Below are 144,179 nucleotides of genomic sequence, written 5' to 3'. Positions count from 1 at the left end.
GATAAATCACATGTACATAAACCTGAGTCACAGGGTCTTCTCTTAAAGGATGCCATCAAAGACAGTACTCCAGAAAACCTGAGAAGAAAGTCATGGGGTCAGCAATGAGTGTGTAGGTATCTCAGACTGGTCCCCGAGGTCTACTGGTAGGTCTTGATTTTCTGGCTCAAACTCCTCTTTAAGAAGGCAGTGCTTTCCAGTTTTATCCTTCCATTTATATATCCTAATAACCTGTAAACAGGTGTGAATTAAAATCCTTAGGTTTTACCCTTGCAACTTATGTGCTTAATGCATTCACATTTTGATGTGAATACAGGATTGCTGGAGTGTCCTTTATTCAGTGTAGCTTATTGGTGGGTTTGCCTCTGCTGAGCTTGGCTAGTGGCCCTGAACTCTGACATGCAGTCATAAATCAAGCTTTCATCAAGTTCTTCTCAGCCTGTTGGGAAACAAAACCCCTGTAAGCAATGCTGCAACAACTTCCTTTGAAATTCTAATTTGTTTTAGCATGATAAATAATGTGATAAGTAGTCAAGAAGTCCACTGTGCTGTTGTATACAGCTGGAATATGATTTTCTAAATAGTTTCTTTATTTCTAAATTATTCTTGGTAGAGTTAACAAGTGGCAGTTCAGATGCAGGGTCTAGGTAATTGTGCAGTAATTAAATGCTTGCTTGGGAAAATAATTTTAGATCACTGAATTGCTTTATTGCATTGTGAAAAGCTGAAAGGGCCATTCAGTCAGGTAGAGCCTGTGTGTGTGTCTTCTAAACCAGACTTGTCATAAATTATTCACATAGGCAAAGACTGAATTGGAAAAGGAAGAGACCTGGGGCATAGGGCAGTATTGTTCCGACAGTCAATGTGGAGTTCAGTAGGCCTCATAAAAGGTGGCCTGGCTAGAAGATTCTTGGCAAGGTTTTTGGGATAAGGATAAAGTGTCTTCCTAGCAAATCTGTTTTTAAACTGAGACCACTCACTAACTGGAGGGGTTTTGCTTACTCTCTTGGATGCTGCTACAGTTCAAACAGCCCTGGAGAAGAAAGGGTTCCCATCAACTTTTGTTCAATTACATAATTTAAAGGAAAGTATAATAATATGATTTCACAACGTATGACATAGGTAAGAGAAATATTAGTGTAAACACTGAGCATCACATATATTACTGCATGCAAGAGAAATTCTTCTCTGAGACTTCTAAATATATCATTTTGCATTTGTCCTAGATTTTTTTTATTGAGGAATAACTTACCTATGGTAGAATACACACATCTTGAGTGTATCATTTGCAGAATTTATATCTATATACTCATATAACTGCCACCTAAATAAAGATATAGAACAATTCCATCACCCCAGAAAGTCCCTTCATGCTCCTACACAAATGACACCCTCTGCCAGAGGTAACCATTATTCTGAGTTCCAACATGACATGTTAGTTTCACCTGTTCCTGAAATTCATCTAATTAGATATACTCCTTTTTTTGAGGGCAGGGGGTCTGGCTTCTTTTGCTATGTACAATACATCTGAGATTGTCACAGTATACATCCATACTTCATTCCTTTGTATTGCTAGGTAGTATCCAATTGTATGGATGTACCAGTTTGTTTATCAAATCTCTTATTGATGAGTTTTTCTGCAATTTTTGCCTACTATGAGAAAAGCTGCTATAAACATTCTTGTATAGGTATTTTTATGGAAATGTACATTTTTAGGAAAATGTACAAAACATGGATGTTTGGGCACTTATTGCTTTAGGATACATACCCAAGAGTAGCTTTGCTGGGTCTGTCTTTAGAATTTAGCCCCCCACCCCATTATATATCTATTAACATGTATTCACACACACACACACACACACACACACACACACACACACACACACACACCAGTCAGAGGAGTGAATAGAAAGTGATTGTTTTTCTAATATCTGTTTTTGGCAAAGTGAGGACACAGCCTTGTACTGCCTGATGGCATTATTTCAGCAACTGGACTTGAAATATTTCAAGTCATTGCTTAGCCATAGGGAACTGGAGAAAAAGAATTCCAATGGTTTCTTGGTGAGATGAATACAGGTCCTGTGTGTCTGAATAGATGGAAGCGTTCATGAGCCCTTGCAACGGAATGCTTAGTACCTTTGAAATTGGGTTAATTTGGGACTCATCACCTGCAAACAGCACAGTTTGGTTCATCTTGGGATCATTCATGGCTGAAGACAATCAAACTATGTTGGGGGAAGGAATCCAAGTAGGATGGGTTATGAGACCTCAGTACAGACAAAGGGCTATGGGGCTACCAGAATTGGCCTGGTTGTTCCCCACGGGATCACATTTGAAAGTTATTCTTTGCTACCAATCCTCTGATAATGGAACTGGGTTGCAGAACAGCCTCACCGCAGAAGTGGGTTGGTAGGTCTGTGAAGGGGTTATGGCGCCCCCCTGAGGGACACTGAAATGTTCCTCCTTACAGGACATAACTTCCCTGTCTCAGGCCAAGTTCAACTTGTGTTGAGTAATGTCTCAGACATCACTAGTTGAATAATCTTCTTTCAAGATTTCAAAATAAATTTAAAGTATATTGGAGCTTTATCTGAAACAACCCAATTCAGAGAAGGCTTAAGAGAAACATATATAATGTTTAAGCTCTCACAAAGGGGAGGAAGAATCTTTTCTGGTTTCTTTCTTTATTGTTTCTGGATACAAGGGCATCACATGATTGGATAAGTTCTAATTTTTGCTTTGTTAATGAAGGCGGTAGGATAAGATGACAACTTCATCTTCAAAATTCTGTAGGCAAAATGCCTCTACAAGATGGCTGTGAGCCTTTTGTGTCTTGCTTGCTCAGGGTGTAAAATGAGCGATTCTGAACCCACGCCAGTACCACGCTTCCAGCGAGCATTTGGAAGTGTGTGGGAGCATTTTTGATTGTCACAATGACTGGGGGGCGTGATACTTCCATTTGCTGACGTGGGGGAGAGAGTGAAAATGTCTAGCACGAGGAAGAATTGTCCCATCTAAAATGCCAGTAGGGCCCTTGTTGAGAAATACTTTTTCTTTCCCCCTTCAAGCTATCTGGAGACGTTTATATGCAATTTATATTCAGAAGGTTTAACAACACAAACAAAATATGTCAAGTAAGTGAAAGTTAGCAGACTTAAAGAGCTTATTGAGACAGAAGGAGTGGAGCTGTCTGGTTTTGGACATTTTGAGTGTATGATCACTTTATATAAAGTAGAGATGGGGCAATACTCAGCACTGACCTTAAGTGGGATATGGAGGTGGGGAAATTTGTTTTCCAGGCTCCCCAGCATTTGTTTCTTTATTCTCCTCCAAACTTTCACTGATCCTGCCCTTCTTCCATGCTTCTTGGGATAAGGAAGAAGCTGATAAATTCATTAAGTTGTGAGAGTTTTCTCTTGCTCCTCCTAGCAGGATACCAGGAAGGAAAGAATCTCAAATGTTGGAATTTCAGATGTGGGGGAGGTAGGTAGGTGTTTTTGGCTGTGAGATATTTCTAGAACTTCTTAAATTATTCCTGGGCAAGTAATGACTTATTTTCCTGTGAGGCTGGCTTTAGATATGGAAACCAAAGTGTTAGAATTTGCTGTAACCATGGCAAAGAGAATGAAGGGGGTGGGGACTGGATACCTTTGTGAGCTTATTGGCATAGGATTGAGCTGAACCAGACTTTTTTGAAGTATAAAGTTTAGAGTGCACCATGTACTTTGTGAACTTTAAGGTTCTATGCAATTTTGATGTATTATTATTATACCAAAACTTCCTAGTATTTTTCATAGCACTTATTCAGAACTTTACACAAAATATCCATTCAGTAAATGTGTCCCAAATGAAACAAATGATCAGGCACAGGAGTTGCAGTGGATATTATGGAATAAGGTCTCATGTTGCCACATATATGTATTGATGGGCTGGCGTGCCTTAAGTCGGACTGAGAAGGAAATCTTACTGCAGCATTTCCTGGGAGGGAATTCTTTTCCTTTGTGAACAGGATTGATGATAGTTCTCCCCCAAGCTTCCAAATGACATGGAATTATTATGTATCTATTTAATTTATAAAGGAAGGGTTTGGGGAACCACCATTAGTGTCATCATTATTTGGTGCCTGACCCAACTGGTGATCATGAGGATCTAAATACAAGAGCCCCTGGGACTACTGGACCAAGATTCTAGGATCAGAATGTTAGGACTATCTTAATCACTTCCTTCCCTAGTTGGGAGAGAATCAGAAACGGTAAGCTCTTAAATACATTGAGCAACTGTTGTGCCAGCCACTATGCTATGCAGCAAGGACATGAGATCAAGTATGACACAATAACTGCCTTCATGGTGTTCACAGTTCACAGAGAGGGTGTTGGCCAGAGGGTCTGAACCTTGCTTGCAGATTATAGCCACCTTAAGAGCTTAAAAAAAACTCCTATGCCCCAGTTGCACCAAGTTCAATAAAATCAGAATGTCTGGGGGTAGAATCTGGACTTCAGGACCCAGACTCCCCAGGTGACCCCAAAGTGCAGCTGACAGAAAGGGGAGGGAGGCAAATCTGTAGAGAAAATTTTAGATTAAAACAGGACAAATGCTCTGGAGAGGTAAAAACGAAGTGCAGCTGGAAGAACACAGAGGAGAAGAAACTACTTCTCACAGCCAAGAGCTCTTCATGCCATCAGAATTAGAAGAGCAGTGACAAATGGTGAGCTCTGGAGATAAGAATGAGGGTGGTATCTGAATCATTTTCTGATGGAACAAATTTCCCTCTGCATTTTCATCTTTATTGGTGACTCTGGGGGTTTGAAAATGAGAGTTGAGAATTTGCGCAGTACACTTCCCACTCCTCTTCTTGTCTCCCTGTCCTTTCTTTATTACCACCTCTGGCACACATAGAGTACACGGAATGCTATGTACAGGTTAGTGGTGGATAACATGTTAAAATAAAAAGGGAAAAATGAAAGCTTGCTGTTTCTTTCTCCTTGTGAGAAAAATACCCTTACTACAGTATGTGGTGTGGTCTTGTGGCTAAGCCTAGACCTGAAAGTAGTAATACAAAAGAACCATTTAATGTATTAAATTTCTATCTCTAAGTACATTAACTGTGATCCTTGTAACACCCTCTAGAAAGTATGATTATCACTGGTTAATATATGAGGAAACCGGCTCAGGGAAGATAGGTAACTTGCTAAAGCCACATGTCTTTTTGGCGGCAGAAGTGGGATCTAAATCCGTGTTGGTCTTGTTATAGCTGCCAAATGACTTTGTTGAGGTGGAAACGTTGATGTATTTACGGAATTCATCTCAATGTCACACTGACACAGTGGAGCTGGCAACTAATTTAGTGCTTTCACCAACATCACTACCACCACCACCACCGCTGAGTGTATGGATCTGATGGGTGAATTCTTGAATAAATCTCAATGTAAGGGGGGGGATACCTTGTAGGGAGAAGTAATTTGAGGGTTCAATGGGCCATGAGATTATAAAAATAATGGGAACTATAAAGTATCTAACTGGATTTTTAATTAAAAAAAAACACAAGACAGGATTTAATTGTGCATCCTAGAGGAATAAGCTTCCAAAACATTCAACCATGTGGAGAACTGTACCAACTCCATGTAGAGACTCGTTGCCACAAGATTAATAAAGTGATCTGAGCTTCTGAGGGAGAAAAAGAAAAGAATGAAAAACAACCTAAACTCTAAAAAGCAAACTGCCTCCACCACCACCACTACCACCACCACCACCATCACTAATGGCAAAAACAGAAGCTAAGTACTATGGGCTGGATGTTCGTGTCCCCCAGCCCCCAAATTCCTATGTTGGAATCCTAACACCTAACATGACGGTATCAGGACGTGATGCCTTTGGGAGGCACTTGGGTCATGGCAATGGTATCCTGGTGAATGGGATTTATGCCCTTATGAAAGAGACCCAGGGAGTTCTCCCACCCTTTCAGCCATGTGATGATACAGGGAGAAGACATCCCCATATGATCCATGAAATGGGCCTTCACTGGACATAGAATCTACCAGCACCTTAATCTTGGAACTCCCAGCCTCCAGAACTGTGAGAAGTAAGTGTATGTTGTTTATACACCACCAAGTCTATGGTATTCTGTTATAGAAGCCTGAACTCAGACACCTAGTGATTACCCCATTTCCCCTTTTTTCTTAAAGAAAACTAATGAATCTCATTTTTAAGGCTTTGTTTTAGATCCTTGTAGCAGAGTAATATTTAGATGGTGACCTCTGTGTTATTCATCCATGGGAATGTATATTTCCCTCTCTGTATCTTGCACCATTCAGGTAGCAACGAAACCTTTCTATACAGATTGTCACAAGTCAGGATGGCTATAGCAGGAAAAAAGAGAGAAAGACATGACCTCTCACAACTTTTGAGTTTCTAAACAGATTCACAGAAAAGGCTTTGAGATTCACCAGCATAGTTTTTAACAGTAGTAGAGCCCAAATTTATTCTGTAAACTAGTAGTTCTCAATCTCCTCCTTGTATCACCATGACCTTGGGGTGTTTTACAGCCTGCCAGTGCCTGGAATTTACCTGCAAAAACTCAGGTTTCATTGATTTTTGGTGGGATTTCATTCATTTCATTTCATTTCATTTCATTTCATTTCATTTCATTTATTCATACATACACAAACTTCTGATAGTGCCAATGTGCAGCCAGGTGGAGAGCCAAAGCCTTAAAACAGTTGTTCCCAAACTTGTCTGCATGTTAAAATTACCTGGGGAGCTTTTAGAATCTCCAATGCCAAAGGTGCACTTATATCAATGAAACAGAATGTGTGGAGGTGAAAACTGGGTGCCTTAAACAGAAGATTTGGGAAGAATTCCTGTTAAGAGTTCTACTAAATTATATTTGGAAGTTTACATAGATTGACAAGTGAGAGGAGAAGTTAAAAGGAGAGAGTAGCATAGATGTGAAATGTGCATCCTACACTCCCCATCCCCATCAAGTTGTGAAGTGGCATGGGCAGTGATGTGCTGGTAAATGTTTAAAAGATGGCTATCCAAGAAAAAAGCCCTGATTTATAGTGTTTTCCACTTGCTGTGGTGTACATACTCCCACCATACAAGGCCAAGTTCAAGTTACCAACACAACATCATTGCTTGTAGAGCTCGAAACAGATATTTACACCTGGCTCTAGCGACACCATATGACCTGGCTCTAGTGACACCATATGACCTGGCTCTAGCATGGCACCTAAGGTGTATGAACACGATACATCCTTCATGCAAGTTTGGGGATCTGAGGGGAGAGAGTCATGTGCTTTATTTCTAGGCATGAACCAGAAAAGAGGAGAAAGAGCCTAAGGTTTCCCCATAATGTGCCATCTAGCGTGGACATTGGGGCATATCTAGGAGGGTCTAGGTAGCAAGGGCAGAAGACCACTTCCTATATCTCTTGTCATTTCCTACTGAGAGCCAGATTTTCCTATACCTCTGAGAGCTTTGTGGAAGTGGCTAGACATAGGCTGGAAGAGCTCAAGGGCCTTGAGGTTGGGATGAGAAAGCCATAGAGAGTTTTGAATGACTGATTATTGGTGGGTGAACAGAAATAGGCTATAAATGCAAATAATGGTGCCAGCAAGGGCAAAAGACAGTAACAATTGATAATCAGTTACCTTCTTTTAAAGCCATAGAGCTACTAACCTCTATGATCCACAGTCAGAGAATGAACAGAAAGACTGGAGGTAACCAAAAAGGTGGTGGCTGTTAATCACTGTAATAATTAAAGGTTATTACAGGGAATACAGCCAGAATCTCTCTCTCTCTCTCTTTTTTATTTCTTGGCAGAAGACAAAAAAGGAAAACAAAACCCGATTTTATTTTTTTTTTTAAATTTTTTTTTCAACGTTTTTATTTATTTTTGGGACAGAGAGAGACAGAGCATGAACGGGGGAGGGGCAGAGAGAGAGGGAGACACAGAATCGGAAACAGGCTCCAGGCTCCGAGCCATCAGCCCAGAGCCTGACGCGGGGCTCGAACTCACGGACCGCGAGATCGTGACCTGGCTGAAGTCGGACGCTTAACCGACTGCGCCACCCAGGTGCCCCACAAAACCCGATTTTAGATTCATCTTGTTAGAGCTATTGAAATGATGCAGTAGGATATTTTTCTCCTTTGTTGTTTCTGAAAAACATAACTGGCAGTATTTTGTAAATTTACTCTGACAAAGAACAGCTTGCCCCAAGTTCACTGCAATGACCTTACTGAAGGTTGATGTAAGATGGAATACCTTATAAAAGTGCACAAGTAAACATACCACTTAGAATAGGGGTGTAATGTGAGCCTCTGTCCTCTATCTGGGATGTGCATTGCTGAACCTCTCCTTGGCCATTTGCAGATGCCAAGTGGATAGTACTAATTGAGTGTCTGGTGGTGTTTAAGCTAGTGTTGGCCTTGTGCACTGTGGTCTTCACATACTGTGTATGGTAGGAAAATTTTTATTAGGAGAGGCCGAATAGTAAAAAGAACACTAGAGTGAGGATCAGTAGACCTCAATTCTCATCCTGTCTCCCTATCAGCTATATGATCATGAGCAGATCTACTTTTATTTTCTTTCTTTTTTTCTGTTTTCTTTTCTTTTTTTTTTTGAGAGAGAGAGAGAGAGAGAGAGAATGCATGAGCAGAGGAGGGGCAGAGGGAGAGGGAGAGAGAGAACCTTAGGCTCCACGCTGAGCCTGACACAGGGCTCAATCTCATGACCATGAGACCATGACCTGAGCCAAAATCCAGAGTTGGACACTTAACTGAATGAGCCACCTAGGTATCCTGCAAACTCATTTTTCTAAATAAAGTTGTATTGGAACACAGTCGTTCATTTACTTATCTATAGCTGCTTCCACACTCCAACAGCAGAGATGAGTAGTTTTAAGAGATTAGCCTGTAAAGCTGAAGGTATTTACCATTTGGCTCTTTACATAAAAAGTTTGCTGACCCTTGGTCTAAATTAATGGGATTATAGTGCACTCAATTATTCAGGCACCAAACTGGAGTCACCCTTGACTCCTCTCTTTCCTTTACTTGGCCATCCCAATTCTTTAGTAATCCTCTTGGCTCTTAGAAAAAGATTCTGGTGTCTTCTCATTATCACCACTGGTCCAAGTCAATGTCAGGTCTCTTTTTCCACCTTCATCTCTTGGCTGGATTGGTATCCCAGGTTTTAGTTTTTTCCTGTTTACAGTCTGTTCTCAACATAGCAGGTGGAGTGATCCTTTAAAAATGCCAATCAGATTGTGTCACTGTCTTGTCCAAGACCTAGAATGGTTTACCACTGCAATTAGAGTGAAATTGAGAATTCATAGTATGGCCTCTAAGGCCCTATATTATCTTCCCAGCCTCCAGCCTGCTCCTATCATGTGATCCATCTCATCTTCCACTCTTCCTTTCCTTCTCTCTGCTCTGCCACCCGGCCTCCCTGCTGCTAAACCTTCCTAGTACTAATACGTTCTTATCTGAAAGCCTTTGCACTTGAGGCTCCCTCTAACTGGTACACTTGCCATGCACATCCATGAGCTAACTCCCTCCCAGCCTCCAGGGCTCTGCTGAAGGCATCCTAGAGAAGTCTTCCTTGACTGCTGTATCTGAAAGGGCACCCCTGTCCCTCTCCATCCCCTTACCCTGCTTTTTCTTCAGAGCAGTTATTTGCTTATTGTTCACTTCCCTCATTAAAATGCAACTCTAGATACTGTACTGCAAGCACAGTGTTCAATAAATATTTGAGTGAAGGGCCTCAGTTTCCTCATGTGTAAAATGAATGAGAGGGCCATCTGGCCAGAGCATCTGTTACTGAACTGGTTGCCAAGATTGTTTCCACTGATCTGACTGGCTAAGTGGGAGTCCCTTTCCTCCTTATGTCAGTCCCTCCCAAAGCATGTGGGTGGAATGGACTCTTCCTTTTCTTTGGTCAAGAGTATCAGAGTCCCAACACGTGCTTGTTAGAACCTCAAAACCAGCTCTCTCTCTTAAGGGGCCACCACAGTAATGCCTGTTCTACCCACCTCTTGTAAGTATGGTGCAAATCAAATAACAGATTTGAAACTCTAAAGCTCTATGTAAGCGGAAAGAAATAAAGAAAAAGCAACATAGGTGACCACTGTCTCTCTTATCACACAGGATCCCCTACCCCACCCTCACAGGCTACGTGAGACACAAAGCAGGGATTGAAAGCAAGATAGAGAAACAGCAGGAACATGAGGTTAAGAAGATACTTGTTAAAATGGTAAAAAAAAATCAATTAGTGAAAGGAAAACCCAAATATTTCTATCTTCAAGTTCTGACTAATCCCCCTACATTACTGGGCTCAAGTACTGAAAACAGAAACACCCGTCCTACCCTAAAAGAAACCACTTTCATCACCTTACGATTTTATAAAATCAGTTAACTGGTTATTTAGACACTTAAATAGTAATAATTCAAAAGCCTAAAATTCTCATAAAATATTGAGACTACTGAAACACTACATTCACATCTAAGTTGTTATTCACTCAAAGGTAACTTTGACCTGTTCCTTAGCTGTCTCTTTCCCCTAATGGACCTCATGGCATAATGACAGTTTGTCTCTAGGTTTTGCAGGAGAGCAAAAGAGACAACTGAGTACAAATACTGGTGTACCTTCAACCAAGCTACTGCAGGTGGCTAATGATCATTTAACTCAGGCATTTTTCACCTAGGCAACGGTAACGTATGTTTTGGATCTTATTTTTTGGCTTTATCTCTGTCCTAATAAGGATAAAAGACTGAGTATTTTGAGTGCCTAATGGGATAGAACTGACCGAAAGCTATTTTAGGTTCACTTGGGATGTGAGCTGTGTTTGGAAACAATGAAGAGACATCAGTAAGTGAAAATAAAAATGCCACTTCTTTGATTGATAGGGTAACTGAAAAGACCAAGTGTACCTGGGTCCCCAGTCTTTTAGGACCCTGACTTTTGCTGCCTCCTGGCTGGGAAGTGATAAAAATCTATATGTACTTGGACGCTAGACTGACTGAACCACCCAGGAGCCCCTAATTTAGAGGACTGTTCTAGGATTGGATTAGATCATTGTATTTAAGTACGTAGTCCAGTGCCTTGCACATAACAAACGCTCGATAAATGTGAACTAGTGATGATAATAATGTTACTCCTTTTGAATTTAGGGTGGGATGGTTGCCCAGTATGTTAGTTTCCTAGGGCTGCTGTAACAAAGCTCCACAAACTTGGTGGCTTAAAACAGTAACAATTTTTTCTTGCACATTTCTGGAGGCCAGAAGTCTGAAATTGAGGTATTGGCGAGGCTCTGGAGGCTCCAGGGGAGGATCCCTCCATGCCTCTTCCTGGTTTCTGGTGGTTGCTGGCAATCCTTAGCATTCCTCGGCTTGTAGACACATTGCTCCAATATCTGCCTTCATTTTCACATGTGCTTCTCCCTGTATGCATGTAGGTGTCTGCATTTCCCTCGTTTTACAAGGACACCAGTCATAAACAGATTTGGGGCTCACCCTATTCCAGCATGATTTCATCTTGACCTGACTACATCTGCAAAGACCCTATTTCCAAATAAGGTCACGTTCTGAGGTTATGGGTGGCCATGAACTTTCAAAGGACACTATTTACACCAGTACACCTAGTACAGGAAGGTACAAAGTCCTGCAAAAGATTAAGAGCAGATTTGCAGACCTCACTCTGAAGTAAGCAGAATCTGGGCAGAAAGGAATGTGACTGGATGAGTCACAGGGGGCACTGTCTCTCTTCCTCCCCTCCAGGAGAACTGTGCATATTCAGTAGGTGACTGCTTCACCGAAGCAGTGTGTGTACAAGATGTGTACAATAACATCTCTTCTGACCAGACTCCTCTGCTCAACTCTGGAGTTGAAAACTGGGAGCTTCCAGGAGCAGTTAGAAGACAAGAGTGATGGGGCACCTGGGTGGCTCAGTTGGTTAAGTGTGTGACTGTTGATTTCAGCTTGGGCCATGATCTCATGGTTGATAGGATTGAGCCCCATGTGGGGCTCTGCACTGACACTGCAGAGCCTGCAGCAATTGACAAGTTTGTCACAATGTTCTTCAGTGTTTCCTTATGAAGCCAGATCCACGCACTACAACCATGCTTATCAAAATGCGGTGTGCAGAGGAATCCCAAGGGAAACTTGTGGAAATGCACACTCTTATTCAGTAGGTCTGGGCTGATGATTGAGTCTGCATTTCTTTTTTTTTTTTTTCTTTTTTTTTTTTTAAATTTTTTTTTTCAACGTTTTTTATTTATTTTTGGGACAGAGAGAGACAGAGCATGAACGGGGGAGGGGCAGAGAGAGAGGGAGACACAGAATCGGAAACAGGCTCCAGGCTCTGAGCCATCAGCCCAGAGCCTGACGCGGGGCTCGAACTCACGGACCGCGAGATCGTGACCTGGCTGAAGTCGGACGCTTAACCGACTGCGCCACCCAGGCGCCCCGAGTCTGCATTTCTAACAGGCTCTCAGATGATGCTGATGCTGCTGGTCCATGGACCATACTTATTTCTAGGCTTGGCTTGTGCCGTACACCACTCTAAAGAAGCTACTGAATATGCATCTTTAAAAAATATCTTTGGCAAAATAACACGATCACACTTTAAATTACAATTATGCACATTTAAAATATGATCTAATATCCAGTTGATATTCAGATTTCCCCATTTGTTTTCAAAATGTCCTTTAATGCACCAGAATGCACTCTGGGACCACCCACTGCATGTAGTTATTTCCTTCAAGTCTCTTTTATTCCAAAAGAGTGTCTTTTTCATGACCTCAATGTACTGATGGGCAAAATCTTCATAAAAAATTATTTCATTCTCTGGATTTGTGTGGTTGATTCTTTATGGTGTCACTTTGCTATATTTAGTTCTATTTCCAGCAAATTGGAAGTTGGCTCTAAAAACCTGATGGGTACTCATTAAATATTTGCCAATAGAATTGGTCACAGGTACTGGTACCTTATAATGAGTCACAACAGGTGACATGTGAGACCTGCTTGTTCTACCATTAGTGATGCAAATATTGAGCCCTGGATGAGGGTGATAACAGCTTGACCCTTCTGCCATATACTTGAGTTTGAGTGTTTGAGACCTGAGTTCTGAGATTGCTTGGTTTTTCTTTGGACCCATTATGAATCCATTATGAATGCCTTGTTCCTCATCTACCATTTCTCTAATAGTTGTTTCTTTCCTTCCTTCCTTCCTTCCTTCCTTCCTTCCTTCCTTCCTTCCTTCTTTTCCTTCCTTTCTTTTCTCCCCTTCTTTCCTTCCTTTCTTTTCTACCTTTCCTTTCTCTTCTCTCTTCTCTTCCCTTTTCTTCTTTTTTTCCCTTTCTTTCTTTCTTTCTTTCTTTCACACCAATTGATAATCCTTGCCTGAATCAATAATTTCTCTGGGGGCTGCAAAATGATGATCGTATAATTCTAGCACTCCTTTTACATTTATTAGCTGGCATTGTTCTGGAATGAAGAGCTATTTGGCTACCTTTCCAAGATAAATGCTTAACTCTTCTCCTTTAATCACCAACTTGCAAGTGAAAAAGTCAGTTTAAGAGCTGCCCTGAAGAGGGCCAAGTGAGTTTTCCTCTGGCTTTCTCTTTTGTGATTTATGGATTTTCATAGATTCAATACATTTCGAACAACTACATTGTCACCGCTTTGGCCAGTAGGAGGGGCACTTTCAATCTGGCCCCTGTGACTTTTGCCATGACCCAATTAATCTTGAAAAGTTCCCTTTTTTTTCTTGCCCACATGGTGTCTCAGACTCTAATTGTACTTTCTCTGCCCCAGGCCTGGAATCTGCCGTTTCTCCAAGGAGCCCTGATTCCTTGGAATGAGAGGTATTCAAGGAAAAAAAAAATTCAAGTTTATGTATTATGTTTGGGGTGACATTGCTTCTAGAGCATTTTAAGGCAGAGCTAGGAAAATAATTATATATATAATTTTTCTTACAAATGACTTCATATCGTTATCACCAATTAATTTTAACATCACTATTTTTACTTCTTTGATTTTACAATTCTTTTATTCTGAAAGTCTTGATTCTTAATATAATTGTTTTCTTTATCTTACAATATTAAAAATAGTTTCCGAATAAGAATATCCCTATTATGTATAACAATATTACTGAATGATTTAAAATTTTTTCATGACCTAAGATAAAATTTCCCCCTTAGACTGAGCTCAAGATTAAAAGCCACGATCTGTTTAGATATTAGAAACTCTGTAAATGTTACTTGAAAGAATAGCTTATTGAGTTAAAAAAAGTTTCAACTCCTAAATATTCCACACAACAGAACAAAAATGTATGGGGACATAGGCGAGTTATCAAGTGGACTTTTTAACGTCAAGTTCATTTGGTAAATAATCCATAGCTATTTGAAATCCATGAGCCTGTTTGCATAAAATTTTAATTTCCCATTTCAAATACATTGATGGAATTTAAGAAGATGGTTTATATAAAGTCCTGAATTTGGACTGAATCCTCATTAGTAGGATTGTGGACTGGAACTTTTTCTTCCTTGTTTCTGTTCCCATTAAAAGGCAGGAGGAAAAGAGCAGGGGATCATGGGAGGTTGTGAAGAACTAGGGCAGGGTTTTTCCCCATCAAAGTATTAGCATCGTGTATGATGGCCAGCCTGCATATGCTTCAGTTATCCATTTCTAACTTCAGAAATGAGTTCATTGTCATCTTAATCCTCCTCTCAAATGGATCTCAAGCATTTAATCATTGCCCTTACATAGAAATATTAGCTTTCACGTGTGAAGAAGAGCAGAAATACCCATGAGAGAAAACCTCCAGGACCTCTTCTGATACTGTTTGGGTGTTGGGGATTTTTCTTCCTAGCCTATGAAGGGTCAATAATCTAGAAATTGTTTTTCATTTTACTCCATTCTGAGTCAGGGAAGACTTTCATAGTCATATCACACATGCTTCATTTGGTGATAAAATTTGAGAAAGGAATGCCAATCTAAACATGTAATTTAGCTCTGTTCCTGACAATAAGCAATGGGTGCAATTTATTCATCACACATCAGTACTCCTAACGCATAACAACAGGAAGGTTACTGAAGACAGTCATTTGGGAATTAAAGGAGTCTATACATGCTGACAGAACAAGTGGCTTGAAGCATTTTTTTTTCCAATTTATTATTGACCCGATGGTTCTTTTGAAAACACTCCACGCAGCAAAAGAAAATAGGGAGATGTGAAAAAGAAATTGTTCGTGGAGTCAAGATAGAAGCTCTTTCACATTGGGATGTTTTTTTGTGGATTTATTGGCTTGAGGCATCCATCCCTCTCTGCAAATTCCCACTCTCTTCACTTCCTTTATAAGCATAACCTCGGGTCAGAAGCTGTGTGGCTAATTGGAGAATAAGAATTCATGTTATGTATCCTGGCATAAATGTCAGAGCCTGACAAGGATAAAAATACCCACTGCTTTTTTTTTTTTTAAACAAGGTCTTTATTGTGTCCCAGGGTTGTTGCTCTTTGATGATGTACATTGCTTGTCAGAGGCAGGAACTCTGTCTGTCTTCATGCTTTTTGAGTCCTTAGCATGATGATAGGTAATATAGTCCACTTCCACAGGGCCAAAGGCTCAAAAGTGAGAAGCATCTGTCAAAACATAAGGGTGGAAAGAGCAAGTGTGACCTTGCTACCTTCTTTCCTTGATACACTTGTTCACTGAAGGTGGAATTCCTGATCGCTTAAGACTTTCTTAAGGAAACCTCTCCTGCAGTGAGATTTGGGCATAACCTACTGATGAGACTCCAGCACTTCACTACGTATTGTGACCATATTTCCTCTATGAAAAATCAGTACCGGATCTGGCAAGATGATAAAATACTTGAATTTGGGACTACTCTAGAAATCATCCACATATGGCTGCCATACCTTGATGTCTTCAGAAAATCCACACTTGATTTGTGTTTGATGTCATCTGGATATCATATGATATCATATTCTTTGAAATGTCCAAAAGGAAGCTGGGCTTTTTATGATTTGAGGGTTAACCACCATCATACAGAATTTGCAGTAAGTGTAATATGTACATCAGTAGTGTCCCTAAATTATTTAGTTTTGGTGTTTTTTTTTAAATATATTAATCTCATGTTTCAGTTGCATCTTAAACTCCTGGAAGGCAGGTCATTTGGAACTGCCATGGGATCTAGAATGGTACCTTTACTGTTTACTGATTTAATACATATATTTTTTTCAGTACCTACCCTCTATCCCCAAGTCCTCAGTGACTGAACTTTCCTGCCAGAGCTGTTTTAGGCAATCACTGCCTTCTGATGTAACATCACTAGGACATAAATGCAAGCAGCGTACAGAGCTTATCAGAGTAAGGTGGCTATTAAGTGCAGGCTGAAATGTTACTCCTTTTACAGAAAAGCATCTCTGCACAGAAAATTAGGCCTTAGGGGCAGGTGGTCTTTGAATAAATGTCCTTGTCATCCCCAGTGAATGTATTGCTCTCATAATTATGCGTAGATGGGAGAAATGGGCTAACGCTCTTAGTCATCCATTTAATGCTTTAGGCATTTTAGAAATGGCAACAAATTAGGCCCTGCTAGTGCACAATTTTTTCTAATAGGTGTTTGAAAATGTCAGATGCGAGTTGGAAGGCAAGGTATGGTATACCTGCCCCCATTTATGCTCGACACTGTTCACTGCTTTTTTTCTTCACAAGAAGCTGAACAATGAACCAAGACAGCAGCATAATGTACCTTTGTGCAGATGCTTGGAGTCTGGATGGGGCAGGAGATGAGAGACAGGAGTCAAATGTCTGAAAAACCCAAGTGTCTGTGATGCATGGAAGGAGGTTCCATGTGTATAGGAAAAATTCACTTGAGCACAAACGCCAACTTCATGTTTCTATTAAACCTTCACTGAAAGAGATGTGACTTGGGCTTACTTTGCCTTCTACTCCTTGTGTCTTGGAGTATGCAGGGAGTTTGCCAGTCACATTCAGGTCAATAGGAACTCACATTGCCTGACCAAGGAGAGCTACAGCTCTGAGAGGGAGCTGGGGAGGACAAGAAAGGGGGTATAGATGGAGCTTGGTGATTTAAATGGATCTGTTCAAATTCTGTTCAGTAGAGAAAAAGTGAAAATTAAGAGCTTTTCCTGGCTCTTACATTGAAAAGGAAAAAAACTCATGCTTTTTTAAACTTTGAGAAGGCATGAAAATACTCATCATCTTAACCTGTCATTAGCCTTTGAAACGGGAAGTACTGTCCCTTCACAGAGGTGGCACATTTGCTTTACTTTGCCCTGAACTGGCTGATGTTTCCATGGAGAACACTGATTGATCTTTGTGTGATCTTGAGAAAGCAGCGTGGGTTTTATTTGCCCCATAAAAAGTACCAAATGTGGAAAATGTACTTAGCATATGCGGACGAGCATGCAGTCTCGCAAGTGCCTCGGTTTGCAAGTCAGAGTGATTGTATTTGGTTTGTAGCTTCCTGTGGTGATCAGCAGCTTCATTTGTGAACTCAAGAAACCCAATCAGACCCCAGCCACATCACACATGTGTTAGAAAAAACCTCTAATGAGTAAAAGTTATTTCAGGAAAAGGTGGTATGTAAATTAGGTAATGGAAAAATTTCACATTATTATTAGAACATTTAGAACAGGGTTTTTCAATCCTGGCATTATTGACATTTGGGGCTGGGTAATTCTTTGTTGTGGGGGCCATCCTGTGCAATGCAGGATGTTCAGCAGCAGCCTTGGCCTCCACTACCTAGTTGCTAGTAGCATCCTCTCCAGAGTTGTGACAACCAAAACTGTCTCCAGCGTCCCATGGAACGCATAACTGTCCCTGGTTGAGAACCACTGGTTTAGAATTTGATATGGAATAAATGTGTGCTCCCAAAGGCAATGAGTCACCGGAGAGACTTAAAGCTTGGGAGGATTGTTTAATTGATGATGATTATTTGTCTTTGACAAAACCAGCTTCCTGCCAAAGCGTAAATAGATGGATAATTTTCTTTCAAGGGCTGAGAATTGACAAGAGGCTGTACGGTTCATTCAGCAAAGATAGGACATCATTTGATTAGGCAGGTGATCAAGACACTCCTTTTGAAAGAGAGCGCAAACCCCTCTGCTCCACACTGGGAGTAGAAGACAGAATTCACGGTGGAAGTACTTAAGAGAACAATGTCTCTTCTCGATTTGTTCATTTTGCCCCCACCTCCCTTTTTTATTCACCTCTGTCTTCTTTCCAGCCTCTCTCTATCTCTTGAAGAACAAAAATTGGGGGCTGCGTGGGGCATCTGGGAGGCCCAGTTGGTTGAGCATCTGACTTTGGCTCAGGCCATGATCTCACAGTTCTTGAGTTGGAGCCCCACATAGGGCTCTTTGCTGACGGCTTGGAGCCTGGAGCCTGCTTTGGATTCTGTGTCTCCCTCTCTCTCTCTGCCGCAGCCCTGCTCATGCTCTCTCTCTCTCTCAAAAATAAATAAACATGAAAAAATTGGGGGCTGTGCAATCAGCTTTAAAAGACGTTACCTCACTTGCTCAACTTTTGGAATTGGTGCTGCTATGGTTCTGAGTCCTCGAGATATTCCTTGGGCACAACTGTAATGTCAGAAACTCCATGGTTTCCTAGACTCCATCTTCTTTGTTCTTTACCCTCCCTTCTTTGCCCACACCTTTCCTTCACCATGTGTTATATCTTCTGCAAATCCAGCTCCCCGGTGCCCCAAATGCCTTCTTAATCTCCTTCCTTCTCACTCTACATAAATCAGATTTGGGGCAAGGAGGGAATTCATTATCTTTCCACACTATAGCTAAATATACATCTCTGTTTTTTCACTTTGATAGTGGCATGCATTGTCTTAAATATTCTTTAATCGACAAACTATAAAATTATTTTTTTGATATATAATTCAATGAGTTTTAATACATGTATAGGTTTGTGTAACCACCACCACAGTCAGGATGTAGAACAGTTCTATCACTTAAAAAACAAAAACAGAGGCGCCTGGGTGGCTGCTGGTTAAGTGTCCGACTTTGGCTCAGGTCATGATCTCATGGTTTGTGGGTTCTAGCCCCTCATTGGGCTCTGTGCTGACAGCTCAGAGCCTGGAGCCTGCTTCAGATTCTGTGTCTCCCATTCTCTCTGCTCCTCCCCTGCTCACATTCCGTCTGTCTGTATGTCTGTCTGTCTGTCTCTCTCTCTCTCTCACACACACACACACACACACACAAACACACACAAATAAATAAACATTAAAAAATTTAAAAACCAAAACCCAAAAACAACAACAACAAAAACCACGTCTGGTCTGCTCCTTTGCAAAACTCTGCCCTCATTCCTAAACTCTGACAATCACAGATCTGTTATCCATCACTATACTTTTGCCTTTTCCATAAGGTCGTGTAAATGGAATTATACAGAATATGACCTTGAGAGTGGCTTCTTTCACTCAGGATAATGCCTTTGAGATTCACCTATGTTGTTTTTTGCATTATCAGTCATTCCTTTTTCTCGGTGGGTTGTACTCCATGGGATAGACAGACTACAGCATGTTTATCCATTCACCTGTTGGAGGAAATTTGGGTTGAATGAGCTCTTGGCAGTTATGAGTAGAGCTGCTATAAATATTCCTGCATAGGCCTTTGTGGGAATGTAAGGCTTCATTTCTCTAGGAATGGCATTGTTGGATCATACAGTAGTAAATAAGTCTCTTTATTTTCTAGAGGAATTTTTACTTTAATTGGGTGCAGGAATGAATTGGGCATTTGAACTGTAATAACTCTTTAAGTGTGGATTTCAGACTGTGATTTTGAGATTTACAATAAAGTGAACAAAATATGAATAGGTGTGTATGAGTGTGTGAGTGCACATGCTGAGCGTGGAAAAGGTTGGGAGCCCTGAAATCACATTAGCTTAAATGGATAACCTATTCTTGTCCACCTTGTGCTTGTGGGTCGACATGGCAATTTTTCTTCTGATGCTTTAATACTGACCTATGGTATCATACAGGAAGAGCTATTTCAATTGGAAGACTGTTTGACAAACAACTGTCTGTTCCTGATGAGTGGATTTCCTTCCATCTCTAAAATCCCATGACTATGACTGCAACTCTTATGCTTGAATCATTCTCTAGCTACATCAATTTCATGGTTGTCAGCAATGCCTAATCCATCTTCCATAGTCTGGAGCTACTCAGGCGGCAGACTCCCTTGAGGTGGGAGTGCTCCTGTGTTCACTGAGGTACCTGCCATCCTTGCGGTGCCTACAGTTTGTGTGTCCTAGACAATTATTTAATTTTAATTTTTGCCTCAAGAAATCTTTGGTGAAGGGAAACATGAACAATGCATCAAACAATTCTAGTGATATCATTTCATTTTCTTTTTTTAAAAAAAACTTTCATTGCCAGCGGTTTTGTTCTAAAGTTCTAAAATTCAGATTTTGCACAGACAACTATTCTTCATCTTAAATATCATTGCCAGTTGTGACTTATGGTCAGTGTTCAGTAATGTTTGTTGAGTTGAATGAGTGAAAAAATGATTTGATGGAAAACTCTAAGGTCTATGAAATGATCATTTTCTTTCTCCTTTTATCACTATATCAAGCCTTCTGTTTTTTTCTAAGAATTGACTTTAGAAATGTTTATTAACTATGTTTTATGATTAGGTATTTTATATTGGAAATTTCAGAACTCACTTGTCTTAGGAAACAGTGACCCCTCTGAATTTTGAAAGATAGACTCACTGATTATTCTATAATTTGGGATATTAATTTAACAACTCCAGTTACCAGAAAATGCATACTCATCCTTTAAACTCCAGATAAAATGCCACCTTCTCAATGAAATTATCCCAAACCACCCCATGCAAAATTGTTCTGTTATCCATATACCATAGTTCTATCATAATTTATGTGAATTCAGATCCACATCTCCCAATGGTCTGTGAGCAACTTGAGAGTGGGACACACATCTCATTCTCCTTTGCAATCTTAGCATTTAGCATAGTGCCTGGCACATTTGTGCTAAACATAAATATTTGTCACATTGAATAAGATACCTGAAGTATAATGATAACCTTGGCCACCTGAAATATTTCAATTTTTTGCATGGATTTTTATACGTATGTATGTATATGTGTGTAATATATATTTGTGAGAAACTCACAGGTGGTGAAATCGAATGAAAGCAGAGCTCTTCCCTGGAGTTGTATAGACTGGGCAGGTGGATTTTTTCTAATGGGGCTGATAAATCATCAGCAAGAGGAAAAGTTTTAGAATCTTTTGTTATAGAGGGGAAGCAGCTCTTTGATCAATTTGAGAAGACAAGGGCCCCAATTCCCTCTGTTAATTCGATTTCAAGAACTCTCTGACCATGCCTTGAGCCAAAATTTCTTCACAAAATGGCTTTTCAAATTGCAAAAATAATTCTGTCGCCATGACTCGAAACCACTCTGTAGAGTGATGGAAAAGCTAACTACATGTGAAGCGCTGCATGAAAACTGTGGACCCCGGTGAGGCTAGCAGCGCAAATCACATTCCCTGCAGTTCTATTTTGCAGAACAAGTTGACAAAATTCCTAATGAGATAAAGGTGCTAAGGGCTACATCAAATTATTTAAGCTGAAATGAGGTGGGAGTAGTAGCCATTTAGGCTGACACTGTGTGTTACTGCTTTCTATCCTAAGTGGAGATTGAGCTTTTAGCACAGTCTTTCCCGGGTGGCTCGCTATGATGCAGATGTCCGTGTGATATGCCCTTAGATAGCAGTGAGGGTCAATGGGTCGCTACTCGAGGCAGCTGGCCAAACTGTCTTGGAAAGAAGTAGTCTGGTTACATTCCTTCTGAAGAAGAAGGCCACACACAGAAAAGTGGATTTTCTTACTGGAGGATGACTCCAGGTAGCGTGCTGTGACAGGCTGCTGGTGCTCCACTCAGATGCTTTTTAGTGGGCTGGGGCAGTATAATGTTAGAGCTGGCTGCTTGTGGCTCATAGTTGCACTCTTCTTTGGAGAATCATCCTTGGTCAGTTGGAACTGCTTTCCTTGGAACTGCCTGGGAGGTTATGTCCTTCCCCTGAAGGCTTACACAGCCTGCTTTAGGGGGAGAGTACAAAATCCTGCCACCCCACACCCCAGCTGTTGCTTCAAGGTAGGACAATTGTATGGTGCCATTTTAAAGCTGAGGCCAGGGGCGCCTGGGTGGCTCAGTCGGTTGAGCAGCCGACTTCGGCTCAGGTCACGATCTCGCGGTCCGTGAGTTTGAGCCCTGCGTCGGGCTCTGGGCTGACAGCTCAGAGCCTGGAGCCTGTTTCAGATTCTGTGTCTCCCTCTCTCTCTGACCCTCCCCCGTTCATGCTCTGTCTCTCTCTGTCTCAAAAATAAATAAACGTTAAAAAAAAATTAAAGCTGAGGCCAAACTTCAGCTGAAACTACATCTTTGCTTGGATTTTTCTGTCCTTTCCTGTTTCCTTCTCTTCCTTGATCTTGAGAGTAGTTCTTCAATAAATCACTTGTACAAAAATCTCTGTTTCATGTTCTGTTTCTAGAGAAACCAACCTAAGCCACAGGTTTCTGGCTAAATAAGCTGGCATGACAGGGTACTAGAAGAATTGTCTACATGGATACTGAAATTTCCAAGAATTTTGACAGGTATAATGTTGGAGAGAAAGAGTTGCTTAGGTATTAAAATTACCGAGTATGAGGCCAAGAGTCCTGGGGTTCAAAACAGGACTTGGTTTACTCCACATCTGCACTGAGAAGGTTAACATGGTTGGAAAGAAACCCATTAATCACCCAGTGATTTGCACTTTGAGTTATTGATCACAAAAGTCATGTCAGTTCTACATGCAGCCTGGTCAGCTTGCTACATTGCCCAGTCAACCTGCTATATGAATTGACTGTTTACATTTATGTTATTTTACCTATTGAAAAGATAAACTCTCAACATTAGAGCCTTAGTCCGATAAAAAGTTACTTTCTTTCTTCTTACATAAATCTCAAAAAAGTATTCCTGATTGGCAGGTGGCTCTAATTCTAGGTCATGATTTAGGTGTCTGAGGCTCTTACCCTCTTGTCCCCTTGCCATCTTTGACTCTTGGTTGTCAAGCTTGCAGCTTGGGGAAGGAGGATTTTGTGGGTACACATTATTATCACAACTCATTGGCTATATGATGACTGTACACCTGATCTTCCACTGACCACATGACAGTATATCAGTCTCCCATGCTTTTGACACAATTGTGGGGAAGGGGAAGTGCTGAATTGCTGGGGATTAATTTTCTACCATTGACTGAATGGGGGCCTAAAAAAGGAAATTAAGTTTAGCTATTGAAAACAAATTAAATGCTTTTCAACTTGGGTTTGTGTACTGAGATTCATACATACTATATGGGTTTGAAATGATACCTGGAAGAGGCAGTTTTGGAGTAGAAGAGGGTAACGGAGGTAGAAGAGCATGGAATTGAAAAACCCAATGAAAAAGTTAAAATTATATCCAGTGGGAGGACAGTGATAAAGCTTTTAAATCCTTTAATGGTGAATTTCAAAAAGGGCTCTACTAACCCATGCAGCACTTTTGTTAGAAAAAGGCCACAGCCCCATGCCAAGGGTACATGGCTTTGGGGAGTGGAGTGTGGGCTGGATTCCAGCCCCAATCACCCCTTTTGCCAGGTACTGTTGTGCACATTACATCTGTGCATTGCTATGTGGCAGTCCTGATATTAAAGCAGCTATATATCTTCCTTCCTAGTGGTAGACTGAATTAAGGACCCCATTATTTTTTACTTCTTCCTGTACCCGTACCGTTTACCATATGACTTTTCAGTTCTTCCTACTAAAGAGGTAGACTTTATTTTTCTGATGCTCGACTTTCACTTTGGCTATGTAATGAGCTTTGGCCAGTGGAATGTTAAAAAATGTGAGATGACCCAAAAGTTGAAGTACTTGCATGACTGGGCCTGCCCTCTTATACCTGTGCCAACACTTTGAGAAGCATGGGCAAGGCTAGCCCACTGATCCCAAAAAAAGGATGAGAAACATGTGGAACAGAGCCAAGTCACTCAAGCCAATCTCAGACTAGATCCACTGATATTCAGTCAACCTTACAGATGCATGAGTAAGCCCAGCAGAGATCAGCAGAACCACTCAGCCAAAGCCCAGCCTAGCTCAGCTGGACTTTTGTTGACTCATGAACTCATGGGCTAAACAAAGGCTTATTGTTGTTTGTCCCCAAGATTTTGTGGTTGGTTGTTACACAGAATTATTGCGGCCACAATTAATTGGCACATCCTCTTTCTTCCCAAGAAGCAGTGGGAGTACGGAACATATAGATTGTCGCTTCTGCCATGACTGCCCTGTCCCATCAGAACTTTGCATTCCTTTTCAGAATCAATGTCTTCGCAGCTTTTCATTAGAATTAGTTAAAAACACACATTAGAAAAGATTTAGGGATACTAGGGGCACCTAGGTGGCTCTTTTGGTTAAGCTTCTGACTTGATTTTGGCTCAAGTCATGATCTCGTACTTTGTGAGATCGAGACCCACATCGGGCTCTGCACTGACAGCGTGGAGCCTGCTTGGGATTTTCTTTCTCCTCTCCCTCTGCCCCTCACCCGCTCTCTCTCTCTCAAGGTAAAGAAATAAACTTAAAAACTGGTTTAGGGATGCTTGATATAAATGGTTCCAATGACAAATAATCACAGCTGGTACTAGATCCTAGACCTTGAGGAGGAAAGCAATCAGAACTTATGGTCAGATGATTCTGATAAGAAGTGTGGATGGTGCAGAGTAGATGGAAGGGAAACAAGTTAACCTCTTTATTCTTGGTGAGGAAGATTTCTCAGTACAACAACATTTCAATTCATAACTTTCCTTCTATTTATAATTCCTTTCATGTAGAATTTGGATATGTCATATAAATTTAGCAGGCCATAATTTTCTATTTATAGATAGGAGAGATGTCATTTTTCACCTTGATAGAATATGGGAAATGAATATATATGAAGTCCCTCTACATAATGAGAAAAAATAAAGGGACTCAGAAATTCCTGACATGTGATGTATTACAGTGTTTTTATTTCCTTTCTATTTTGTTTGCCTATCCTTGCAAATGAAACAGTTGATGACACTTTTCTTGTCACTCTTCACATTAAAATACATTTCTATCATTATATCTAGTGAATTAAATAATTTTATCAGCTAAACAAACATTTTAGTCATCAGTAAAACTCTTCTAGCAGCAGATCAGCTGGATTAGATTGTTAGGCCAAAAGACAGTACACTGTAATAGTTGTCACCACTGTGGAAAATTTCAAATAATGACAATTTTTTCTTTTTCAGTCTTGAATGCTTTGGGGACCAAGTAGCAAGTCCACCCACAGCTATTGTCAAGCATTTCTTTTTTCATCAGTAATGAGAAGTGATCCTTACTTTGCCTAAATTTATCATCTTAGAAAAAGATCTAGAGATTTATGTTGCAATGTTGGATTCCTGGTGTTTTATTTTCTTCTTTTTAAAGTCTCCCAGTTTCTAATTTAGTCAGAATCTTTAATCTTAATATTCCATGGGATGTCTAGATTTTCTAAATCTAAATATGTTTACTACATTGAACATCCTTTCCTATAAGACTGGATGGTTAGGATTTTATGTTTTTTAAAATTCCAGTTTTCCTATCTTTTCTGGTTATCAGCCAGTATAGCTCATGAGAAGAGATGGTTATGTGCATAAAGGAAACTGTGCTCTTTTGGCTAGTGGGTATTTTGATTTAAAACTACCTGAGCCTAAGGTCTGACCATACTCAGATGAAATCATATTTAAGCTGAATGGGCAGAAACATTTTTATTTCCTTATGCTAAGTGCTATAATGCATAGCACCACTGTTACGAGTTGGGTTTCCCAGGAAGCAGATCTTGACATGGAGTTTAATGGACAAGATATTTATTAAGTATTGCCCTTGTGATAATCACATTATCACTCAACTATCCCCTCTGCCTATTTCTACTTCCTTCCGCTCCCTGCTGGTCACATTTCATTAGTTTGAAGAGTATTATTTAAATGTTTATTTGTTTTTTAGAGACAGAGAGAGAAAGAGTGAGTGTGTATGAGTGGGGGAGGGGCAGAGACAGAGAGGGAGACATAGAATCTGAAGCAGGGTCCAGGCTCTGATCTATGAGTACAGAGCCAGACACAGGTCTTGCACTCATGAACTGTGAGATCATGACCTGAGTTGAAGTTGGATGCTTAACCAACTGAGCCACCCAGACATCCCTGCAAAGTACTTAAAATTAACTAGCATACCTACAATTACAACTGGAATAACCATATTTGAGAACAAAAGCCCAAATGATCTTTTTTTAAGCATACAACTTAAAAGATGGGAATGAGTTGTGTGGGTGGACTGGAAGGGAGCCTGGTATCTGAGGGCATTCCAAGTATCATGAACCTTGGTCACCTAGTTTTACATAGGAAATGATAGGGTCAGTTAGTAAGTTAAGCAGAAGACTTGCAAGGGAAATTCTATTCTACATTTTCATCAGAGGCAAACTGTGTCTTTAGCTGTATTCATGCTTGGATACAATATAAAGCATTTGTGATACAATTCTACATGTTTAAAATTTTTTTTAACTTTTATTTATTTTTTTGAGACAGAGAGAGCACAAATGGGGGAGGGTCAGAGAGAGAGAGACACAGAATCAAAAATAGGCTCCAGGCTCTGAGCTGTCGGCAAAGAGCCTGACGTGGGGCTTGAACTCATAGACTGTGAGATCATGACTTAGCTGAAGTTGGACGCTCTACCGACTGAGCCACCCAGGCGCCCCACAGTTCGACATGTTTTAAAGCAGCAATTCAAGACATTAGGAAATTGAAGAAGACACAAATGAATGGAAAAATATTCTGTGCTCATGGGTTGGAAGAAATAATATTGTTAAAATGTCCATACTACCCAAAGCAATATACAGTTTCAATGCAATCCCTATCAAAATTCCAATGGTATTTTTCACAGAAATAGAACAAACAATCCTAAAATCTGTATAGAACCACAAAAGATTCTGAATAGTCATAGAAATCTTAAGAAAGAAGAACAAAGCCGGAGGTATCATGCTCCCTTATTTCAAACTATATTACAAAACTATAGTAATCCAAACAGTATGGTATTGGCATAAAAACAGACACATAGACCAATGATGCACAATACACGGTCCAGAAATAAGCCCGCACTTATATGGTCAATTAATTCATGACAAAAGAGCCAAGAGTATGCAATGTAGGGAAAGGGCAGTCTCTTCAATAAATGGTGCTGAGAAAATTAGACAGCCACATGCAGAAGAATGAAAATGGACCACTCTCTAATACCACACACAAAAATTAACTCAAAAAGGATTAAACACTTGAATGTAAGACCTGAAATCATAAAACTCCTTGACATTGGTCTTGGTGATGATTTTTTGGATATGATACCAAAAGCAAGGACAACAAAAGCAAAGGAAACTATCAACAAAATGAAAATGCAACATACTGAAAGGGAGATAATGTTTGTAATCCATGTATCTAATAAGGTGCTAATACCCAAAATATATAAAGAACCCCTACAACTCAACAGCAAAAAAACCCAATCTGAGTAAAAATGGGTAAGTCTGAGTAGACACTTCTCCAAAGAAGTCATTTAGATGGCCAAAAGGTCTATTACAAGATGCTCAACATCACCAATCATGGAAATGCAAATCAAAACCACAATGAGATATCACCTCACACCCATTAGAATGGCTATTATTAAAAAAGCAAGAAATGACAAGGACTGGTGAGGATGCAGAGAAAAGGGAACCCTCATGCACTTCTGGTGCAAATGTAAATTGGTACAGACAATATGGAAGTTTCTGAAAAAAAATTTAAACATAGAACTACCATATGACCCAGAAATTCTACTTTTTGGTATCTGAAGAAAGCAAAAACACTAACTAGAAAATATATCTGCACTCCCATGTTCACTGCATTATTTACAATAGCCAAGACATGGAAACAACACAAGGGCTGGAAAGACGTTGGCAAGGATGTAGGAGAGTGTTGTGTGTGTGTGACTGGGAAGGTGGTTGGTGGTAGGGGAAACTTTTTTTTTTTTTTTTTGACTTTGCTTTTTAAGAGAACTTTTTGGTTCACAGCAAAATTGAAAAGAAAGTATAGAGCTTTCCCATTTACACCCTGCCCCCACACATGCATACCTTGCTCCATTATCAACATCCCCTATCAGAGAGGTATGTTTGTTACGATTGATGAACATATACTGACACATTATCATCCAGACTTAATAGTTTGCAATAGGGTTCAATTTTGTTGTTGTACATTTTATGGATTCATAAATATCCATCATAGTATCCATCATTATGGTATCATACAGAGCATTTTCACTGCCTTAAAAATCCTTTGTGCTCCACCTATTCATCCCTCCCCAACACTCCCCACCCCAGTTGCAACCCTGGCAACCAATGACTTTTTAAATGTCTTCATAATTCTGCCTTTTTCATCCTGTCATATAGTTGGAACCATACAGTGTGTAGCCTTTTCAGATTGGCTTCTTTCACTTAGTAGTGTACATTTAAATTTCTTCCATGTCTTTTCATGGTTTGATAGCTCATTTCTTTGTAGTGATGAATAATTTTCCGTTGTCTGGATGAACCACTATCCATTCACCTACATGCTGGCTACTTCCAAGTTTCAGCAATTATAAATAAAGCTGGTATAAACATATGTGTGCAAGGTTAGTTGTGGACCTCAGTTTTCACCCCTTCTGGGTAGATACCAAGGAGTGGACAACTTTAATTTTTAATTTCATTTACTTCTAAGTTGTTTGAGACTTTTAGTAATGATCTACATTAATTTTATAACTGAAGTTAATTAAACACTTAGTAGCCCTATTTAATTAAATTAACTGAAAAATATACATGAACTTGTGAATCTAACAAACCCAGAGTGTGGGATGAATTTATTGCACTGGGTTTAGCATGGCAGTGTTGGCTTAGGCTATTGACCAGAAACAACAGATTGTGCCTCACAATAGGCAATAAGGCACTATGAGTACACATGATTGATTTGTTAAATGTATTCTCTCAAACACACATTTAAATTAAATGATTATGAGTGGAATCATTCTAGTACTGGACCTTACAGATTAGTTTTCACAGGAAACAAAAAGACCAAGAAAGCATAAATTTCCACTAAAAGAATTCCCTGACTATGGAAATCTTCACATTTAATAGACAGGCAAATAGTTTTCCAGATAAGAATTAGAAATAACAGAGAGATCAAATGGTCCCCTGAAAGTGCAGCATGGTTCAGACAGTGACGCCTGTCAGCAAGCTGGGGAAAGAAGATGGCAAAGTACCCCATAGATGGACGAGCACTCACTGCATGGTTTTGCTGCATTTTTATATTCTGAGAGATCTGCTTTCAAACAGCTCTTTCCCTCAGAGCTCTCCTTTTCACTTAGTGCTCCCTTTGAGTCATTTATTTTCCAGGTGGCGAAGCTCAGGTATTAGCATAGCGTTTCCTCTATACTTAGTAAAGGTGCATTTTTGATGAGTTCATTTATCCTTCTCTTTAGCAGAGTGAAGCAGTAAACTCACCAAAGGCAAAATACCAAAGGTGCAAAGGGCAGGGGCAGAGGCGAGATGAGGGGAAATGAGTCATTGGCGGGTAGACATGGAGCAGAAGTAATATTACTATGTGCTCAACTACACATACCAGGCATTGCATTTACTTCACCAGATTTAACCTTCTCAACATCCTGGCACCTAAGTGTTATCTACACTTTACAGAGGAGGAAAATGAGTTTCAGAGCACTTAAGAAACTTGCCTAGGTCACACAGGAAGCATAATAAGAATGTGCTGTAGATTCAAAATTCTAACCTAGGTGGATCTGGTCTCTGGTACATCCTTTTTCATTATGGCAGGCTGCTCCGGGCAGAAAGCTGAAGATAGAGTGCTGGGTAATGGGTATCTGGGGCTGGGTGTTTGACAGTGCGTCACCTAAAGGCATCTAAAGTCTAATGCTTTAAAAACACCATTGAGGTTAAACTGAACACATCTGCAGAACTGAACTGGCACCAAGAATTAGCATGCCATGACTGAAAATAAGGTTGGAAGAAAAATCACACAGGTATTATCACATTCAGTACTTCTTTTCTTAAATTATTTAAGCAACAAGATGGGGGCTGCTGGTGGTGTAAGAAAAATACCCAGGCAAGTGAGAGAAGACAGCTTTCACTTCACAGAAGTTATTTAGTGCAGAATGACACGTCCTATTTTGAACACACATTAGATGATATTGTGTAGGTTAATGGAAAAGGGGTGATGACTTCTAAGCAGCTATCAATGGCTCTCTTATTTTAAGGAATATTTGACACAAAACTTAAATAGAAACTAATTTTTACCTATGGAATGTGTAGTGAATGTGACTTATACCAGCCAAAGTTACTCACTGAGTCATCCCTGGACCATTCCCAGTCCACAAACTGTTAGTGGTGTATGTTAAATACAGGGATTGAGAATAAGCATGTAGAAACTTCTATAAAAATCTGGTATTACTGTAATATCATGTGATCAGTGGCCTTGAATTTTAAATGCAAATATTTAAATATTTTTCTAATAACTTATTTTCATTGTATTTTATAAAGTTATTGGTCTATGACAATAATAGCTTGACAAGCAATGATCTAGGTGACATGTGAATTAAGAGGATATTAAGTTCTGTCCTAGTGCATGTTAAACCATATGAACATGCATGGCTTCTATCTCTGATTTTTTATTCTTTATTCTTTTATTTTGTTTTTATATTTATCTTGTTCTTTACAGAAAAATGAGTGCTGTTAGATATGTTTTGTTGTGTCTTCTTTTTGTTGATTGATTTAGTCTCAGATGTGATAATACAAGGTACAGCCATGCTGGCATACTACACGCAGACAGGATGGGTAAATTGGTACTCTATGTGTGACTCAGTGTGTTTCAGAAAAGAGAACAGCTCTATGCATGTTCTAACAAATATAATCATGATATCTTTAATTTAAGAAATATAATACTACTTGCAAGGGAAACAAAAGCAAAAATGAACTATTGGGACGTCATTAAGATAAAAAGCTTCTGCACAGTAAAGGAAACAATCAACAAAACTAAAAGGCAAACTTCAGAATGAGAGAAGATATTTGCAAATGACATATCTGATTAAGGGTTAGTATCTAAAATCTATAAATAACTTGTCAAACTCAACACCCCCCAAAAACAAATAATCCAGTGAAGAAATGGGCAGAGGACATGAACAGACATTTTTCCAAAGAAGACATCCAGATGGCTAATGGACGCATGAAAAGATGCTCAACATCACTCATCATCAGGGAAATACAAATCAAAACTACAATGAGATATCACCACATACCTGCCCGAATGGCTAAAATTAACAACACAGGAAATAAAAAATTGTTGGTGAGGATGCAGAGAAAGCAGAACCCTCTTGCACTGCTGATGGGAATGCAAACTGGTGCAGCCACTCTGGAAAACAGTATGGAGGTTCCTCAAAAAGCTAAAAATAGAATTACCTTATGATCCAGCAATCACACTACTAAATATTTACCCAAAGAATACAAATACACTAATTCAAAGGGATACATGCACCCTGATGTTCATAGCAGCATTATCAACAATAGTCAAATTATGGAAAGAGCCCAAATATTCCCATCAACTGATGAATGGATAAAGAAGATGTGAGATCTATCTATCTATCTATCTATCTATCTATCTATCTATCTATGGAAGATATATATTCACAATGGAATATTATTCAGCTATCAAAAAGAATGAAATCTGGCCATTTGCAATGACATGGATAAAACTAGAGTGTACTATGCTAAGCGAAATAAGAGAAAGACAAATACCATATAATGTCACGCATGTGGAATTTAAGAAACAAGACATAAAAATAGGGGCTAAAAGAGAGAGGCAAATTGTATAAAAGACTCTTAATGATAAAGAACAAACTGAGGGTTGTGGGAGGGAGGTGGGTGGGTGATTGGTATAAAAGAGGGCACTTGTGATGAGCACTGCGTGTTATATGTAAGGAATGAATCATTAAATTCCATTCTTGAAACCAATATTACACTATATGTTAACTAATAAAATTTAAATAAAAACCTGCAATAAACAAAAAACCCCAACTAAACAAACAAAAAACAAGGCTAAACTTACCAACTCAGAAAACTCACAAGTTTTAAAAAGCTTTATTATGGGGGCACCTGGGTGGCTGAGTAGGTTAAGGGTCTGACTTAGGTTCAGATCATGATCTCGTGGATTGTGGTTTCAAGCCCCGCGTTGGGTTCTTTGCTGACAGCTCAGAGCCTGGAGCCTGTTTCAGATTCTGTGTCTCCCTGTCTCTCTGCCCCTCCCCTGTTCATACTCTATCTCTCTTAAACATAAATAACAAACATTAAAAAAAATTTTTAAAGCTTTATTGTGGTGTAATGTGTATAGAATAAGTTCAACTGTTTTAAGGCTATAAAAAATAAAAAATGTTTTATAAAATTGGAAAAAAAGAAATATAATAATACTTGAATATTCTGACTCTTAAACAGCTCTTTGTTAAATGCCTTGACTGTGTTATTGTGTTTCCCTTAAATTTGTAAAATGAATTTTATTTTTATCTCAAGTCTGCTATAATACACATTTTATATCTACTTCTTTAATTTCTAATGTACTAATGAATGATTTCAGTACTCACAAATAAAGCCATTTGCTATTTAACTGTAACACAGAATTTGATTTCAAATGTTTATTTCAACCCATAGCCAAGTGGTCCCTAATTATGTCAAAAATCTCTGAAGTTTGGGGCAACTGGGTGGTCAGTCAGTTGAGTGTCTGACTCTTGATTTTGGCTCGGGTCATGATCCCAGGGTCATGGGATTGCATGAAGCCTGCTTGAGATTCTCTTTCTCTCGCCCTTTGCCTCTCTTCCCTGCTTACATGCTCTCTGTTTCTAAAATAAAAAAAAAAAACTCTTTAAAAAAATCTCAGAAGTTGTTCTAAAATGTCTGAGCATTGAAAGGCCTATCATCAACCATTTATCTTTCCATAAAATTCTAGAATTCTTAGCTGCTGTGCCATTATGGCAGCAAGAGAGCCAATCTGGGGCTGGGACACAGGAAGATGGCTCACCCACAGGCCATTGGGTCAAAGCAAGCCTTGCAGTGGTTCTCCTCTAATTAGCAAGATGCCTATCAAGGCCACAGATCAACTTCTAGTTCTACCTCTGGGCCCCTGCTAAGGGACATGATGTACCCACCCCACCCCCATCTTCTTTTTTTAGGCCTTCCTTTCTTTTATAAAGCCAGCAGCCTCTTGAGGTGGTCTCTCCAAAACTAGTTGAGGCGTTGGATGAGGGCTCCCTAGCTTCCCATTTGTTGTTATCATTGAAAATAAGCTGTCAGTTTCTTTGCATATAGGTGTATTTCTTGACCCTGAACCCATCTCAGGGCATTATCCAGAAGCTACAACCACCCTTTCTTAAATCTCCACTCACCTTTAGTACTTGTCCCCTTCTAGTCTGAGGGCGGGTGATCCCTTTCTTTGTCAGCTTATTAGTGCTTTCAATCTGTATATTTTCTAACTAAAATAATTGATCTTCAATTGGCACTGAATCAGTTTTGATCAGTGATAATATTATTTCAAAAGAGACATATTTTTCTGAAAGTAGTCTACTATTTGTTTCTTATGAGTGGTGACAGTGTAATTTAATTTTGCATGGCAAAATAAAATAGCAGTCCTTTCATAGCAATCCTTTCCCACCAGCTTTCTTGTCTCCATTAACCTTTTAACGATGCAATCATGGTAAATTTACAGGACATGAACAAATTAACAAATACTGCAGTACCTGCAGTATTTTATAAACAGCTATACCTGCTAAGAGTCAATGGGCATATTTAAAAAAATTCTCTAGAAGGGAGCATGTGAAATGTATTTATACACTGAACTCTGGTGACTCATCAGAATAAAGGACACAATTGTATAGAAGGAGTATGTCAATCATGAGTCCTACTTTTAGTAGTCAGAGCACCCTAGTAAAACAGTTTCTGACCTTCAGATTGTCATGTTTTATTTACAAGATCAGAGTGTAGCATACTTAGCTAATATTGCTTCAGGGACTCTGGGATCTGAACACATGAACACACAACACAAAGAACCTTTTCTTTTAACCAATGATCTTCGTCCTCTCAGTAAGTTTGCCTGGTGCTCAAAGCCATTGCAATTTCTATGGAATTTGTAAAACAAATCAATTCCATAATTTCATTCAGCAAAGACAAAAAATATGTGTTTAACATGTGGGGATTCATGTCAGATTAGAACATTCATCTCCGTGGAAAAGCTCAGAGTCATGTTCCTTTCTTCTCACAATGAAAGGCCCAGCATATTAAAATGTAAATTCCTGAGTATCCTTGAACAATCCTTATATATAGTGTAAATAACTGATTTCAAGGATTTATACAGCCAGCTAGACTACATATTCCATGAGTTCAACCAATGTGCATATTTCTAATAGTTTAGAGGTCTTAAAGTTCAACATAGGATATGAAAATAAAGCTTTTTTTAAAGACAGAAAATATCAAAGTTGTCACCAAAGTATTTGTTAGCAGAAGTAGCTGATCATAAGGAGTCTTTTTATCTTGGCCTTATCAAGGAGCTGCATTCTGTGATCATTCTTAAAAGCTTCTACCATGTGCACTGTTAGCTTAAGTGGGCTGCTTGCTATGTTTAGCTACAATATGCCTGACAAAGAATAGTGCACACACTTGATAAACTCTTCATAAATTTATTATAAGCAAGATCTACTTGTCAGTCCTTGAGTCGTTACTTTTGACATCAAGCTAAGATTCAAACGGAAGGTGAACATAAAGTCTCTGCAATTATTTTAAATGACTAATATATATCATGAGGAGCAGTTAATGAGAGTAAATGAAATAAACATTTTCCAGCAACATGATGGTTGCTTTTATCAAACCAAGAAGTGGTTAAAATTTAAAGTTGACTTGGATCTACTAAACCAGAGGTAAGTAAGTGATGTCAAAATAAATCCAGATTAAAAACCACTTTTACAGAATTTTTTGTACATATTATATGTCTTTTCTACAAAATGTACTCAAGTTTCTCTTTTGCAGTGCTGTTAAAATTATGTTAAAATAATATTCATTGGCCACCCTTGTGCTAGGTACCACTGAGGATATGATCTAATGCTTCGCAAAAAGAATCTTAAATACATGGTTGTGACTAATTTTGTGGTTTCAATAAATCACTTCACAGATTATTGAGCTATTGTGGTCACAAATCATAGATCGTCTACCTCCACTGGTCTCTGCCCTCCAAGATCTTAAATATAATTGGGAAGACAAGATATACAGACATGAAAAGTTAAATAATCATCCCAGACAGTGATCTAAGAGCTATCAAAAGGAAATACACGATTCAATATCAAAAAATGCCTTCTGTCTCTGAACTAGTCACATTTATTACTGCATACAGAAGAGATCAAGCCAAGAAGTGCTACAGGCATTCAGGGGGGAGAGAGAGGAATGAGGCCTGAAATGCACAGAGACAATTTCATGAAGGAGACAGGGAGTAGAGATGGCCTGTTAGGGTAGGTGGACTTTGCAAAGATGGAAAGAAGGGCAAAGTGTCTCCAGTCACTCTATGGTTTGAACCTGGGTTCTCAATTATATTTCTGCTTGATTTTATTCTCAGTATTCTGTCTATTCCTGTGGAACAGTGTGCAGACTGCTTAGCAAAATCCATGTTCTCCTCTTCTTTGTGAGCTAGGCTACATTTCCCATCCTCCTTTGCAGGTATGTGTGGCCACATGGCTTATTTCTAGCTAATGAGTGGAGATGTATTAGTAATCTATTGTTGCCTAACAAATTACCCTGAAACTTAGCAGCTTTAAACAACAGACATTTGTTATCTCCTAATTCCTGAGGGTCAGGGAGTCAGGAGTATATTAATTAGGTGTTCTGACTCAAGGTCTCTTGTGAGCCTGCAGTTAAGATGTGGGCTGGGACTACAGCCATCTGAAGGCATTTCTCAGGGCCGGTTTCTGTTTCCAAGCTGGCTCACTTACATGGCTGTTGGTGGGAGGTCTGTGGGCCACTCCAGGGGGATACTTGAATATCCTCCTAATATAGTAGCTAGCTTCCTTCAGAGTGAGTAAGTCAACAGAGTAGGACTCAGCCTTGGAAGTCACACACTGTCATTTCTACAGTATCTTATTTGTTACATAGATCAATCCCACTCAGTGTGGGATGGAGCTACACATAATCGTGAACACCAGGAGGCAGGGCATATTGGGGCTACCTTGAAGGCCGGCTACCACAGAAAATGATATCTGCTACTTTCATTCTTGGTACAGAAAAAACTCCCAAGTGCCCCTTCAATCTCTTTCCCCTTCCTGCTGGCTGAAATGAGATGACTCCCAGGGCAAGTTGGGACCCACATGTTGAAGGTAGTAGTGCCTTCGGCAGCCTGGGTTCTGAATGACTGCATGGAGGAGAATGCCCTGTTGATCTGTTTGCCTGCCGAGTACTAGTAAGTGAGCAAGAAATATAGTTCCAATGTATTTGAGGTACTGTACAGTTTCAGGTCTATCTGGTTCAGCAGTTTGACCACCCTAACTGTATAATTCCTATGGAGTGAATCTTTACAGTGTCCTCTATCAAAGTAAGGTCAAGCACCACAGAATGTTGACGAAGCGAGTGACAATCTCAGTTGTTTTGTGGCAGTTTTTCTTATGTTTCTTAAAATTTTTGAACAAGTATCTATTGAGTGCCTACCATGTGTCGGGGCTCATCTAGCTGCTAGGGGCACGGGTGTAAAAAGACAGTCATTGCTTCATGGAGCGCACATTCTAAAGGAATACCTAGTGAATGCCTCATGGTGAATGCACCAAACAAGTATGCTAATGTTCTTATTCAGGGGTTAAAAGATTTATTTTTGAGAGAGAGCACAAGCAGGTGAGGGGGCAGAGAGAGAGGAGGACAAAAGATCTGAAGCAGGCTTTGTGCTGTCAGCAGTGAACTTGATGTGGGGCTCGAATTCAGGAGCCGTGAGATCATGACCTCAGCCGAAGTGGGATGCTGAACAGACTGAGACACCCAGGTGCCCCCAGGGGTTCAAAGACTAGAAAGGCATTTGCTGAATCTCCTGATTCGATGGGGAGCCTGATTCATGTTTCCTCTAATTGTGCTTTAAGCCAGTGCTAGCAGTTTCTCAAACTTTAACGTGCACATGAATCACTTGGGGATCTTGTTGAACTGTAAAATCTGATGCAGTAGGCCTGGGGTGCTGCCCAAGAGCCTGCATTTCTAATAAACTCTCAGGTGTTGCTGAAGCTGCTGGTCCACAGATCACATTGTGCATAGCAAGGTCCTAAGGAACACTGGTTGCTGGGTGTCAGAGATATGCTATGTGAAAAGGATTTCACACTCAAAGAAATGAGAAGATGCAGCCCCAAGGAGAGGCCAGGCCAAGTTGCCCTGGTTCCTGATTGCTTTCTGATTCCTAGTGCCAGCCTCAGTACTTTTCACCATGTGTTGTAGGAGATAACTCTCTGTATTTATAATAAATTTACCTTTTTAAATTTTAGCCCGTTTGAGTTCCTGTAATTTGCGGCCCCCAAAAACCTTGAGTAAAGGCCAAGAGACCCAGACACAGGGAACAAAGGAGAAATGTAGCCATGCCCCAGAGCTGGGGATAAAGTCAAGAGCAATCAAGCTGCAAGAGTAACGTTAGGCAGATGCCCCAAGAGCCTGAAATGGCTTATATTCTCCTGATCTAAGCCTCAGTTTCCCTATTGATAACATAGGATTTGCTAGGAGAATCACATGGGATAATGCGCTGGGATTACATAACACTGACACTCTCACAACATGGCCATTTGATTTCTGTAAAATATTACGTGCGTCCTAGAGTTTGGGAGCATTATGTAGGATAATGACCAGAAAGTAACTATCAATTTGCCAGCACTCAACAAATGTCAGCTACTGGGAACCCAGCTGGATATAACAGAGGAGGATTCAATACATTTTCCCCTCAGATAGGTGAGACCTAGCACGTTGAAAACAGAAGTGAAGAAATATCGCTGTGGAAGGTCAGTGATGGAGGGTGCAGGAGGGGGTGGGTGAGTGATAGAAGGAACAAGGTTTGCCACATCCCATCTTAAAGCTAGCATCCTGAATGCACCAGGAAAAGGGGGATTCCTGAAGGAATATCCCACCTTAACTAAATAGCAGTTGCTTACCAGTAAGAAACAGTTCAGTTATTCTTAAAACATGTGTGTTCACATTATTATATAACAAAATTTGTCAATTCTGTACAATTCAAACTTCTCAATAAAGATTGTAACTTTCTAATATTAACCATTTTCTCTTTCTGTATCTAGAAGAAATAGCCCAATTAATATCAAGACATATGTTTGCTAAAGATTATTAGGTAGCAGTTCGTTTACCTACTATAGCTTAAACACCAGCCAAAGATTCCATTTCAGTTTTTGAGTATGGACTTTATTTTCATGCTTGTGTATCTTAGCATCCCTGACTGGTCAGCAAAGAGAGAAAAAAAGGATATAATGAGTTTACAAGGATACATCCTTGTAGTGCAAGAAGCGATCTGGGTGTGGATGGTGGTGGATGTAGGGTGACTGTGTGTTTGTCAAAATGTATAGAACTGTACATGGAGAAAGGGTGGATTTTACTGTATGAAAATGATGCCTCCATAAATCTGATTTAAACAAGAACCAAAACAAAGAACATCCCCTTGAACACAAAGTCTGACATAAGATGGCACATAAGCAAATTAAAAAACCTCAGTTTATGAGTGAACCAGGAAAGGAATCTCTGGCGTTGTAATCCAAATTACCACAAAGGAGAATCACCCAGCCCACCACACTTTAGCCTGTTGGATGGGCCAGAGCTCTGTGCACACTCAGCCCTGACCAGCCAGGGGAAGCACAATGCAAGGGCCTTCAATTAGAGCCTCTGGGTGAGACGGGACACAGAAGGAATATATCCCTTAGCCACAGGGGCCATGGTAGGCATGCTCAAACACAATCCCATGAAACATGATGTTTTCAAAATAGTCATTATGACTTCAAGACTCTTGTGGATGTGACTGTGAGAAAGTCAACTCCTGTCTAGGTCCTTGCCTTGCCCACACCCTCACTTTATTCAGATCTCTGCTCAAATGGCCCTTTGCAGAAAGGCCTCCCTTGTCAGCTCTATTACACATCATCTCCTCACTCTTCACTCTGCTTACTCAGATTTCCTTTTTTTCACCTTAGCACTTGTCCCTATGGGACACTGCATTATTTTTTCCATGTATATTAAAAAATGGAGCTAACAGTTTAGTGGGGGAGACAATTCACAAATATAGTTGGCTGTCTGCCCCCGCCCAGGTTGTAAGCCCCATAAGGGCAGAGGGCTTTGTCCTTTCTATTAACTTCCATAGCCTCAGCCCTAGAGCAGTGCTTGGCATATAGTGGGTGCTCAGTAAATGTTTATAGAATAACGTCAAAAGGAAAATCAACTGGCATCTGAATCTAAAACCACAGCAAAATGGAGGAATAACTAGAATGAGGGCCTCAAATATACTCAGGGCTTACTTTGATCGTTTGTCTGACATTCTATCTGGTGTCCCCTTCATTCTCTCCATGTTCCCCATCATGGCTGCCTTTGATGCTTCAGCTTTCCTTATCTCAACTGCACATCCAGAGGGCAAAGTGTTTCTCTCTCTCTTCTCCAGGCCGCAGCTGCAGTGTGTCTCATTTCTCACTCTCTGATCCTGCTTGCTCTATTGATTGTGGAGATGTTGCACCATTTTTAATAATGATGCTTCAGGGCTGTGTAGCAGACACTGTTAGAGCTTGGCCTGTTACCCCTTTGGGTTGCCCCAGCATTGTTGCGCATGCCTGCTCCCAGAGCTCATTCTTTCTCAACAGCAGCACCTGCATCTCCTTGCAGGGCGACCACCCAGCCTGCTGGCACCTGCTTTGCCTGTGCAAAGAGAGAGCTGGAAGGACCCCCAGGGGTAGCTTCTGACCAATGACTGACATTCCAAGAGTAGCAAACACTGCAGTCCCTGTGCTCCTGATGGAGACAACTCTGGGGTGTGGCCTGCACTATCCCCAGAGTATCCTCAGGACCCAGGTCAAGTTACCCTCCATGAGGCTTTGCTGGCTGTTGCACCCTTGCTTGCTCTCTTTTCCTTCCCAGGCCCCCTTCCCATCTGCCCACTTGGGAATACCTCCTAATAAACCACGTTCATGTGAATTCCCATCTCAGGGTTTTCATCTGGGAAAAACCAATCTACAACAAGCTCCAACTGGGCCCTTTGATCCCCACCTATTTGTCATAAGTTGGGTTTTTTTTTTGAAAGTAGTTATCTTTTCACAAATTCGTGTCTCTCCTCCACACTTGTGAACTACAGAAATATTTACTCATTTGCTTTTGATATGTCCCTATTCATGGAGTTCTTTTCCATTTTCCCTGTATAACTTGGGATCTTTTCACTGTTTCTCAGATATGCTGCTAAGTTTCCCACTTTGCTTATTACTGATGGTTTGTCTAGCCAATCTCTCTAATTCAACCTGTTAAAGAAACATTACTTGCATTTTCCCTCCTATTTTCCATAACTTTTTCCCCCTCTATCTCTTCTATATTAGGTGCTTGCTCAAGATATCTCAAGGTCATTCTTGACTTGACCTTAATTTAACAGTCGAATCATTATTAATCATAACATAACCTTTTCCTAGTTTACATCTCCAAAATATAGAAATGTAAAAAAGGGAATATAATGAAGCCATCATAACACACAGTGGTGTCTTTACTTCTTAAGTATTTCCTAAAACATTAATTCAGATCAATTCAGTGAAACTTTTAGTAATTATCAGATCAATTTACATATACACCATGGTGGAAAATAAAACAAGTCCAGAGAATCTTTGATTCAGCCTCAATTAACATAAACATTGCAACCAGAAATTCCAAGTTTCAAATAGCAATATATGAAAAAGCATGGGGAGAAAGTCTCAGACATTGACACCAGTATTTTGACAATGTGAAACAGTGGATTAACCATAGCCCTTTGCTTAGACAGATAAGGAAGAAATCTAGCAAATATTTACATACCAGTTTTCACAACATTTTAGCTAAATATTTACTTCTATATTTGTCACTATAAAGGTGAATTTTAAGTATAAGGAAGAACAAAGAGCATTTCTATAATATTGCAAAGTTTGTTTTAGTAACTCTAAAGATTGTTGACCTGTAATTCTGAGACTGAGTGCTTATGACCGGAAACTGCATGTTAGAATGTTTGGAGTAGAAAATTGTACTTGTTTGCTTAAACTTGTAAACTATATGTTTGTCCTTAGATGGTTGATTTTACTCATCAACTCTTTGATAATTGATCTGCCACTTTTGACCTCACTGATCCAACTCTAATTAACTCGACAAGTAAAAGAGGATGTGCAATTAGATTGGAATTAAGGACCTAGCTGAAGGCATTCCTTGGTAAAAGTGATTCTACAACAAAATAAATAAGTGACTTAACAGAAGAACTTTAAAACACAAATACAAATCACAGCATTCCGTAAAAGCCCCAAACCAGAAACTATCTAAAGACTGTATGAGGATAGCAGGTTGGATATACTGTGGTATATTTACACAATGGAATACTATACAGAAATGAGAATGAACAAACTACAGTCACACTCACCATAGTTGGATCTCATAAACAAAATATTGAGCGAAATAAGCCAGACACAAAGACAACATATTATTTGCTTTTGTTCATTTAAAGTCTAAAAACAGGCAAAACTGATTTATAGTATCAGGATAGTGCTTATCTTGGGGCAGAAATGCCAGAAAGGGGGCACATTGAGGGTATTCTGGGGAGCTGATATTTTTCTATTTCTTGCGTTTTAGGTTTATTTGAGTGCTTTTCTATACTTACCCTTCAATAAATATTTTAAAAAAACTCTATGTAATACAAAATCTTTATTTTCAATAGCACTTTACTTCCCAAATCAATTTCATTAGTTATTCAGATCCAGGAAGGATGCTAGACACTGGGAACATTAAAGTGAGAAACAGACTCTGTCCTAAAGATCTCGAGGTATGATGAGGGAGTGGCTCTGACACAGGGTGAATGAGGTAAGCAGAGGTGGGTAGAGGTGGGTATGGTAGAGGTGGGTACCTTTCTCATTCTCAAGCTGAGAGGGGTCATGGAAGGCTTCCAGTAAGAGGTGAGGCTTGGGCCACCTCTTAAAGATTATAAAGGCATTAGCCAGTCCAGGAAGGGAGCAAAGAAGGATCTCAGAGTGAGGAATTCTAAATGGGCAAATCCTAAAAGAACATACCCATAACTGGATATGGTGTGAGTGCAGCATACAAATAAAGTAGTAAAGAGATAAGCAAGCGCCTGATCCCTGTGCTCATGAGTGAAGGGGGTTTGGACTTTATTCTGGGATCAATAGGAAGTCACTGAAAGGTCCTAAGCAGGGGAATGCTGTGACTGTTGTGGTTCTATTGGTATTTTTTTCAGTTTTACTGAGATGTCAAAGACAGATAAAGTTGTAATATATTTAGGGTACAAGGTGGTTGATTTGATATATAGTGTACTATGTATACATTGTGAAAGAATTTCCGAATTGAATTAATTAACACATATATCACCTCACATTTTTACTTTTTTTTTTTTTTGGTGAGAACACTTAATATCTCTCTTAGAATTTTTGAGTATATACTTCAAAGCTGCTAAGAGACTAGATCTTAAAGGCTCTTTCCACAAAAAGAAAAAAAGATAATTATGTGATCTGATAGAGGTATTAGCTAATGCTTTGCTGGTAATCATACTGCAACACATAAATGTGTCAAATCAACACACTGTACACCTTGAACTTATACAATGTTATATGTCAATTACATCTCAGTAAAAAAACTGTACAATACAGTATTATTAACTATAGTCAGCATGCTATATATTAGATACTCAGACCTTTTTCATCTTATAACTGGAAAGTTTTACCAACCTCTCCTCATTCCCCTCCACACTAGCCCCTGCCAGCCACCATTCCACTGTTTCTATGAATTTGACTTTTTATTTTTAATTTTTTTTTAAAATTTCACATATAAGTGATACTATGCAGGGTTTGTCTTTTCTCTGGCTGGTTTATTTCACTTTGCATAAGGCCCTCCAGTTTCATCCATGTTGTTGCAAACAGCAAGATATATATGTGTATATATATATACATTTTCTTTATCCATTCATCCATTGACAGACACTTAGGCTTTTTCCATTATAAATAATGGCTATTATAAATATTGGCTATTACAAATAATGCTGCAATGAACATGGAAGTGCAGATATCTCTTTGAGATGATGGTTTAATTTTCTTTGAATATATACCCCCAAAGTGGCCTTGCTGGTTTACAGGGTAGCTCTATTTCTTGAGGAATCTCCGTATCTCCATAATGTTTTCCACAGTAGCTGCACAAATTTATATCCCTACCAATAGTGCACAAGGATTCCCTTCTCTCCACAGCTTGCCAACACTTCTCTTTTGTAGTTTTGATACCACTCATCCTAACAGGAGTGAGGTGATTTCTCATTGTGGTTTTGATTGGCATTTCCCTAATGACGAGTGATGTTGAATACCTTTTCATATACCTGTTGGCCATCTATATGTCATCTTGGGAAAAATATCTATTCAGGTCCTTTACCCATTTTTTAATTGGGTTATTTGTTTGTGGTTGCTGTTGTTATGCTTTTCAGTTGTATGAGTTTCTTGTGTATTTTTTATATTAATTCCTTATTGGATGTGTGGCTTGCAGGTATGTTCTCCCATTCCACAGATTGCCTTTTCATTTTGTTGATGGTTTCCTTTGCTGTGCAGAAGCTTTTTAGTTTGATGTGGTCCAACTTATTTTTGCTTTTGTTTTCTTTGATGTCATATCCAAAAAATCATTGTCAAGACCAATGTCAAAGAGCTTTTTCTCTATGTTTCTTATAGGAGTTTTATGGTCTTAGATCTTATGTTCAAGTCTATAATCCATTTTGAGTTGATTTTTGTATATAGTGTAAGATAGGGGTCCAATTTTCCCAGCACCATTTATTCAAGACACTATCCTTCCCATATTGTATATTCTTGGCACTTTTATTGACCATATATGCATGGGTATATTTCTGGTCTCACAATTCTGTTTCATTGGTCTATGTGACTGTTTATATGCCAGTACCATACTGTTTTAATTATTACAGCTTTGTAACATAGTTTGAAATCAGAACATATGATGCATGCCTCCAGCTTTGTTCTAAGATTTTTAGGACTGTTTTTTTCTATTTCTGTGAAAATGCCACTGGAATTTTGATACTGATTGCAGTGAATCTATAGATGGCTTTGGATAGTATGGACACTTTAATAGTATCAATTCTTCCAATTGATGAACATAGAATATGGTTTCATTTGTTTCCTCTTTAATTTCTTTCATCAATGTCTTATAGTTTTCAATCTACAGATCTTTCATATCCTTGGTTAAATTTATCCCTAAATATTTTATTCTTTTGATGCTACCGTAAATGGGATTGTTTTCTTAATTTCTCTTTCCAATAGTTCATTGTTAGTGTATAGAAATGCAACACATTTTTCTATGTTGATTTTATTTCCTGCAACTTTACTAGATTATTAGTTCTAACAGGTTTTTTTGTGGGATTTTTTAACATTATATATATATAAGATCATGTCATCTGCAAACAGAAAAAAGTGCACTTCTTCCCTTCCAATTTGGAAGCTTTTTAAATTTATTTTTCTTGCCTAATTGTCTGGTTTGGACTTTCATTACTATGTTGAATAAAAATGACAAGAATGGGCATGCTTGTTTTGTTCCTGATTTAGAGGAAAAGCTTTCAGCTTTTCACTGTTGAGCATGATGTTAGCTGTGGGCTTGTCATGTATGGCTTTTATTATGTTTAGGTGCATTCCATTTATACCTAACTTGTTCATATTTTTCTTTTTATCATGAAAGAATATTGAATTGTGTCAAATGCTTTTTCTGCATCTACCGAGGCAGTCATATGATTTTTATCTTTCATTTTGTTAATGTGGCATATCATATTTATTGATGTGTATGTTGAACCATCCTTGCATCCCAGGAATAAGTCTCACTTGATCATGGTGTGTGAGCCTTTAAGGTACTGTTGGATTCACTTTGCTGACATTTTGCTGAGGATTTTTATATCAATGTTCAACAGGGATATTGACCTGTAATTTTCTTTCCTGTAGTGTCCTTGTCTGACTTTGGTATTAGGGTACTGCTGACCTGGTAAAGTGAGTTTGAAAGCGTCCCAACCTCTTCAATTTCCTGGTGGTATTTTTTTTCGTCTTAGTGTATTTTATTTTATTATTTTATTTTATTTTTCAATATAATTTATTGTCAAATTGGCTTACGTACAACACCCAGTGTTCATCCCAACAAGTGCCCTCCTCAATGCCCATCACCCATTTTCCCCTCTCCTCCCACCCCCCCAATCCACCCTCAGCGTGTTCTCTGTATTTAAGGGTCTCTTGTGGTTTGCATCCCTCCCTCTCTGTAACTATTTTTTCCCCTTCTCTTCCCCCATGGTCTTCTGTTAAGTTTCTCAAGATCCACATATGAGTGAAAACATGATATCTGTCCTTTTCTGAGTGACTTATTTCACTCAGCATAATACTTTCCAGTTCCATCCATGTTGCTGCAAATGGCAGGATTTCATTCTTTCTCATTGCCTAGTAGTATTCCATTGTATATATAAACCACATCTTCTTTATCCATTCACAAGTTGATGGACATTTGGGCTCTTTCCATAATTTGGCTATTGTTGAAAGCTCTGCTATAAACATTGGGGTACATGGTCCCTATACATCAGCACTCCTGTATCCCTTGGGTGAATTCCTAGTAGTGCTACTGCTGGGTTGCAGGATAGTTCTATTTTTAATTTTTTGAGGCACCTCCACACTGCTTTCCAGAGCAGCTGTGCCAGTTTGCATTCCAGCAATCCTGTTGGTATTTTTGAATGATCATTCTGGCTGCTGTGGGGCCCTGGTGAGTTCTCCTAGATAGGTGGGTGAACCTGGGCAAATACAACAACAATAACAACAACAACAACAACAACAACAACAACGGGACACATTCAAACAAGGATGAAACCCCAAGATCTGGGGTATAATAGGATACGTAGGGTGAGGTAGGGAAAGATTGGAAACAATTGTTTAGAGTCTTGTATGATAGGAAGGCACGGCTCCTGGTCCCAATCAAAGATATTAACAGTCCAAATAAGCCCACTGGTGGCCACTCAATACCACAGTGTTGCAACAGTCCTTTTTGCTTTGCCTTAAACCCATAATCATTTACTGAAATATATCCATGGGAGCTTTTATTGCACAATTCTCCCATAGACTCATCCAAAAATTCTGACCATCAGAACTGTGTATAATTTTAGTTGTCTTCAGTGTCTTCAATTGTTTCAGGTTCCCAGCCCACGAGACTGTGATCGAACAGAGAGATGCTTTGAACACCTCAGGAACCAGCAAAAGCATGCCATCAAGCACTTGCCCATCTTCCAGTTTGGTGGGTGAAGTGTCAACCCACTAAGCCTGGGCCGTGAGTCGAGAAGGCTTGGAATCAGTCTAACTATCTTTGTTTTAACAGTATTTAGTAAGTTGTTATCTGTCAATAAATATCTAGATGAAGGTGAATCCCACTTTAAATAGGTGAGGAAGGGCAGAATAGGAAGCAACTGCTTACCCAAAAGCAACATCAGAATTTACAATTGGGTGTTCTCCTCATCACATTTATCAAAGTTTTTTTGTTTTTGTTTTTGTTTTTGTTTTTTTAAACAGCAAAACAAAGACTAATCCACAGGGTTTTAGCTAGGCACAATACAGCAAGGCAGAAATTATGTTTTTTTTAAAGCTTATTTGTTTATTTTAGAGAGAGAGAGAGCACTAGCAGGAGATGGGCAGATAGAGAGAGGGAGAGAGAGAGAGAGAGAGAGAGAGAGAGAGAGAGAATCCCAAGCAGGCTCTGCACTGTCAGCATGGAGCCTGACGCAGGGCTTGAACTCACTGTGAGATCATGACCTGAACTGAAATCAAGAGTCAGATGCTTAACCAACCAATTTACCCAGGTGCCCCCAGAAATTATGGTTTTGAAATCCAAGGCAAATGTTTTGACTTCAATGCTTTTGCTTTCTTCTACAGACAGAAGTGATGAAAAATTAGAGGGGAAAGAAGCATTCCCTAGGTGTTAGAAGAGGAATAAAATAGCCCTTCTAAGATGCTTTGTTTCTCCAAAACCCAGACCCTCCATATGATTTATAAACTAAAAACTTCTGGGGCACCTGGCTGGCTTGGTCAGTCGACCATCTGACTTTGGCTTAGGTCATGATCTCACGGTTCGTGAGAGTTCGAGCTCACATTGGGCTTGTGCTGACAGCTCGGAGCCGGGAGCCTGCTTTGGATTCTGTGTCTCCTCCTGCTCTGTCTCTCACCCGGTTAAACTCTGTCTCTCTGTTTCCAAAATAAATAAACATTAAAAAATATTTTACAAAATAACTAAAAACTTGTGCCCATTTTTAGTATACCAAAAACAAAGTTTGCATGGAGAAGTGTGGCATGAGTCAATGTCTGAGAAGATACCCCATGAAGTAATTTTTAACCAAGCTTTGAATGTAGTAAATGCCTAGTGTGCAGAATGAGAAACAATCCATGACTTAAAGAAGTTGATTCACAGTGTGAAATTTTAGAGCTAGATATTTCTTGATAGATAATAACTAAGTACTGTTAGAACAAAGAATTAGACTGATGCCAAGCCTCATGGACTCACAACCCAGGCTTGAGCTGACACTTCACCTAGTGAACTGGAGGGTGGGCAAGTACTTGATGACATGACATTAGGATGTCACCTTCTCCCACCCCCACTCCTCCATATGAGGGTCCAACCTGGATATATCATGCCAATCTTGGGGTTAGAACTTAAATTGGTAACCCCACTTGGCAAAGTGTTAAGTATGTAGCTGGAATTTCAATATCTGTATAATTGTTTTGTCTTTCCCAAACTCATTTTCTAAATTAGTTTATCCTTGCAAAATGGAATATTTAATATTTCTGAAGTCTTCAAAACATGTTGCTGAAAATTTAAAGTTGAAATTTTCTACAATCCCTTAGTTGCAACACATTTTCTTCATGATCATTATAAAATAAAGGCATAAATGATCCAAACTATCTGAGCAGAATAATGTTTCCCATGGTACACACAGGGACTAGAATTTAGGATTGTGCCACCTGGCACATGGTAGGCACAAAAAATGTAAAGTACCCTAGACTTTCTAACACCCAAATGAACATAGCAATGCCTCATGAAATAAGTTCAGGCTCCTGGTTTCGTAGATCTAAGGGAGGCAGGGATACCGTTTGCTGGCTGACTTGGCACATACCTATATGCACAAAGTAGGGAATGGGCCTGCCTCAGGAGGGATTAGGGTGGGGAAGTTTTGGTCTCTTCTTTCAGCGGCAAGCTAGTTGACCATCCCATCCTCGATAAATAGAGTTCAAAAATGGAAGCAATCTGAGTTTTCATAAGTAACAGAGGGTTTTTTTTCCCATCAGGATTTAAGGGTATGCAAAGGGAAATAAGCAACGATTTTCTGGCCATTTAAAGAAGCCAAGGGAACTGCTTAAGATTGGAATCGTAAGTTTGGAGCCAAAAGATGGTGGTTCAAGGAAGAGGAACACTGTAGGCAGGATAGTAGGGTGAGGGTGGGGGTGGGGGAGGGGTGTACAACAGATGTGAAAACTGTAAGAAGTGACAGTATTGACAACACTGGGGGTGAAGGGATCTGTTTCCTTAGACAACTTGCAGATTTAATGTTTATGACATTTTTGTCTGTGAATTAACTCTCTTGGTAGCTTTGAGCTGAAGAGGCATTTTCTAGGAGCTGGCATCTGCCTGAAGAAAGTAAAGCATAAGCTACACTCCTTCTCCCATAGAAATAACCCAGACCTTTGGTGCCAGAAGATCAGCAAAGCCATGGGTTACACCGGTAAGTGCTTTCAGCCCTTGAGTCTAAATATCAGTTCTTTTCTCAAGATGGATGCACTATTTCTAAGTCATTTGCCCCAGCTTTACTATTTGACCCAAATCAATCTTGTGGCTTTGGGGGGATCTCAGCCATTCTCTTCATGTATATAACAGGCATACTGGCTCATCTTGAAGAGATTTAGACTGGATGAATAATTACCTTGAACAAAACAGAAGCAATGACTCATCATTCTAAAAATCCATACTGCTTGGCATTTACAGCACTCCTACTCTGTATCATAGGAGATGAAAAAAGAATTTGCTGTTGGTGCCCTCTGAAGAATGAATCTTCTTCCCATCCCTGGAAGAGGAAGTACATTATCAATGGAGCAAGTCATTTTGGACAAAACCTCCACTCCTTTCAAGGACACTGGGAGCAGGAAGTACACATCACTAAAGGCTTGAGGTCTTGGACTCACAAGAATCCACAAGAATCCACCTTTGGGTACAATGCTAGGGACCAGGAACGGCTCTGGTAGCAGAGCCTTCCACTCCTTACAACTGGCCTGTCCTCAGGCTCTTCTTAGCAACCATAGAGATTAGCAGAATTAAAAAAGAAAGAGGAAAGGCAAAGAGCTTAGAATTTGGGTCTTAAAGGGATCCCCTGGGACACATCGCCCCAACTGGGAGGGTCAAAAGGGCTTCCCCATACCTCAGTTGTGGTGGACAAAGGTCAGTGGGGAAGAGGAAAAGAGATGGACTTCAAATGGCATTTGTGGCAGGAGTTGACTAGCTGTTCAACCAACCCTTTTCTTTTCATCCTGGCCCCTTACTAGACTACATTTCCCAGCCTCTACTGCAGTGGGGTCGTGCCACACAACTGAGTTCTGGCTAATGCAATACACTATATGGGTAGATAAGTCACATATGCCACTTCCAGGCCTGGGCCTTTTGCAACCTCCTGTAAGCAATTTCTGTTACTCTCTTTTTATCGCCTTCTATCTCACCCCTCCCCACCATCTGCTGATTTAAATGGTGCTCAGCGTAGTCTTGAAGTCAAATTTTGAAGATTTTTAGAGCCTTTTCTGCCTCAGGTCCTGAATGACTGTGAGAACAGAGGCCCCCAGCTCCAACTTCCTGTACCAACTGTACCTTTTATGATTAAGAAATAAACTTCTATTTTTAAAAAACCACCAAGGTCATGGGGCTTATATATTGTAACAACTAGCTTTACCTTAACTAGTGCAGAATTCAAAATAATAGACAAACCACTTTTGTATGGCTTTGAAATTACTATTTGCATCTTCTTGAAGAGCTTCTTAGATTTTTTTTTTCTCCGTGATGACATTGTTTTAAAGGCTTATGTCTCCCCAGGAAGAAGGGATTTCAGACACAGGCTAGGCCTAGAGCCTAAACACCTGAAGAATGGGCTGAGTTCCTTTGAGCACAGAAACATGACAGAAAGAAAGAAAACAAAAGTAACCTCATTTCTCCTGATTACAGATATGTGGGAAGAAAGGGTGGTACCCTCTTAAAATTTTTAAAAACATTATTCCCAATTGAAGCAGCCTATGTTTAGGAAGTTCGAAAAACATACATTTTAAAAAGGTCTTTTAAAAGGTACATACTTAGAAACATGATCCTGACTGATCTTCTCCAAAATTAGGCTGATATTTAGTATTGAGGTTTTGTACTGAATTCACAGAGAGTTTTCGGTAGATAGTATGTTTCTCCATTTCATGCCATCAATTACAGCTTGGTTCTGCAGTGCTGAATTGTCAAATTCAGACTCACTTGCCCATCCTGCTTCAGGGCTCCAGCATGGCGAATCCAGCTTGTGAGAACTGCATCAGCAGCTTCCCAAAGCCTCTGTAGCCCCTTTGGAACTTCTCTAGGCCACCAGGATTGGTCTATCCATCCTCATCAGTCTTCTTGGTTTCTTGATTGCATTTTAATTTCTCAGTTCCCACTTTTTGCCTAGCCCTCTTGGGTCAGTTATTTTATACTTTACTGTCCTCTGACATGATCCTAAAATAATGCTCCATTGTCAACTAATGTTCAGTTATCAAAGCCAGAATGTGGACTGGCCAGTGGGGATATTTCCATGTGGTCACAGCAGGACCTGTGGCAGTAATTCGGGTTACCGTAAGATTCAAGAACATGGTCAGGTAGTGCTACCTGAGGCACATTTCAGTGCACAGGACACTTGTCATTTATAGATATGCCCAAGTCTCAATTTTAGCCACTAACTTTACTCAACAGCTATAACGAGCCTCTAACAATGCTATTACAGAGGAGCAGAACCACACTTTGAATTTCCTGTGTTAAGTCTTTCAATGCATTATTGTAACAGATGCTACTGCTGGCCTGCCCATATCTCCTTGGCATTGCTGCTATTTACTGTGAACACCTGTGACTCTCTGCCTAAGGGCAGGTTTTATGGTTGCAAGGCATACTCACTCTGAAGTGCTGAAGAGTTAATGTTCCCAAAGTAGCCCTCAACCAACAACTAGTGGGGAATTGGTAGGGAAGCCCCCTAGCTTCCCTAACCCTCAGGTGGACTAACTCTGAAGCATATTTTACATGATCTCCTAGAGTTTCCCAGTAGGATTGAGCTCCAGTTGCCTACAGTGGCAACTGTCTTATTAACACACCATTAATTGGCTTTCTTCCCTTCTTTCTCTCACCTCCCCACTCTTTCAGTGATGCTTCCTGAGATCACCTTCCAAATAAATCACTCACACCCAAATCCTTGTGTCAGGGTCCTCTTAAAGAAATACCCAAGCTAAGAAATCTATTCTTTTCTAATTATAAAATGAAGCAGAGAAATTACCCCCAAAAAAGTTAGCAAAAGAAGGAAGAAGCAATGATACAGGTCTATATATTCCATGGAACAAACAATGGAGCTCCATGATAGAGATAATTTATTATTCTACACTTGTGCTGTCTGATATGGTGGCCATTGAGCAGTTGAAATGTGGCTAGAGCAAGTGAGGAAATGAATTTTAAATTTTATTTAATTTGAATCAGCTTGAATTTAAATAGCCACACATGGCTAGTGGCTACTGGATTGTCCAGTGCAGATTATGGAACACTTTCATCATTGCAGAAAGTTCTATTGGGAAGCAATGGTGTGAAGCAAGGGTAGGAAACATTTTTCTCTAAAGAGCCAGATAGTATTAAAGATGTTGTTGGTTATATGATCTCTGATACAATTACTCAGCTCTGCTCTTACAGTGTAAAAGTAGCCACAGACAACATGTAAACGAAGAAGCATGGCTGTGTCCCAGTAAAACTTTATGGCCACTGAAATTTGAATTTCATGTAATTTTCATATGTTACAATATATATTATTATTCCTTTGATTTTTTTCCCCAACCATTTGAAGTGTAAAACCATCCTTAGTTAATGACACCTGGCAAAGGGGTTTAGGGCCATTGTTTTCTGGCTATTTATTTATTGAGAGAGAGAGAGAGCATGCGAGGCAGGGTTGAGCAGGGGAGAGAGGGAGAGGGAGAGGGAGAGGGAGAGAGAGAGAGAGAGGGAGAGAGAGAGAGAGAGAGAGAGAGAGAGAGAGAGAGAGAGAGAATCCCAAGTAGGCTCTGTGCTCTCAGCATGGACTCGTACGCTAGGCTCAATCTCACAACTGTGAGATCATAACGTGAGCTGAAATCCAGAGTCAGATGTTTAACCGCCTGAGCCACCCAGGGACCCCTATTTTCAGGCCTTTGTTCTAGATACTAGGATTATTAGTCATTACTGAAGGAATTATTATTACAATGCCCCAACAATAAAATGCAGGTGTGACATCATTGACCAAAGCATCAAATGAGCTGATCACTCTAAATTAAATCTGCATTTGAAGACAAAGCTTAGTTCAGAGTGTGGATTACTGTCAACTGAAGTCGGCAAAGAGAAATTGTTTTCAAATGTTTATAAGTTTCCTTCCATGGTGGTCACAGAATCATTCAGGCTGCTTTTGAAAAAATCATGGAAGCCCAGGGTGTTCCTGCATCACTCCCCCGTCCCATTTTGCTCCTCACAACAGCACTCTCCTCACATAGAAGAACGCAGTGGTGTTCTCCAACCTCTTCGTTCCCATTCATTTGTCCTATCTGCTACATTTCTTTCTCTACCTCCTGCCCTTGCCACGAAGATCAATATGTAGGCCTGGCAAAGATTCACTCAAAGCTTTCAAATGACTCCCAGCACAAAAAAAAAGGTTACTTTTCAAAAACACAGTGTTCTCAGAATATGAGGCCATCAAAATAGCTAATTTAATCTTGAGACACCCAGGATTTAAAGGAGTGTTATCTCTATGCCACAGACAACTCTTTATTTTTGAGACCTGTTTCAGAGCCAGCTCAAAGCAAGCTGGGGATGCAATGGGAGTGGGGCCGGGAGTGTTTCCAGCTGGACAATTTAACACAACAGTTCTTCACTGTAACTCAGCAGAGAATTGGCCGCATCAAGCTAAAGGATCAAAAATGAGGTACCTGGCAGGGATCAATAAAGCAGTAGGGAAGAACCGTTTCTGGAAAAGACTGAGCTATCTGCTCAGTCAGCTCTCAAGAGGTCCCAGAAGAAATGATGGGCACTGACATTTTGTCAGCTCTGCCAACAGAGTCCAGAAACCCAGCTGGTGCCTCTGATGCTAGCTCTTGCTGCAGAGTCAAAGGTCTTGAGGCAAGGAGATGCAGGCTTTTTGTTTCCTTTTTTAAAACTGATGCATGGTGTTTCAGGAAAAAAAAAAAACAGTGTAAAGGTAATATTCTCTTCGGCTGGGGTTTAAAACAGCCACTGAAAGCTCTTTGTAATCAATAATATAGATCTCATTATGGGGCCCGCATTAAAGAGGTAGGAGCTATGTTAACTTTACAACTTCCTTGTGGGAAGAACGAGCAGACATTGGCCACGTGTGCTTTTGTCTCACTCATACTGAATGCACACACTACGGCAGCACAAGTGTGGAGACAAGTGTGGAGCACCTGTAGAGTACTTGACCCGTCATGATGCAGCCACTCACCTCTCACAACTGTGCTAGGTTTCTGTAAGAGGTGGGGAAACGGAGCCTCAGAGAGGCCAATTTGGCTAAGTCTCTCGATGAATGGAAGGTAATGGCAGGCTGCAATCCAAGTTTCACTCCCGACTCCAGGCCAGCCCTAGCCTGCTCTTCCATGCCTGGGCAAAGATTCTACTATGGACAGTGGTGCAGAATGCGCCTAACTTTGGTGCAGGTGCTGGTGAAGGCCAATGGGTAGACCTAGAGAGACTGGCCTGGGTGCTCCTCAGCTCAACCCTCAAAATGTTAACGGAGAATCCCTAAACAAATGATGTTGTTTTCACTGAAGTTCTAACCAAGGCCAGATACTCAGAGTGACTGCTTTGTGAGCTGCAGCCAGTGAGTTTACCTGATACATGTGCAAAGGAGATCCCCTATCCCCAGACTGGCTGCAGGCTCCCCCACCCCTCAACCCTGCCGTGGTCTCTTATAAATCCTGTTTAGGCCTTCTTTGACTCAGTCCACCAACAGATTCCCTCACACTCAGGAAATAATCTGCATGCAAACGAATTAAATATCTCTGAGTTTTTCTTCAACATAGGTAAACCATGTCACAGACAGTGAGATTGTAACTCTAGAAGTAGGCAGTGTCTAAAATTTTTTACACTGAACATATGTATTTAAAATTTTTAAAAAATTTTATTTATTCTGGAGAGAGAGAGAGAGAGAGAGAGAGACAGAGACAGAGAGAGAGAGAGAGAATGCAAGCAGGGGGGAGCGGCAGAGAGAGAGAGGCAGACACAGAATCTGAAGCAGGCTCCAGCCTCTGAGCTGTCAGCAAAGAGCCCGATGCGGGGCTCAAACTCACGAGCCTCAAGATCATGACCTGAGCCGAAGTCGGACGCTTAACTCACTTGTTACTTTGAGATAACTGCAGATTCACACGCATTGTAAGAAATAATATAGAATTCCCATGTGCCCTTTACCTAATTTCCCTGATGGTGCATCTTGCAAAACTATAGTACAATTGTATTTACTTCTTAAAAGGTTTTTTTTTCCTTTTTTCACATTGTGGTGATTTGATATACCTGTACACTCCAGAAGGCTTCCTTCCATCTAGTTAATTAACACATCCATCACCTCACATACTTATCTTTTTTCTTTCTTGGTGAGAACATTTAAGTTCTACTGTCTTAATTAACTTCAATTATACAATACAGTGTTATCGATGACAGTTACCATATTTCACATTAGATTCTCAGAACTCATTTATGTTATAGCTGAAAGTTTGTATCCTTTTACCAAACTCTCCCTATTTCCCTTATCCCCCAGCCCCCGGAAACCACTTTTCTATCTTGTTCCTAGGAGTTTGACATTTTTTAGATTCCACATGTAAGTGATACCATGCAGTATTTATTTGTCTCTCTCTGCCTGACTTCACTTAGCATAATGCCCTCTAGGTCCATCCATGTTGTAAATGGCAGGATTTCCTTATTTCTATATTAACTTTTATAAAAAATGAAAAATTATTTTATTGCCAGGGTAGGAAAGAGACAAGGGAGCACCTGAGGGTGAAGGCAAAGTCGTGGGAATGGGGCTGCTTCTTACTGGGAAAGGTGAGAGAGCTGGGTGACTGGAGGTGAAGCCAGGAAGAAACCAGTGGGGAGAGAAGATGGAGTCCTTGGGTTGCTCGCTGTGCTCTGCCCCACAGCGTCCTGCCTCTGTGCGTTGTGCACATGGTCTGTTCCAGTGGCAGAGAAGAGAGGCGTATTTTATTTCTCTCTTTAAATCTCTCTGAAGAGAGACTTCCTGGTTGGGGCCCTGTAAATGGATCCCCCACTGGACAGAAACATGAATAGGATCATACTTCTGGTATGCTACCTTCACCATCTCTTTTCTGTCCTTCCCTCCACATTTTAGCTCATGGCTAAGTCCCTGTAGCCACATCAAGTACAAATGGGTGACACATGGCAGACCAGCTTTATGACACTGAGCTGTTCATTACCCCCCAGTTATCTTCTAAACTGTATCTCAAAAAGAAAGGAAGGAAGGAAGGAAGGAAGGAAGGGAAAAAGGCCTATTTTCTGTAATTTCCTTTTCTTCTTCATCTTCACACAGTTTCATTAACTTCCTTTATCATGTGATATAAGAGGAACCAAGAATAATGCAGGAGCAATTTCTATTTTAATTTTCAAAGAAGACATTCTTCTGTGTATCATTTGCTCATCTTTAGTCGTAAAGCAAGAAAACATTTTAAAAGACCATAATGAATAACTTTACTTTCAGATGCCACTTTAAGTACTACTAATCTCTGATAGCATTTTCTTGTTTATAAGGCATGTAAATATCCTCTCTTGGTATATAAATATGCTGAATAAATATTTTCTCTCATGGGGTGGGGAGGGAGGCCAGACTGGATAGGAGTCACTCAAGAAGCTTTATTCTGATCTATTTTTGTGGATTTATTCTACATATTCTACATTCATTTTAATGTGACAATTCCCCTGTGGTTGAAAATAGGATAGGCTTATTCTTCCTAGAATTGAAGGACACTAAAATAAATTTAACTTAAATAGATCCACCTGAAAAAAAATGCACCAAGATATCCAGGGATAGCACCATAAGAATGAGATTTTGAGGGGTGCCCGGGTGGCTCAGTCAGTTGGGTGGCCAACTTTGGCTCAGGTCATGATCTCGAGGTTCACAAGTTTTAGTCCCTCATTGGGCTCTGTGCTAACAGCTCAGAGCCTGGAGCCTGCTTCAGATTCTGTGTCTTCCTCTCTCTCTGCTCCTCCCCCACTCATGCTCTGTCACTCTTTCTCTCAAAAAAAAAAAACATTGAAAAAAAATTTTTAAATGAGATTTTGAAGCAAATCATACTACATACCTTTTTCTACTAAAATCTGATACAGATGAAATAATAGAAGACATCAGGGTATTCCACCCCAGGCTCTGGAAACACCACCCTTGCTCAATAGTTAGTAGTACAAGAACCCACCTCTCTTTCTTCACCACTCATCCCATTTTGCCTTTCCTCAGTTCAGGCACACAGTAACCTGTAGCACTGGGGTGGTGGGAGGCACAATTCAATTTGGGGTTGAGGAGGTAGAGAGTGGGAAAGCACAAGACCCAGAGCAACTGTCTTAATTTACAGTAGCCTATGAACAACTCTGATGTGAATTCCCAAATTAATGCTTTGAATCCGCTCTTCTAAACCATGACCCGGAGCTTGTAGACAAACTGAGGGAAAATAAGGAGAAAATAGTTGTATCAGTTAGGACTACATTGGATTGCATATAACAGTAACTTTTTATAATGTAAGAAAAATAATAGCTAGAGATAGCAGTGCAAGATGCCACCAGTGACACAGTTTTCTTTTATCTTTCCTTTCTGCCATTCTTCATCTGTAGGTGTCATCTTGAAGGTTGCAAGATGGCTGCTCCACCTGCAGATGTCATGCCCACATGGCAGGGAGGAAGAAGGTGAGGGTGAAGGGAAAGACAATGAGTGTGCCCCTTTCTATCAGGGGAGCAATAGCTCTTGGGGAAGCCTCACTCAGTTGACATATGTTTACATTTCATTGGACAAAACTGGGTCACATGTACACTAGCTGTAAAGGAGACTACAAAGGTATTTTTAATGGGACACATTATAATCCTGAACAATAACAGGTTCCCATCAGTAGTAAAGCACAGAGAATGGAAAGACAGCCATCAGTATCTGGCAAAAAAAGTTAAGACGGTATCTGTCCTATGTCTACAAATTTGAAGGGTCAAAAGAGAGACCTTGGACTCATTGTCTACAACTTTGGGGAGACATACAAAGCAGTATAATGCACAGTGTCTGTAACTAAGGCTTTAGACTATGGAACATGTGTATCTGAATCTTAGCTTGGCTTGTTATCAACTGTGACCTTGAATAGATCATTTGGTTTCTGTTTTCTCTCCGGTACATTTCTCATGCCTACAGGAGAGAGCTATTTAAGGATAAAATGAAATCATATTTTCACAATGCCTTTCCTCCATTCCCCTACATTACAAATCTCAGCATACAGACCCCAGCAGGCACACTATCAGGATTTCAAAGTGGAAAGCAAAATGATCAGCAGCCCATAAACAAGAGAAGCTTTAGATAAAGCAAAGCAATTCTCCTCTGAGTTTACATTCTCATGTCATGTGAAGTCAATTAAATAATGAGACATAATGAAATTGCAACAGCATATACCCCCCAATGTCTGGTCTCTATGTGTTTTGATGCATACAGAAAATGCCTACCCAAAGATGTTAAATGGCCAAATGGCCTCAGATACTAAGAAGTCCAGAACTTCCCACCAAATAACATATACTTTAGTTTCTAGCTAAACTGTGTCTAACAGATATTGTAATATAATATAGTGCCCAAGGGAACAAATAATCCTCATCAGCTTCTATGCAATTTTTGAGAATGACATTGAATGAATTGACAGAAGAACCCTGTCTAGGGAAATCAAAAAATTACCATGAGCTTTTAAATGGCCCCAGTGGCTCTGATCCTCAGTAACATGTTCTGTACTCAAATACACATGATACCTTACTTAGAGTGCTTAGTTAGATATTTGACCATTTCTAAGTTCCATATATTTTTACATTTCTATTAAAGTAATCTTATTCCATATCATAGTTCAGGAGATAAGCTTCTTTGATGGTATTGTTAAGTGATTAAAACAGATTTATAATTTTGAATAGTCTTGACAGAGTTTCCCATGGCCAGAGAATTGCATCCCTGGGCTGTGACCTCCATAATCCCTCCACAATTAGGAACAATTATGCCAGAGCAGCTATTTGTGCTCATCCACAAGCTACACACTGTTAAGCTGTTCTAATGGAAGTGTCCCGTAGTGTGTGTTCTGTGTGTCTGTCACGCCAATAAATTATACAGTGTTTAAGCGTTGGTCATTTTGAATGCATCAAGGGCAGGATCCAAAAACTGCATCAAGAAGCTAAGACTGAAGGAAGTAGGGATGTTTGAACTAGGTAAGCAGACACCAATGGGAAGTATAATCACTGTCTTCAGATGGTTAAATGACTCTCAGACTCAAACGAATAAGGTTTTATTCTATATAGCTTCAAAGGTCAGAGGTAAGACCAATGAATACAAGTTACCAAGGGAGGACATTCAGTTCAGAGTAAGAAAAAACTGTTCCAACAAGGAAATGAGCAGCCTCATAAGAACTGAGTTCCTGCGTCTTAAATGTCCATTTAGAGGCATGGCGATCATCTGTCAGGGAAATTGCATTAGGTGGGAGGATAGAATAGATTAATCCAAACATCTCTTACAGCCCTGAGTTGATTCTAACACTCACAGTGCTTGGTGACTCTGACTTTCCAAATTCAGGAAGAAAGCATCTCTAAATCTGAGATAGAAGCCATAATGATATTCCTTTGTTTTTAGTACATTTTAAACTTTGAGGATTACTGTCAGGGTTGTTGTATTCTAGTAGCACAAATAATCTCTCTTACAGAAGTACCCAGAGCCCTTCAAGAAGAGCTATTCTCTTTTGATGAGTTTTTGGTAAGTGCTCCTCTTTATCATGTGATCCATAGACATCAAGGCCAAAGTCACAGTTCCAAAGGTGTGCGTACCAAAAAACAACGAATTTCTTCCATCCATTGCTCACTTCTCCATGCCCACTTTTTTCTGTCTGCTACTCTGTGCTCTGAAAAGGGAGGGCAGGGAGCACTTGGCCTACCGGGGCTCCCAAATCTTACCCCCTGGTCTATAGCTCCCTGTCACGGATGTATGGCATTCCCTTCTGATCTAGAACTTGATCTACAATGGGCCAGGAAGGACTGGATAAAATGGATGCTAGAGGCTGTCAGCTCAGGATCCAGACTATGGTCCTACTCTCCCTTCTTCTCCAGGGTCAAAATGTTTTTGCAGAAACAGAAAGGATACATATTATCAGTAACATTAACATAGAATGCCAAGCACAATAAGTCTTATATGTGTATTTATTGCAGTGAGTATATGGAATCAGCACAATATAAAAGGCATAAGTAACCTTGTCTCCTGCCACCAAAGAAGTGAAGGAGGCTAAAAATCCTTTAGTGGTCTGAGACAGATCAATACTGAACTCTCAGGCAGGAAATTGTGGTGCTCTCACACAGAAAGCTCCTCAGACATTGCCCGCACCAGACTTGGAGCCAGACATCCTGACACAGGCTAACATAATGGCTCATAAGTGGCAAATGGCTCCTTAAATTGCAGCCTAAATTCTCCCACAATATTGCCAACTCAGAAGCCCCTTTGCAAAGGAAGCCCAAGATGAAAGAACACTCATTATTTCCAAACAAGTTTTAAATTTCCTGATTTGGGTGAATTACATTCCAGAGAACTAAGAGCATGCAAATGAAGTGACAGAATCATTGTTTATTTCTTGGGGGAATTTGCAACATAAAAAGTCACAGAAAACTGAGACAGGAAGGTAGAATTTCCATGTTCAAAGGATGGAAGAGGATAGCTTTCACATAGTATGGTTGGGTGAACTTGTTATTGATTTTCAGAACCGTTCTAGAACACATTATTAAAAGGATAATTTGCATGTACTGAGAAAATGATGTAGCAGTCTCTAGGACCCAGGAGAAGTTCATGAAGAAGTCAAATGAGACTAATTCAATTCTTTCTTTAATCAAGTCATTATGATAAACCAGGGAATGCAATAAGCAATATATATGTATTTTAAAACCCATCTTTATGGAGGTGTAATTTACATAAAATAAGCTGCACCCATTTAAAGTATATAGTCTGTTAAATTCCACACATAAGTGAGATCATATGGTACTTGTCTTTCTCTGACTGACTTTCACAAGCATTATACTCTCTAGCTCCATCCATGTCATTGCAAATAGCAAGATTTCATTCATTTTTATGGCTGAATGATATTCCAGTGTGTGTGTGTGTGTGTGTGTGTGTGTGTGTGTGTGTGTACACCACATCTTCTTTATCCATTCATCAACTGATAGACATTTGGGCTGCTTCCACATCTTGGATATTGTAAATAATGCTGCTATAAACATAAGGGTGTGTGACAAAAAAAGGGAAAAAATAAGAGAAAAAGAGAGACAGGGAGGGAGAGACAGAGAGAGACAGAGACAGACAGAGAAAGAGAGAGAGAGAGAGAGAAACCAAGAAACAGACTCTTAACTATAGAGAACAAACTGATGGTTACCAGAGAGGAGAGGGGTGGGGGATGAGTGAAATAGGTGATGGGGATTGAGGAGTGCACTCATTGTGATGAGCACCGGGTGATGTATGTAAGTGCTGAATCACTATATTATACACCTGAAACTAATATAACACTGTATGTTAACTGGAATTAAAATTAAAACTTCTAAATAAAAAAATAATAAAGTATGTAGTCTGATGAGTACAAATGTGTACACCCATGTAGCTGTCACCATGATCAAGATACAGAACATTCTATCACCCCAAAGCTTACTTTGTGTCTCTTTGCAGTCAAACCTCCTCCAACTTTTGGTCCCAGGCAAGCATTAATCTGCTTTTTGTTGCTAAAAATTGGTTTAATTTTTCTGGAATTACATAAAACATAATTACACGGTATGCAAATTTTGTGTCAGGCTTCCATCATTCACCCTATTGTTTTTGAAATTTATCCATGCTTTTGGATGTTACTTTCAAGTCCTGGTCCATTGTGTGGATACGCCACACTTTGTTTATTCACCTGTTGATGGACATTTAGGACTGTTTTCCATTTTGAGGTATTATGAATAAAGCCACCAAGAACATTCATATGTAAGTTTTGCGTGGATGTATGTTTTAATTTCTCTTAGTAAGCAATGATCTCAATGCCAAAGACATTTTTACAGGTCTTATATGCAACAGTGAACAAGACAGAGATATGTGAGCCAAGTTCAAGAAAAAAAATATATACACACACATATGTATATACACACATATATATGTATGTACACACATGTATATATGTATGTATATATATATATATATATGGCAACTTTGTGGGTGACTATACTTAGGGAGTGCTAATTAATGGATCAATGCCAACATGGTAACAAGTTTCTGCTATGGCACAGGGCTCTATCCTCAGTATTCTTGTATCCAGTATTCTTATCATGACTTACAGGCCCAGTATCATAAAATTTATACATTATGTGAAGCTAGAAGGATTAGCTCATCAACAGCATATTCAGGATCCAGAAAAATCTTATGATGATTAAGTAATGCTTTTAAACAACTGAAACTAAATTTGACAGGGATAAATGGTAAGTGTTGTGTATGATTATCAAGAAACAATTGTCTAAATTCAGAATGAAGGAAACATGACTTAGCATATGTGTAAAAAAATTCAAGATTTCAGTGGATAATAGCTTCAATGTCAGTTGACAGTCATACTACCAAAGAAACCAAGCTGATTTAGGACTGCATTAATAAATTTAATATCTTAATGAAAAAAATCATATTTTTTCTCTACCCTGTTTTTCTCAGAGCACATGTAGAGTGTTAGATGGAATTCTGAAAAAACACAAATTGAAGAACATACAGAGGAAAGGGGCCATGATGGTGGTTATTCAGGTCTTTGTTGTATGAAGACAGGTTTAAAGAACTGGAGATTTTTGTCTGGGAATAAAAGACTTATGGTTGGGGGGTATGGATATAGCAGTCTTCAAAAATCTGAGGGACTATCCCATGTAAAAGGAATCAGACTCATATAATAGCTCTGAGGGCAAGAATCATGATTTAGGAGAAGCTACTAGAAGACATAAGAAAGAGCACTCCAGCTATTAAACTGGCCCAAAGATAAATGTGTATCTCAAAGATAAATGAATTATCGGTCAATGGAGGTATTCAGATATGGATTCAATGGCCTGGTATATTATCTCACCTGTATAATGGAATAATGACACTAGCATAAGTGGACTGAGAATAATGTGAGTGAATATACCTCTGGTAAAATAGTTGTCACATTTATCAGACTTATTGATTGACATGTTGGTATCAATTAGCTAAAGAATACCCCAAAACAAGGACCACATCCAATTCATCTTTTTATCTGCAGCATCAACTATTGTATCTATCTCATGAAAAATCTAGCCACTATGCTAATTATAATAATTTTTAGTTGATTCATTGGGTTTTCTTCCTTCCTGTCAAACCTGTTTCTACTACCTTCTTTTGTTTTTGTTGTTTAGGGTTTTGGTTTTCCAGAATTTCTAAAACAATGTTAATTAATAATTCTTTTGGTGTATCACATTTAATTGGATATTTACTACTATTCTGAGATTAATAATGTTATGAACACTGTGCTAGTTTATCTTTCTTTTCAAAATTTTTTTTAAGAAATCAGAGATGGCTATTAATTACTAACTCCTTTTTCAGCATCTTTTATAATCATGTGATTTTCTTATTTGTCATCCTGATATGATGCATTATATTAATATATTTACTAATATTATATTACCCTTATATCCCTGGGATAATGTTACTTGGTGAGTTACTCTTTTAATATGCTATTAAATTTGATTTGCTACTTTATTATTTTTGCATTATACTCAAAATGAAGTGAGACTATAATTTTTGTTTTTGAGTTTTTGTCCAGTGTTAGTATCAGTTCAATGCTAATTTCATATAATAAATTCGGTAATAATAATAAATGGAAAAGATTTTCTGCTTCTTTTTTCGATTCTTGAACAGTTTATATAGCATGAAAATTATCTGTTTTTTGGGGGGCCTGCATGGCTCTGTCAGTTGAGCATCCAACTTCAGCTCAGGTCATGATCTCACAGTTTATGAGTTTGAGCCCCACATCAGGTTCCCAGCTGTCAGCACAGAGACCACTTCAGATCCTCTGTCTCTTTCTCTCTCTCCCTACCCCCTCTCAAAAATGAATAAACATTGTTTAAAAATTATGTTTCCTGGAATCTGGGAGGAAGATGGCGGTGTAGGAGGACGCTGGGCTCATCGCGTCCTGCTGATCACTTAGATTCCACCCACACCTGCCTACATAACCCAGAAAACCACCAGAATACTAGCAGAATGGATTCTCCAAAGCCAAGCGTAGACGAGAGGCCCACGGAAGAGGGTAGGAAGGGTGGAGAGGCAGTGCACGCTACACAGACTGGCGGGAGGCAGCCGGAGCAGAGGGGCAGCCCGCCAAAAAGCAGACACCCCAAGTCTGGCTTGCAAAAGCAGAGGGGCTGGACAGAGTATGTTCTGACAGCAAGCAGGACTTAACATCTGGAAGGTTATAAGTTAACAGCTCTGCTCAGAGAGCGGGAAGGCTGGAGGATAATGGGAGGGAGAGTTGTTCAGCGCTGGATGACAGAGCTCAGCTTGGTGGGGAACAAAGGCACTCTCCAGTGCCATTTTCCTTGCCCATCCCCCAGCCAAAATCCCAAAGGGAACCAGTTCCCATCAGGGAACTTGCTTGCACCATGCAAACACCTAATGCTGTGCTTCTGCGGATCCATCCCTCCAGCGGAGGGTCTGACTCCCTCCCAGTGCCACAGGGCCCCTCCCAAAGCAGATCACTGATGGAAAAGCGAGCTGAGCCTGCCCCTCCCTCCCCTGTGCACCTTGCCGATCCACCCCAGCTAATACGCCAGATCCCCAGCACCACAAGCCTGGCAGTGTGCAAGTAGCCCAGATGGGCCACGCCACCCCACAGTGAATCCCGCCCCTAGGAGAGGGGAAGAGAAGGCACACTCCAGTCTGACTGTGGCCCCAGCGGTGGGCTGGGGGCAGACATCAGGGCTGACTGCGGCCCGCCCACCAACGCAAGTTATTCAAGACAGCACAGGGGAAGTGCCCCACAGTCCCGCACCACTCCAGGGACTATCCAAAATGATGAAACGGAAGAGTTCCCCTCAAAAGAATCTCTAGGAAATAATGACAGCTAACGAACTGATCAAAAAGGATTTAAACAATATAACAGAAAGTGAATTTAGAATAATAGTCATAAAATTAATCGCTGGGCTTGAAAACAGTATACAGGACAGCAGAGAATCTATTGCTACAGAGATCAAGGGACTAAGAAACAGCCAGGAGGAGCTAAAAAATGCTATAAATGAGCTGCACAATAAAATGGAGACAACCACAGCTCTGATTGAAGAAGCAGAGGAGAGAGTAAGTGAACTGGAAGATAAAATTATGGAAAAAGAGGAAGCTGAGAAAAAGAGAGATAAAAAAAATCCAGGAGTATGAGGGGAGAATTAGAGAACTAAGTGATTCACTAAAAAGAAATAATCTACACATAATTGGTATTCCAGAGAAGGAAGAGAGAGGGAAAGGAGCTGAAGGTGTACTTGAAGAAATCATAGCTGAGAACTTCCCTGATCTGGGGAAGGAAAAAGGCATTGAAATCCAAGAAGCACAGAGAACTCCCTTCAGATGTAACTTGAATCGATCTTCCACATGACATATCATAGTGAAACTGGCAAAATACAAGGATAAAGAGAAAATTCTGAAAGCAGCTTGAGATAAACGTGCTCTAACATATAAAGGGATACCTATGAGACTCATGACCGATCTCTCTACTGAAACTTGGCAGGCCGGAAAGGAATGGCAGGAGATCTTCAAAGTGATGAACAGAAAAACCATGCAGCCGAGAATCCTTTATCCAGCAAGTCTGTCATTCCGAATAGAAGGAGAGATAAAGGTCTTCCCAAACAAACAAAAACTGAAGGAATTCGTCACCACTAAACTAGCCCTACAAGAGATCCTAAGGGGGGGATCCTGTGAGACAAAGTACCAGAGACATCGCTATAAGCATGAAACCTACGGACATCACAATGACGCTAAACCTGTATCTTTCTATAATAACACTGAATGTAAATGGATTAAATGCACCAACCAAAAGACATAGGGTATCAGAATGGATACAAAAACAAGACCCATCTATTTGCTGTCTAAAGAGACTCATTTTAGACCTGAGGACACCTTTAGATTGAGAGTGAGGGGATGGAGAACTATTTATCATGCCACTGGAAGTCAAAAGAAAGCTGGAGTAGCCATACTTATATCAGACAAACTAGACTTTAAATTAAAGGCTGTAACAAGAGATGAAGAAGGGCATTATATAATAATCACAGGGTCTATCCATCAGGAAGAGCTAACAATTATACATGTCTATGCGCCAAATACGGGAGCCCCCAAATATATAAAACAATTCAGCACAAACATAAGCAACCTTATTGATAAGAATGTGGTAACTGCAGGGGACTTTAACACTCCACTTACAGAAATGGATAGATCATCTAGACACACGGTCAATAAAGAAACAAGGGCCCTGAATGATACATTGGATCAGATGGACTTGACAGATGTATTGAGACTCTGCATCCCAAAGCAACAGAATATACTTTCTTCTCGAGTGCACATGGAACATTCTCCAAGATAGATCACATACTGGGTCACAAAACAGCCCTTCCTAAGTATAAAATAATTGAGATCATAACATGCATACTTTCCGACTACAATGCTATGAAGCTTGAAATCAACCACAGGAAAAAGTCCAGAAAACCTCCAAAAGCATGGAGGTAAAAGAACACCCTACTAAAGAATGAATGGGCCAACCAGGCAATTAGAAAAGAAATTAAAAAATATGTAGAAACTAATGAAAATGAAAATACCACAATCCAAACGCTTTGGGATGCAGCGAAGGCAGTCCTGAGAGGAAAATACATTGCCATCCAGGCCTATCTCAAGAAACAAGAAAAATCCCAAATACAAAATCTAACAGCACACCTAAAGGAAATAGAAGCAGAACACCAAAGGCAGCCTAAACCCAGCAGAAGAAGAGAAATAATAAAGATCAGAGCAGAAATAAACAATGTAGAATCTAAAAAAAACTGTAGAGCAGATCAATGAAACCAAGAGTTGTTTTTTGAAAAAATAAACAAAATTGATAAACCTCTAGCCAGGCTTCTCAAAAAGAAAAGGGAGATGACCCAAATAGATAAAATCATGAATGAAAATGGAATTATTACAAGCAATCCCTCAGAGATACAAACAATTATCAGGGAATACTATGAAAAATTATATGCCAACAAACTGGACAACCTGGAAGAGATGGACAAATTCCTAAACACGCACACGCTTCCAAAACTCAATCAGGAGGAAATAAAAAGCTTGAACAGACCCATAACCAGCGAAGAAATTGAATCAGTCATCAAAAATCTCCCAACAAATAAGAGTCCAGGACCAGATGGCTTCCCAGGGAAGTTCTACCAGACGTTTAAAGCAGGGATAATACCTATCCTTCTCAAGCTATCCCAAAATATAGAAAGGGAAGGAAAACTTCCAGACTCATTCTATGAAGCTAGCATTACTTTGATTCCTAAACCAGAGACCCAGCAAAAAAAGAGAACTATAGGCCAATATCCCTGAAGAATATGGATGCAAAAATTCTCAATAAGATACTAGCAAATCGAATTCAACAGCATATAAAAAGAATTATACACCATGATCAAGCTGGATTCATTCCTGGGCTGCAGGGCTGGTTCAACATTCGCAAATCAATCAATGTGATACATCACATTAATAAAAGAAAAGATAAGAACCATATGATCCTTTCAATCGATGCAGAAAAAGCATTTCACAAAATTCGGCATCCTTTCTTAATAAAAACCATCAGAAAAGTCGGGATAGAAGGAACATACTTAAACATCCTCAAAGCCATTTATGAAAAGCCCACAGCTAATATCATCCTCAATGGGGAAAAACTGAGAGCTTTCTCCCTGAGAACAGGAACACGACAGGGATGTCCACTCTCACCGCTGTTTAACATAGTGTTGGAAGTGCTAGCATCAGCAATCCGACGACAAAAGGAAATCAAAGGCATCAAAATTGGCAAAGATGAAGTTAAGCTTTTACTTTTTGCAGATGACATGATATTATACATCGAAAATCCGATATACATGAATTCAGCAAAGTTGTAGGAGACAAAATCAATGTACAGAAATCAGTTGCATTCTTAAACACAAATAATGAAGCAACAGAAAGACAGATAAAGAAACTGATCCCATTCACAATTGCACCAAGAAGCATAAAATACCTAGGAATAAATCTAACCAAAGATGTAAAAGATCTGTATGCTGAAAGCTATAGAAAGCTTATGAAGGAAATTGAAGAAGATATAAGGAAATGGAAAAACATTCCGTGCTCAAGGATTGGAAGAATAAATATTGTCAAAATGTCAGTACTACCCAAAGCTATCTACACATTCAATGCAATCCCAATCAAAATTGCACCAGCATTCTTCTCGAAGCTAGAACAAGCAATCCCAAAATTCATATGGAACCACAAAAGGCCCTGAATAGCCAAAGTAATTTTGAAGAAGAAGACCAAAGCGTAAGGCATCCCAATCCCAGACTTTAGCCTCTACTACAAAGCTGTCATCATCAAGACAGCATGGTATTGGCACAACAACAGACACATAGACCAATGGTACAGAATAGAAACCCCAGAACTAGACCCACAAAAGTATGGCCAACTAATCTTTGACAAAGCAGGAAAGAACATCCAATGGAAAAAAGACAGTCTCTTTAACAAATGGTGCTGGGAGAACTGGACATCAACATGCAGAACGTTGAAACTAGACCACATTCTTACACCATTCATAAAAATAAACTCAAAATGGATAAAGGACCTGAATGTGAGACAGGAAACCATCAAAACCCTAGAGGAGAAAGCAGGAAAAGACCTCTCTGACCTCAGCCGCAGCAATTTCTTACTTGACACATCCCCAAAGGCAAGGGAATTAAAAGCAAAAATGAACTATTGGGACCTCATGAAGAGAAAAAGCTTCTGCACAGCAAAGTAAACAACCAACAAAACTAAAAGGCAACCGACGGAATGGGAAAAGATATTTGCAAATGACATATAGGACAAAGGGATAGTGTCCAAAATCTATAAAGAGCTCACCAAACTCCACACCCAAAAGAAAAATAACCCAGTGAAGAAATGGGCAGAAAAGATGAATAGACACTTCTCTACAGAAGACATCCAGATGGCCAACAGGTACATGAAAAGATGCTCAATATCGCTCCTCATCAGGGAAATACAAATCAAAACCACACTGAGATAACACACTGACCACACACGCCAATCAGAGTGGCCAGAATGAACAAATCAGGAGACTATAGATGCGAGGATGTGGAGAAACGGGAACCCTCTTGCACTGTTGGTGGGAATGCAAACTGGTGCAGCCGCTCTGGAAAACAGCGTGGAAGTTCCTCACAAAATTAAAAATAGTCCTACCCTATGACCCAGCAAAAGCACTGCTAGGAATTTACCCAAGGGATACAGGAGTACTGATGCATAGGGGCACTTGTACCCCAATGTTTATAGCAGCACTTTCAACAAATAGCCAAATTATGGAAAGAGGCTAAATGCCCATCAACTGATGAATGGATCAAGAAATTGTAGTTTATATACACAATTGAATACTATGTGGCAATGAGAAAGAATGAAATATGGCCTTTTGTAGCAATGTGGATGGAACTGGAGAGTATTATGCTGAGTGAAATAAGCCATACAGAGAAAGACAGATACCATATGTTTTCACTCTTATGTGGATCCTGAGAAACTTAACTGAAGACCATGGGGGAGGGGAAGGAAAAAACAAGAGGTTAGCAAGGGAGGGAGCCAAAAGCTAAGAGACTCTTAAAAACTGAGAACAAACTTAGGGTTGATGGGGGTGGGAGGGAGAGGAGTGTGGGTAATGGGTATTGAGGAGGGCACCTGTTGGGATGAGCACTGGGTGTTATATGGAAACCAATTTGACAGTAAATTTCATATTAAAAAAACATTGTGATCCATTACAAAGGAGACATCGTATAACAATGAGGACAGGAACTCAATAAATAAAAACACTGGCTAATAGGTACTACATTTGGGGGAGTGGGGAATCACTTTCATGCCATACTTCACTGGATTTAACAGAAATGTAATGCAGAAATACAAACCATAAGATAATAGAAGAAAATTTAGATGAAGAATTACCTAATCCCTAGATGGGAAATGACTGTCAAAGCTCAAATGTAACAGGAATAATTTCAAGGACAGAAAGGTTAGATTTGACCTCAGAATACATGTAAATGTCGCTGTCCAGTTTTCCCAGCACCACTTGCTGAAGAGACTGTCTTTATTCCATTGGATATTCCTTCCTGCTTTGTCAAAGATTAGTTGGCCATACATTTGTGGGTCCATTTCTGGGTTCTCCATTCTGTTCCATTGATCTGAGTGTCTGTTCTTGTGCCAGTACCATCCTGTCTTGATGATTACAGGTTTGGAATACAGCTTGAAGTCCGGGATTGTGATGCCTCCTGCTTTGGTTTTCTTTTTCAAGATTGCTTTGGCTATGTGGGATCTTTTCTGGTTCCATACAAATTTTAGGATTATTTGTTCTAGCTCTGTGAAGGATGCTGGTGTTACTTTGATAGGGATTGCATTGAGTATGTAGATTGCTTTGGGTAGTATTGAAATTTTAACAATATTTGTTCTTCCTATCCAGGAGCATGGAATCTTTTTCCATTTCTTTGTGTATTCTTCAATTTCTTTCATAAGCTTTCTATAGTTTTCAGTGTATAGGTTTTTAACCTCTTTGTTTAGATTTATGGAGCACTTTCTTACACCATACACAAAAATAAACTCAAAATGGATGAAAGACCTCAATGTAAGACAGTAAGCAATCAAAATCCTCGAGGAGAATAGATGCTGGAGAGGATGTGGAGAAATGGGAACCCTCTTGCACTGTTGGTGGGAATGCAAATTGGTGCAGCCACTCTGGAAAACAGTGTGGAGGTTCCTCAAAAAATTAAAAATAGATCTACCCTATGACCCAGCAATAGCACTGCTAGGAATTTACCTAAGGGATACAGGAGTACTGATGCATAGGGGCACCTGTACCCCAATGTTTATAGCAGCACTCTCAACAATAGCCAAATTATGGAAAGAGCCTAAATGTCCATCAACTGATGAATGGATCAAGAAATTGTAGTTTATATACACAATGGAGTACTATGTGGCAATGAGAAAGAATGAAATATGGCCCTTTGTAGCAACGTGGATGGAACTGGAGAGTGTGATGCTAAGTGAAATAAGCCATACAGAGAAAGACAGATACCATATGTTTTCACTCTTATGCGGATCCTGAGAAACTTAACAGAAACCCATGGGGGAGGGGAAGGAAAAAAAAAGAGGTTAGAGTGGAAGAGAACCAAAGCATAAGAGACTCTTAAAAACTGAGAACAAACTGAGGGTTGATGGGGAGTGGGAGGGAGGGGAGGGTGGGTGATGGGTATTGAGGAGGGCACCTTTTGGGATGAGCGCTGGGTGTTGTATGGAAACCAATTTGACAATAAATTTCATATATTGAAAAAAATGTGTTTATAAAGATGTTTTTAATAGTATGCAGAAATTTTTATAATGTAAAAAATCAAGATGCAAATTTATATATACACACATGGAGTATATTTTCAAACAGCTTAAAATTATGTAGATAATTGGGCAAAAGAAGATGCCCACAGTGACAACTCTGTGTAGCAGACTGATGGAGTCTTTTGTTGCAATCTTTACTTTCTTGTTTTGTCCAACATCCCTATAATGCATATATATTTCTCTTATTATCAGAAACAATATTTTAAGATAAATTTATTTTTAAGTGAAGGTTTAAAAAAGCTGTCAAAAGGAAAAAGATAAGAATCACAATGTATCAAAGTTTTTTCACACTTTCTGACAGGTTCATTTTGAACATGTTGCATTTGAGATGCCAGTAGAAACCTGGTAAGGACAGTCAGTTGGCAGATGGAAATGATGTTTAGAGCTTGGAGGAGCAATAAGGGTTGTAAGTTAGTGCAGAGACATCAGCATATACATGTTAGGTAAAATCGCTGGTGATGTAACCTTAAACAATTTAGCCCCTATGATTCTATTTCCTCTTTGATAAAATTCAGATAATAATAGTAGTTAATAGGGCTGTTGTAAGGATTAAAGGAGCTAATACAGGTACACCACCTAATCTAGTACATAAATGTTAGCAAATGTTGACAAATGTTAACAAAAATTATCACCGTTAATTTTATTATCACTAATGAGAGTAACCCTGAGATAATGGTTAAGATGAGGAAAGAAGGCAGCAGATGCTGTCACTGTCCTGCCCACATCCCTCAGCCCTTAACATCCTGCACATACCAGCCTGTCTTCCAACAACTGGCACCTGCAACTCTTTGCCAGCAAGCAGGCAAGAAGTGCCAGGGAATTAATATAGTCCTCAACAAATAACTGATGGGACTGGTGGATACAACTTTAGCTCTCTCACCCTATAAGCAGGGTAATTCTGAGGCATGTGTTCCACAGTGGGATTGTGCTCCAGTTGCCCACAGTGGTAACTGCCTTGCTAGGACACTTTTTGTTGGCAGCCTCTCTTTACCTATCTATGTCACCTCCCCACTCCCTTACTGGGATCATCAGCCCAATAAGTGATTTACCTGTAAATCCTTGTCTCGGGGTCTGCTTCTGGGAGAACCAAAATCAAGACAGCCAAGGATGAAACCTGGTCTACGGTTAACATTCAAGGGATGATCAGGGGAAGAGAAGCTCATGATGAAACTAGAGAAGGAATAGATTGAGAGAGGCACTGGAAAACTATGGAAAGTGGTCTAAAAGCCCAAAGGAAAGGAGAGTTTCCCAAGTGAGGTAGGAGGAAACAGCATCAAATGCTATGGAGATGAGATTTAAAAAGAACTGGAAACTGTCCATCTGAGTTGGCATCTATGAGGTGCTAGGTGACCTCTGCCAGGAGATTTTTGGTATATTGATGGAAGAAACCAGATGGCAGTGGGTTGAGGAAGTGAATGGGAGGTGAAAAGCAGAGGCAGCAAGTGTAGGCTATTCATTTAGTCTGTGAAGGGGGGTGGGGGAGGAAGAGATGGAGGTAGATACTAAAGGCACACAAGGAAATCTTTAATCTCCATCTTTAAGATGGAGAACTTGGGTATACTCTAGTTTAATGATGAGATAAAAAGAATCAGCTGAAATATGGTTGAAAAACCACATTATTCTTGGTATAATGCTTTAGCTATCACCATATTCCAGGAGTTTCCCAATTTTCTCATCTTCATCAACACACTTTTATTGAGCACCTACTGTCTGAAAAGCTCTGCTAAATATTGGAAACAAGGAAGTATAAGACACAATTCTTGACCTCAAAGAGATTAGACTCTAGTGGGGGAAGTGACGTATCAACGTATGGAAAGGTTACTAAAAGTGTAAGATAGGACGTGATGATGATAATATGAGAGGTGCGGTTAATTAATGATTCAGAGGTAGATAGGACAGGCAGAGAAATCTTCTTGGGTTTGGGATACAGATGTTTTGGCAGAACAACTCCTGGTGAGAAGGGTTCAAAGGGAGGAAACTTAAGAGAGAGGTAGAAGTTGGTAATGAACAGATCCAGAAAGGGTTTGAAACCTAAACTAAATTTTAAAAAACTTGGATTTCATTTAGTATGCCAAAAGGAGCCACTTAGGGCTTGTGAACAGAGTGAAAAGCAGTATTTTAGATACAGTAATTTGAAAAAGGTGCACAGCATGGTTTGGAAAAGAAAAAAAAAGGAAGAGGGATAGCTGATTAGGGATGAGAATCAAGCTTGAAATAGGTTAGGGGAGAACAGAGGGAAGGAACAGACCAGAGACATTTTATATTTTCGATATTAGGTTTGTCTTATTCCATCCTTTAGATTATAACCTTCTTGTACTGTTCCCTGGTCAAAACTGGGGCCCAAATCATGCCTTAAGAAAAGATCTATCACCTACATCTACCTGAATAACTGACTTAATCAAGTAATAGATGAATAAATCAATGCACATCAAATGAATGAGAATTACAAGAGATGAACTACCAAGTGGATTTTAGAGGAAGAAGAAATCAAAGAAGCATTGAGGGCTTCCAAAAGTGCTTAAATGGGGAAAACAACAGCATCATTAATTACACTGACTGACACCTAGTAAGTGGTCAGTGTGTGTAACCTTATATAATTATACACTGTAATCCCATCTATTTATGATATATATCCTATTTATGTTATATATTTATATACATTATATATTTATGATAATTATATTATATATATTTATATTAAAAAGATAAATCTGGAAGGCACTGCATCCTTTGGGTTAGGGGAAAGCTTTTGGTTAGCAGAGAGCTAGCCCAACAGGTCTGAGTTGACTCAACAAATGTTAGTTACTAAGTTCCAGAGGCTCTGCCTTTCTAACCAGGCCACTTCCTCCAACGCAACCTTCTGTTGTTACATAGTTTGTGATAATTCCCTACTCCTCATTCTTTACAAATATATAGGGTATAATGGGAGATGGAATCTCCCTTTTGGAATCCTGTCTGTCCAACCCTGCAATGGCCAACCTCTGTGTTCCTCTCTGGGGTAACGAGAGCTTCAGGGATTGTGGGCACTCTCTGCTTCTCCAATGTAAGTTTTCCTTCAAAAACCTTTATGATATACTTACAGCATATGGTCCTAGTGTGTGTGGGACTGAACAATCTAACATATCATAACACACACATATAGTTGAAATTTTAGAGGAAAAATATTTGAGGGATATTTTAGTTTTACATGATCCAGAGAGCTATCATTTGTAAAAATAAACATCAACCCAATAGAAATAATAAAATACTATTTAAATTCAGTTGTAAATACTTAAAATTTTAATAGAGCAATTCCATACAACTTTCTGATGAAAAATAGTCATTAAACGTGAACCCCAGATCAAATCAGGTACTTCTTTATTGAGTGTGGGCTTATGCTTGACACAGTTTCATAGCTAGTAAAGGCAGAAAGAATAGAATTAGAAAATTAACAATTTTCAAATTCAAATGAAATAATAGGTCTAGAAAAAATGACAATCAATGGATGCTGACATCGTTAGGCCCAAGGTTCTCAACTTTGGTTGCTCATTGGAGTCACTTAGAATATTTTAAAAAATGTGAATGTTCATGTCACACTCGCAGTGATTCTGATTTAAATGTGATGGGTGTGGCTGTGCCACTGTGATTTTGTAAATCTCTACAGGTGATTTTTTAAAAGTTATCTCTATACCCAGTGTGGGACTCTAACTCATGACCCTGACATCAAGAGTTGGAGGTCTGTAGACTGAGCCAGCCAGGTGGCCCACCCACATGTGGTTCTAATGTGTGGTCAAGCTTAGGCAAAAGGGTGATGGAAACTAGACATTGTATGTCTCACGAAGTGATGCAGTGGGATGTTTCCAGCACCACCTAGGAAGTCTTCTTGCCAAAAAATTATTGAACCTAAATCTAAACAAGTCTCTAAAGAGAATCCCCATTTTATCAGGATTTTCTGATACAAATCACAAATAGCATTTAAAAGCATCTGTAGAGGGGGGAGGAGCCAAGATGGCGGAACAGCATGGAAGCTTTTTGTGTGTCTTGCGTCCATGAAATACAGCCAGACCAACACTAAACCATCCTACACACCTAGAAAACTGATTGGAAGATTAACACAACAACTTGCACAACCTGAACCACAGAATTAAGCAGGTATGCTACACGAAAAGCTGAACTTGGGGAGCAAGAAGCCCCAAAAGAAAGAGAAAAAACTCATTTTTATTTTCAATTTTTATTAAAAATATCTGTCTTTAATTTTTATTACTATATTTTTTACTTTTGTGTAAATTTTTTCAAATTCTACTTTACTTCAATGATTTTATTTTAGTCTACTTCAGTGTACTCACCTTTTCAAATTTTCAATTTCCTTTTTTTTCTTTCTTTTTCTTTTTTCTCTTTTTCATTTCTTTTCTTTTTCTTGAATGCAGAAAGAGAAAAACTTCATTTTTACTTTAAATCTCTTTTAAAAATACTTTTATTCAATTTTTATTAATATATTTTTGCTTTTATGTAAATTTTTCAAATTTTATCTTACTCCCATCATTTTATTTCAGTCTACTACAGTGTATTCACTTTTTCAAGTTTCAAATGATTTCTTTTTTTGTCTTTTCTTTTTATTATCTTTTTTCTCTTTTTCATTTCTTTTTTTTCCTTAAATACAGAAAACAAAAAAATTCATATTTCTCTTTAATTTTTATTAAAAATATTTTTCTATAATTTTTTCTACTATATTCTTTACTTTTGTGTATTTTAGTCTACTTTAGTGTATTCATTTTTTCAAATTCTCAAACAATTTCCTTGTTTTTTTCTCTCACCCACCCTTTTTTTGTTTCTTTCCCTAATCTGTCAAACCACTTTCTACACCCATACCAAAACACACCTAGGATCTAGCATCATCTATTCAACTTTTGTGTGTGTGTGTTTTTCATTTTTAATTTTAATATTTTTTTAATTATATTTTTTTAATTTCAATTTTTCTACCTCATTAATTCCTTTTCTCCCTTCAAAATGACAAATGAAGGAATTCACCCCAAAAGAAAGAGCATGAAGAAACGACAGCCAGGGATTTAACCAACACAGACACAAACAGGACGTCTGAACCAGAATTTAGAATCAAGATAATAAGAATACCAGCTGGAGTCGAAAAGAGATTAGAATCCCTTTCTGCAGAGATAAAAGAAATAAAAAATAGCCAGAATGAAATTAAAAATGCTATAACTGAGCTGCAATCGTGGATGGATGCAGCGGCGGCAAGGATGGACGAGGCAGAACAGAGAATCAATGATATAGGGGACAAACTTATGGAGAATAATGAAGCAGAAAAAAAGAGGGAGATTAAGGCAAAAGAGCATGATTTAAGAATTAGAGAAATCAGTGGCTCATTAAAAAGGAACAACATCAGGGGTGTCTGGGTGGCTCAGTTGGTTAAGCGTCCAACTTCGGCTCAGGTCATGATCTCACAGTCCGTGAGTTCGAGCCCCGCGTTGGGCTCTGTGCTGACAGCTCAGAGCCTGGAGCCCATTTCGGATTCTGTGTCTCCCTCTCTCTCTGCCCCTCCCCTGTTCATGCTCTGTCTCTCTGTCTCAAAAATAAATAAACGTTAAAAAAATTAAAAAAAAAAAAGGAACAACATCAGAATCATAGGGGTCCCAGAAGAGGAAGAGAGAAATAGGGGTAGAAGGGTTGTGTGAGCAAATCATAGCAGAAAACTTTCCTAACCTGGGGAAAGACACAGACATCAAAATCCAGGAAGGACAGAGGAGCCCCATTAGATTCAACAAAAACCAACCATCAACAAGGCATATCATAGTCAAATTCACAAAATACTCAGGCAAGGAGAGAATCATGAAAGCACCAGGGGAAAAAAAGTCCCTAACCTACAAGGGAAGACAGATCAGGTTTGCAGCAGACCTATCCACAGAAACTTGGCAGGCCGAAAGGAGTGGCGGGATATATTCAGTGTGCTGAATCAGAAAAATATGCAGCCAAGAATTCTTTATCCAGCAAGGCTGTCATTCAAAATAGAAGGACAGATAAAAAGTTTCCTAGACAAACACAAATTAAAGGAGTTTGTGGCCACTAAACCAGCTCTACAAGAAATTTTAAGGGGGACTATCTGAGGGGAGAAAAGATGAATATATATATATATATATATATATATATATATATATATATACCAAAAGCAACAAAAGATTAGAAAGGACCAGAGAACACCACCAGAAACTCCAACCCTACAAGGAACATAATGGCAATAAATTCGTATCTTTCAGTACTCACTCTAAATGTCAATGGACTCAATGCTCCAATCAAAAGACACAGGGTAACAGAACAGATAAGAAAACAAGACCCATCTATATGATGCTTACAAGAGACCCACTTTAGACCTAAAGACACCTACAGATTGAAAATAAGGGGATGGAGAACCATCTATCATGCTAATGGTCAACAAAAGAAAGCTGAAGTAGCCATACTTATATCAGATAATCTAGACTTTAAAATAAAGACTGTATCAAGAGATGCAGAAAGGCATTATATCATAATCAAGGGGTCTACAGACCAAGAAGACCTAATAATTGTAAACATTTATGCACCAAATGTGTGAGCACCCAAATATATAAATCAATTAATCACAAACATAAAGAAACTCATCAATAGTAATACCTTAATAGTAGGAGACTTCAACACCCCACTCACAACAATGGACAGATCATCTAATCAAAAAATCAACAAGGAAACAATGGCTTTGAATGTCACATTGGACCAGATGGACTTAACAGATATATTCAGAACATTTCATCCTAAAGCAGAAAAATATACATTCCTCTCCAGTGCACATGGAATGTTCTCCAGAATAGACCATATACTGGGACACAAGTCACCCTAAGTAAGTACAAAAAGATTGAGATCACACTGTGCATATTTTCAGACCACAATGCTATGAAACTCGAAATCAACCACAAGAAAAAATTTGGAAAGGTAACAAATATTTGGAGACTGAAGAACATCCTACTAAAGAATGAATGGGATAACCAAGCAGTTAAAGAAGAAATGAAAAAGTATATGGAAGTGAATGAAAATGATAGCACCACAACCAAAACCTCCACCCAAAGGTGGTCATAAGAGGAAAGTATGTAGCAATCCAGGCCTTGCTAAAGAAGGAAGAAAGATCTCAGATACACAACCTAACCTTACGCCTTAAGGAGCTGGAAAAAAAACAACAAATAAAACCCCAAGCCAGCAGAAGACAGGAAAAAATAAAGATTAGAGCAGAAATTAATGCTATCAAAACCAAAAAACCAGTAGAACAGATCAATGAAACCAGAAGCTGGTTCTTTGAAAGAATTAACAAAATTGTTAAACCACTAGCTATTTTGGTCAAGAAGAAAAAGGAAAGGACCCAAATAAGTAAAATCAAGAATGAAAAAGGAGAAATCACAACTAACACAACAGAAATAAAAACAATAATAAGAGAATATTATGAGCAATTATTTGCCAATAAAATGGGCAATCTGGAAGAAATGGACAAATTCCTAGAAACATATACACTACCAAAAGTGAAACAGGAAGAAATAGAAAATTTGAATAGACCCATAACCAGTAAGGAAATCTAATTCGTAATCAAAAATCTCCCAAAAATCAAGCGTCCAGGGCCAGATGGCTTTCCAGGGCAATTCTACCAAACATTTAAGGAAGAGTTAACAACTATTCTCTTGAAGGTGTTCCAAAAAATAGAAATGGATGGAAAACTTCCAAACTCTTTCTATGAAGCCTGCATTACCCTGATTCCAAAACCAGACAGAGATCCCACTAAAAAGGAGAACTATAGACCAATTTCCTTGACGAACATGGATGCAAAAATCCTCAACAAGATATTAGCCAACCAGATCCAACAACACATTAAAAAAATTATTCACCACGACCAAGTGGGATTTATACCTGGGATGCAGGGCTGGTTCAATATCCACAAAATAGTCAGTGTGATTCATCACATCAATAAAAGAAAGGACAAGAATGATATGATCCTCTCAATAGATGCAGAGAAAAAATTTGACAAAATACAGCATCCTTTCTTGATAAAAACCCTCAAGAAAGTAGGGACAGAAGGAGCATACCTCAAGATGATAAAAGCCTTATATGAGTGACCCAACGCTATTATCATTCTCAATGGGGAAAAACTGAGAGGTTTCCCCGTAAGGTCAGGAACAAGACATGGATGTTCACTCTCACCACTGTTATTCAACATAGTATTGGAAGTCTTAGCCTCTGCAATCAGACAACACAAAGAAATAAAAGGCATCCAAATTGGCCAAGAGGAGGTCAAACTTTCACTCTTTGCAGATGACATGATACTCTATATGGAAAATCCGAAGGAGTCCACCAAAAAACTGCTAGAACTGATTCATGAATTCAGCAAAGTTGCAGGATATAAAATCAATGCACAGAAATCGGTTGCATTCCTATACACCAACAATGAAGTGACAGAAAGAGAAATCAAGGAATCGATCCCATTTACAGTTGCACCAAAACCCATAAAATACCTAGGAATAAATCTAACCAAAGAGGTGAAAAATCTATACACTAAAAACTATAGAAAACTTATGAAAGATATTGAAGAAGACACACAAAAAAGGAAAAAAGATTCCATGCTCCTGGATAGGAAGAACAAATATTGTTAAAATGTTGATACTACCCAAAGCAATCTACATATTCAACGCAATCCCTATCAAAGTAACACCAGCATTCTTCACAGAGCTAGCACAAATAATCCTAAAATTTGTATGGAACCAGAAAAGACCCCGGAAAGCCAAAGCAATCTTGAAAAAGAAAACCAAAGCAGGAGGCATCACAATCCCAGACTTGAAGCTATACTACAAAGCTGTAATCATCAGGACAGTATGGTACTGGCACAAGAACAGACACTCAGATCAATGGAACAAAATAGAGAACCCAGAAATAGACCCACAAACGTATGGTCAACTAATCTTTGACAAAGAAGGAAATAATATCCAATGGAATAAAGACAGTCTCTTCAGCAAGTGGTGCTGGGAAAACCGGACAGTGACATGCAGAAGAATGAACCTGGACCACTTTCTTACACCATACACAAAAATAAACTCAAAATGGATGAAAGACCTCAATGTAAGACAGGAAGCCATCAAAATCCTCGAGGAGAAAGCAGGCAAAAACCTCTTTGATCTTGCCTGCAGCAATTTCTTACTCAACACGTCTCTGGAGGCAAGGGAAACAAAAGCAAAAATGAACTACTGGGACCTCATCAAAATAAAAAGCCTCTGCACAGCGAAGGAAACAATCAGCAAAACTAAAAGGCAACTGACAGAATGGGAGAAGATGTTTGCAAATGACATATCAGATAAAGGGTAGTATCCAAAATGTATAAAGAACTTCTCAAACTCAACACCCAAAAAATAAATAATCCAGTGAAGAAATGGGTGAAAGACATGAATAGAGAATTCTCCAAGGAAGACATCCAGATGGCCAAATGACACATGAAAAAATGCTCAACATCACTCATCATCAGGGAAATACAGATCAAAACCCCAATGAGGTATTACCTTACACCTGTCAGAATGGCTAACATGAACAACTCAGGCAACAACAGATGTTGGCGAGGATGCGGAGAAAGAGGATCTCTTTTACATTGTTGGTGGGAATGCAAGCTGGTGCAGCCACTCTGGAAAACAGCATGGAGGTTTCTCAAAAAACTAAAAATTGAACTACCCTATGACCCAGCAATGGCACTACCAGGCATTTATACATGGGATACAGGTGTGCTGTTTTGAAGGGACACATGCACCCCCATGTTTATAGCAGCACTATCCACAATAGCCAAAGTATGGAAAGAGGCCAATGTCCATCGATGGATGAATGGATAAAGAAGATGTGGTATATATATACAATGGAGTATTACTCGGCAATCAAAAAGAATGAAATCTTGCCATTTGCAACTATGTGGATGGAACTGGAGGGTATCATGCTAAGGGAAATGAGTCAGAGAAAGACAAAAATCATATGACTTCACTAATTTGAGGACTTTAAGAGACAAAACAGATGAACATAAGGGAAGGGAAACAAAAATAATATAAAAACAGGGAGGTGGACAAAACAGAAGAGGCTCATAAATATGGAGAACAAACTGAGGGTTGCTGGAGTGGTTGTGGGAGGGGGGATGGGCTAAATGGGTAAGGGGCATTAAGGAATCTACTCCTGAAATCATTGCTTCACTATATATTAATTTGGATGTAAATTTTAAAAAATAAAAAATAAAGTTAAATTATAAACAACAAGCAAAAACCAGATGCTGTTTTTGTAATATTCATTTCAATGATGAACGGTTTCAATTTTATTTTGAATATGTGATATAAAGCAGGCAGATCATTACATTAATAAAGGCGCACTTGAAATTTGTAAAAAAAAAAAAAGCATCTGTAGATATGTGAATCACTGTTATACAGAAATTATATAGAGGATAAAGGTATGACTCAAATGGTATCAAAACAAAGCAATCAACCAAATCCAAAATGCAGGACATTCTACAAGACTGAAAACTCAGTTTCTCCATTAATGTCATGTTAAAATATATAAATAAAAGAAAGGTGGGGACTGTTAAAGACCCTCAAGAAACATAACAACCAAATCCAATGTGTAGGCCTTGTTGAATTCTAGGCCAGAGATCTTTTCTTTTCTCCTCCAGATCTTTCTACCCTTCTTTCTGGCCTGGGACATTGACTTGTATGGACTGTGCTTTTAGGCTCCCTCACTCTCTGGCTTTTGATTGGGTTTGGCCAGTGGGGCACCCCAGTGGGAGATCAGAGTAGGGGAAGAAAGGGTGCCTGGGGCTTTATTCCACTGACTTCCTCTCTGTGAGGTCACCTGGGCTGGTTGGATCCCTCCACAGAAGGACCCTGTTGCTCTCAAGGAGTCCTTCTCTACAGACTTTTTCCTTCCAGGTTCAGTAACCTTGACTTTTCCCCCCTTATTCCTTCAAACCTAGCAATGGTAACAGCTTTGTCATTGCTAGGAAAAGACTACTGCATCATCTTCTTTGATTCCCCCACAGCCCATAGTGCTTATGTAAATAGACCCTCCTGAATTATCCTAAGCTGAGAGTTCTGCTTTCTGGTGGGATTCATATAGATCCTCACCAGGCCAAATCAATTATCCTCTGAGACAATGGAGACATTTTGAATATGAAGTAAACATTAAAAGCTATTAATGAATTATTGTTAATTTTATGAGGTGTGATAATGGCATAGTGGTTATGTAAAAAAAAACCCTTAGTTAGAGATACATAGTGAAGTATTTATTGACGAAATTACATGCTTCGGAATTGTTTTAAACATATATTACAGGAGAGCTGGACAGTGGGGAGTGAGACAGGGAAGAAAAAAGTATGTGTGGGGGTAGATGAAACAAGGTTATCAAAATGTTGACAAATGAAGCAGGGTGATGGGTATATGAGGGTTCATGATACTCTTCTCTTGATTGTGTGAACAACCAGAAATTTCTGTAATAGGGTGTTAAAACAGAGCAACTAATCTCTCTTATTTTTTTCCTAGATGAGATCTAGTTTGTGATTTTTCATTAGAAAAATAAATATTGGATGTAATTTTTCTCTCTCTTTAGATATTCAGATAGTTTCCAAATTCTGTCAATCTTCCTGGGAGCATTTGCAAAGGGAGGGAGAATGAAGAGGGTCTGGGAGGAGTAGAGGGGTATGAGGGGCCAAATGTGTGAGGCCTGAGTTCCTCCTGTCTACATCTTGGGTGCTAGTGAGAGCCAATGTGCAATCTCAGTGACAAAATCTGTTATCGCTTGGAGCGTCAGCTTTGTTTTGGCTTTCTCTGGTAATAGATATTAGTAATGGAGCAAATTTATGTATAAAAACTGTCATTATTTATAATCCTCTCAGGGGATTTAGTCGCTCCGGGGGCAGCTCAGGAAGCAAACAGAATTTCTTCTGCAACAGATTTTTGCCCTAACGAAAGGAAGCAAAGTGCTGGATTGGTTCTACTTCAGTAGCATTTCTGCTTCTCAAACACCACAGATAAGAGGATTTTGCAGATATTTGAGGAGAATGAATATAAATTGAAAAACATACATACCTTGCCACTAAAATAAACTTCCTTTTACATGAAGCAAGTAGCACAGAATAAGGAAAAACCAAGTGTAAAGAATGCTATTGCACACTCAGAAATAAAACAAAATAAAAATAGAAGCCAAAGTATAATGTCTCCTGGGTTAATGAAGTTGCTTTGTTTTCTTATAATCATAAAAGTTGGCAGGACTCTACCTACGTTAAAGTTTTTCCTGGCATGATTTTCTTCATTCTGCTTCTCCCACCCCCATTTTGCTAAGCTTATTTTATTGACATTACTGTTAATTGATGGTTACTATATATAACCACAGGGCAGACAGACGAGGAAGGAAAAGTTGAAGCTTGTTTATAAAACAGGAAAATACTGCTTTTTAAATTGTAGCATTAATATAGGAACCTCAATTCTCCAAAAATAAATATAGTATTAACACAAGAACCTCAATTCACCAAGATGAAATCTGTACTTACCATAACTACAGTGTAAGTTGTAGTAAATATTGACAATAAGGATCAATATTGGGAAAACCAAGTTGATTCAAAGGTGTTTTAAAATGTCTACCCTTCCAGAATGTATCTGAAAGAAAGCCTCTATCTCCATATGATTTGTCTACTAGGTATCATTTCCAAGTGTTGGCTAGGATATGGGACTGGATATTTGGATTCAGGTATCTAGTGAAGTTAGTAGTGTAAGGGTTCTAAGAGCAAGGACTTTGGAGTCAGTCTGCCTGGGTTCAAATCCCAGCTGCACAACCTTATAACTGTATCATTGTTGTAGAGTTACTGGATCTCTCTGAAATGCTGACTTAAACTCCTCATATGAGAAATAGGGAAGGCAATAGGGGGATGTTGCAAGAATTAAATAAAAGAAATAACTTATATGATATGACTTTAGATATTTATGAAGGAACATAATCCAGGAAGGAAAAAGCTAAAACATATTACTTTGAAGAGTTGGCCACTTAGTTGTTCACAGGACAAAGCTATTATTTTGTCATCTGAAATAATTTATGGAACAAGTTGAGGAGTAGGTTAAGTAGCTGACAAACCAGCAGGACAAGAGAGATCAGTCAGAACGATCAATACATCGAAACTAGCAGCAATTCTAGAGGCTGATCCTAGGAGAAGATTTGCTCCTCTCTCCAAAAGAAAATGGTCAATAGCACTGATTCTGAAGTTGTTTTGGCATCAAGAATTATGGAATCTCATCAATCCAGTTAGTCATTATTTGGGATCAGCAGCTAATTTGAAATTAATGCTGAATATAAAAAATGATGGAGATTCAGACTGATTCTGAGTCAGGAATGAAGTCATCAGAGCAACTCTGAATGTTATGCCATCATTATTTCATTAAACTCAAAGGAGGGTTATCATTGAGTCAAATTACTCCATATTTAAGTACAAATCCCAAGCGAATCCTAATTCACATTAATTTTCAAGTGCTGCATTCACGCTGTCTTTCCACATCAAGACCAAGCCATGATTCAGAGGCAGTCCACTGATGAGTCATTCTCTTCTGATATTTTGATGGGCCAGAACACTCTGCATGGGTTGATAAAGAGGAGGCAGAGAGGCCAAGGGCTTCCTTTGATGTGACAGGGAAGTGCTAGGGGCCAGGATCTGCAACCCAGGACCCAGGAGCAGGACTCAACAAGCAACATCCCTGTCTCAGAGAACTCCATTTCTATGTGTCCCCTGAATGAAGTTTCCATGTGCCCAGAGGATGTATGAGTCCTTTGACAAACATGAAGGCTCATGGGTAGAAAAAGACATCCCTTTCAACTTAGAGGAAAAGTCTTCTCCCCAGATGTCTCTGGCTCTTGATGTCAGAGAAAGGGAACTACAGAATCAAAGAACACCCAAGACACCATAGCTGAAAGTCCCCACAAGATGATGTATCCCACTTGGGTGCTAAAAAAAACATCAAAAACAAACAAACAAATATAAAGGTACTCTGAGAAAGAGTCCAGTTGTTGTGTCAGATTTCAGCTTGGCATTCCACCTTTCCTCTTCCTTTTCCCTTGATCTCCTCTTTGTCACACTGCCCAGTGGCCTTGTTCTCTGGGATTATACCTCTGTTCATTCTAATGGTGAGTGCTTGCTTCTAAGTTCTACTCCCAGTCCCCCATATGACTACACAATAGGCCAGCCGCTCTCTCACATCTGTCTATACTGAGAGGCTTGTAGCCTGTGAGAGTTTCTCAATTCCTTCATGGGTCACATATGTGGGTTAAACCAACCTCCATAAAAATCAGGACCAGAGGTACTTCCCAGACCTCTAGTGAATCAGGCAAGAGAGAGCACTTGTGACACTGGGCTCAGTGTTCAAACAAAGGCGAAGATGTTACAATACCAGGCTATAGGAAAGTGAACGCTGAAAAGATAAAGATTTATAGCCTCCAGTTCGAATGGCCATTGTAGTTGTGGTTTCGGTTTCTCAGTTACTAGAAGGCATATACCGTTGTCTGGGATTTGGAGGCCTACCTCTGTGTATTCTATCCTGTGTACCAGCACCCAGTAGAGCATTGAGCCCACAACAGATGATAGTTGGTAAATTATTTTTTTGGTGTATCATAGAGACATAATCTATCATTGAGGTAATAATTGGGTAACTTCTTTATTACAGGAACTGGCTCTACATTCTGTGTATTTACAGGTGACAGCCTAGAGTGACTCAAGTCGGTAACTTGATACCAGTCATAATATCAGTCATGGTATTATGTGACTTAACTACTGCTGCATCACAAGCCACCACAAATGTTGGTGGTTTAAACAACAATTATTTATTATTGCTCACAAATCTGCAGCTGCCTGGGGGTTGGCTGATTTAGGCTGGGCTCTGCTTGGGAGGCCCAACTCCATGAGTCTCTCATTCTCGGGCACGTTCTTATGGAATGGCAGACCCACAAGAGGGCAAGCAGAAACATGCAAGTCTCTTAAGGCTGAGGTTTTCCTGCCACCCTGACACTTCTGCCCACGTTCCTTTGACCAAAGGATGTTACACGGCCTAGCTCAGAGATAAGGGGTGGCAATATACACTCTGCCTTTATGAAGGAACTCCAAAGTCACATGACAAAAGGTAGGCTACAGGGAGGGGTGAAAAATTAAAGCTAATGATGCACTTTATGAGAATTACAATTTCTGAGAACATGGAAAATTTTACCGTGGAGAAAAAACTTTGTTGATTTTAAAATAAGAATGAGTTGGGGATGACATCAGTTGCAACATGCTCATTTTCTCCAAACGCTCATTCATTAAGTTCTTACAACTTCCAGGAGGATCACAATGGTTGAAACCAAAATTTGCTATGTTCAAGTAAATGTGCCCTATGAGAGAGCCATGAGGGACCTGGTTTTGTATTGCATTCCTCCCCTCCACACCCCACACACTGGATAATGCAAAAGAAATTAACTTACTTGTTCAGAGAAATGGGTGTAGTTTGAAATTGCAAACCTTGTAAAAGTTCCAGCTGGTAAATTAGCTGTATTAGCTTTTCTACAGACGTCAGAATTTGTTTAATCAGAAACCCATGATAACCAAAACCTTTGAAACGTTTTTATTGATCTTTCCTTTGTTTAAGTCAATTTCCCTCATGGTCATTCAAATTAACAAGTTTATGTTTCTCAAATCAACAATTCTATTCAATCTATAATTCTGATTTACAAGTCTTTACCGAAGTATGTAATAAAACACAAAGAAAGCTTATCCATAGAGTGTTTTCGGGGTTGGTATTTTCAATTGCATGATAAGCTATAATGTGAAACAAATGCTAACATACTTCAGAAACCTCTTGTTTTGGCATTGGCAATTATATAGCTACCTTGCTTTTCGTGGCAATTAGAATTTTTATATCTACCAAGGAAAAAATTTTCTCCCAGTGCTCAAATTTGAAAGCTCTGTGTTCTCCATGAAACAAGTGAAAGACAGCCTATAGTTATTAATTAGGGGTTAGGATGTTTAGAAATACTGCAGAACAAACTGCCAGGGCAACTTTTCTGTAAGGAGAAAGTTTCTAAACCTCTTGCCTCATTTGTACACATAACAAAAACAGCACTTTAGCTCCAGCAGCAGCCATGTTCTTCCCTTGAGAAGAACGCTTTCTGCAATAGCACACAAATTTCAGGTAATAGTAAAAGAACATCAAAGTCGTCCTTTAACAGAAAAACAAGCCAAATACCCACCCACTCAGCTCTTCCCAGAGCTCTTCACTTCAGGAAGATACACATGACTGCAGTAAGAAATTGATGCACTAAAGATCCTACTTATGTTACATTTACAGCCAAACCCAGGGAGACAGCTAATGGTGCTCTAAAAATGGTCATTTTGTCAGAGCTTTGGTGTCGATTACTGATTACACACAGGAAACAGTGACATCAAAAACCCAGTGACAGCCCAGAAGCACCTGGCCTGGGCCTATGCGTGAGCACGGATGTTTGGCACACAGTTATATTTGGTTCCTGTGATTAAAACTCCTGGCATCATCAGCCAGCAGGGAGAATTAGAACTAGGCAGCTCTTTAATTTTTTTTTCAGTTCAATATCTAAAAATCTATTCCCACAAGGGATGAGGAAAACAATGATTAAAATTCACGAGAGGTTTATACAACCTGGCAGAGATACATACAGGATCTGGCCAGCAGGATACTGTCTGGGAGTTGGAGCATACCTAATAACAACAGCTGGAATATGATCAATGCTGTTGAACATTTACTGTATGCCAAGTGCTTTATGTGCAGCATCTCATTTGATTCCCTCCGCAGTGGTCTGAGATATCATTAAGAAAATGGGGAATACCCAATTTCATGGAGAAAAAATTGTGGTTCGAGAAGTTTAGTAACTTGCCTAGATTATAAGGGTTGTGGGTGGCAGATGGATCTGGGTTCAGGCATTTCTGACAACCAATCCTGGACTTGGAGTCCTGGGATGAATTACTCATCCTTTATTGGTTTGGGACTGCTCTCCCTGTTTCTTTTTTTTTCTTTTTTTTTCAACGTTTTTTATTTATTTTTGGGACAGAGAGAGACAGAGCATGAACGGGGGAGGGGCAGAGAGAGAGGGAGACACAGAATCTGAAACAGGCTCCAGGCTCCGAGCCATCAGCCCAGAGCCTGACGCGGGGCTCGAACTCACGGTCCGCGAGATCGTGACCTGGCTGAAGTCGGACGCTTAACCGACTGCGCCACCCAGGCGCCCCTGCTCTCCCTGTTTCTAGGCTCATCTCCTTCCAATCTATCCTCTTGTTTCCTAAATGATCTACTCCTACCTTGAAATCTGACATGATGACTTCAGAGATTTCTGGATATTTTGATACTCTTACTGCAGTGCACCAAGCACTTCAGGATCTGGTTAGTTCTATGGTCTCATTTCCTGCCAGTGACCCGCCCCCCCCCCTCCCTGCTTTTTCAGGCAAAGTGTGTCATACGGTTCCTCACATCTGCGTCTTCACATATGTTACTATTTCTTCCCAGAATGTCCTTTTCCTCTTTTATTTTTCCCCTCCTGGCTTAATTTGTTCTCCTCCCAAGCTCAGTTCAAGCATCTCCTCTTTCTTGAATTCTCTTCTGGCCTCAGTGGGAACTGTATTAGGCCACCCTTGTTTGTTTCCATGGTACCCAGGGCTCTCTTTAAGATAGTTAATTTGAAAGGTCACTTCCTTCTGAAGCATTTTCTAACCCTTCCATGTATAATTGACCCGTGTGTCTGATAGAAGCAGAAGAGAGGGAGCTGGAGAGGGAGCAGGACCAGGCGATTTGCTTAGGGCTCACCATCTCTACCTCACGCAGGCTGGCCACAACCCCATCATCTCATTCCCTGAGCATAGCAATTGCCTCCTGACTGCTCCCTCTACCTCCATTCTACTGGCTCTTCTCAACACACAGGCCACAGTGATACCTTTGAACATAAGGTAGACCATGTGACTCCTGTGCTCAAAACCCTGCACTCACTCTATCCCTCACAGTCAAAATCCAGGTGCTCATAAGGGCCTTGAAAGCTTGACGTGAACACTTCTCAAACTTTCATGTGCATCTGAATTACCTGGGGGATTTTGTTAAAATGTAGACCATGATCCAATAGGTTGGAGATGATGGGGCCTGAGATTCTTCATTTCTACCCAACCTGCAAGTGAAGCTGATGCTGCTGGTTCTTGGGCCCCTCTGTGTAGTGAGGCTCTCCTTGACCTGGCTTCCTATCATCTCTGTGCCCACCTGTCTTGCCCTGTTCTTCTTGCTTTTCCACTCCAGCCCCTCTGGTCTCCCTTCTGTTCAAGGAACATACCAGAAATGTTCCCTTGCCTTGGGGCCTGTGCATTAGCTATTCCCTTTGTCTGGAATGCTCTTGCCCTAGCTATCTACTTGCCTAACTCTTTCTTCCTTCACATCTTTGCTCCAATCTCACCTTTTCAGGGAGCTCTACCCCAAACACCACCTGATTTAATACTGTAGCCTGTCCTCTGCTGCTCCCAACCCTGGGTCCTGCACTCCTAAAGCCTTTATCTTGCCCTTCTGTTCTTTGCTTTGTTTTTTGCTTAGATTTTATGACCTTTTATGGCATACTTTAAAAATTTACTTATGTATTGTATTCATTATTTTCCTAATCCCATAAAGCCAGTTCTTAAGGAGCTCCCTCTCTGTGTGTTGTGTTCACTGATGTTCCCCAAGAGTCTACAACAGCTGCCAACGAATACTATTTGAATTTTGAATTTGAACGTGGTGGGCGAGTGAGAAGGCGAAATGAAGAAAATGTGGTGTGACTGTGCATCCTCCACTTTTCCCCAAGTGTGTTTTGCTTAGTGCATGGCATACGAATGTGAGAGATTGCTTGGCACATTCCAAAGGCTTTTGTTGGTCAAGATGCAGCAAAGCATGTTGGCCTGGAGACACTTCATGTTTCCCTTTATTTCTAGAGGAGTTGAAATAAAATGTTAGCTTTTTCTAATAAACTTGCCGTTATCTTCAGAGACAAGTTTCAGGAAGGAAATAAAAAATAGTATTTGCAATTACTGTCTTCCATCTCACCCATGACTCAAATAGGTAAGTGCTTCTTCTGTACTTCATGGGTCTTCAAATTTAGTAAAGCAGATAGGTGTGTCTTTTATGATGGCAGTTGATTCCCTTTTAATTCTACCAGTCACTTTATCCTCCTTCTCCCTTCATTTTTCTCAATCCTCCTACATTACCAACCTTTAACCAGGCATTGTTTGACTGACATTGCAGTCAGCACTTTTATATAACTAGGATTAGATCATGGAATAATGACACAAACTAACTTCTCCACTAATTTAGCTCTGTCATTGAATTTGGGCACTGTGCACAAAGATCAATAGATTGCCTTATTTTTTTCCCCTGGATTTTCTACTCCTCTATCCTCATAAGAAAATATAATCTATTTCTTAAATATTAAGCCAAATATTCAACCATTTTCACTTACAAAAATAGCAATTTCATATTCAAATTAAATATAATTAGGGGAATTTCTTTTTCCTTCAGAGAACAATCAAGTCTTTAAAAAAGAAGCAAGGCTTGTGGGTTCCAAAACAAACATATTTCTGGAAAATATTCCTGGAATATTTCTGGAAAATATTCCATATTCCTGACCATTATGGGCCCTCTGATCAAGCTCTGGAGTGGGAATAAAGTATAGTGAACAACAATGTATGAATAATGCTGCCAGGGGCCTCTCAGTGACCATTCACACCAGATAGAAATATTCTCAGTCTCTTAGCTCACTCAGAGAATTAGTCTGTTTATCCTTTTCCCAAACCTTGTCACCAAACTTCTGATTTTATTTCCTTTAGGTCATGTTTACCCACTCAGATCTTTAGCCACTGCCAAGGAATGTGGATAGATGCCAACCTCAGGCCATCTCCCTTTCCAAACATAGTAGACACAGAGATAAAGTGTTTGAAATTCTATTGTGAAAAGATTTCTCTTTTTCACTGCCTTTTGGGCTATACGTGAGTGAGGTGACGTTCGGGTTGTCTACTAATGTGTAACAAACTGTCCCAAACACAGTGGTGTCAAATGACTGTTTTATTATGCTTGTGGATTTTGTGGGTCAGGAATTGAGATGGGCACAGCATTGTCTGGGGGCTCAGCTGGAATGCTCAAAGGCTGAAGTGGATTCCACACTTGGAATCTGTAACCGTTTGAGGGCATCTTCACCTGTGGGTCCAGTAGTTACTGCTGGCTATTGGTGCGATCCCTTCAGGCTATCAGCTAGAACACCTACACATGGCCTCTCCATGTGGTCTGAGTAAGTGATCTATGTTTCCTCTCAGTATGAGCAACTCAAGGGAATGAAGTAGAAACTATCACTTTTTATGACCTAGCCCCAAAGGTCACACAGCATCACTGCAGCTTTAATAACAAGCCTTCCCAGATACACAGGAAGAACCACAGATTCCCCACTTCTCAAGAGTGTCAAAGGCACATCAAAAAAGGACTATCTGGGCAAAATTGTTGCTACTCCCAAACACTAGCTATTCTTTTTAAAAAAATGTTTTTTAACGTTTATTTATTTTTGAGACAGAGACAGAGCACGAATGGGGGAGGGTCACAGAGAGAGGGAGACACAGAATCTGAAACAGGCTCCAGGCTCTGAGCTGTCAGCACAGAGCCTGACGTGGGGCTTGAACTCATGAACTGAGAGATCATGACCTGAGCTGAAGTCGGATGCTTAACCGACTGAGCCACCCAGGTACCCCAACACTAGCTATTCTTAATAGGAAGTCCTAGACCATTTTGTTGAATGCGAATTGTTGAAATAATTATTCCTAAAGATTGATTTTCGCACTTACTGAACATTTATAAGCATTATGCGACGAATTTTTCCATTTTTATGTGCCTTTAATCATTTTTGTTCATTTTTCAGAATTAGAAATGTAAAAAATAGAGTAAAAATAACTAATTATTTGAGGGCCTGTGTGTACAGGTATCAGCTGTCTGCTAAAAAGGTGGCCTTCCATCAAAGGAAATTGAGGTTTATTTTTCATTGAACTCAAAATACAACTAGCTACATTGATTACTTGTGGCCCAAAGCCCATGAAAATTATATGAGGATCAATGTTTAGATACAGTTTTTTGGTAATCTTTCTTCAAATCCGGGAAGAGATTTCTGGCTTCTGCCCAACAGCAAGGCAAATGTCAGATCCATCTGCCTTCAGGTCAGCAGTGTAAGCAACCTTAAGCTTGTCCTTGCATTCACATTGTGGTTGCACTTTCTTTGTATTACAGCTTCAATCCTGACAGCAAACACTGTACAAATGCTGCCCAAATAATGTCAAATACAGTGAAGAAAACTGTATTTTAAATATAAAATAAATGTTTATGAAAAGATAGTAAAAACACATTAAGCCCTTGAAGTGTTTTAAAGTGTATTTATCCATTTTGAATCTTTGTTTTTTATTTATAATTTATTTATAATTTACCTTTTTACAATTTGTTTATAATTCATTCTCATCCACTTACTCTTGCAGTTTAAGTGAACAGTAATGGTTGAAAATTAAGAGGATGAAAAGGCAAAGGAGAAGGTAGACAAAATTCTTAAGTGTGTTTAAGATTTGCACAATTATCCCAGGTTGCACAGAAATTATAAAAACATGAACTGGATACTGTAAATATGCACTCTCACACTAATTTGTTTTCAGACAATTCTTTTAGAGCTAGAGGCAAGGACAGCAATGTATTAACGTGTTTGCAAACCAGCATTGCAAGAGTAAGTGGATGAGAATGAATTATAAATAAACAAATTGTAAAAAGGTAAATTATAAATAAATTATAAATAAAAAAATAAGAAGATTCGAAATGGATAAATATACTTTAAAAACACTTCAAGGGCTATAAACCCATCCCATGCTGTAATCTCTTTAAGGAAAGACACTGTATCTGTCTTGTTCAACATTCTATCTCCATACTCTAAGTATTTCTCTAATTACTAATGGGTGTATCAAATTATCAATATTTACAAAAACAAGCTTTCAATATTCAGTTTAATTTTTAATCAATTTTCTTTGGCTAATTGTTTTCAAACCAAACATTTTCAACCAATTTACTTTCTACCAATTAACCTGGAGTCATGGCAAAATAGTATCATAAATAAAAAGGACTGTGAGATATAATTCTTAGCTTCTTTTTTTTGTAATTTATCTGAAGAGAAAATGTATGAAAACATTTCTTAAGATTGAAATAATAGGTAAAGACACCAATAGGGGATCTGTGACAAGGCTATGATTAATTATTGAATCGATTGTAAACTTCCATTTTTTATGTGATGTATTAGCTAATATTAACATTCGATACAAACCACCGAGAAATAATGGGTAAAACATTATAAATATCCTTTATTGTAACAGCTGAGGTAACAGGAAACAACGACAGATCTCCTCAAGAACCAAAACCGAAGAGAAAAACCAAGAAAGGAAAGTTGCAGGGGTCTTGAAGTTCTTGTTCAGGGTTGGTGGGGGGAGGTTTGCTGGTTTCTGTAACTAAGGGGGTCAGGTTTTAACTGCCAAATGGGAACAAGACCTACACTTCAGGCTAGAGCAAAGCAGAAGGCAATGACTGCATAAAGCTAGAACCCTTAAAGGGTTATGTCACAATCAAAGGATAGAAAAGAAGCAAAATCTACCCACTGCCAGCAAGACAACCATCCCATTCTCCATGTCCCCTCCACCAAAAAGGTGGGTCCCAAAAAGTTGGGACCTTAGATTTGCTCTCAGTTGAATTGCTGGTTCAAATACATATTTCCTTTATGAATCAGTAAGCCAAAATCCATAAAATGAACATCAAAGGTGGTCCCCATCCAGTCATTCCCTGGTAGAAGTAAATGCCAATCATGTCTGGAAAGTCACACCCTCAACCCAGACCACAAGGGATTCCTCAAGATAAAGATAATATAAAGGCATGGGGATACATTGGTGGCCAACACAACCAACACTTCAATTAGACCTTCAAGTCTTTCAAATGAGGAGATTATTAAATATGTGCTATGAAGTATGACTAAACATATTTAAAAAAGAAGAAAGGTAAAATATCAAGGTATACCAAAATGACCAGAGGCTTAAAAACACACCCAAAGATCTGCTTTGAAATGAAGATGTCATCATTAAAATACAAACACAGTGAATAGATTAAATCACAGATTAGACAGAACTGAAGAGTAAATTAGTGAAATGAAAGCTAGAGATGAACCATTTATTCAGTATGCAACACATTCTGGGAGTGTGGGAGCAATCACTTTAGACTGGCACAATCAGAGGAAACATTGTGAAGGAGGCAGAATTTTAGCTGAATCTTAAAGGCTGTGGAAGAATAGGCAAATGAAAGTAATTCAGGGGGAGTGGCATGACATGAACCACATTTCAGAGACTACATTTGAAACTTATTTAGGTCCCAGTTAGTTGGCCACTTTGGCTGAAATGGAGAGTTTCTAGAGGGAGGTAGAAAGAGGTAAAGGCTGACTAGCAAAGTAAGGGCCTATGCCTAAAACCACATATAAAATATGGCAATAGTTGCATAAAATTACTTTTTTTAAAACTAAAGCAGACATACCTGCTATGATGACATTATGATCCATTTGACATGCAACACTCCAGCTTGGCTAGTCTCCCTCCACTGAGCATGTACTGTGCATACCTACTTAAAATGGAGTGCTCTTGAACTCACCTTTCTCTTTGCCTTCCCTCACTCCACACAGAAGTACATTTCAAAAGCTTTCAGGTTGAAATCTGAATGAAAAGAGAAACAAAGTCCATGAAACTTGTAGTTGTGCCAGGCTGAGAATGATGCTAAGCATTTTATAACATATTTTCTCTTAAAAAAAAAAAAAAGGCTTATGTTATCTCCTTAAATTAATCCCCCAAAGTATAGAAGGCTTTGTTATCTTTAAATCCCTTTCAAATGTGATGGTAAAATGGATCCCAGCACTGGAAATTTAATAAGGCCTCAGAGGAAAAAGCAGATTTCAGATTCCCTAGCAAAGGATTAACTCCATTCCAGGTGAGTTATCCCCATTTCCTTAGTCACATGGCTTTTGCCTTTACAAAAAAATGCAACACCTAGCCCTGCAACAGGGAGAGAGATTCACCTTGGACAAAGTAGAAAATAGGGCAGTTAAAACTTATCCACACAACTTCTGAGCAGACAGATTTGCAAAAAGCTGCTCATATTCAGCATTAACAAGATGAAATTAAATGGCAGTGAAATAATGAAATCACATTATAGGTAAATAAATGGGTAAATAAAGAGAAGGAAGGTAGCTAGAAACAAGGCAACACAGTAATAAATGAATGGATAAATAAAAGGCAGAAGACTCCCTAAATCTCAAAGAACAAGGAGGATATTTCTTATGTGTACTCAACGTTATATAAAAGATGGAACAATATAAATTCAACAAAACAAGTAGTGGATGAGATGATAAAACAACAGAGTGAGATTGCAGCGTTTGAGAAATTTGTTTACCCTTCTACTTTAAAAAATCAATTTGAGACGGCAAAAAGAATACTTAGGGCTGAAAATAAGCATGGAAAAGTATTTCAGATAGTCTCAATATATGCAGAGGTGAAAAGATGAGTAAGAGAGAAGAGGTTAGATATGGAAGATAGAAGGTAATTCAACATACTAGACAATTGTGTTCCTGAAATGTAGAAAGACAGAGTTAGAATACAGGAAAACTCCTTGAATTGAAGGTAAAAGGAAATGTTAAGATCAAAAGGGTTTCCTTTGTACTGGGGGGAAAAGAAAGAACATTGAACATTACATTTCAAGTTTAAGTAAAAAAAATTTCAGGTATGCAGATAAATTAAAAAAAAAAAACAAGTCTTCTATGTCGTGAGGAGAGGGGAGAGTAATCAGATTTTCCTTCAACCTTTCTATAGCTTTATTAGGATTGCCCAATGCAGTAAATAAAAATACAGAATGCCCAGTTAAATTTTAAAATTTAGATGTAGCATTTGGAACAAATTTCTACCAAAAAAAATTTATTGCTCATCTGAAATTCAAATTTAACTGGGCATCTTGTGATTTATCTGATAGTCATAAGCCACATTTAACGTCAGAAAACAATGGAATAACATCTGCAAAGTTCTGTAGGAAAGAAAATGGGACTCTTGACTATTATACCCAGTTAACTGATCATTCAATTAAATAGGCAACAGGCAGACATGAGAATCAAGGAATATAAGCACTCAATGAGGAAATTCTGTCAACCATGTGGATGATTAAATTAAAGAGCTCAGGAATAGAGAAGCCACAGTAAAAAGGATGGTGATTCTGCAAAGTTCTAAGGCAGTTTTATTTAGAGGATCACACATTGCCATGAGCTTTACAAGTCTCATTCCTCTCTCAGTCTACCTTCCACTGGTAGCATAATTGTCAGGATGCTCTCTTCACATGGTGGCCTCCAGAAGCTCTAGACTGTCCTTCTACCAACCTGGCAACCTCTGTGGAAAGAGGGTGCTTTTTCTTCAAAGCATTTCAGAAAAACTCCTGGCATGAACCTCATTTGTTTTTATTGGCTGGGCCAAGCAATGAGTCCATTCATCCCTGGACCAATTATCATCACCATATAAATTGGCTATTGTTCTTATTGGCCAGACTGTATCACATGGAGCCAGAGATGGAGTCAGGCCACATAAATCACTGAGAGTGAAGGAGAAATGGCCCCCAAAAGAAATTCCGGGTGCTGTGACCAAAAGAAGGAGACTGGATCCTGAGCACACCAGAAGAGCAACTATTTTGTACACTATATTGTTATTTCCCCAAATAAAATGTAAACATCTTGAGAATAAAAGCTCTGTGTTCTATTTCTTTTTATCTCACACAATTACCATCTTAGTTCCTTATTATAGTGAAGGTGCTCAAAAATATTAATTCATCTTGATATAACTTCCTTTATTTGTCACATGAGGAGGTTGGAATACTTCAACTCCAAGGTCCCTCCAAGTTTAATAATGTTCTAAGAAAAATTCCATGAAAACATATCATATAGGGTCCCACATTAAGCATTTTTCATATACCCTATAGTAAAACATTTGAATACTTATGGGTAGGTATAGCTCACAATATAGGTTTTCAATTTCAGAAATGTCAAAAGTTTTACAAAGTCTTATTCAATGAATGTATTCTTGTATGTTTTCTTCAAGTTAGGGATTCACAATAGGAAGGAACAGTTTTCCTAATCATGCACCGATCTTTCGTAGTATTTACCTTTTTTGTTGAAATATGTTTACTTCTTAGCACTTCTAAGGCTCTAAATAAGAAATGAGAGTCTATCCCTTCTCCTCACACTTATGCCTACATCAAAATTGAGACTTGGTTAATTACTTGGTTGTCTCCCATTCTGCTTAGTCACAAACTCTAACTTTCCTTCCTCCTCTCCTATCCAATTGTCTACCACATCCTATTAGTTCTCCCTAAATACATTTTAGATTTCTTCCCTGCTCTAAATTCTTATTTCCATCCTCACTGCTGTGGTTCAATTCCTGTAGTTACTTACTACAAATCTCTTCTATTGTACTTGTCATCTGAATATATGGTGGTAAGGGAACAGGCTCCTGCCAATTGATCTGGTTCAAAACCTGGCTCTCACACTTCCTCTGTGTGACTCTGCAGAAGTTATATAACCTCTCTGAGCCTCAGCTCCCTCTTTGGTAAGATGAGGTTAAAAATACTACCTCATAGGGTTATTGAGTACATCAGGTGAGCTAAAACATATAAAACACTTCTATCAGTATCTGGCATGCACTGGACATTACAGAAATACTAACTGGTGGTACTGTTACTGGTTCTGTTTACAGCAATTTAAGTGGCTGATTCCTCCACTATGCTGGGCACTCATCAACAGCAGAGTCCTATCATTATTAGCAGTGTTTTTAAGACAGTAGCATTAGTATTTTAATCACTGGCTCCCTGCACAGCGTAAGGGCACTTCAAAATCTCGTTCAATTAATTTCGCTTGTCAGAATAAGACAGTTGTACACAATAACCACTAGATGGAAGCAAAACCTTTTATAAAATCAATCCTTCACCAGCAATTGCTTCAGCGTACAAAGATCTACCTCTTTTGTCTCCTTATTTGTACAACCTCATCGTTGCTGACAACAAAATATCATCATGACCATCATCATCAATAACAATAGCTACAACAAAGGCAGCTCATAAAGAGGTCCAAAACTTTGTATATTCAACTCAATTCAGATTTAAGGTTTTGGAAAATCTTTGCTGCAGAATTTAGAAATTATTCGTCAAAAAATGCTGAAAACAGCATCACTGAACCAAAAGCCAGCTACCACCCAGCCATATTTACATAGTAAGAATCTCTAAAGGCTCATCAGGGGAAAGATGTAGATTCCCAGCTCTATGCACAGTGACTGTCACAAAGTGATCAACTGTCCCTGTGAACGACATGGCTCTCTCTTCATTAATTAAGAGTTGTTTTACTCTATTATTTGGGATGGAGGTATTGCAGGTATTCAGTGACGATTACTGGGTTTACTTTCTTCTTGGAGAGTATCTATATTTCATCTCCAAATACAGATCTGCTCTTTCATTTGCAGTGAAGAGATTGCATTTCCTTTTCCCTTGCTCATTTCCAGGGGTCCTCAGCCTTTTCTTTGTCCACACGAATCTCACATATGACATTTTCACATCAGTGACACCTCCCATTACATTACTGTCATTATTGTCATGACACTATTGTCAGCCAAAATTCTCAACGGGGAGCGGGCTGTGCATAGTTGGAACACCCCTAATCTCAGATTCTGTTGAGCTCCCATGAGCCCTTGGGTTCTCTAATTATCCCTCTCTCACTGATCAGTAACAGCAATGAATTGATATTCTCTCAGAGAAGAACTTGCTTACCTCATACTCGTAAATATTCCTGGACCCTTTACTACTTTTCTTTGTCCCCTCTTTTTTCTTCTCTCCCCCACCATCACCCGTTCTCTCCCCCATTTCCTCTCCCTCTTAAAATTCTAATTCTCTTTCCTACAATGCAATACTACCTTAAATATCTAACAAGAGAACATCCATAGAATATAAATTTTATCTCAAAAGTGAGAGAAGGCGGTTTTTTGCATACTAAATATGTATCCTATCTTGGTAGGAAAATCTTCTCCCGCTTGAAAGCAATGCTCAATCACTGCTCTCATTCTCCCTAAACTGAAAGAGCAGCAGCTGAATGCACAGCAGAGACAAAGAGCAAAGACCTACTTAGGATCAACTCAAATCACATGGATGAAAAATGACTTTGGTTCTGGTCTCTCTCTCTCTTCTTATCACAATCTCTTTCCAGGTGGAGAGAGGTTTCACTGGCCTGCTCATTTCTCAAACCAAATCTCCATCTGAGATTTGATTTAGAACCTTGGCAGCTATGATTCAGGTTATCTTAGAGGAATTCAATTTCTCGCGATGCCCTCTTTTCTTCCCACTGAGCAGCGAACTGAGAAAACTCAGGCAAAGAGCAGAAAAAACGAATTTGGGTTACCTTCCTGTGATCACAGCTGCTCTGTTCACCCCAGTCACTAAACAAACACGCACGGACCAGATAGTCAAACAAATCAGTTAGAGCCATCCCTAGCACACGGTTATCCTTAATAGAGTTTAAGGAATCTCAAAGGAGGAAAGCATGTTTCTGTATTCCCCCGAGGCAACACGAATTCTGCGAAATATCTCAATTTCGGAATACACAGATGTAGAAAGAGTTGCTATTCTATACCCATGTTCTCACTGCCTGGCACAAAATGTACGCACAGCCACAGAGGTCTGGGTTTGCTCCTTACAAGGGGCTGGTAGATTCTCCCGGGACGTGGGTGAAGCTGTGGCGGTGTGATCTCCCTTACTGATCTCATTGCTGGCCCCGCAGCAGCCTTATGTAATGTGGTCTGTTTGCTGATGGGCTCCTGCTTGATTGGCTCAGAGTGGGAACTGCAAAACCTGGGTGCAGCCGCCGTTGAGTGCCAGACTCAGGCAGCTGATTTGATTTAGTACTTCTCCCGCACCAAGAGGTTAAACTGAGCATCGCTAAGGATATAAATGTGGGTGCTTGTGCACAGCGTGGTGAGGAATGATTTGCATGAATAACGGAGGCAGTTTAGGTGGTCTGAATTAGGAGTGGATGAGTGGGTGGGAAGCGTGCAAAAGAAGAAGCAAGAAAGGGAATTGTGAGGGAAAATTCTCTTGCTACTAGCAGCTAACCATAGATCATTGGAATTCGTTCCTTATCAAATGCAAGCAGGAAGCATGGGACGGAATATTGCTGAGTAGAATGCCTAATAAAGGAGTTGGCTTTCTCTCACTGCCCCTTCAATCTGAATACTGAAGGAAGGGTATGCAGCGGATTGCAGGGCTTAAACACGGAGGCAAAAAGGTAGAAAGACAAGACTCTTCAATGGAGGCTTTGCCACTGAAAGCATAGCTTATTGTACCGTATTAAAATTTTTTTTCTTCATTCATATTTAGTCAGAACACTTTTTTAAGGTATCTCTATTTGCTCTGGAATTCTTGTCCATTTTCCCAAATTAAAGGGACCTACTTCTGACTATTTTGGCAAGAGTTTAACATACCTAGCCAAAATCTTTACACTGCTGCCCTTTGGAGTTGCTTTCTTTTCACTTCTCTATAAATATGCCCAGCAACAAGGTATTTGGAGAGCTACCCAAGTAACAGAAGTATTTTGAATTTCTCTTGTGCCAGTCTCCATCAGAACTAACATCTCAGTGGGTCCTGCATAACCGCTAACTTATGACTATAAAGTTGAACATTAAGGAGTTATCTATAGATCTTATTCCCCTCCAATAAGAAATTCTTTAGGGTATGATAATTTTGTTTACTTCTCCCGGAGAGCAAATCTTTACCGAAATTTATCACCAGAGGGCGCACTTTCACAGAAAATACACCGGTTCCCTGCTGTCGCTTCTCCCTTCCCCTCCCGTTTGCAGGACGAAGAAACAGGTTTTATTCGGAGGTATTTTCAGTTCAAATTCAAGTTCTAGAACTTTGGTTTATTATTAGCCTGTTCTCTTACTTGGGTGGAAGGGAAGAGAGAAAAAGAGGTCTGTCTGCAACTGTTGTGTTCCACCTCAGTTCAGGGCTAGCCTCAGAAACTGCAAGTTTTCAAAGATAATGGAAATGAGCCTGATTGGATATGGATCTGAGAGCAAAGGCTCTGGCCTCACTAAAATGACAAATCGCCTCATGTTACTCAAGAAACCACAAAAGATTCACACCCACCCTCGCCTCCCCCAGGCCTTGTCCTTTTGCAAGTGATTTGCAATCCCAGACAAGTATTATATAACGATGAAGCAGAGCCTGGAACTTTGGCGTGTTATTTCTTTCAGAGAAAAGACATTAAAAAAAACTGTTATTATAGCACTATCCTAAATGCCTGTGAGAAAAACATTTCTGAGAATTGTTAGAAATGCGGGGCAGTGGAACTGATCAAAATGTGCATCAGTGCTAAAAACTGTGACCATCTGCAATTGCCCAAGGTGGGGTGGGGGGAAGCTGTTCGAATGAAAAGACACAATCTGGTGGGGTGAGTGAAAAAGCTACAGATCTGAAGTCAGAGAAACCAGGATCTAATCATAGCTGACTGCTAACTAGCCAGCTGAGTGTCCTTAAGTTAGTTACTTAACTTTTCTGGGCCTCAGTTCTGCAAGCTGGTGATTAGATGATCTCAGAATTTCTTCCATTCTAACAAGTTGTCCTTCTAAGAAAAAATATAGATGACATTAATAATTTGGCTTCTTGTGAAGAATACAGCAGCTCCCATTAAGAAATCAACCATTTTGCATGATATTTTCATATTTCAAACCTTCTGAAGTACTATTTCATGTATATGACAGTAGCCAATTATTTAGCAATAATTTCTTTCGTGTTTTTATGGCAATGGGTCCCGGACATTTCACTCCAGGGAACGCTAGAAAGGCACTGTGATATGGTAGGAAACAACCAGGCTTAGGTTTGGACCCTGGGTTAACTTTTTATTTGTTATGTGACCTTGGAGAAGTTATTTAACCATGTGGGCTTTTGGGGTTTTTTTTCTTGTTTTTTTGGGCAAAGAGATGAAAGGAGGCCAAGGGACAGAAGGAGGGAGAATATTGGAAGGCAAGTTTGAGGAAAATGATGAAAGTTGATGTGCCAATAACTTGGGAATCACAGGAAAGAGAAGAGAACTGATTTTAATCTCCCCTACCTGCCTGGGCCAGCCTAGAGCCCTTTTTGCCCTACTGGCTATCATCAGCATAACTCGGAGCCACCGGCCATTCCATCTGTGTGACTGGTGTCTCAAGCTTATAAAACGTAAGTGCGTGTGCTCTGAGATGCTGATGGACATACCCATGGCTTTTGCAAAACTCTCTTAGGGTTAGAGTGAGAAATAATGAGCCAGCCAGATGGCCAGGCACATAGAGAGCCATCAATATATTGGAACTCTTTAGTATTATCAATATTTATCGCTATTTAGGGTGCCTGGGTGTGTCAGTTAAGCATCTGACTCTTGGTTCCAGCTCAGTCATGATCTTATGGTTCATGGGTTCAAGTCCCACTGGGAGCCTGCATGGGATTCTCTTTCTCCCTCTCTCTCTGCCCATCCCCTGCTCACTCTCTGTCACTCTCTCTCAAAATAAGTAAATAAACTTAAAAAAATTAAAAAAGTTTTATCACTACTAATAAAATATCCAACCTATACCATTATTAGAGAATTATTTAACCCCAAAGAACTATGTGATTTTTAGCTCGCTTGGTTATGTTTTTTAGTTTAGAAACTTTAGAATTGCAAAATCTTGAATAAGGAAGTTTAAGGATGGTATTTCAGACATAGGACCCTGTCTTTGAAAATGACCTCATGTTGGTCTCCAAAAGTTGGAATTTGGGGACTGTTTGAGTAGCTAGTTTTTGCTTCATGGGAGGACAGCATGAAAGATATTTTATTGTGGGGAGGGTACAGATTTCCACAGTGCAGGGTAGTGCTGGCAGGTAGAAAGTTCTGGTGTACAATGGTGGGTCCCATCATTTCTGGTTGTAGCAGCCCCATGGTGATTCCTGTATCTCCGTGAAAGTCCATATTGCCCAGCTGGAGATAGAAAAGAGAGAATTACTGAAAAAAAATGGTGAAAATTAGGGCTGAGAAATCCCAGTAGGTTAAGCTGATTGCAGAGGATGGTGGGTAAAGCAGCAAAATTGATTGTGTCCAGGGAATGGGTTTTTCTCGCTTTCCTTTTTCTTTGTTCCCAGGGCCATATGCATGTATTGCAGATGGTCTTGGTGCCCTGCCCACATCCCTCAGTACTTACCTCTACTTGCTGTAGGCTGCTTTCTGTTGAACATCTGTGACTCTGTCTGAAGGCTTTTTCTGACAGGGAGCATGCTTAGTCTGTGCTCAGAGCAAGCTGTGAGTGCTGCCAACAGCATCTCTTAACCAATAACTAACAGAGGAGTTCATAGAGAAATGTCTCAGTTGCCTTGCCTACTTGTTAGATTAACTCTGAGGTGTGCTCTAGGCTGTCTCCTAGAGTTCTTCAGAGGATGCACGGCTTTTATTGGCTTCCTTCCCTTCCCTGTATATAGAGCACTGACATTCTAATCCTTGTTGCTGGGTCTGCTTCTGAGAGAACCCAGCCTAATATACCACATATTGGCTTCTATTTCAAAATTTACACGTGATTTTCTGCACACAGAACATGAGTTATCGTCCCTGCAGATCTAGGTCCAAAAGTGAGTCCTTTTATTTACTTTTGTGATGTCAGATCAAGCTCTTTAACCCCTCCAAGTTTCGATTTGCTTGTGTGAAAAATGAGAAGTGTAGGAGAGTAGAGGAAGATGGTGGTGTAGGAGGATGCTGGGCTCACCTCGTTCTGCTGATTGCTTAGATTCCACCCACATCTGCCTAAATAATCCAGACAACCACCAGAGAACTAGCAGAACGGACTCTCCGGAGCCAAGTGTAGACAAGAGGCCCACGGAAGAGGGTAGGAAGGGCGGAGAGGCGGTGCGCACTCCACAGGCTGGTGGGAGACAGCCGGGGCGGTGAGGGGCAGCCCACCCGTCAAGGCAGAGCCCCTGAGTCTGGCTTGCAAAAGCGGAGGGGCCGGACTGCTTGAGTTCTGACAGCCAGCAGGATTTAACATCTGGAATGTTATAAGTCAACAGCTTTGCTTGGAGAGCTGGAGGGCGAGAAGACCCTGGGAGGTAGAGGTGTTGAGCCCCGGAAGACAGAGCTCAGGTTGGGGGCAACAAAGGCACTGGCCATCGCCATCACCATCTCCCTCTCCCATCCCCTATCCGAAATCCCAAAGGGAACCAGTTCCCGTCAGGGAACCTGCTTGTACCTCACAAACACCCAACGCTGTGCTTCTGTGGATCCATCCCTCTGATGGGTCTGCCTGCCTCCCGGTCGCTGCAGGGCCCCTCCTGCAGGGGACCACTGATGGCAAAGTGAGCTAAGCCTGCCCCGCCCACCCAAGTATACCTTGCAGATCCACCCCGACTAATACACCCTTGGCCAGATCCCATCGAAGCAACACCACAAGACTGGCAGTGTGCAAGCAGCCAAGACAGAGGCCACAACACTCCACAGTGAGTTCTGCCCCTGGGAGGGGGGAAGATAAGGTACACACCAGTCTGACTGTGGCCCCAGCAGTGGGGTAGGGGCAGACATCAGGTCTGACTGCGGCCCTGCCCACCAATGCAAGTTACTCCTGACAGCACAGGGGAAGTGCCCTGCAGTTCCACGCCACCCCAGGGACTATCCAAAATGACAAAATGGAAGAATTATCTCCAAAAGAAACTCCAGGAAGTAGCGACAGCTAACGAACTGATCGAAAACGATTTAAGCAATATAATGGAACAAGAATTTAGAAAAATAGTCATAAAATTAATCGCTGGGCTTGAAAAAAGTATACAGGACAGCAGAGAATCTATTGCTAGAGAGATCAAGGGACTAAGAAATAGTCATGAGGGGCTAAAAATGCTATAAATGAGGTGCAAAATAAAATGGAGGCAACCACAGCTCGGATTGAAGAGGCAGAGGAGAGAATAGGTGAATTAGAAGATAAAATTATGGAAAAAGAGGAAGCTGAGAGAAAGAGAGATAAAAAAAATCCAGGAGTATGAGGGGAGAATTAGAGAACTAAGTGATGCAATCAAACGGAACAACATCCGTATAATAGGAATTCCAGAAGAGGAAGACAGAGAGAAAGGGGCTGAAGGTACTTGAACAAATCATAGGTGAGAACTTCCCTGATCTGGAGAAGGAAAAAGGCATTGAAATCCAAGAGGCACAGAGAACTCCCTTCAGACGTACCTTGAATCGATCTTCCACAGGACATATCATAGTGAAACTGGCAAAATATAAGGGTAAAGAAAATTCTGAAAGCAGCTAGGGACAAACAGGCTCTAATTTACAAAGGGAGATCCATAAGGCTAGTGGCAGACCTATCTACTATCTGGCCTGGCAGGCCAGAAAGGAATGGCAAGAAATCTTCAATGTGATGAACAGAAAAAAAATGTGCAGCCGAGAATCCTTTATCCAGCAAGTCTGTCATTCAGAATAGAAGGAGAGATAAAGGTCTTCCCAAACAAACAAAAACTGAAGGAATTCGTCACCACTAAACCAGCCCTACAAGAGATCCTAAGGGGGATTCTGTGAGTGAAATGTTGCAAGGACCACAAAGTACCAGAGACATCACTACAAGCATGAAACCTACAGACATCACAATGACTCTAAACCCATATCTTTCCATAATAACACGGAATGTAAATGGACGAAATGCTCCAACCAAGAGACATAGGGTATCAGAATGGATAAAAAAAACAAGACCCATCTATTTGCTGTCTATAAGAGACTCATTTTAGACCTGAAGACACCTTCAGATTGAAAGTGAGGGGATGGAGAACTATCTATCATGCCACTGGAAGTCAAAAGAAAGCTGGAGTAGCCATACTTATATCAGACAAACTAGACTTTAAATTAAAGGCTGTAACAAGAGATGAAGAAGGGCATTATATAATAATCACAGGGTCTATCCATCAGGAAGAGCTAACAATTATACATGTCTATGCACCGAATATGGAAGCCCCCAAATATATAAAACAATTCATCACAAAGATAAGCAACCTTATTGATAAGAATGTGCTAACTGCAGGGGACTTTAATATTTCACTTACAACAATGGATAGATTGACTAGACACAGGATCAATAAAGAAACAAGGGCCCTGAATGATACATTGGATCAGATAGACTTGACAGATGTATTTAGAACTCTGCATCCCAAAGCAACAGAATATACTTTCTTCTCGAGTAGTGCACATGGAACATTCTCCAAGGTAGATCACATACTGGGTCACACAACAGCCCTTCCTAAGTATAAAAGAATTGAGATCATACCATGCATACTTTCAGACCACAATGCTATGAAGCTTGAAATCAACCACAGGAAAAAGTCCAGAAAACCTCCAAAAGCATGGAGGTTAGAGAACACCCTACTAAAGAATGAATGGGTCAACCAGGCAATTAGAGAAGAAATTAAAAAATATATGGAAACAAACGAAAATGAAAATACAACAATCCAAGTGCTTTGGGATGCAGCGAAGGCAGTCCTGAGAGGAAAATACATTGCCATCCAGGCCTATCTCAAGAAACAAGAAAAATCCCAAATACAAAATCTAACAGCACACCTAAAGGAAATAGAAGCAGAAGAGCAAAGACACCCTAAACCCAGCAGAAGAAGGGAAATAATAAAGATCAGAGCAGAAATAAACAATATAGAATCTAAAAAAAACTGTAGAGCAGATTGATGAAACCAAGAGTTGTTTTTTGAAAAAATAAACAAAATTGATAAACCTCTAGCCAGGCTTCTCAAAAAGAAAAGGGAGATGACCCAAATAGATAAAATCATGAATGAAAATGGAATTATTACAACCAATCCCTCACAAATACAAGCAATTATCAGGGAATACAATGAAAAATTATATGGCAACTAACTGGACAACCTAGAAGAAATGGATAAATTCCTAAGCACCCACACACTTCCAAAACCCAAACATGAAGAAATAGAAAGCTTGAACAGACCCATAACCAGCAAAGAAATTGCATTGGTTATCAAAAATCTCCCAACAAATAAGAGTCCAGGACCAGATGGCTTCCCAGGGGAATTACACCAGACATTTAAAGCAGAGATAATATCTATCCTTCTCAAGCTCTTCCAAAAAATAGAAAGGGAAGGAAAATTTCTAGACTCATTCTATGAAGCCAGCATTACTTTGATTCCTAAACCAGACAGAGACCCAGTAAAAAAAGAGAACCACAAGCCAATATCCCTGAAGAATATGGATGCAAAAATTCTCAATAAGATACTAGCAATCGAATTCAACAGCATATAAAAAGAATTATACACCATGATCAAGCTGGATTCATTCCTGGGCTGCAGGGCTGGTTCAACATTCGCAAATCAATCAATGTGATACATCACATTAATAAAAAGAAAAGATAAGAACCATATGATCCTGTCAATCGATGCAGAAAAAGCATTTCACAAAATTCAGCATTCTTTCTTAATAAAAACCCTCGAGAAAGTCGGGATAGAAGGAACATACTTAAACATCCTCAAAGCCATTTATGAAAAGCCCACAGCTAGTATCATCCTCAATGGGGAAAAACTGAGAGCTTTCTCCCTGAGAACAGGAACATGACAAGGATGTCCACTCTCTCCGCTGTTGATTAACATAGTGTTGGAAGTGCTAGCATCAGCAATCAGACAACAAAAGGAAATCAAAGGCATCAAAATTGGCAATGACGAAGTCAAGCTTTTACTTTTTGCAGATGACATGAGATTATAGATGGAAAACCCGATAGACTCCACCAAGAGTCTGCTAGAACTGATACATGAATTCAGCAAAGTTGCAGGATACAAAATCAATGTACAGAAATCAGTTGCATTCTTATACACTAACAATGAAGCAACAGAAAGACAAAGAAACTGATCTCATTCACAATTTCACCAAGAAGTATAAAATACCTAGGAATAAACCTAACCAAAGATGTAAAAGGTCTGTATGCTGAAAACCATGGAAATTGAAGGAAATTGAAGAAGATATAAAGAAATGGAAACACATTCCGCGCTCATGGACTGGAAGAATAAATATTGTCAAAATGTCAATACTATCCAAACTATCTACGCATTCAATGCAATCCCAATCAAAATTGCACCAGCATTCTTCTTGAAACTAGAACAAGCAATCTTAAAATTTGTATGGAACCACAAAAGACCCCAAATAGCCAAAGTAATTTTGAAGAAGACCAAAGCAGGAGGCATCACAATCCCAGATTTTAGCCTCTACTACAAAGTTGTAATCATGAAGACAGCATGGTATTGGCACAAAAACAGACACATAGACAAATGGAATAGAATAGAAACCCCAGAATTAGACCCACAAAAGTATGGCCAACTAATCTTTGACAAAACAGGAACGAATATCCAATGAAAAAAGACAGTCTCTTTAACAAATAGTGCTGGGAGAACTGGACAGCAACATGCAGAAGGATGAAATGAGAACACTTTCCTATACCATTCACAAAAATAAACTCAAAATGGATAAAGGACCTGAATGTGAGACAGGAAACCATCAAAATTCTAGAGGAAAAAGCAGGAAAAAACCTCTCTGACCTCAGCTGCATCAATTTCTTATTTGACACATCCCCAAAGGCAAGGGAATTAAAAGCAAAAATGAACTATTGGGACCTCATGAAGATAAAAAGCTTCTGCACAGCAAAGAAAACAACCAACAAAACTAAAAGGCAACCGACGGAATGGGAAAAGATATTTGCAAATGGTGTATCAGACAAAGGGCTAGTATCCAAAATCTATAAAGAACTCACCAAACTCCACACCTGAAAAACAAATAACCCAGTGAAGAAATGAGCAGAAAACATGAATAGACACTTCTCTACAGAAGACATCCAGATGGCCAACAAGTATATGAAAAGATGCTCAACATCGCCCCTCATCAGGGAAATACAAATCAAAACCACACTGAGATGTCACTTCATGCCAGTCAGAGTGGCTAAAATGAAAAAATCAGGAGACTATAAATACTGACGAGGATATGGAGAAACGGGAACCCTCTTGCACTGTTGGTGGGAATGCAAACTGGTGCAGCCACTCTGGAAAACAGTGTGGAGGTTCCTCAAAAAATTAAAGATAGATCTACCTTATGTCCCAGCAATAGCACTGCTAGGAATTTACCCAATGGATACAGGAGTGCTGATGCATAGGGGCACTTGTACCCCAATGTTTAGAGCAGCACTTTCAACAACAGCCAAGTCATGGAAAGAGCCTAAATGTCTATCAACTGATGAATGGATCAAGCAATTGTGGTTTATATACACAATGGAGTACTACGTGGCAATGAGAAAGAATGAAACATGGCCTTGTGTAGCAACGCGGATGAAACTGGAGACTGTTATGCTAAGTGAAATAAGCCATACAGAGAAAGACAGATACCATATGTTTTCACTCTGATGTGGATCTTGAGAGATTTAACAGAAGACCATGGGGGAGGGGAAGGAAATAAAAAGGTTAGAGAGAGAGGGAGCCAAAACATAAGAGACTCTTAAAAACTGAGAACAAACTTAGGGTTGATGGGGGGTGGGAGGAAAGGGAGGGTGGGTGATGGGTATTGAGGAGGGCACCTGTTGGGACGAGCACTGGGTGTTGTATGGAAGCCAATTTGACAATAAATTTCATATTAAAAAAAAAGAAAAATGAGGATGGTAAGAATACCTAGTTATTGGAGTGATGTGACTATTGAATATGAATATGCATGTGAAGTTCCTGGCACAGTGTCTGTCACATAGTAAGTCTTAGCTTTCAAATAAATATTGTCAATCACTGACTATTATTGTCCTTACTTCCTCTCCTAATTCACACATGAGAGCTCTTATGTTGGCTGCCGAAGTTGTCTCCTAAGGCTTCTATGGAAATCAGAGGGAAAGAATGACTTGTAGCCTTTTCATTCTCATGGTAGAATATAATTTCCTCAGGAGCATTAAGCTTAATTTTTTAAAAAATGCTATTTGAGCAGGAAGAAATGGAGACACACACACACATGCACACACACAGACACACACACAATGCCAATTAAAGTGATATGTCCCAGGTGGTCTCTGAACATGATAGGTGTGTAAATGGGAGCTAGAACAGTGAACAAAGCAGCATCTGAGTTGTTATTTTTAGAAGCTGGAGAAATGCTGGGGAAGAAGAGGGGAAATATGTAGCATTTTAGGTAACACATTTCCAAGTAGCTCTGAAAGGAAGTCTTATATTTAAGGGAGTTGTTAACAATTGGGATTGAAAGCCTAAAATAGAAATAAGAACACTTAAGCAACTTGGAAGTATTTTGTTGGGTCTGCTGTAGAATATTAGGTTTGGAGAAGCTGTATGCAGGAATAGGTAATATACATGGAAATTAACATAGCATTGTTCTTAAATTCATGTTTGATTTTAAGACTCTTACTAATGATTTTTCTCCATCCTATTGATTGAACTGTATCTCTCCCCACATGACACTACCACCCCTCCTTGCTTATCTCTTCTTTATATTCCCTTTAATAAAATAGTACTTTCAACTTCAGTGCTTTTGCTCATGTTGCTTTCCTACTTGAGCATGACTTTCTACTTACTTTCCTCTCACAGAAGTTCCATCTTTCTTCATATTTCTTCTACTACTAGAATCCCCAGAAACTCTTTACTTTGACTTATGGGGCTAGAAAGACAAATTGGGTCCATGTCATGAAGGGCTGTGGATGCTGTTGTCTTCACAGCCTACAGAAATTGAAGCCATTGGAAGTCTTTCAGGAGGACAGTCACATTACCTACTGTGTCTTGGGAAGATATTAATAACAGTGGCATCAATGTGAATGACAGCTTCAGAGAGGAAGAAACTGGCACAAGATTAGGAGGCTACTGTGATAGCTTAGGCATGAGGAGATGAGAATATAAACTAGGCAAAGAGTAGAGCCAAAAGGGCAGAAGGGATGACTTTGAGAGACCTCTGGAGTACTAATTTGAGGGAACCTGATGAACAATGGGATGTGAGGAATGGGAAGAAGAGAGGGTAATTGTTATCCCGGGGGGCCCTGAGATGTCCACAGATTATGGATGCAGAAATGGAAAGCAAGGAGTGGGGGTAAAAGAGGTAATAATTTTATTTGGACGTGTGCTGCTTTGCTATTTATCTGCAGCTATCCTAGTGTGCAACCAGTGATGTGAGTCTGGACTCCCAGACAAGGACAGAGGAAGTGATGTAGATATGGTAGCCTTATCCCCAGACATGGCAATGAAATTGTTGGGAAAGGGAGTGAGTGAGAGAGGAAAAGGTGCTGGGAAAAATCAATAGGAAAACCCAACATTTAAAAGGCTGCAAATGAGAGTGAGAAGCACTCTGAGAGGTCAGAGGAGAATTGCAATGTATAGACTGAAATGTAGACAAGAGGTGTTTCAAAAGGAAGGAGCTGCTGAACAGGATGAAAACTGCAAAACCATCATGTGAGATGAGAACCAACTGGGGAAAGCCTACTCGATGTGACATGTCAGTTACCAATAAGAGATGGTGGGTAGCGGTTGGTGTAGAAATTAGACTGCAGGAGGCTAAAGAGGGAATGATATGGGAGAAGGGGAGAGGGTAGAGCGAAACAATCTATCAGAGGGCTTTGACAGTGAAGGGTCATAGCTGAACCCAAGCTAGTAACAAACCAGGATCGTTTCTATGTGTAGAACCAGCTTCTCTGTTGACCTCTGCTAAGTGCTGATTTGGTCCTTTTGTCTAAATCTTCCAACATCAAGAGAGAGGCTGGGGTGTGGCAAAATAGGATCAAGAACCCCCAGGGCATAAGTCCTGCTATGTACTGTTACAATGAATTATTTAAAAAGTAGAACAAGAGCTTCCAAAGGTGTCTTATACGTTGTATGAGCCAAATTTCCTTTTGTTCCTTATCACAGACGGGAAGAAAATATAATCATGCCTTAAATGCTCAACTGTGTAAGCAGGGATATAATTTGCATACACAGCCCAGGTAATACTATTGGGAAAATTGTACCTGAAGTCTTAATGAGGAAATTTAAGCAGATGTGATAGAAGAATTAAAACTAATGTTAGCCTTTGCAGCCACTCAGTTGCAGGCATAGCAATTTCTTCTTTTATAAATGTGAGGAGAATTTAATGACTAAATTAAAAAGAACAGGCAGGTCAGGTGTTGGGGTAGTGGTAAAGCCCTTGACTCTATAAAAGCTATTGATGAGAGTAGAAAAGCATGCATTTCTTCAGATAAATTACATTCTAGAGGAAATATTGGTTTTCCAATTAATTTGAACAACAGTTTTAGAGTGCCTGTGATGTCACCATGCTCTCAGCACCAGGGGTATAAAGAAAAATGAGGTATAGTCTCTTTCCTAAAATGGATAGATCCCTGTCATAGATGTCTAGCTCCTAATCGAGTCATATATAATTTCTAAAAAGTATTGGGATAAACCATAGTAAAACATTGTTTTAAAAAATTGCACCTGGACAATGATCATCAATGACTAGCATAGCAAAAAGAGCAGCAACAGGTATATGCCTCCTAATGAAAGTATAAAATACCATCTATGCAGTTTCCTTGTCAAAATATCAAACCAGAATTGTATTAAGCCTCTAGATTTAACTACCAGTTAATAGGGGACAGAGAAACACACTGAACCATGCCGGTAATAAGGATGCAAATAGCAAAATCGAGACTATCAAAACTCTGACAAGTAACATGCATTTTTCAACAACAAAAGTGTATTGAAAAATGTGTGTGTTTATGTGTGTGTGTGTGTGTATGGGAGGGTAGGGTGTGTGTGTGTGTGTGGGTCTGTGTGAAAGAGGGATAGAGAAGGAGAAAGAGGAAATGAGAAAGAATTAGAAGCTAGAGACTGAGACTTAAAAGACATATCTATTGTTAAAAAGAAATGGAGGCCAGCCTTGAAAATTCCCTGGAAAGACAAAACCAGTTTATTCATACAAACAAAGCTTACTTTAGCTTACTTTGCAAGGTGAACTTGACCCGGGTCATTTCTCGCTTATGCCTTTGGAAACCATAACCAAAAGTTAAACTATTTCCCAACTTGATATGAGGTAACCACCGACCAGTTCCCTGTCATTTAAGAAAATTCTAAAATCATAACCAATCACTGTGAATAATAAACAGTCTGCTTTCTCACTATATAAGCTGCTTTAAAACAATATACCCCTGAGCCTCATTCCATGGTCTGGTTTGAGTGCTCCCAGTTTACAAACTGTCTTTTTGGTGTGCGCACAATAAACTTTTACTAATCACTACTTCAGTGATTTACTTCTCTTACTTTTGTTATTTTGTAACTTTTGACATGACTAATTGCAAAGTATGGACCTTATTTCGACACTAAGAAAAATTGTAAAAAATATGGGATCAGGGGGAATTTGAATACTTACTGGATATTTCATCATATTAAAGAATAATTATTTAAAAAAAAGAATAATTATTAATTTCTTAGTGGGAATAATGACATTATAGTTATATTTTAGAAAAAGAGTCCTTGCTTAGAGTCACCTGCTGAAATACTTAAGGATGAAATGATATGATGTCTAGGATTTGTTTTAAAATAATCTAAAAGGAGGGGGGAAGTAGAGAAGGGTATATAAAAAACACATGAGTTGATAACTTTTTAAACTGGGTTATGGGTACATGGGGGTACTTTTTAACTTCTGTTTGTTTAAACATTTCCATAATAAAAAGTTTTTAAAAGTTGGCAAAAAAAAAAATAGGTCTAGCATCATTCAAGATGATTAAGTATTAAATTTAGACCTTTTCTCCAATCAGTGTACTAGCTATAGAGCTACTATGTGGCAGGTAGAAGGCACTTTTGTTCACATGGGATGGGAAGGATGACAAATTTAGCTACGTTTCCCATGGCTTGAATTGAGACATCACTGGCATCCTTTTATCTGTTTTTCCTTTCATCTTGAAGATGTTACTTCAGATGGTGATGTGAATTTTGGCATTGAGTGGGCTGAGAGCAGTGTTACTGTATGGCAAAACAAACTCAGAAACTGGGAGTATGGGGAAAAGACGGGATGTTCTGCCTTCCCATTACCCAGACCTTTTCTCTTGCTCCATTTTCCTGGGAGACCATTAGATGCTTTAAATACAGTGAGAAGGGACACTCCATCCACTTTATCTTGGGCTGAAAATGTTGACAAAGTAGAATGAAATGATGATAATTGTAATGACGATCATTTATTAAGTGATTTCCTACATGCTACAATGCACTAAGTATTCTACGGGTATAGCCTAGTTCATTCTTCACAAAACTCTTTAAATTAGATATTATTACAGTTATTATTTTCAGCTTACACACTTGGAGAAGAAAAGTGTTGTGTGCAGGGCCATACTGCTAGTGGCAGAGCCAGGTTTCTAACTCCAAAACTTTTGCTCTTTACTCTAACACTGTATGCCTCTTAGACTTTCCTTTCTATAACTTAGGAGTTCTGATGAGGACAACCCAGCAGATTTAGAAGGTCACAATTGCTCTCATTTTCCTGCTTTATATTATTTGCAAGTTTTTCAAATGCTATTTCAGTAGGGACCCTGACTCTTTGAACAGAAGCCTCCAGAAGCTATGTATGGTGCCTAGCCATTAGGCACACGTACCTTGCCCTTTGGATATGAATTTTCCAAGCTTGTCCTTTGCTCAGCCTGGGGCTCACTGCTCAGGAGAAACCTACAAGTTGGTGTGCTTACAGTTGTCTGGGCTTTGGAAATCTGGTTGTATCTAACTGGGTACAGAATTAACAATGAACACTGGGTACTTCTGTTGTGGAAAACTGTCCCCCATCATCTGCATTTAGTCTGGGATACATTTTTTAAAATGTTGATCAGAGAGAGAGAGAGAGTGAGAGAGAGAGAGAGAGAATCTTAAGCAGGCTCCATGCTTTAGCCATGATTTGGCCAGTAAGAGCCATTTCACAGGTAAAGTTCCCTCCCTTCCTTCAGAACTGTTCCTTAGGAAAGTACGAATTGCCACCTTCTATTTGAGTCTTTATAAAGTCTGAATAGTTCAGTTTGAATGATAAAGTGCTATTTGAAGAGGACCATTAAAACAACCCAAATCAATATTAATTTGAGAAATTTATACAGGTCTCTTTACAGATTGAATAAAATGAAAGAAAAGATTTATAACACAGATTTAGCAATTATAACTGTGGTCATGACTCTATTGCAATCATCTGAGACAGTAGTAAATAAATCTTTTAGTCATCACTGTGTAGAGCAATATATTAAGATGCTCTATTGATGATAAGACCCATAGGATCAATATAATTTTTAAAAAGTATACAAACAGGTGCTTTAATTTGGGATAATTTTCCAACAATCTTGTAATATATGAAACTAAAAGATGCTGTATGTCAATAGCCCAGAATGAACTGAAGTTGATGGTATAAAAAATAACCAGAGTGACAATGAGGACACTGAGGCTTAGCTATATAAGCCTGTCCAAGATAAATAATTTCCTGACCCATGACCTCGGGAAAAAAAGGCCCTATTTTAACAATACATTACTTTATTTAATTTGTGATATTATATGTGTGTGTGAAATTATAAAAGTACGGTATTATAAGTAGACATTACTTAATCTATGGTGCTACAAGTTTATTACTCAGATAGGCTCCAATTTGTGGGGGGCAGAATTTTCTCTTTGGAAAACTAAGGGGTTGCTTTACACTTGGGCATATGAAGTAAGCAAATTCTTGGTATGTTAAGGGGAAAATAAAAAGGAACACATTAGACTAGTTGAGATGAGAAGTTATTCAAGGCCTGAGTTTCCCAGAAAAACAAAGACAGCATAGTATGAAGTTAAGAGCATTGACTATAGAGCCAGGCTTGCTCAGATTGGATTCTCTGCTTTGCCACTTACCAGATCCATGAGGTTGCATATGTTACTCAACTTCTTTATGCCTCAATTTCCTCACCTGTAAAATACTAATACTAATACTAATAATGTTTATTTCATATGCCATTGTAAGAGTTGAATGAATTAATATTTGTAAAGGGCTTAGGCCTGGTACATTGTAAGAACTTATGTGTTACATAGATTGGTAGATATATTGATAGATAAATTATGTCTTTCCTTGATACAATTCGCCTTACCCAGGAAGAATTTGTGCTTCTGCTACCTGTCTCTGTGTTAAAGGAGATATATGTTTATTTGTTGGCTTATTTGTTTATTTGCTTTAGGAGAACTAAAGTAACTTCTTTTGCAATGGAGAAGATTTCAGATGTGCATGTGGCTGATGACTTCATGCAAGATGGGGCATTGGGGATAAGGAGGGGGAATTGTGGTTCTGGAGTCAGACTTGAGCCCCCACAGTTCTAGGGTGCTGTCTTTAAAGGAAGAGATCTCTCAGCCACCTGGAGGCTGTGTCTCAAATCCCTTTTAGCCTCTGTTCAAGCCACGCTCTCCTTTATCAGTGTGTTGTCAAAGGTTGTCCTGTGCAAAATAGTGAAAGCTGGCAAAAATGGGGGGTGGCTAGAACACTCATATACTGCTGGTGGGAGGGTCAAATGGTACAACCACCTTTTAAACTTGTCTGGTAGTATCTGCTAAAGCTGAGCACATGCCTATTTTATAAGCTAGCAATCCCACCCATGGGTATATTACTAACAGAAATGTATACATGTATTCACCAAAGTCATGAACTTGAATGTTCATGACAATACCACTCATTATACCCAGATGCCCATGAATTGGGAAGCGGATAAATGCATTTTGTAATATTCATACAACAGAATACTACATAGTGTTACGAATGAACTACGACGCTGCACAACAGTATCTGTAATGAACATAATGTTGAGGAGGAGCTAAGATGGTGGAACAGCATGGAGGTTTTCTGTGTGTCTTGCATCCATGAAACACAGCTGGACCAACACTAAACCATCCTGAACACCTAGAAAACTGATCTGGGGATTAACACAACAATCTGCACAACGTGAACCACAGAATTAAGCAGGTACGCAGCACAGAGAGGTGAACTGGGGGAGAGAGAAGCTGTGGAGGGCAAGGAGCCACTTTTGTGTGTGGAGAGAGGACAGAGATGAGGGGGAGAATACTGGAAAAGCACCCCCCAAAAAGCAGCTGGAGAGAAAGTGGGAAAATAGAAACAGCCGCAGGTACTGAACTAAAAAGGGAGAAAGGAGAAAGGAGAGAGTTTAAATTCCATTAAGACTATAAATGGAGGGAGCACAGAGTCTGAAACTCTGCAGTTCAATACCTAGCAGTGCTCTGGTGGGAAGGACAAATCCCCAGGAGCAGAGTGGAGTCCAGGGGTCTGCAGGCCACACGGGAGAGGTGGTTCCCCTGCTGGGAGGACACCTGGTAGAGGCTGTGTGGGTCCCACAAAGGCAAGGCCCCAGAGGACCCAGGAGAATGATCACATTCGCTGGTGCTGAAACAAGGTCGTTAAGGGTGAAGCCTGGTGCCAGATGTGTGCTGTGATTTTCCATAATCCCTGAAACACTGCTGCTACACTATCTCATGAATTTTTCCTGGGGCGGGATGGCACCTGGCCACAGTATCTGGGCATCAGCAGCAGCACAGTCCCGCAAACATTCCTGGGTGTGGCCGGCACATGGCCATTGTTCAGTGAGACCCTCCTGTAGAGGAGCAGAACTGGTCAAAGCCACAGTCCCTCAGAAGTAAGGGGTCTGGAAAAACAGCTGCATCTGAGACAAGACTCAGAAGGGAGGTGCTGCCTGGGGCTTGGTCACAGACTGTGTAAAAGCAGGGAGCAGATGGAAGCTGAAGACAAAGGACGGTGCATGACTGCTGATCTGGGAGAACAGAGTTCCGATATTAGAGACTGGGTAGCTGGATGACACCATTTTCACTACTCCCGCGTATGTTCATAGGCACCTACAAGCGCCACAACAATCCACCCCAGTAAGCTAGCAGCACCATCTAGTAGAGAATGGAGCTGTTACACTAAGCCCCGCCCAACTGGGCCAACCTCACTCTTCAGGAACACAAGTCTCTCCGCCTGCTTAGTTTATGGACTATAAAAAGCTTCATAGTTTGACTTCTAGGGGAAGTAATTTCAGCTGTATTTCAGTCTGTTCACTCGTCCATTTATTCAATTTATTTTCTTTTTTTTCTTTTTTCTTTTTTATTTCTTTTCTTTTTCTTGAATACAAAAAGAGAAAAAATTCATTTTTATTTTCAATTTTTATTAAAAATATTTTCTTTTTTTCTACTATAATTTATACTTTTGTGTAAATTTTTTTTTCAAATTCTATTTTACTTCCATCATTTCATTTTAGTCTACTTCATTGTATTCATTTTTTCAAATTTTCAAATGATTTCCTTTTTTTCTCCTTTCCCCTTTTTTCTCTATATCTATCAATCTACTTTCAACACCCAGACCAAAACATACCTAGTATCTACCATAATTTATTCGATTTATTTTGTGTGTGTTTGTTTTTAATTTTGTAATTTTTATTTTTTTACCTCATTAATTCCTTTTCTCCTTTCAAAATGATGAAATAAAGGAATTCACCCCAAAAGAAAGAGCACTAGGAAACAACAGCCAGGGACTTAACCAACACAGATACAAGCAAGATGTCTGAACCAGAATTTAGAATCACGATAATAAGAGTACTAGCTGGAGTCAAAAAGAGATTAGAATCCCTTTCTTCAGAAATAAAAGAAGTAAAAGCTAGTCAGGATGAAATAAAAATGCTATAACTGAGCTGCGATCTCCAGTGGATGCTACGGTGGCAAGGATGGATGAGGCAGAACGGAGAATCAACGATATAGAGGATAAACTTATGGAGAATAATGAAGCAGAAAAAAAGAGGGAGATGAAGGTAAAAGAGCATGATTTAAGAATTAGAGAAATCAGTGACTCATTAAAAAGGAACAACATCAGAATAATAAGGATCCCAGAAGAGGAAGAGAGAGGAATAGGGGTAGAAGGGTTTTGTGAGAAAATCATAGCATAAAACTATCATAACCTGGGGAAATACACAGACATCAAAATCCGGGAGGCACTGAGGACTCCCATAAGATTCAACAAAAACTGACCATCAACAAGGCATATCATAGTCAAATTCACTAAATACTTAGGCAAGGAGAGAGTCATGAAAGCGGCAAGGGAAAAAAAGTCCTTAACCTACAAGGGAAGACAGATCAGGTTTGCAGCAGATCTATCCACAGAAACTTGGCAGGCCAGAAAGGAATGGCAGGATACACTCAATGTGCTGAATCAGAAAAATATGCAGCCAAGAATTTCTTTATCCAGCAAGGTTGTCATTCAAAATAGAAGGAGAGATAAAAAGTTTCCCAGACAAACAAAAATTAAAGGAGTTTGTGACCACTAAAACAGACCTGCAAGAAATTTTAAGGGGGACTTTCTGAGGGGAGAAAAGGTGAAAAAACAAACAAACAAATAAATAAATACCAAAGCAACAAAGACTAGAAAGGACCAGAGAACACCACCAGAAACTGCAACTCTACAAGCAACATAATGGCAATAAATTCATATCTCTCAGTACTCACTCTAAATGTCAATGGACTCAATGCTCCAATCAAAAGATATTGGGTAACAGAATGGATAAGAAAACAAGATCCACCTATATGCTGCTTAGAAGAGACCCACCTTAGACCTAAAGACACCTTCAGATTGAAAGTAAGGGGATGGAGAACCATCTGTCATGCAAATGGTCAAAAAAGAAAGTTGGAGTAGCCATACTTATATCAGACAATCTAGACGTTAAAATAAAGACCGTATCAAGAGATGAAGAAGGGCATTATATCATAAATAAGGGGCCTATCCACCAAGAAGACCTTACAATTGTAAACATTTATGCACCAAATGTGAGAGCACCCAAATATATAAATAAATTAATCAAAAACATAAAGAAACTCATTGATGGTAATACCATAATAGGAGGGGACTTCAACACCCCACTTACAACAATGGACAGATCATCTAAACAGAGAATCAACAAGGAAACAAGGGCTTTGAATGACACAATGGATTGGATAGACTCAACAGATATATTCAGAACGTTTCACCCTAAAGCAGTGGAATATATATTCTTCTCCAGTACACATGGAACATTCTCCAGAATAGATCACATACTGGGACACAAATCAGCCCTCAACAAGTACAAAAAGATCAAGATCATACCATGCATATTTTCAGACCAAATGCTATGAAACTTAAAATCAACCACAAGAAAAAATTTGGAAAGGTAACAAATACTTGGAGACTAAAGAACATCCTAAAAAGAATGAATGGGCTTACCAAGAAGTTAAAGAGGAAATTAAAAAGTACATGGAAGCCAATGGAAATGGTAACACCACAGCCCAAAACCTCTGGGACGCAGCAATGGCAGTCATAAGAGGAAAGGAAATAGCATTCCAGGCCTTCCTAAAGAAGGAAGAAAGGTCTCAGATACACAACCTAACCTTACACCTTAAAGAGCTGGAAAAAGAACAGCAACTAAAACCCAAAACCAGCAGAAGACAGGAAATAGTAAAGATTAGAGCAGAAATCAATGCTATCGAAACCAAACCAAACCAAAACAAAACAGTAGAACAAATCAATGAAACCAGAAGCTGGTTCTCTGAAAGAGTTAACAAAATTGATAAACCACTAGCCAGTTTTGTCAAAAAGAAAAAGGAAAGGACCCAAATAAATAAAATCAAGAATGAAAGAGGAGAAGGGCGCCTGGGTGGCTCAGTCGGTTGAGTGCCCGACTTCAGCTCAGGTCATGATCTCACTGTTCGTGAGTTCGAGCCCTGCATCAGGCTATGTGCTGATGCCTTGGAGCCTGGAGCCTGCTTCAGATTCTATGTCTCCCTCCCTCTCTGTCCCTCTGCTGCTCACACTCTGACTCTCTCTCTCTCTCTCTCTCAGAAATAAACAAACATTAAAAAAAAGTTTAAAAAAAAGAATTAAAGAGGAAAGATCACAACCAACACAGCAGAAATAAAAACAATAAGAGAATATTATGAGCAATTATATGCCAATAAAATGGGCAATCTGGAAGAAATGGACAAATTCCTAGAAACATATACCCTACCAAAACTGAAACAGGAAGAAGTAGAAAATTTGAACAGACCCATAACCAGTATGGAAATCTAATTCGTAATCAAAAATCTCCCAAAAATCAAGCGTCCAGGGCCAGATGGCTTTCCAGGGGAATTCTACCAAACATTTGAGGAAGACTTAACACCTATTCTCTTGAAGGTGTTCCAAAAAATAGAAATGGACGGAAAACTTCCAAACTCTTTCTATGAAGCCAGCATTACCTTGATTCTCAAACCAGACAGAGACTCCACTAAAAAGGAGAACTATAGACCAATTTCCCTGATGAACATGGATGCAAAAATCCTCAACAAGATATTAGCCAACCGGATCCAACAACACATTAAAAAAATTATTCACCACGACCAAGTGGGATTCATACCTGGGATGCAGGGCTGGTTCAATATCCGCAAAATAATCAGTGTGATTCATCACATCAATAAAAAAAAGACCAGAACCACATGATCCTCTCAATAGATGCAGAGAAAGCATTTGACAAAATACAGCATCCCTTCTTGATAAAAACCCTAAAGAAAGTAGGGATAGAAGGAGCATACCTCGAGATCATAAAAGCCATATATGAACGACCCCGTGTTAATAACATCCTCAATGGGGAAAAACTGAGAGCTTTCCCCCTAAGGTCAGGAATAAGACAGGGATGTCCACTCTCACTACTGTTATTCAAGACAGTATTGGAAGGCTTAGCCTCTGCAATCAGACAATACAAAGAAATAAATGACATCCAAATCAGGCAGGAGGACATCAAACTTTCACTCTTCTCAGGTGACATGATACTCTATATGGAAAACCCAAAAGATTCCACCCAAAACTGCTAGAACTGATTCATGAATTCAGCAAAGTTGCATGATATAAAATCAATGCACATAAATTGGTTGCATTCCTATACACCAACAATGAAGTGACAGAAAGAGAAATCAAGGAATCGATCCCATTTACAATTGCACCAAAACCCGTAAAATATCTAGGAATAAATCTAACCAAAGAGGTGAAAGACCTATATACTGAAAACTATAGAATGTTTATGAAAGAAATTGAAGAAGACACAAAGAAATGGAAAAAGATTCCATGCTCCTGGATAGGAAGAACAAATATTGTTAAAATGTCAGTACTACCCAAAGCAATCTACCCATTAAATGCAATCCCTATCAAAGTAACACCAGCATTCTTCACAGAGCTAGAACAAAAAATCCTAAAATTTGTATGGAACTGGAAAAGACCCCAAATAGCCAAAGCAATCTTGAAAAAGAAAACCAAAGCAGGAGGCATCACAATCCCGGACTTGAAGGTAAGTCAGTATGGTACTGGTACAAAAACAGACACTCATATCAATGGAACAGAATAGAGAACTCAGAAATGGACCCACAAACGTATGGGCAACTAATCTCTGACATAGCAGGAAAGAATATCCAATGGAATAAAGACAGTCTCTTCAGCAAGTGGTGCTGGGAAAACTGGACAGCGACATGCAGAAGAATGAACCTGGACCACTTTCTTACACCATACACAAAAATAAACTCAAAATGCATGAAAGACCTCAATGTAAGACAGGAAGCCATCAAAATCCTTGAGGAGAAAGCAGGCAAAAACCTCTTTGATCTTGGCCATCACAACTTCTTACTTAACATGTCTCCAGAGGCAAGGGAAAGAAAAACAAACATGAACTATTGGGACTTCATCAAAATAAAAAGTTTCTGTACAGTGAAGGAAATAATCAGCAAAACTAAAAGGCAACCGACAGAATGGGAGAAGATATTCACAAACGACATATCAGATAAAGGGTTAGTATCCAAAATCTATAAAGAAATTTTAAACTCAACACCCAAAAAACAAATAATCCAGTGAAGAAATGGGCAAAAGACATGAATAGACACTTCTCCAAAGAAGACATCCAGATGGCCAACAGACACAGGAAAAAATGCTCAACATCACTCATCATCAGGGCAATACAAGCCAAAACCACAATGAGATACCACCTTACACATGTCAGAATGGCAAACATTAACAACTCAGGCAACAACAGATATTGGCGAGGATGCATAGAAAGAGGATCTCTTTTGTACTGCTGCTGGGAATGCAAGCTGGTGCAGCCACTCTGGAAAACAGTATGGAGGTTTCTCAAAAAATTAAAAATAGAACTACTCTACGACCCAGCAATCGCACTAGTAGGTATTTATCCAAGGGATACAGATATGCTGTTTTGAAGGGACACATGAACCCCCATGTTTATAGCAGCACTATCCACAATAACCAAAGTATGGAAAGAGCCCAAATGTCCATCAATGGATGAATGGATAAAGAAGATGTGGTATATATACACAATGGAGTATTATTCAGCAATAAAAAAGAATGAAATTTTGCCATTTGCAACTACGTGGATAGTACTAGAGGGTATTATACTAAGCGAAATTAGTCAGTCAAAGAAAGTTAAATATTGTATGACTTCACTCATATGAAGACTTTAAGACACAGAATAGATGGTCATAAGGGAAGAGAGTCAAAAATAATATATAAACAGGGAGGGGGACAAAACATAAGACACTCTTAAATATAGAGAACAAACAGGGTTCCTGGAGGGGTTGTGGGAGGGAAGATAGGCTAAATGGGTAAGGGGCATTAAGGAATCTACTCCTGAAATCGTTGTTGCACTATATGCTAATTTGGATATAAATTAAAAAAATTAATTTTAAAAAAGAACATAATGTTGAACAAAAGAAGCCAGACACAACAGAATACATACTTCATGATTCCATTTACATAAAGTATAAAAACAAGTGAATGAATCTATGGTGCTATGAGTCAGGGTAAAGGTTACCCTCCAAGGAGACTAGTGACTGAAAAGGAACAAAAGCAGGAGCTTTCAGAATGCTGATAATGTTCTTGTCTTTGACCTGGGTATTGGTTTCCTGTGTATGTTCAGTTTATGAAAATTCTTGGAGCAGTATGTGCACTTTTCTGTACATTTATGAGGCTTCAACAAATGTTTTAAAGAGGGGACACAGGTAACTTTTCACATTCTGCCAAGTGGGCACTGAGCATATGGAGTAATTAATGCTGCCAAAATCTAAGCCTTATATTCTACTTTTGTAAATGGTTTTGATTTTATGTGTTTATGCCTTGTTTCCCTAATTAAATTTTAAGCTCTTTGATGGGGATGACTGTGTCTTGTTTTTCTTTGTATTCCTGCAGTGGGAGAACAGTGTGCATGCTCATTAAATATTCGTTCATTTATCACGAGGAACAGCAGTCTTGCCTATCTACCTTATGGAAGGGTATGGTTTTCATGTCCAATTGTAGCAGACTCTTTTAATAATTTTGTTAATTTAAGACAGTCTTGGAATAGGGTGGCTATTTTGAGCTCTTAACCTTGTGTTTTAGACGATCTGATGTGCCAAATGCTTTGACTAAATTCTCCTGAGGTAAAGTGCCAACTTTGGAATAGATTTTCTGAGAAGCCAACTTTGAGCGCTGGCAGAATGGAGTGGCCGACTGCCAGCTGGGGGCGAGAGAACCTGCTCTGAACTTTGGTTGACTACCTTGTTAACTTACTGTGCCATGGATGAATTCTGTCCGGTTCTCCAGGGCTTGGAGAGAAGGAAAGACAGAGAGAGAAAAGGGGAAGCCTATTTGGGGATTAAGTCACATTGGGAAATGGTGCTGGCTAAAGACACTGTTGGTGAAATGAGTCAGCATGTCAGCTCAGCCAGAGGACAAAGTCTCCACAAGTTAGCTATAACTGGAGAGAAAATTTACATTAAACTGAGACCAAGCACTCATCCTCTGCCTTCAAGTAAAAACAGCCCTTGGTGGAAAAATTTTATACCCTAAACAATGCACATGAAGTTTTACTTGTTAAACTGTGGGGACCTGTAGGTAGGAATTAAAAAAAAAACATTATTTCCTTTTTTTCCTCCCAGATTTTGCTCTGGAAAGAAAAGGATTGGTTCTTTTTACATGTAGAAAAATCTTTCCAGACCCTGGGTTACTAAATATTTATGCTGAAAAAAAAATGCAGACAAACACAGATTTTTCTGACATCTGTAATTCTTTTGACTGATTCCAATTTGAGATGCTAATGTGATTCTCTAGTATAATATTTCTGCACTTGGAACGCAGAGCTAACTCTGCCTGCTTTTGTACTCAACCTGTAGGAGCAGCAGAAGGAAAAAAGAATGGTGTCTTGAGTGATTCTAGAATTCTGCATTGATTTCTTGGTTTTAACTGACATTACTTTTGGGACCATGGAGCTTCTGTCACAATTTACCATTCTTTTTCTCTTTCTTGAAAACACACACACACACACACACACACACACACACACAGACAGACACTCATTGAAGGCAGAATTAGCTTCATCAAAAATTCAGTTAAAGTTAGACTTCCTTTGCTGGGAACTGGGATAAATTTGTAGAGTGCCAAAATCTTGAACGAACTTCTAGGAGTCTAGAAAGTGCTGGAAACCATTAGAGAAGGCAGAGGAACCCTGAAAGTGTAGTTAGAGGTAATCTGTAAGTGTGTGCAGTTAACTGACACTCTGCCTTCTCATTTCCTTCCCATTCTTCCACACCCAGAAAGTGCAAACTTGACAGTTGTTAGGCCAAGGCCACAATGTTGACTAAAGGTAACTGTTCCTCCATTCAGAAAAAGGAAACCAGATGATTTTGAAACACTTGTAAACTCACATTAATTTATTCATTTTAGGTAAAGTAGGAGAGACTTTGATTCTTGACTCTTTGTGAAACTTCCAAAGCTTATCAGACTTGTGCCCTAATGTATACCTTTGGATTTTGTTTTTAGTCACAACCATATATTTAAGGAGGTATAATTTTGAAAGCCATCTTTCAGGATAGCCTGTTGTCACCTCTGTAATCCCAAATGCTAATGAATGGGACAGTTGTGTGTTCCGATGAAGAGTTATTGAATACTTATAAAGCATGGTATGAATAAAGTGAGAACATGACAAATTCACCATTTCAGACAGTTTAGGACTCTGAATGTTCAGCAGTTAGTAATGAACTTCTGGTTTTGTGGGTTTCATAGTAGGTGAAACTGCACTGAGGTGCAGTGTGGGGACACAAGATTCCTAAAATTATCAGGGTAAGGAATTGGAAGCAACAAGATAGCTAGTGCAGCTTACACAGAGGCCTGTATGGAACAGTCCAGAGTCTACTGGTGTCATGTTTGCCTTCACCTCCCTACCCCATGATATCAGAAGGAAATCAGCCCCAAGTTCCCTTGCATGCTGTCACTGTTTTCATTTCCTGCCAGGCCTCTTTTCTACAGCCCCTTCTCTTCTTTCTCCTCAGGTCTTGTCTCTTCTCAAACTCACCCACATCCTCCTAATAGAGTATTCAAGCATGTAGCAGCTTCAGAATCATTTAGATAGCTTTGTGATCTAGTTTCCTTGATTATGAAATCAGGTGCCACAGAAATGGTTCCCAAAATAACTACCAGATTAGATGGGGTTTCCAGCTACCTTTAAGATTTAGATAAGATTGACACCCATTCCCTGCCCTGAGGATTTCCAAAGCAAGCTACCCCCACGGTCCTTGGGGTTTCAGGATTGCTCTGGACCAGTGAATGCCCTGTATCTCAGATTCTTCCTTTTTCTGAATGAGAATGTTTATTATTGTAATTCTGTCTCATTCCACCTATTATGGTATTAATTCCTAAGAACAGGGATCAGCAAACTTTTCTGTAAAGGGTCATATAGTTAATATTTTAGGCTTTGTGGGCCGTATGGTCTCTCTAGCAACTACTAAATCTGCCATTGTAGCATAAAAGCAGCCATAGACAACATGTAATGGGTGTGGCTATGTGCCAGTGAAACTTGATTTACAAAAACAGGCTGGATTTGGCCTGCAGGCCAAATTGCTGCCTCCACACACATTTTTCTTTTCATTCTGAGACTCCTATTATCAGGATTTTTTCACTTCAAGTCTCCGTATCACTTGGCTTTTATTTTACAATTTCACAATCTCTTTTCCCCGGTCCTTTCCTGTTGTTTTATGGCAAAGTACTCCAATCTGATTTCTAGCTTAGTAATTTGGTCTTTGGCTGGGTCCATCCTACTACATATCTTAGCTGTTAAGATCTTTATTGCTATGATTATGTTTTTGACACTTAACATTTTCACTTGGTTCTTTTTAAAGTCTTCCTTTTACTGCTTCATAATTCAAATAACCTTCCTTATCTATTTGAGGGTATTTAATATGCCTTCTGTTCCAGTAACTCTGGTTCATGTGGTATACATTGTTTAATTTGCTTTTGTAGATGTTGTGTTACTCAGAGATAAAATTATTTTGTCCAGTGTGGTCATGTTCCTTGGGTACCAACTACTCTGTCTAATAATGTATATTAGGAAGAGATGAAGCCCGGACTCTAGTTGTTTATGTCCCTCACGATGATTGTAAGTAGAGAAGAGTAGATGAACCCAAGTCTGTAATACCTCAGAAACCACAGAACTAATGCTCATCACTTCCATTTGCTACCACTCCACAAGGCAACTCTTCTAATCCTTCTAAATCCTTTTAAAAATACATAAAGAAGCCATCTTGGAAGGTGGTGGTCTACTTAAATACCAGGTCTGGGAATTTAGGAAGAGGAGAGGAGTGACTGCCTAGGTGACCCTGGCCAATCCATACCTGTTTATCAACTCCTTGCTGCAATGGTGCTTTTGGGCTGCCTTGAGGGAGCCCCATTGACACTGGCATTCTAGGCTGTTTCCACCTTTTCTGTGTGAAGGTGATGAGGTACCATAAGGCAATCTGAGGGTCAAGCACAAGCTAACATTACCAGCCTCCCCCCAAGGTGGGATATGTGTGACATTCCTCAGGTACTCCTGGCTGCCGAAGGACAATGGAAATGACAAAAAATGAATGGTTAAACTGTTAGAGTCTCCATCAGTTTACAAATGTCTTGGTAAATTATAAGAAAAAGGTTATCTTGGGGCACCTGGGTGGCTCAGTTGGTTGAGCGTCCGACTTCAGCTCAGGTCATGATCTCACAGTTTGTGGGTTTGAGCCCCTCATCAAGCTCCGTGCTGACCACTTGCTCAGAGCCTGGAGTCTGCTTCAGATTCTCTGTCTCCTTCTCTCTCTGCCCCTCCCCCACTCACACTTTGTCTCACTCTGTTTCTCAAAAATAAATAAATGTAAAAAAAATTGTTTTTAAAAAAGAAAAAGGCAATTTTATCTACAGCCTCATCTCCAAAAACCTGTAGAGGCAGTTTCCTGGAGCCCCAACAGCACCCCTCCTCCATGGTGATGTGGGGAACAAAGGCAGGAAGGAAATGGCAGGTAAAATTAAATTTCCTTATAACCTGCAGCCCATTGACAGATACTTGAGGCAGGCAGACTAAAACATTTCTCCAGGAACCCCCTACTGTCTTAATGTTAATGCTTTGCTAGAGGGAAAAACAACCTTAGCTTGACACTAACTAGGCCTCCAGTATCATGTGAGTCTTCTTTTGCATATGGAAATCTCTTTGGAAACTTGCCCATGACTTACCTCCCCCAGCTCCCAAGTATATAACCAGTCTCTCCACAGGGTCTGGGGCAGCTCTTCCTGCCCACAGGTCCTGTCCCTGTGCTTTAATAAAATCACCTTTTTGTACCAAAGACGTCTGCAAGAATTCTTTCTTATCCATCAGCTCTGAACCCAACGAACCCTGCCATCACTCCAAGACCTCATCAAAGGGATATGATCATATTATGAAAATGTGGGAAAAGATTAAAAGGAGAATGAACTTAAAGGCTCCCCCTCAGTCTACCTAATTCCTGCCATCCATTGCTCCAGGCTGCCAGCATTCCCAGAGGCACAGATTCGTTACGCTTATGGCCTCCCAAAGCAGTCCAAAGAGGGCTTTTTTGTTGTTGTTGTTGTTAATTCCTTGGTTCCATCCTTTCCTCTCACTTATGAGGTGTGTCCATGGTTGATTGTGGGGGAGGGGAGCCAGCAGCCTATGTTAGTTGTCTACCTTGTCAATAATTAAAACCTCTCTGAAACTATCTTTTCTAACCACTTTAAGACCTGTTTGGCTAAAACTAATTAATTAAGAGATGTGTAATAGCTACATTAGTCCCTCTTCCAAAAGAAAACTAGACCTATCACTGGTAATTAGGGAAGGAGAAAATAGGGAAACAGAAAAGAAAAACCATAAATGGATAACATAAAATATGATAGCACAGGTAAATCTTAATTCAAAAGTAACTATGATCAATGTAAATGTTCTAAACTCACTATTAAAAGCCAGAGAACATTGTTTTTTTCAAAATAACATTTGCACTGTTTTTTTTTCCAAAAAGAATGAGATCTTTCCATTTGCAATAACATAGAAGGAACTAGAGTGTTTTATGATAAGTGAAATAAGTCAGACAGAAAAAGATAAAATTTCATATAATTTCACTTATATGTGGAGCCTAAAAAAGAAAAGAAAAGAAAAAAGAAAAGAAAGAAAAGAAAAGAAAACAAACAGCCTCATAAATACAGAGAACAAACTGGTGGTTGCCAGAGGGCAAAGGGTGGGAAATGGGCAAAATAGATGAAGGGGATTAAGAGGTACAAACTTCCAGTTACAAAATAAATTACATCACAGAGATGAAAAGTATAATCAGTAATATTATAATAACATTGTACTGACAGTGGTGACTACGTTTATTATGATGAGCACTGAGTAATATACGGAAGTGTTGAATCACTATGTAGTACACCTGAAACTAATTAACGTTGTGTGTCAATGATACTGCAATTAAAAAAACCCAGAGAACATTTAAATTGAATTTAAAAATAATATTAAACAATATATGATCTAACTAACTAAAATCAAACAAAATGGTACAGAAAGATGGAAAATTTTGAAAATGAAAAGATACACCAACTGGATATGAGCCAACAGAATCTAGGGCAGCAGTCCCAATTCTGATAAAATAGAATTAAACAAAAATCTAAGGGATAAAAAGGTCTTTTTATACATGCAGAAGTTAAAGCAGAATCAGAAGGAAAAAGGAATCATGAATATACTTGTGTCTAAGAGTATAGCCTCCAAATATATAAAGAAACTACTCATAATATTATGGGGGAAAATTAATTATTCAACAATAATTTATCTAGATATTTAAATACACCTATTTCTAAAATTGATAGATCAAGCCATAAAAACATGCTGAGACATGGGAGGTCTAAATATACAAATTAATAATCTTCAACAATCATGTATTAATTAAATTCAACTCAACACATTCTTTTTGAGTATATTTTCAAAAATTGACATTATAATAGGCCACTCTTTTTTCCAAGATCAGACATGGGCAACACAGGAAAAGAAAAATTATTTACAAGCCTATCTCACTTATAAATGTAGATGCCAAAATCTTAAGGGAGGAAAATAATACTGTTCTCTCAGTTGATGAAGAAAATGCATTTGATAATTCAGAATCTTTTTATGATGCAAATCTCCACACACTAGGAATAAAAAAGAATTTTCCTTATTATGGGAAAGGTTATACACCAAATCCCTAAAGCAAATATTGTGTTTAATTGTGAAATCTTGGACAAACTTTAAAAATCAGGAACAAAGCAAGGATGCCTCCATCACAACTAAAGCTGAACAGAGAACTGGGTCCCACAACGTTGTACGAATGAAAAAATCAGTTTATAAAAATTGTAAGGTAAGCAATAAAGCTATCATTATCTGCAGATGATATAAACACCTAGAAAAACCAATAGAATCAAGAAACTAGCTTTCCAAGGACAAGATCAACTTATGAAATCAATAGTGTTTCCTTATACTAGCAATAACTGTCTAGAAATAATTTTTGTAAAAAGATACTGCTTATAATATCAAAAACAAAACTCAGAAATAAAATACCAAAAATGTACAAGAAACCAAAAATAAACCAAAAAATACCTGTAAAGCTGAGGTTGACAAACTATGGCCTATCAGCTAATCCAGCTAACTACCTGTTTTTGTAAATCAAATTTTATTGGAACAGAGACACGCCCATTAAATATTCTCTACTGCTGCTGTCATGCAACAGTGGCAGAGTTGCATGGTTTTAACAAAGACTATATGGCCCACAAAGCCTAAAATATTTACTATCTGGCCCTTTATAGAAAAAATTTGCTGATCCATGCTCCAATGTATCCATAAATAAAATAACCAAAAATATATCCAATGTATCCATAAATAAAATAATGAAAAATATACAACACCTGTATGGGAAAAAATTTAAAGCTCTATTAAAGGGCAGAAAAGATTGTAATAAACGGGTAGACATTCCGTGCTCTTAGATTGGATGACTAAATTTTATTAAAATGTTCTGTCATCTCTAAATTAATTTAAATCAATTATCTAACTGATGTGAAACAATTCTCTAAAATAATTACAAAATGTAACCCAAATCCAGAATCAATCTGGATTTTCTGAGACACTCAATAATAACTTTACTCTAAAATTAATATGGCAGAAAATATCTAAATTTTGAAAAGAAAGAACAACGAGGAGAGTTACCCATTTATATATTAAGGCACACTACAAAGCCACAGCAAGAAGAATATATGTGATACTGGTGTAAGAACAAATACATCAATGGAATGGAACAGAGAACTCAGGGACAGATACTGTATACATGGGAATTTAATACATGATCAAAGTGGCCCCAGAAATCAATGGGAAAAGGAGAGAGCTGGTACTGGGAAAATAAGCTCACTATATAGAGAAAAAGAAAACTGGGACCCTACTTAGTACCATGTTCAAAACTGGACTGCAGGTGCATAAAATAACCAAATGTGAAAGAAAAACTATAAAATTAAACTAAGATAATGCTAGAGATTTGTGTTCAAAGGGAATGGACTTCTTGAATAAATCTCCAAGGCAAAAACAAAAGCAGAGAGAGAGAGAGAGAGAAAGGAATTTGATTATGTAAAAATTAAGGATTTCTGTCCAATGAAGAAAATGATGACAAACTGGGAGAAAATATTTGCAGTGTCAAACTAAAAAGAAACTCCTGTAAATAAATAAGAAAATGAGTAGAAAAATATGCAAAGGGCAAAGAAGTAGCAATTCACAGAAGAAAGCAAATGACTATATCAGGTATATGAACATAAGCTCTAAATCATTAGTAATTAGTAATTAGAGAAATACAAATTAAAACAAGGAATATCATTTTGTATCTATCAGTTTGGCAAACATCAGAAGAGCTGGTAACACAGCCTTTGGGAAAATAAGGACCATTATACATCACTGAAGGGGTGTAGACTGCTGCAACTATTGTAGGGGGGTATATGGCAGCTTCTAGCCAAATTAAAAATCTGTATATATTATAACCCAGAAGTTCCACTTTTGGTCATACGTCCCATAGGATTTTCACAGAGGTCTGTAAAGGTGTTTGCATTCAAGCATGTTCACCACAGCGTTACTTGGGGTAGTGGGAAGTAGGGCATCATCCAGATGAGCACCACTGGAGAACGGTTAATCAAATATCAGGGTGCAATTCATGGAATCCTGCGCAGTAATTAGAAGCATCTGACCAGTTGTACACAGTCATGCGGATAACTTACAAACATAGCACTGAAGAAAAAAATTGAGGGCATATATGAGAATAAGGAATGAGACTGAAGGAATAAATTAATAAAATACAAGAGCAGGATCTTGCATAGACCAACAATGACAACATGTCACAAAGAGGATAGTTAACTCTGTCCTCCCCCAACCAGTGTCTTCAGCTGAATGCCCACTGCCATCTTCTCTCAGCCCCGCTGATGTTGAGGTTATGCTTTGTCACTGAGAAAAGTCTCTTTGAAAGGTCCTTGCTTTTGTCTGTATTGTAAAAGGTTAGGATTTCCTTCACTTCCCAGCTCTTTTGGGTGTCATTGTCAGTCTGATCTGTTTGAATTTATAGCTACCAGATATTTCTTTCTTTTATGCTCTATTGCTGACACCGATCACAGACTCCCAACAGACTATGGAAGGATTATTTTTACACTTTTTCTTGGATGGTTTTTGTAAGAAGGAGAGGTAAATGTCTGTGTTCACTCAATTATCTTGAGTCACAAATCTGAAAGATTTATTATTTACTTTTTAATTTTGTGCTTCAACACTCCTAATCTAAATTTCAAACCCAGGGTTGTTGAAATAGCTATCTTAAATATTTTAAGCTTGGCTTCTGAGAAAATTGCTTTAAACTCAGAACTCCAACAAGTTTAGACAGATCTACTATTTGTGGGTTTTTAATATGCCCTCACGCTCAACATCCTGGGTACAAATTTGAGAACACTAAGCTATCTTTAAATTGCTTTGGTACTTGAAGTGAAATTAAATTCATAAATCAATAAAGAAGAGAAAGCAAAAATGCATAAAAGCAGTGATTTATTTATGCATTAAATGCTAATATTGACACATCTTATACTTTTCTAAATTCCAAGAATTTTCTAAACTTGTTGATTATTTTAATCTTATTGCCACTGTGCTTATAAATGTAGTTTTTTTTAGAATTAATTTTTTATGAAAGTATAACATTGTTAAAAGTGCATAAGCCATAAGTACACAGTTTGATGAATTTTTGGAGTAAACAGACCCATGTGTAATCACCAACTAGATCAAGAAACTGACAAATGGATAAAGAAAATGTGGTTTATATATGCAATGGAATACTACTTGACAATGAGAAAGAATGAAATCTGGCCATTTGTAACAATGTGCATGGAACTGGAGGGTATTATGCTAAGTGAAATAAGTCAGGAAGAGAAAGATACCATATGTTCTCACTCATATGTGGATCCTGAGAAACTTAACAGAAGACCAGGAGGGGAGGGGAAGGGGGAGAAAAAAAATTACAGAGAGGGAAGGAGGCAAACCATAAGAGACTCTCAAATACTGAGAACAAACTGAGGGTTGATGGGGGGTGGGGGAGAGGGGAAAGTGGGTGATGGGCATTGAGGAGGGCACCTGTTGGGATGAGCACTGGGTGTTGTATGGAAACCAATTTGACAAGAAATAGGCTTTACTAACATCATAAAAGGGCCCCTCACATGAACCCCCCCATCACTTACTCTCATCCAAGTAGCCAATATCCCAACTTTTTAAACCATGGATTCATTTTGTCTGTTTCAGAACTTTAAATAAATGGGACCAAACAATAAAGTTTCTTTTCTGTCTGGTTTCTTTCATTCAACATTATGTTTGTGAGATTCATCTATGTCCCCATGTGTAGATGTAGTTCACTAATTTTCAACTGCTGTATAGGATTCCACAGTATGTGTGTGGCACTGTTCAGCCTGCTAACTTTGATGAATATTTGGGTTATTTCCAGGTTTTGGTTATTAAAAGCAGTGCTGCTGTAAATATTCTTGAGATGTCTTTTGGGGCACATATACATTCACTTCTGTTGGTTATGTGAGAGTTTTGGAATACATGTGTTCATACATAAGAATACCTATGTCTAGCAACTGTGGATACCAAACAGTTGCCCAAAGTAGTTGTACCAATTGATATTCCTGCTAGCAGTGTATGAGAGTTTCAGTTACTCACATCTTTGCCAATACTTGATGTTATTAATCTTTTAAATTTTAGCCCCTTTATTAGGTATGCAGTTGTAACCCACTGGGGTTTTAATTTGTATTTTCCTGGTGACCAATAGAGTACATTTTTATGTTTATTGCTTATTTGGATATCTACTTTTTAGAAATGCTAATTTTTCATTGGATCGTCTCTTTCTATGGATTTGTAGAAGTCCACCTTTCTCTCCTTCTCTTTCTTTTTCCCTCCACCCTTCCTTATTTCTTTTTATAAAAATATACTCTGTGTATCAATCCTTCACCATTTATATGTGTTGAAAAAATTTCTCCTGATGTGTGGGATTTCTTTTCTCTCTTTTAATGATGTACATGCTCTTAATTGTAATGTAGTCCAATTTACACATAGTGTAGTATAGTTTCTTTTCCCTGGTTTCCAGTTTTCTGCCCAAATTTTCCACTTGTAATTTAATTTCTTGAATGTATTATCTGGGCCATTTCAAAGTCTGTGTCTTTTTTAAAAAATATGGTTTTCAGTTATATCTTATTTCCTCAAATGTCTGATGATTTTTGACTGAGAGCCACATATTTGCACTAAAAATGTTACAGATGTTTTGATGTTACACATCATACAAACTCGCTCCAGAGAGGATTTATTTTTGCATTTGTTAGGTAACTAGGTTTAAGGATGACCACCTTTTTCCAGTCAGGAATTGAAATGACTTAAAGCCATGCTTTAATCCTTCCGAGGGCTGTTTAATTTTCAGTTTACCCTTAGTCCTGGGGTGTAGCCCTCTGGGTCCTGACTGATAGTTGAGATGTTTGCCAGGATCTCTTTTCCTGGGCTGTTTGAACTCCAACCTTTGCCCCATTATGCTCTGGTATGCTCAGCTCTTCAGCCTCTCAGCTGCTGCTTTCATATTTGTAATTGGCAATTGCCTCAGTGCTAACAGTATTCCCAAATGCCCTTCTTAAGTCTTTTGGCTTCCACCATCTTCTGGATCCTGACTCTGCAAATTCTTACTACCTTGGCAATCCTTTGATTCATTCAAGTTCAGGTTTGTTTCTTTTTCAAATCATTCCCTCCCCCCTACCCCAGTTTTTCTGTTCTTAGTAGGATTGCCGGTGTGAAACAATTAGTCAGCTGTTGCTCCAGAGGAAACTTCTAGAAGTAAAAATCTGACTGTGCCAGGCCTCTCCCCAGAATATGTCCTAATCTCTACCCACTGCCCACTCCTACCTTTACTTTTGCTTTTCTCCCCTGAACCACACACACTATTTTATGCTTCCACGAGTTTTCCTATATTTTGTCCTCTGCCTGGAGTTCTCTTCTGTCCCCTCGCTGCCTCAAAAACAGTCTCTTCCATAACCCGTGTTCTATTTTATCTCCTTCTCAGACTCTCCTTTGTGTTTGGCCTCTTATTTCAAACATACTATTCTAGTTGTAACTCTCATGCAACTTAATATTTATTTGTTCAAATGTCTGTCTTCCTTGTCAGCATGTGAGATCTTTCTTGGCCCAGACCATATATTATTCATCTTTTTATTTACAGGTGCCTTTTGAAGTATGTAGCACCAAAGGGGTATCAGAGAAATGTTTCTTGGATTGAAATGAGTTGGGGCTACAAGAACACATAGGACTGAAAGTCCAGTTTGGTTCTGAAGTTCCTACCTGGTCTGTCTCATCTCAGGAGTTGGTGAAAGCCTTATGTAGGAATGACCAATTGAAACATCTCACGCTTTCTGTGTATTTGGTTGTCTCCTCTTATACAACTGGCTAATTAACATCCCACACTGTCTATTGTGTAAAGACATCACCAGATGCCTTCTACCAGACCTAATATCAACTCTAGAGATCTCTCAGCCCCTGTATGAATTGTTCAAAGTCCAAATTTTCAGGTATAGAGTTCTTGATTGTGTTTCAAACCACTTGTTCTTATTAGATCTCCATGGTTCTTCACAAATTTTTTTTAGCCCATCCTGGTTTTCAGGACAAAATGGACATCTTTTGGGTTGAGTGTTACCTGAAAAGGTTTTTCCTACTGTGTAGAAGTCATCTTCTCTGTGCTTATCCCCAGGATCTTGAATAACAAACGTGTCCTCTTTGCACCCCCCAGGCTGCAAGTGTGTGGGAATTTGTCAGTTCTGTTTCATGGCATATGACAAACATAGCTCTTGAAAAACTTGGATGTTCATCAAGACAGTAATAAATACTAAAGTTAGAATGTGGTTCAGTACAAGGGTGCCTGGGGGGCTCAGTTGGTTAAGCATCCAACTCTTGATTTTGGTTCGGGTCATGATCTCATGATGGTGAGATGGAGCCTTGCATCGGGCTCTGCAATGAGCATGAAACCTGCTTGGGATTCTCTCTCTCCCTCTCTCTCTCTGCCCCTCCTTTGCTCGCGCTTTCTCTCTCTCTCTCAAGATAAATAAACACTTTTTAAAAAAGAATGTAGTTCAGTATATTATTTATTGATTCATTTACATTCTTCCAACTTTCAAAACTGCTTTGAGGCAGGTCAGGTAATATTATAAAACAATGACCACAAAATAAAAATAGTTTTCAAAAGGAGAAAAACTCTAGCCAGAGCTCCTTGCTATAAGAGGTTGTACATTTCACATACCTGGTGGCTAGGGGAGAAAAAAACATTGAGAGAAACTCAATAGACTTTGTAACTTGCATTTTCTCTAGTTAGAACCATCTCAGTTTCTCTAGAGAAACTAACAATATCTTTATGAGGGCACCTGAGAGAAATTTATTGCTGAGTTCTTTGTGTTAAGGGGTTTTTAGTAACATTAGAAACATTTAAGTATTTTACCAGGAAAAAAAATACTAGGATTTATTTCTCTCTTATTTGGCCTTCAGTGAAAGCCAATGTGTAGTGTTAAAATACTGTTCTGTAAAGACAGCTCTAGAACAAGGGGACAGTAGGCTAAGCACTCAGGTTTCTGATGATTTAGCTTAACTCAAGGATGGAACTGGAAGAGCTTTGAGAAATGCCTGCTAACATCTCAGAATCTATCAGTCTCTAATCTCAGCTAAATCATTGGACTTTTGAAAAATTAAAGATGTTACAAATCTCCAGTTTTGTTAAAAGTGGTAGGAATATTTACATAGGTGATTAAAGAAAACAACTAATTTGATTTAAATCATAATAGTTAATTTCCTTATTTTGTTGTGAAAATGAATGATATCAGATATGGTTTGAACTACTGTTACATTTTCTGCAGATTTAAATTATCATTAATAATCACTGCAAACAACAGGCACTGTGATGGGTGCTAAAGATGCGGAAGCAAACATGACACATGGAACCTAGTACCATATTTATTTCACAAACATTTATTGTACCCTTACTATATGGACAAAGATGAATAAGAAAAGGTCATAGCTTGCAAAGGGCTTGTAATCTAGTAGATGTCTAGTAAGAGCTATCAAAGGGCTCTGTACAGTGAAGTGTACTATATAAAGTTAAAACATAGTGGTGTCATTGAAAGGAAGACTTAGGAAGGTGATGTCGTTATGTTCAACCAGATCAACTGAATTTAATCCAAGTCAGTAGAATAGAGTGGTTTACCTTTTTTTCTTTTTAAATATAATTTATTGTCAAGTCAGCTAACAGTGTATACAGTGTGCTCTTTGCTTCGGGAGTAGATTCCCATGATTCATCACTTAGATAAAACACCCTGTGCTCATCTCAACAAGTGCCCTCCTCAATGCCCATTACCCATTTTCCCCTTTCGCCCATCCTTCCCATCAACCCTCAGTTTGTTCTCTGTATTTAAGAGTCTCTTAAGGGTTTGCCTCCCTCTCTGTTTGAAACTATTTTTTCCCCTTCCCTTCCTCCATGGTCTTCTGTTAAGTTTCTCAAATTCCACATATGAGTGAAATATATGATATCTATCATTCTCTGCCTGACTTATTTCACTTAGCATAATACCCTCCAGTTCCATCCATGTTGTTGCAAATGGCAAGATTTCATTCTTTCTCATTGCCTAGTAGTATTCCATTGTATATATAAACCACATCTTCTTTACCCATTCATCAGTTAATGGACATTTGGGCTCTTTCCATGATTTGGCTATTGTTGAAAGAGCTGCTATAAACATTGGGGTACAAGTGCCCCTGTGAATCAGCACTCCTGTATCCTTTGGACAACTTCCTAGTAGTGCTATTGCTGGGTCGTAGGGTAGTTCTATTTTTAATTTTTTAAGAAACCTCCACACTGTTTACAGAGTGGCTGCACCAGTTTGCATTCCCACTAACAGTGCAAAAGGGTTCCCATTTATCCATATCCTTGCCAACATGTGTTGTTTCCCGAATTGTTAATTTTAGCCACTCTGACTTGTGTGAGGTGGTATCTCAATGTGGTTTGGATTTGTATTTCCCTGATGATGAGTGATGTTGAGCGTCTTTTCATGTGTCCGTTGGCCATCTGGATGGCTTCTTTGGAAAGGTGTCTATTTATGTCTTCTACCCATTTCTTCACTGGATTATTTGTTTTTCAGGTGTTGAGCTTGGTTAAGTTCTTTATAGATTTTGGATACTAAACCTTTATCTGATATGTCATTTGCAAATATCTTCTCCCATTCATCGGTTGCCTTTTAGTTTTGTTGATTGTTTCCTTGGCAGTGCAGAAGCTTTTTATCTTCATGAGGTCCCAATAGTTCATTTTTTCTTTTAATTATCTTGCCTTTAGAGATGTGTCAAGTAAGAAATTGCTGCGGCTGAGGTCAGAGAAGTTTTTCCCTGCTTTCTCCTCTAGGGTTTTGATGGTTTCCTGTCTCACATTCAGGTCCTTTATCCATTTTGAGTTTATTTTTGTGAATGGTATAAGAAAGTGGTCTAGTTTCATTCTTCTGCATGTTGCTGTCCAGTTCTCCCAGCACCATTTGCTAAAGAGACTGTCTTTTTCCCATTGGATACTCTTTCCTGCTTTGTCAAAGATTAGTTGCCCATACATTTGTGGGTCCAATTCTGGGTTCGCTATTCTATTCCATTGGTCTATGTGTCTGTTTTTGTGCCAATACCATGCTGTCTTGATGATTACAACTTTGTAGTAGAGGCTAAAGTCTGGGATTGTGATGCCCCCTGCTTTGGTTTTCTTTTTCAACATTACTTTTTCTATTTGGGGTCTTTTGTGGTTCCATACACATTTTAGCATTGTTTGTTCTAGTTTTGAGAAGAATGCCAGTGCAATTTTGATTGGGATTGTATTGAATGTATAAATTGCTTTGGGTAATATTGACATTTTAACAATATTTGTCCTTCCAATCCATGAAATGGAATGTTTTTCCATTTCAATTTCTTTCATAAGATTTCTATAGTTTTCAGCATACAGATCTTTTACATCTTTGGTTAGGTTTATTCCTAGGTACTTTATGGTTCTTGGTGTAATTGTAAATGGGATCGATTTCTTGATTTCTCTTTCTGTTGCTTCATTATTGGTGTATAGAAATGCAACCGATTTCTGTATATTGATTTTATATCCTGCGACTTTGCTGAATTAATCTATCAGTTCTAGCAGCTTTTTGGTGGAGTCTTTTGGGTTTTCCATGTAGAGTATCATGTCACTTGCGAAAAGTCAAAGTTTGACTTCTGTGCCAATTTGGATGCTTTTTATTTCATTTTGTTGTCTGATTGCTGAGGCTAAGATTTCCAATACTATGTGAAACAACAGTGGTGAGAGTGGACATCCCTGTTGTGTTCCTCATCAAGGGGAAATTTTCTCAGTTTTTCCCCATTGAGGATATTAGCTATGGGCTTTTCATATATGGCATTTATAATGTTAAGTTATGTTCCTTCTATCCCAACTCTCTTGAGGGTTTTTATTAAGAAAGGATGCTGCATTTTGTCAAATGCTTTTTCTGCATATATTGACAGGGTCATATGGTTCTTATCCTTTTTTCTATTATTGTGATGTATCACATTGATTGATTTGCAAATATTGAACCAGCCCTGCAAGCCCGGGAATGCATCCCACTTGATTATGGTGACTAATTCTTTTAATGTACTGTTGAATTTGATTTGCTATTATCTTTTTGAGACTTTTTGCATCCATGTTCATCAGGGATGCTGGCCTGTAATTCTCCTTTTTAGTGGGGTCTCTGATTTGGCAATCAAGGTAATGCTAGCTTCATAGAATGAGTCCTGAAGCTTTCCTTCCATTTCTACTTTTTGGAACAGTTTGAGAAGAAAAGGTATTATCTCTGCATTAAATGTCTGATAAAATTCCCCTGGGAAGCCATCTGGCCCAGGGCTCTTATTTGTTGGGACATTTGTGATAACTGACTCAATTTCTTTGCTGGTTATGGGTCTGTTCAAATTTTCTATTTCTTCCTGTTTGAGTTTTGGTAGTGTATGGGTATCTATGAATTTGTCCATTTCTTCTGGGTTGTCCAGTTTGTTGGCATATAATTTTTCATAGTATTCTCTAATAATTGTATTTCTGTGTTGTTGATTGTCATCTTTCCTCTTTCATTCATGGTTTTATATATTTGAGTTCTCTGTCTTTTCTTTTTGAGAAGTCTGGCTAGGGGTTTATCTATTTTGTCTATTCTTTGAAAAAACCAGCTCTTAGATTCATTGATATGTTTTACTGTTTTTTTATTCTATATTGTTTATTTCTGTTCTAATCTTTAGTATTTTATTCTGCTCCTGACTTTGGGGTTTCTTTGCTGCTCTGCTTCTAGTTCCTTTAGGTGGTTAGGTTTTGTATTTGGGATTTTTCTTGTTTCTTGAGATAGGCCTGGATTGCAATGTATTTTCCTCTTAGGACTGCCTTTGCTGAGTTGCAAAGGGTTTGGACTGTCATGTTCTCATTTTCATTTGCCTCCATATATTTTTAATTTCTTTTCAATTTCCTGGTTGACCCATTCATTCTTTAGTAGGATGTTCCTTAACCTCCATGCATTTGGAGACTTTCCAAATTTTCACTTGTGGCTGATGTCAAGTTTCATAGCGTTGTGACCTGAAAATATGCATGGTATGATCTCAATTCTTTTATATTTATTGAGGGCTGTTTTGTGACCCAGTATGTGATCTATCTTGGAGAATGTTCTATGTGTACTGAAGAAGCATGTGTATTCTGCTGCTTTTGGATGAAAAGTTCTGAATATATCTGTGAAGCCCATTTGGTCCAGTGTATCATACAAGGCCATTGTTTCTTTATTGATTTTCTGCCTAGATGATCTGTCCATTGTTGTAAGTGGACTACTAGAGTCCCCTGCAATTACCATATTCTTTTCAGTAAGATTGCTTATGTTTGTGATTGATTGATGTGTATATTTCGTTGTTCCAAGTTGGGGTCATCAACATTTACAATTGTTAGTACTTCTTGATGGATAGACCCCATAATTGGGATATAGTGCCATTCTTCATCTCTTGTTACAAACTCTTGTTTAAAATCTAGCTTGTCTGATATAAGTATGGCTGCTCCAGCTTTCTTTTGACTTCTATTAGCATGGTAGATGGTTCCCCATCCCTTCACTTTCAATTGAAGGTTTCCTCAGGTTTAAAATGAGCCTCTTGTAGACAGCATATAGATGGATCTTGTTTTTTCATCCATTCTGATAACCTACGTTTTTTGATTGGGGCATTTAGTGAATTTACATGCAGAGTGATTATTGGAAGATATGGATTTAGTGTTATTGTGTTATCTGTAGGTTTCATGCTTGTGGTGATGTCTCTGGTCTTTTGTAATCTTTGCAGCATTCCACTCAAGAGTCCCCCTTAGGATCTCTTGCAGGGCTGGTTTAGTGGTCCTTAACTCCTTCACTTTTTGTTTGCCTGGGAAAATCTTTATCTCTCCTTGTATTCTGAATGACAGCCTTGCTGGATAAAGGATTCTTGGCTGAATATTTTTCCTATTTAGCACATTGAATATGTCCTGCCACTCCCTTATGGCCTGTGAAGTTTCAGTGGACAGGTCTTCTACTACTCTTATGTGTCTACCCTTGTAGGTTAAGGCCTGTTTGCCCCTAGCTGCTTTGAGAGTTCTCTTGTTATCTTTGTATTTTGCCAGTTTCACTATGATATGTCTTGGTGAAGACCTATTTTTGTTGAATATGAAAGGAGTTCTCTGTGCCTCCTGGATTTGGATGTTTGCTTCCTTCCACAGATTAGGGAAGTTCTCAGCTATAATTTGTTCAAGTAAACTCTCTGCCCCTTTCTCTCTCTCTTCTTTTTCTGGAACTCCTATGATATGGAGATTATTACATTTCATTGTATCACTTAGTTCTTTAATTCTCCCCTGGTGGTCTAGTATTTCTTATCTTTTTCTCGGCTTCATAATTTTCCATAATTTTACCCTCTATTTCACTTATTCTCCCCTCTGCTTCCTCAATCCTTGCTGTCACTGCCTGTAGTTTATTTTGCACCTCACTTACAACATTTCTTAATTCGTCGTGACTATTTCATAGGTCCTTGATCTCTGCAGCAATAGGTTCTCTGCTGTCTTCTATGCTTTTTTTTCAAGCCCCGCTATTAGTCTTATGACTATTATTATAAATTCTTGATCAGATATTGTTTATATCTGTTTTGAGCAATTCTTTAGCTGTCATTTCTTCCTGGAATTTCTTTTCAGGGGAATTTTTCCATTTCATCATTTTGGCTAGTTTTCTGTCTTTTGTGTGTTTTAATAGCTTGTTATGTGTCCTGCACCTGTGAGTGCTACTATATTAAAAAGGGATCATAGGGATCAAAGAGCCAGGGCCTGGCTCTTCAGCATGTATTTTTGGAGTGTGTTGCGTGCTCTGTTGTGACTCTGGTTGCTTTATCTCCCTACTCATAGTTGTGTTTGGGACGTTCCACTAGGTATGTTTTGATTTGTT

Source organism: Panthera pardus, unplaced genomic scaffold, assembly GCF_024362965.1.
Source record: "Panthera pardus isolate Hobbes unplaced genomic scaffold, ASM2436296v1 HiC_scaffold_27, whole genome shotgun sequence".
Taxonomy (NCBI): domain Eukaryota; kingdom Metazoa; phylum Chordata; class Mammalia; order Carnivora; family Felidae; genus Panthera; species Panthera pardus.
The sequence above is the reverse complement of the archived record's forward strand: the minus strand, read 5'-3'. Positions refer to the sequence as shown.